Source organism: Urocitellus parryii, chromosome 5 (genome assembly GCF_045843805.1).
Source record: "Urocitellus parryii isolate mUroPar1 chromosome 5, mUroPar1.hap1, whole genome shotgun sequence".
NCBI lineage: Eukaryota > Metazoa > Chordata > Mammalia > Rodentia > Sciuridae > Urocitellus > Urocitellus parryii.
This window is the reverse complement of record NC_135535.1, coordinates 91,366,650-91,510,828: the sequence shown is the minus strand read 5'-3', so window position 1 is coordinate 91,510,828 and position 144,179 is coordinate 91,366,650.

The window sequence follows — 144,179 nt, the reverse complement described above, 5'->3', positions numbered from 1 at the left end:
ATTCAAATCTAAACAAATAAATAATGGAGTATCCAAGAGATCCAATTCTCTGTAAAAGGACAAAAGATTCTTTTAAGACCTGAAGAACCTAAATAATTTATCAGTAAGGTCAAAGAACACTTATTACACAATCTGTGATGACATATCTAAACTTTTAACTATCTGTATTTTATTTTACTAATTTCTGTGAATTTGAGATCAAGCTAATATTTTTCTCCTCCACCAAGAGTACCAATGCCATTTGGGTAATGATTCTGGCCTCCCATTAATTTGTAGACCTTTTTTTAAGCTATATTAAATTCCTACATATGTATGTTTTCATTTTTCTGTTTTCCTTCCCATAAATTCTCATCACCTGTTTTTAAAAATGATGCATTAGGACATCATAATAATTCTTCTTTGTCAAAGGTCTTGACCATATTTATGTGGTGATTATTCTCCAGATTAATTTTAGAATTTTTGTTGGAAGTTATTTTGCAATCTGATTGGAAAACTGTTAAACCTATCATTGAGTTTGGGGCAGATTAACAGCCACTCCAACATTTTTGAGTGTTCTTAATTTTCAAGACACTGTGCTAAAAGTTTTTTAAGTACGTGATTTAATATATTTACAAGAACCCTAGAAAGTATCATTATCATCAGTAACATAAGTATTAAAACTGAGTTTGGAAATTTTAAGCAGCAGTAAGTGGAGGAGTTAAAAGCTCAGGCTGGGTAAGTTTCTGGTGTCAAACCTATGATCCTAATTACTATTATATACTACTTATGTTCATTAGCTTTCCTTTGCTGAAACAAAATACCTGAGAAAATCAACTTAAAGGAGAAAAGATTTATTTTGGCTTATAGTTTTGGAGATCTCAGTCCATGGTTGGTTGACAGGTTGCTTTGGGACTTGGGATAGCACAGTATATCATGGCAGGGGGCATTTGGTGGAACAAATCTGCCTCACCTCATGGTAGCCAGAAAGCAAAGAGAGAGCAGAATCCCTTCAGGGGCATGCCCCCAGTGGCCAAACTTCCTTCTACCAGACCCCACCTCCTATAGGTTCTATCACCTCCCAATAGTGCCACAGCCTGGTGACCAACCTTTTAGCATATGGGCCTTTGGGGGACATTTAAGATCCAAGCCATAGCACTACCTCCCCTTTTAAGTATTACAGTACATCTCTGCATACATTCAAAAACGCTTTCACATACAGTAATAAAATATTCTAAGTTTCTTGATTTTTCTTTACATTTCTTAAGTTGATTCCTGAATATATTGTGCTTTGTTCTGTTGCAGTTATGACTGAGAGCTCTTGGCTGGTTTATCTAATTGGTTCATATTCTATGGTGGAGTATATCAATTTATTAATATTTCATTTAGAATTTTCTTTTTAGTGAAAGGTGGGATTTGTTTGTAATTCTTTTGGGTAGCTTTTCAAATTTTGGTATCATATGTGATACTTTATTAGATGTTTTATGTATTATAACAATCAGGGTACCATCAAGAAACAAATATTATAAACAAATGAAGGTAATTCTGAGAAAGGTCAATAATAAAGTTGCCGTGTACAGGTAAACTGCAAGCTACACTGCAATACCTAGGGTTGCTGATACATGTAGACCTGAAGGAAGGAAGGGGGGAAGAATTACCAGAACCTGTAACAACAGAATAACATGAAACTGGTCACCTTGAGAGACTCTGTGATCTTTAGCCAGGTCTCAAAGGGCTTAAGGCCACTCCTCAGGAAGGGAGCCAAGGAATCCCTTTCCAATCCCCTGCTGGGTTTCCCATTTGTCTGAACCCTGGGTTTAGATCTTGCTTAGATGGAGTGAATCTGGGTGCAAAGGGCAGTAGGGAGAAGGGTGGAGTGAATGTGAAGGGCACATAAGTTTTCAAAGCTCTGAGCAAAGTGTATGCTTTGCTATTCTTGGAATATTTAAATGAACAATTTTCAAAGACTTTGTGACTTTAGAGCATGTATTTTTAGATAATTGGCATGTTTTAAAATTTCTTTCCTAATGATTACATTAGAAAGCTTTTCTACATTTTGAGTCAATTTTAATACTTTTTGCTTCAGAAAGTTATTCGTGTCATTGAAATGTTCAAGTCATATACTTCAATGTGCATCTCTGATGATTTTATTCTATTCTTCATTTACTGCTAAATCCTCTTTCTTATTTCAAACAGCTTGCATATTCTTTTTTTAGAGTTTCATTGGTTTGACTTATTTTTTATAAACTAGATTTTGCATATATTTGTCAATTCATGATTCTTTTTTAAAGTTTTATCTGATTTCTAATTTTAATGTATATGTTTGTATGTACATATATCTCCTTTCACTCAGATTTCTTAAAGTTAATCTTAATTGTTTGATTTGTTCGTTTTCTGGTTTTGAATGTTCAAATCATTTGACAGTGCTTACTTTTGAGTAATAATACCTTTGCCCATATCATATAGGTTTTGATATGACTTATATATATATATATATTTTTTTTTTTTTGCTTACTTTTTTTTTGTGGTGCTGGGGATTGAACCCAGGGTCTTGTGCATGCAAGACAAGCACTCTACCAACAGAGCTATATCCCCAGCCCTCTTTGCTTAGCTTTTGAATTTTTATTTCTTGTTCCTATGATAAATTGTCGAAATGTCTTTACCTGTCCAAGTGATTTAAAAAATTTTATTAAAATTTTGTTGTAAATTCCATTTTTATTTTAGAAAACAAATAATACAAACTATATGGTCCCTAACTTCCAAAAGATAACTCTCAACATGCATTTAGTATTTGTTATTTCCATGTTTAAAGATTTTATCATTGGGGTTGGGGTTGTGGCTCAGTGGTACAGTGCTCACCTAGCATGCATGAGGCACTAGGTTGGATCCTCAGCACCACATAAATGTAAAATAAAGATATTGTATCCACTTAAAAATAAATTTAAAAATATTTTATCATTACTGCATATATGTAATAACAACATATACTGTTAAATGCTTTTACATTTACATGAATAATATTTCTTTTTACAACTCGATTTTTTGGTGCTAAATTTCGTATTTTTAGACATGTCCATGCTTGTATATAATCATACATCATTCATTTGAACTGATATAGAGTTTTAAATTGCATGTATGACCCACAATTTATATAACTTACCTGTACATGGGCAAGTAAGTTTTCTCTGATTTTTTTCAAGTATGAATGGTAATAGAGCAAATATGGATCTCCTTATGTATACAAGGAAGAGCTCCTATAAGAAGTCTCAAACTGTAACCATCAAAGATAAGTTATGCAAAGCTTCAACTTAATAAGATACTGCCTAATTGCATTCCAAATTGATCAAAACAATCTTTGTATGCTTTCTAATTTAATATATCCAGTGTTTGCTTGTTTGTTTTTGACTGGATCAAAATTTCATTTGAATAAATACTCCTTCAACATCTGAAAAATAACAAAACTATTGAGTTCATGGATTACAAAGTCAGTTACAAATTATTATTTAAAAATTATTAATCATATTGTCCAAATATCACACATTTTGGTTATTCCTGCTCTAGCATGGAAGTATGGATGTGTGTTAAGATCTCTCACTATACACTTGTACATTTCATATTTCCAACAAGTTCAGGTCGATAAATAATATTTCTTTATTATTTTAAGATATTTTGTCTCAGTTTTGTATGTAGTTACTGACATTACTGTCCTGCTATTTGTTTTTTTTTTTTATTGGTCGTTCATAACATTACATAGTTCTTAATACATCATATTACACTGTTGATTCATGTGGATTATGAACTCCCGCTTTTACCCCGTATACAAATTGCTGTATCACATCAGTTTCCCTTCCATTGATTGACATATTGCCTTTCTAGTGTCTGATGTATTCTGCTGTCTGTCCTATTCTCTACTATCCCCCCTCCCCTCCCCTCCCCTCCCCTTTTCTCTCTCTACCCCTTCTACTGTAAATCATTTCTTCCATTTGTATTATCTTGTCTTGCCCCTCCTTTCCTCTTATATGACATTTTGTATAACCCTGAGGATCGCCTTCCATCTCCATGCAATTTCCCTTCTCACTCCCTTTCCCTCCCACCTCTCATCCCTGTTTAATGTAAATCTTCTTCTCAAGCTCTTCGTCCCTACCCTGTCCTTGTTTACTCCCCTTATATCAAAGGAGTCATTTGGTATTTGTTTTTTAAAGATTGACTAGCTTCACTTAGCATAATCTGCTCTAATGCCATCCATTTCCCTCCAAATTCTATGATTTTGTCATTTTTTAATGCAGAGTAATACTCCATAGTATATAAATGCCACATTTTTTTTATCCATTCATCTATTGAAGGGCATCTAGGCTGGTTCGACAGTCTTGCTATCGTGAATTGAGCTGCTATGAACATCGATGTAGCAGTGTCCCTGTAGCATGCTCTTGTTAGAGCTTTAGGGAATAGACCGAGAAGGGGAATAGCTGGGTCAAATGGTGGTTCCATTCCAAGCTTTCCAAGAAATCTCCATACTGCTTTCCAAATTGGCTGCACCAATTTGCAGTCCCACCAGCAATGAACAAGAGTGCCCTTTTTGCCCGCATCCTCTCCAGCACTTATTGTTGTTTGACTTCCTAATGGCTGCCAGTCTAACTGGAGTGAGATGGTATCTAAGGGTAGTTTTGATTTGCATTTCTCTGACTGCTAGCGATGGTGAGCATTTTTTCATGTACTTGTTGATTGATTGTATGTCCTCCTCTGAGAAGTGTCTGTTCAGGTCCTTGGCCCATTTATTGATTGGGTTATTTGTTATCTTATTGTCTAATTTTTTGAGTTCTTTGTATATTCTGGTTATTAGGGCTCTATCTGAAGTGTGTGGAGTAAAGATTTGTTCCCAGGATGTAGGCTCCCTGTTTATCTCTCTTATTGTTTCTTTTGCTGAGAAAAAACTTTTTAGTTTGAGTAAGTCCCATTTGTTGATTCTACTTGTTAACTCTAGCGCTATGGGTGTCCTATTGAGGAATTTGGAGCCCGATCCCACAGCGTGTAGATCATAACCAACTTTTTCTTCTATCAGATGCCATGTCTCTGATTTAATATCAAGCTCCTTGATCCATTTTGAGTTAACTTTTGTGCACGGCGAGAGATAGGGATTCAGATTCATTTTGGTGCAAATGGATTTCCAGTTTTCCCAGCACCATTTGTTGAAGATGCTATCCTTCCTCCATTGCATGCTTTTAGCCCCTTTATCAAAAATAAGATAGTTGTAGTTTTGTGGATTGGTTACTGTGTCCTCTATTCTGTACCATTGGTCCACCCGCCTGTTTTGGTACCAGTACCATGCTGTTTTTGTTACTATTGCTCTGTAGTATAGTTTGAAGTCTGGTATCGATATACCGCCTGATTCACACTTCCTGCTTAGCATTGTTTTTGCTATTCTGGGTCTTTTATTATTCCATATGAATTTCATGATTCTTTTATCGATTTCTACAAGAAATGCTGTTGGGATTTTGATTGGCATTGCATTGAACTTATATAGGACTTTTGGTAATATCGCCATTTTGATGATGTTAGTTCTGCCTATCCATGAGCAGGGTATATTTTTCCATCTTCTAAGGTCTTCTTCTATGTCTTTCTTTAGGGTTCTGTAATTTTCATTGTATAAATCTTTCACCTCTTTTGTTAGGTTGATTCCCAAGTATTTTATTTTTTGGGGGGATATTGTGAATGGAGTAGTTGTCCTCATTTCCGTTTCAGAGGATTTGTCGCTGATATACAGGAATGCCTTTGATTTATGCGTGTTGATCTTATATCCTGCCACTTTGCTGAATTCATTTATTAGCTCTAATAGCTTCTTTGTAGACCCTTTTGGGTCTGTTATCATAGATTGCTTTTACAATGTTGAGGTATGATCCAGTTATCCCTAATTTTTCTAGAGTTTTGAACATAAAGGGATGCTGTACTTTGTCGAAAGCTTTTTCTGCATCTATCGAGATGATCATATGGTTCTTATTTTTAAGTCTATTGATGTGGTGGATAACATTTATTGATTTCCGTATATTGAACCAACCTTGCATACGAGGGATGAATCCTACTTGATCATGGTGTATAATTTTTTTGATATGTATTTGAATCCGATTCGCCAGAATTTTATTGAGGATTTTTGCATCAAGGTTCATTAGAGATATTGGTCTGTAGTTTTCTTTCTTTGAAGTGTCTTTGTCTGGTTTCGGAATCAGGGTGATGTTGGCCTCGTAGAACGAATTTGGAAGTTCTCCCTCTTTTTCTATTTCCTGAAATAGATTGAAAAGTATTGGTGTTAGTTCCTCTTTAAAGGTTTTGTAAAACTCTGCTGTATACCCATCCGTTCCTGGGCTTTTCTTAGTTGGTAGTCTTTTGATGGTTTCTTCTATTTCCTCTATTGTTATTGGTCTGTTTAGGTTGTCTATATCCTCCTGGCTCAATCTGGGCAGATCATAAGACTCAAGGAATTTATCTATGCCTTCACTATCTTCTATTTTATTGGAGTATAAGGATTCAAAGTAATTTCTGATTATCTTCTGTATTTCTGAAGTGTCTGTTGTGATATTGCCTTTTTCATCCCGTATGCTAGTAATTTGGGTTCTCTCTCTTCTTCTCTTCGTTAGCATGGCTAAGGGTCTGTCAATTTTATTTATTTTTTCAAAGAACCAGCTTTTAGTTTTGTCAATTTTTTCAATTGTTTCTTTTGTTTCAATTTCATTAATTTCAGCTCTGATTTTAATTATTTCTTGCCTTCTACTTCTTTTGCTGTTGTTTTGCTCTTCTTTTTCTAGGATTTTGAGATGAAGTATGAGATCATTTATTTGTTGGTTTTTCTTTTTTTGAGGAATGAACTCCAAGCAATGAATTTTCCTCTTAGAACTGCTTTCAATGTGTCCCATAGATTCCGATATGTTGTGTCTGTGTTTTCATTTAACTCTAGGAATTTTTTAATTTCCTCCTTGATGTCTTCTAAAACCCATTGATCACTCAGCAACCTATTGTTCATTCTCCAGGTGATGTTTGATTTTTCCTTTCTTCTTTTATCATTGATTTTCAGTTTCATTCCATTATGATCAGACAAGATGCATGGTATTATCTCTACCTCTTTGTATTGTCTAAGAGTTGCCCTGTGACATAGTATATGGTCTATTTTTGAGAAGGTTCCATGTGCTGCTGAAAAAAAAGTGTAACTACTTGATGTTGGGTGGTAAAGTCTATATATGTCAATTAAGTCTAGGTTGTTAATTGTGTTGTTGAGTTCTATAGTTTCCTTATTTAACTTTTGTTTGGAAGATCTGTCCAGTGGTGAGAGAGGTGTGTTGAAGTCTCCCATGATTATTGTATGGTGGTCTATTAGACTCTTGAACTTGAGAAGAGTTTGCTTGATGAACACAGCTGCACCATTATTTGGGGCATATATATTTATGATTGTTATGTCTTGTTGGTGTATGGTTCCCTTGAGCAGTATGAAGTGTCCTTCTTTGTCCCTTTTGATTAGCTTTGGCTTGAAATCTATTTTATTAGATATGAGTATGGACACTCCTGCTTGTTTCCGCGGTCCATATGAGTGATATGATTTTTCCCAACCTTTCACCTTCAGTCTATGTATATCTTTTCCTATCAAATGCGTCTCCTGTAGACAGCATATTGTTGGGTCTTGTTTTTTGATCCATTCTACTAGCCTGTGTCTCTTAATTGGTGAGTTTAAGCCATTAACATTTAGGGTTATTATTGAGATATGGTTTGTTCTTCTATCCATGTTTGTTTATTGATGTTACTAAACCTGATTTGTTATCCTCTTTGACTACTTTCCCCCCTTTACTGTCCTACCTCCCATTGTTGGTTTTCAATGTTATTTTCCATTTCCTCTTCCTGTAATGTTTTGCCAAGGATTTTTTGAAGAGATGGTTTTCTAGCTGCGAATTCTTTTAACTTTTGTTTATCGTGGAAGGTTTTAATTTCATCTTCTAACCTGAAGCTTAATTTCGCCGGATACAAGATTCTTGGTTGGAATCCATTTTCTTTAAGCGTTTGAAATATGTTATTCTAGGATCTTCTAGCTTTTAGAGTCTGTGTTGAGAGATCAGCTGTTATTCTGATTGTTTTACCCCTAAATTTAATCTGCTTCCTTTCCCTTGTAGCTTTTAAAATTCTCTCCTTATTCTGTATGTTGGACATCTTCATTATAATGTGTCTAGGTGTGGATCTCTTATGATTTTGCACAATCGGCGTCCTGTAGGCTTCTAGGATTTGGGATTCTGTCACATTCTTCATGTCTGGGAAGTTTTCTTGTATTATTTCACTGAATAGATTGCTTAATCCTTTGGTTTGGAGCTCTGTGCCTTTCTGTATCCCAATGACTCTTAAGTTTGGTCTTTTGATATTATCCCATAGCTCTTGAATGTTCTGCTCATGGTTTCTTAGTAGACTTGCTGAGCTATCTATGTTCTTTTCAAGTTGAAATACTCTGTCTTCATTGTCTGATGTTCTATCTTCTAAGTGATCCACTCTGCTGGTAGTATTCTCAATTGAATTTTTAAGTTGGTTTATTGTTTCCTGCGTTTCTAGTATTTCTATTTGTTTGTTTTTTATTACCTCTATCTCCCTGTGAAATTGATCTTTTACTTCCTGGATTTGTTTGTCAATGTGATCTTTCATTGTCTGATTTTGCTGTCTCATGTCTTCCTTGAGACTCCAGATCATCTGAAGCATGTATGTCCTGAGCTCTCTATCTGACATTCCATCTGTTGCAGCTATTACCTCTTCTAAAGTTGAGTTGACCTGCATTGCCTGTGGTCCTTTCTTTCCTTGTCGTTTCATACTGCTGGCGTTTCTTTCTGCTTGGTGAAATTGTTGTGTCTTTGATATTTTCCCCCTCTCTTTATTTATATTGCTCTTGTATAGTTGAAAAATCACCCTTGCAGGGCAGGTAGTGGCTGTGATCCTCCTCCAATTAGTGTCATCCGTCTACCATGCTGGCAGGCCCTAGGTCTGCTTTGCTGGTCGGTCAAAGGTCCACCTACCCAGCAGGCGCCAGGGGCAACTGTGTCACTCCATAGGTTGCTGGGCCTAACCTCCCGATGGGTTGCAGGTTGGCCTAGCTTGCAGGCACTGGGGGAGGGGCCGGTTCCGCCCCTCAGCAGGCTTTGGGCCTGCTCTGCTGGTGTTCACAGTCCCCTGCCTACCTGCAGACACTGGGGGAGGGGACAGGCCTAGGCTTTGGGCCCGCTCTGCTGGTGTTCACAGTCCCCCTCCTACCTGCAGACACTGGGGAAGGGGACGGGCCTAGCCCTCAGCCGCCCGCCGGACCTGTCCTTGTGGGTCCGGTCTGCGTTCCCCGCTGGCGCGTGTAGCTGCTGTCACTTGGCTGGTTGCTGGGCCTGACCCGCCCGCCGGTGGCTTGCAGGTTTGCCTCGCTTGCAGGCACTGGGGGAGGGGCCGGTTCCGCCCCTCAGCAGGCTTTGGGCCCGCTCTGCTGATGTTCACAGTCCCCCTCCTACCTGCAGACACTGGGGGAGGGGACGGGCCTAGCCCTCAGCCGTCCGCCGGACCTGTCCTTGTGGGTCCGGTCTGCGTTCCCCGCCGGCGCGTGTAGCTGCTGTCACTTGGCTGGTTGCTGGTCCTGACCCGCCCGCCCGTGGCTTGCAGGTTCCCCTCCCTGCTATTTGTTTTTTAACCTATTTGATATGACTAAGAACACCCTTGCTTTTTAAAATTTTTTAAAAATTTTGTGCACTATATCTCTTTGTTCCTGTTTAATTTCATAATGGTGTACTCTAATGTAAAGCATTTCTCTTAGTTACCCCCACACACACAAAAAAAAAATGCCAGCCATGGTGGCACATGCCTATAATCTCAGCAGCTCAGGAGGCTGAGGCAGGAGGATCACAAGTTCAAAGCCAGCCTCAGCAATTTAGTGAGGCCCTAACCAACTCAGTGAGACCCTGTCTTTAAATAAAATACAAAAAAGGATTGGGGATATGGCCTAGTGGTTGAGTCCCCCTGAGTTCAATCCCCAGTAACCCCCTCCCAAATTGCTATCAGAGAGCAATCATTTATAAATATGGAGATTTAGCTCATTTGCATTAAATGTCATATTTGCTAAGTTTGCTTTGACTTATGTCAACTTATGCTACACGTTCTATTCTTGATTTATTTTTCTGCTACTATTCTCTGCAGAAATTATAAAAAGAAAGAATCAAATTTTTTCCTACTAGTAAATCTGAAAAAGTTTTACAATGACCTATATTAAATTAATTACCATATACAATAACAGAATAATATTATTTTTGCTTCCATTTTTGAAAAATAGAGGCTGCTATTCTGGATCCACATCTCTCTTTCCAATCCTCATAGATTTACTATAAAATAAGGATAGCAGCAATAACAGCTATTGTGTATTGGATACTTACCATGTGCCAGTCCTATTTTAGGCATTTTATATCTTCATTCATTTCACCCTCACTACACCCTATGAAGTAAGTGTTACTCTTGTTCCCAGTTACAAGTAGGAAAATTTGGTTGCTGAGAGTTTAATTTGCCCATGGTCATAAAACTTCATATGTGGCACAGTTGTACTTTGAACTCAGAAACTCTGAAGTCAGAGCCCACATACTATACCCATTTTACTATATTAAAAGACTTTTCTGAAATTCAACAAAGTATTGTTATATTTTATTGCAGAGATTATAAAAGAAAAACCTTTATTTCAGTTAACATATGTAAATAATTATTAAAATTACTTTAATCTAGCACCTCCTTTATGTTTTTATTCAAATGTCAGTTTTCAGACTATCATATTTAAAACTTAACATGCTCCATATACTACTATTATATCCCCCTCCTAGATTTAATTATTTCCATCACACTATCACTGCTATTCACCATAATGAACAGTACACTGGTTTCTTTTGTTTCTTAGTCTTTTCCACTAGCGTGTAAACTTTCTGGGGACATGTGCATACAGCCCTATCCCAAGTACCTAGAACAATGCTCAAGACAGAACAGTCATCTGTAAGGGTTTGTTGCTGGGGAATGTAGCTCAATAGTAGAGCACTTTCCTGGTACATGCAGGCTCTGGGATTGATTCCCAGCACTGAAAATAATGAACTTATAAATATTTATTGAGTGAATAAGTAAATGAATAGTAGAGTTCAGTGGTCACCACTAGTTCTTTCCAATTGTTATTTTGTCATTACCAAATTCTAGTCTTTCACTCATTTTTTCTTTTCTCTTTCATATTTGAAAAGGACTCTCTGAGTTCTCTCACAAAATGTCTGGTTACAGCATTACATGGCTGGCTTTGAACTTACAATTCTCCTGCCTCAGCCTCCAGAGCTACTGGGATTACAGGGCACCACCATGCCCAGTGAGTGTATTCATTTCTTACTACTGCTTTAGCAAAATTATTCCAGTTTTCCCTAGAACTATATATCTTCTATGCATTATAATATTCACTGACATAGAAGAGAAGTTCTGAGGACAATTTGATTTTTTTCTCTTTATATGTAATCTGAGATTTTTTTTTTAAATGTTTTTAATGGGAGATTTTCTAGTAAGAGGGATGAGTACTCTAGTATCCACACCCCACCTTGAAATCTCCATCACAATGTAAAACAAAATGCAACGTGAAAAGTTTAGTATCCATTGAGATATCATGTAAATGAAAAGAGAAAGCAAAGGATAACATCTTTAAATTTTAATTTATAAACAGATAATAAAAAATGCAATTGGACCAAGGAAAAAAATTAATTCTAAGTAAGGAAGTTGAATTGTTCCATAAAAAACTGTCCTTAATTAAATTTTAAAATAATTTTAACAAGCTGTCACTTGTAACTTTATATTAGAAATATTAGCACCGAACCGATATGGAAAGCAATATGGAGATTCCTCGGAAAACTTGAAATGCAACCACCATTTCACCCAGCTGTCCCACTCCTCAGTTTATACCCAAAGGACTTAAAAACAGCATACTACAGGGATGCAGCCACATCAATAGCAACACAATTCACAATAGCTAAATTGTAGAACCAACCTAGATGCCCTTCAGTAAAATGAATGGATAAAGAAACTGTGGTATATATACACAATGGAATATTACTCAGCATTAAAAGAAAATAAAATCATGGCATTTGCAGGTAAATGGATGGAGCTGGAGAATATTATACTGACTGAAGTAAGTCAATCCCAAAAAACCAAATGCCGAATGTTTTCTCTGATATGAGGATGCTGATCCATAATGGGGATGGGAGTTGGGAAGTATGGGAGGAATGGAGGAATTTTAGATAGGACAAAGAGGAGGGAGGTGAAAGGAGGGAACGGGGGTAGGAAAGACAGTGAAATGAGATGGACATCATTGCCCCAAGTACATGTATAAAGATATGCAAAAAAAAAGAAATATTAGCACCCTAAAAATTAGGCTATAGTCTTTATCATTCCTTTGTGACTACAGAACAAAGTTCATTGTCATTTTATTGACATAAGTGTTACAATGGAATATTATTTAACAGAAAGCCATCCATCAAAGGCACATTTAACTTCACCTCAGTGGCCTGCAGTGGCAAAGACATTGAAACTTGACTGCACAAAGATGGCTAAAAGCAACATATAAGGCAGCATTCTCTCAAGTTGAGAGAGTGGTTTCCTGAGTGGTACATTCTTTTTTTTTTTAATTTTTTAACCTTTATTTATTTGTTTATTTTTGGTACCAGGGATTGAACCCAGGAACACTTAACTAGTGAGTAACATCCCCAGACTGTTTTGTTATTGTTGTTGTTTTGTTTTGAGACAGGGCCTTACTAAATTGCTAAGGCTGGCTTTGAACTTGCAATTCTCCTGCCTCAGCATCCAGAACTACTGGGATTACAGGGCACTACCATGCGCAGTGACTGTATTCATTTCTTACTGCTGCTGTAGCAAAGTATCATAAAACTAGTGCCTGAAAGCAACACATTTGTATTTTTTGACAGTTTAGGAGGTAGAAAGTCTAAAGTGGGTTGGGCAGAGCTGTGTGCTTCCCTGAGACTTCAGAGCAGCCTCTGTTTCTTTGCCTTTTCCAGCTTCTAAAAGCCGCCTATAGCCCTTGGTTCACAGCCCCACATCACTCCAGTCTCTGATTCCATCATCATTGTATCTCCTTCTCTGATGGGGACCCTCCCACCTCTCTCTTTTAAGGACCCTTGTGATTACATTGGGTTCACAAGGATAATCTCTTCATCTCAATCCTCAATCACATCTGCAAAGTACCTTTTGTCAGGGAAGGGGGCAGAGCCACAGGTTTAGGGAATTAGGAAACATGATTGTCCCAAATTCTTCTGGTCCCACTTAACATGGCAGGCACTGGAGTACGCTAATGATGATAATTCAGTAGAGAGGGGAAAGTATCAATGCCAGATAAAGTGGATATGATAGCCAGATCCTTAAGAAATGAGAGGAACAGGATCTAGGGAAGCTTCTCCCACTCGAGCAATACTTAGTGCATTTTTAGTGCTTGATAAGTATTTACAAACTCTATAAATACATCCTGAAGCTCAAGCATTTACTTAGAAGATATCAAAAGGCAGAAACCTTATGTTCTACATTTGCAGCAAAATTATACAAGAATAGTTATCCAATAATAAAAAATTAAAAATACTATTTCAAAATCTTATTTAAGATAGACATAAAAATAACAAAATATTTGGATGATAAAAACATAAATAGAACACATCAAAATTCATAAGATAGTATTAAAGTAACATTTAAAAGGAAATACACCTTTTAAGATAAATCTATGGGTGTGTGCATATGTTAATAGTACCATGTTAAGACTTGGAAAAGAAACAATTAAGACAAATAAAGTTAGAAAAAAGAAATGGTACAATGAAAAGCAGAAACACGCATGCTTAAAGAAAGGAGAGACAAAACTCAGTAAAATTTAATCACCCAGGGCTGGAGATGTGGCTCAAGCGGTAGCGCGCTTGCCTGGCATGTGTGCGACCCGGGTTCAATCCTCAGCACCACATACAGACAAAGATGTTGTTGTGTCCGCCAAAAACTAAAAAATAAATATTAAAATTAAAAAAAAATTTAATCACCCAAAACAATAAGTAACTGGGAACAAGGGGTCAAGCTGATGACGTCAATTCATTCTCTCCCTTGATGGGATGAGAAGACCCCATCCCTCACCTTCTGGCAGACACAAGTGACATCCTTCTTGCCAACTGGACCTTAGTAAATTGACCAGAAAAATGTATTAGGACAAGGAGGGCTTGTTTCTCAAAGTCTTTAGCAGGAAACCTGTCGCTGCTGATTACCCACAGCTAAGAGAATCCAGGGTCCACAGTTTATGACTCTTTGGAGAATGTCATGCACATTATTCAATTCCCGGGTTATAAATAGAGAGGTTTCACAACTGAAATGCTCCCACTGTGGGAGCTATTTCTACAACCTTGCATGCAAACCTCTATTCACAACCAGAAGGACATACCCACCATGGGAAGGACTTTTTGCTGTGTCTGAATCTGTTGCCTGTCTGTGTCCCTGACCTTATTTAGTAAAATTTGTTACTAAATGAGATCTTGACTCAAGCAGGTCTGACTTTCCAATCCAATCCTGTGCATTAGTGGCTTATTAGCCAACAGGAAATCATGACAAAATTAATCAACCCTAAGTCAGGTTTTTAAAAATCCAATAAATTAAATTTTAAAAAATCATTTAAATTGTGACAAATATTCTCAACTATGACATTGATTTAAAGTGGAGAACCAAAAAGCATTGATAATCATTTACAAAACAATATATTTAAACAAATACAGCAAAAAGACCCACACTAATCAAATCAATGAAACAAAAATATTAGAATTTTTTACATGAGTATTCCATTGTCACAGATTCATTGCAAAGCTTTATTAAAATTTCAAAACTATGGGGCTGGCATTATAGCTTGGTGGTAGACAACTTGCCTAGCACATATGAGGCACTGGATTTGATCCACAGCACCACATAAAAATAAATAAGTAAAATAAAGGTATTGTGTCCATCTGCAACCAAAAATATTTTTTAATTCAAAAATAGTACATATATAATAATAATGGTGCAGAACTATTTAAAATTAAAAAGTGCACACTTCTTCTATGATGCAAAAACTCATTCTAAAATCTAAAAAGGAAATATCAGAAAAGGCTTAGTAGACCAATCTCAATTATGAAAGCATTATTAAAATTGCCAATTATTTCTTCAGGGATTTCAAAGTGATGTAACACAAAGAAAATAACTCATCATATTAACAAGGGGAAAAAGCTAGACTCTTTCAAGCTACTCACTGAATACCCAGGACATATTTGACAAAATCCAATATTTGTTTTTAAGCCTAAGCTAAAATTATTGAGAATTTCTTAACTGACCCTCAAAGGATATAAATATCTCAAGTTATATGTTGACACATTTGATAAAGATTTATTGGAGTCATTCCCTTTAAAAAATTAAAATAAAAGCTCTCATTTTAGCTATTCTACTTAATACATTTATAATACTGACAGTTCATGTATTAACACTGGCAATACTATTCAAGCAGAAAAAGAAGTAGGAGTACAAACCTAAGAATGAAGATACAGCCAGGCACAGTGGCACACACCTGTAATCCCAGCTATGCATTGAGGCTGAGGCAGAAAGATCACAAGTTCAAGGGCAGCCTGGGCAACTTAGTGAGATCTTATCTAAAAAATAAAAAGGGCTGGTGTATAGCTCAGTGGAAGAGTGCCCCTGGGCTCAATTCCCAGTAGTGATAGAAAAAAAAAGGAATGGAGAAATAAATGAGTCATATTAGCTGATGTCATGAATATGTATATGGAAAGACAAAAGCCTAAAAAAATGATGAAACTATTATTAGACAATAATCCACCAAGGTTCCATACTGTAAGATAAAGCCACCAAACTTAATTGCATCTCTTTATAAAATGACACCTGACTAGAATAATTGAGAAGTAGAATTAATTTCCCTGATAATAGAGGTCAACATATTTAAATGGTAGAATATTCATCTAATTTAGGTCATTAGGGTTTGGAAATTTTTAATATAACAGGAAAAAAGACATGAATAGTTGTATAGTTGTAACCATACACAATATTTCTGGGTAAAAATGTCAAACATAAAGAACATCAATATCCATGGTTGCTATATATAACAAACCAATGGCAATAATAAATAGCACTTATTGCTTAGTATGTGGCAATTGTTATGGAAAGGACTTTAGTTGCATTTTCGGCTTAATTGCTAATCTTATGAGACAAATTCTATGCTAATCTTCACTTTATAGACAAGGAAATTGAGGATAAAAGAAGTCAAGTAGTTTGTCTATGATTAATATGTAGTATCTGACAAAAGCTGGAGTCAAATGACCTCATAGGCTACTTCATAAAAGTTGAAAAATTATTTGTGAAGCTTTTTGAAAAGAACAGAGAAAAAGTAGTAGCCCATTTTCCTCAAAAAAGTGGTGAACACCTTGTAACAGATTTTAAAATGCTTCAAAGTGATAATTACATATTTGGGCTTTTTTTAGCCATAACTGCAAATGGTGTATTTGAATGAAATTTAAAATGTAAAAGTAGTTTGTTAACATAAAACCAAAATGTGGATTTCTGCCAAGTGCCTAACCTGCTCTGGGTACTGAGCCCAGTTCAGAACCACATTGCCCAAGACTTCTAACTGGCAGATCCCCCTGACCTCACTGGTGTGCCACCACTCTGGGCACAGGAGGGCATGCCCCCCCTCAGGTATGCATGCCCCCCCTCAGGTGTGCTTGGGTCTCTGCACAGGGGTTCTGGTCCCTCACTGCATTCTGGGGACGGTGGGGACAGGAATCATTTCCAACCTAGAATACTCAACCAAACGTTCACACTTACCTTAACCATCCTATTTCCTTAAAGTGATTAATATTTCTTTGTGATTTTTCTTTCTCTTTTTAGGCTTTATTTCATTTTATAGTCTAAAGAGCAGCGTTATTCCAGGTACTTTATTTTCCTGGTTTATACTGATTGACTTTCTTCCCTTTTATGTTCTAATTTTTCTGGGCTTTAAGGTAGTCATTTCTACTTTTTAAAAATCTCTTGACTTTTTAACATTTGCTCCATAATATTTAAATAAAATGTTGTCTACATTTTAATTTTCTCATTCTTTAATTTTCTTTATAACTATGTATCCCTTTGTTTTAGTACTCTTGACATTTTAACTCTCTTAACATTAGCCTACTTTTTTATTTTTAACTTTTTCAAATTTCAAATCATTTCTGGTTTTGTTATTGCATTTTTTCAAATGATTACAACTTTGATTTTAACATGTATTCAGAATAATTTTCAATAGTATGTTTCTTTTTTAAATTTTTTTATTATTAGTTGTTCACAACATTACAAAGCTCTTGACATATCATATTTCATACATTTGATTCAAGCGGATTATGAACTCCCATTTTTACCCCGTATACATATTGCAGATTCACATCGGTTACACATCCACTTTTTTACATACTGTCATACTAGTGTCTGTTGTATTCTGCTGCCCTTCATTTCCTCTACTATCCCCCCTCCCCTCCCATCTTCTCTCTCTACCCCATCTACTGTAATTCATTTCTCTCTCTTGTTTTTTTTTCCCCTCTCCCCTCACTTCCTCTTATATGTAATTTTGTATAATAATGAGGGTCTCCTTCCTTTACCATGCAATTTCCCTTCTCTCTCTCTTTCTCAATAGTATGTTTCTAATAATTTATTTTTTCCTTGGTTATGTTAGATATAAACATTTTTCCATTTACACATGAGTTATATTTTTTCTTGTGATGTTTTCATGACAGCTGACAAAAGTCAGAGCTGAAACAACAGAAACCAGGAGAAGGATCCATTGTAAACCTGCAACCTGGGTCTCCAGTTTTCAGGCCTCCTCTCTCCATAGTAGATCTCCTCCCAATCCTTAACCTTTGGCTGCTAACAGGTTGATAATCCAGCCAATGGCAGTAATTCCCCCATCCTTGATGACCTGTGCAGTTTTCTTAAATACATTTATCATCCATAATTTTTATGAGAAACTGTATATTGTAGAATCCATGGTCTTTAACAGATATAGATTTGGAGTAAGCCTCACCATCTTTATGACACAGGTTAGATGAGGCTTTAGGTCAGAGGTCACCCCCTCATCAGTGCAATCTGATGTTGAACTACCTAATGCTCAAGTTTCAACATTCACAGAACAATGTTAACATTCCTGAGTGTGACTCTGTTTCTGGTACTTCCTACCTATCCAACTTCTTGTTTTAGTTTTTCTACCTTCTTTCTCAGTTTGGCTCTAGGAAGATTCTGCTATTATACAGGCTTGCTTCTATCTCTCTCTCTCAACATGGCCAACAAGTTGAGCTAGGATTTCTCCTAACAGAATTGTTTTTAGTTAGTTTGTTGACTGATACATAATATGAGTAATATGTAATATGAGTATATTTTTATGAGGTACAATGTGACATTTTGATTCATGTATGTATTGAGTAGTGATCAACTCAGGGTAATGAGCATGTCCACCACCTTAAAGTGAATACTTTATGGTGAGAGGATGTGGCTCAGTGGTAAACTGCACTGAAAAAGTCTCTCTTCTATTAATTACTACTCTCCCAGCAGTACCTAGAACACTCCTATTAAACTATAACATTTTATCTATTGACTGAACTCTCCCCAATTCCCCTTTCCTCCACTCGCCCCAGTCTCTGGTAACTACTATTCTATTCTCAATTTCTATGAGATCAAGTTTTTAGATTCCTCTCGTGAGATCATGTGATGTTTTTCTGTGCCTGGCTTACTTCACTTAATATAACAACCTCCAGTTCTGTTCATATTGCAGCAAATGACAGCATTTCACTCTTTTTCTAACTGAATAGTATTCTATTGTGTAAACAGACCACATTTTCTTTATCCATTCCACACACTAGTTGATATACATTTAGGTTGGTTCCATATACTGGCTACTGTGAATAGTGTTTCAAGAAATATGAAACTCTGGTGTCTTTTCATCATATTTATTTCCTTTTCTTTGGATACATACCCAGTAGTGGAATTGCTGGATCACATAGTAGTTCTATTTCTAGCCTTTTAAGGAGCCTCCAAAGTGTTTTCCATAGTGGCTGTCCTAATATATTTCCCCATCAACAGTGTATAAGCATGCCTCTTCACATCCTCACCAACATTTATCATTATTTGTCTTTTTAATAATATATATTCTAAGTGGGACTAAGTGGTATCTCACTGTGATTTGATTTGCATTTCCCTAGTGATTGTTGACACTTTTTTTTTTTCATATACCCATTGGTTATTTACGTGTCTTCTTCTGAGAAACAACCATTCAGATCTTTAGCCATGGGAAGCGGGGCTACTTGGTTTTTTGCAATAACAGTATTTAAACTCAGAGTCCCTTCACTAGTGCCTCCTATTACCACCACAAGCCCTAGCAAGAAGCCATTTGAGATTATCAGAATCCTAAGAGAAGAAGAAATCGATTTAACTCTCTGTTTTAAATCCTACATATAGGTAATGACCACAGGACTCCTCTGATTGTCTTCTCAAGTTGAACAGAATGTCATTCTGGATTGATTAGAATACCAAAGGGTAGAGGCTAAGGATGGGATGTGGCTAGAGGTAGGGTGCTTGCCTAGCACATGGAAGGCCCTGGGTTGGATTCCCAGCACTGCAAGGAAAGAACCCCAAAGGATAACAACGAAATCAGTCCTCAGAACTTGAGTTTGAGTCTTCAAACACTAGGTGTTTTTACTTTTTTGTTTGTTTCTCTAAGAGGGAAAAATGGAAGCTCTCACCTCTGACGGAATTTATCTGATGCTGGCTAGATTACCTATGTAAGAGACTTGATGTTCTGGATAGCTAGTACTTAGACACTTAGAACAATAACCACTTTATCATAGCCCATGATTCTTTAAATCAAGCCTTCAAGCAGGTCTGCACAGGTGATTCTTCTGCTCAGTGGGGTCTGTCAGCCAGAACACTATACATAGTCTCTAGCAAAGAAAGTTCAGGTGATTATGTCTTCCATGATGGCTCAATGATCTCAAAGACTACTCCAAGAAAGGAAATGGCAGCTGCCTGCTTTAGTTAGGCTTTTCATCACTGTAACCAAAAGACCTGGCAAGAACAACTTAGAGAAGGAGAAGTTTATTTTCACTCTCAGTTTCAGAGGTTCAGAGCATGGTCAACTGACTCCATAGCTCTATGCCCAAGGAGTAGCAGAGCATCATAGTGAAAGGGCATAGCAGAGAAAATCAGCTCAGGACATGGCAGTTGGGAAAGACAGGGAGGGAGACAAAAGGAGGGAGGGGGGAAGAGCGGGAGAGGGAAAGAAAGAGAGAACTCTCAAAAGACCGAGAGTGAGTTCCAGTCACAGAGACAATACATATTTTTTTATTTTTTTTATTGGTTGTTCAAAACATTACATAACTCATGACATATCATCTTTCATACATTTGATTCAAGTGGGTTATGAACTCCCATTTTTACCCCAAATACAAGTTGCAGAATCACATCGGTTACACATCCACATTTTTCCATAATACCATATTAGTGACTGTTGTAGTCTGCTACCTTTCCTATCCCCTACTATCCCCCTTCCCCTCCCCTCCCATCATAACCTCAAAGTCATGCCCCCAGTGGCCCACTTTCTCCTGTCACACCCTATGCACCTATAGTTACCACCCAGTTAATCCATATCAGTGGTTTGATCCACTAATGAGGTTACAGGCCTCATAATCTAATCATTTCACCTCTGAATATTCTTGCATTCTCACACATAAGCTTATGATAAACACCTCATATCTACCATTTTCTTAAAGCCTTGGCCCAAGAAACCATGTCACTGCTGCCTTATTCCGTAGGTCAGAGCAGTTACACACCCCTTTCTGATTCAAGTGGAGAGGAAAATAAGCTTGCAGACCTTCTACTACAAGGAATACAATTAACAAGGAGGCCAACTTCTGTACTTCAAACTCCACATTGCCCCACCTGTGTTTACGGTGAAGCCATAGGACTCCTTTATTTTCAGCCACATTTCACCCAAACACTCCCAACTCTTTGTCCTAGATACACAACTATCTGAGATGCTCCTCCCTCCCTCTCTCGCCCTCCCCCAGGGTCAGACTTGTATTGATGTCTGCTGGTTCTCCCAGCCTTCTATGGCGTCCTCTTTTTTTCCTTTCACACAGGCATTGCTTCTAATAAAATCTTTGCATATTTGATGCTGTCTTGATATCTAGTTCTCCAAGGACTCATACTAATATAAAATTTATCTTTTCAGTGGGAGGAGAATCATATAAGGTAAGGCCATCTTTAATCACATTATTTCTTTTTCCACACCCTGCCCCTGAAACCTTCTTAAAGTATCTGACTTCATCTGAAGGTCATAATCCCTGGCCTGTGATCTTATCCAACTCCTCCTCCAGTTTCAGCTGCCTGAACCCCATACTGACTCCTGAATCAGACAAATCACAGGCTGTCCAAAAGCAATCACAACATCTCTCCAGAGAGTGTTAATTAGAAGACACAGAGACCCCAGTCAAATAGCTATAAGGAGCTGCACTACCAGAATGGTAGCCCCAGAAACCAAAGGCAGTATTATAACACGCCCACATTATAGAGGAAAGAAACCAAAGGTCTTGCAGAAGAAGCATATTTGGAGAGAGAGAATAAAAATAGACACACCACTTGCACAAAGCAGCAGAGAGGCACCATGCAAACCCTTGAAGCAAAGTGATAGACATTCCAAAGAGCTGCCTGACCAATTCCAGTTTCTGCCATGCCCAGCTATATATTATGCAAGATGTTTTGTAAAAACACCTGCTATGGATTGAAGTATGCACAATCCACAAATTCACACAATGAAGTCCAAACCTCTGGTACCTTAAAGTGTGAGAAATAGGATCCTTAGAGATATAATTACTTAAGATGAGCTCATGTTGGCATACAGGGAGCCCCTAATTCAATATGTTAGTATCCTTACCAATAAGAGACATTTGGAAACAGACACACATAGCGTTGTACAAAAAATAGAGGCAGACATGGGGTGATGCTTCCACAAACCGAGGAAAGCCACAGAGTGCCAGAAAACCACCAAAGCTAGAGGAGGATAGAGAACAAAGTCTTTGTCCCAGACCTCAGACACCATCAACCCTATTGCCACCTTAATCTCAGAACTGAAACCTCTACGCGCATGCTTGTAATCCCAGCAGCTCTGGAGGCTGAGGCAGGAGATTGTGAGTTCAAGGCCAGCCTCAGCAACTTAGTGAGATGCTAAACAATTCAGTGAAACCCTGTCTCTAAATAAAATACAAAAAAAAGGGCTGGGGATGTGGCTCAGTGGTTAAGTTCACCTGAGTTCAATCCTCAGTACCAAAAAAAAAAAAAAAAAAAAGAATGGAAATCTCCAAAACACTAAGAAAATGCATTCCTGTTATTCAAGTCACTCTGTTTATGTTACTACGTTACAGCAGCCTTGGAAAACTAACACAGCCCCTATAATCCCACTTCCCTGGGAGCTCGTTTGAATGGATTTCTATTCCTTGAAGAAAATAATATTAATAATAATAGAAATCAAAACACCTGACTTAAACCTCTTCTACCCTGAGCAGAAGGAACACACTCTGATAGATTCTTCTCAAAAAATTACTTTCTGGGCTGGGGTTGCGGCTCAGTGGTAGAATGACTGTCCAGCACATTTGAGACACTAGGTTTGATCCTCAGCACCACATAAAACTAAATAAATTAAGGTATTGTGTCCATCTACAACTAAAAATGTTTAAAAAAAAAAAGAAAAGTACTTTTAATGTCCTCCAGGACAAAGGTAAATGAATGAGCAAAGTTTAAAAGTTCTCTTCTAAAGAACATGATCCAAATAGTTTTAACCTGAAAAGATTTACAGGTGTAAAAAACTAGCATCCCACCTTGGTCAAAATACACTCTGAAGATGCTTAGCTCTGAGCAATGCTAATCTTCCCAGAATAAACCATTAGCTAAATAAGTAACAGAGCAGGTACTTTATATGGTATTGCTTGCTGTTCATTGCCCAGTTAAAAATTAGGGAATAGGTACGCATACTCTCTCTTAGTTTTAGAGAAGAGGATTAGAGGTCTTCTCTTTAGAAATAACTAACTAACATAGTCATGCTATCAGCACATTATTAATCTGTTCTTCTTCCATAGTGAGTATATCCCTCTAGCCTACTCAAAAGTGGTCCTAGAAGATGAAAATATAAATTTTAAACAAGGAGGCAGGAAAGAAATGAGCAGAACGCCAATGTTGGCAATTTCTAACTCTCCTATCTGGGAGTAGTCATTAATCACTCTAAATCCCACAGAAGTATAATGATTCTGAACATCTATATAAGCCACAAATTATCTAATACTGTTCCTGATTTAGTAGGTGTAGACTAGCCATATATAAAACCCGTTACTCATATAAAATATTGGCCAGAGAATCCCAGATTTTTAAGCAAGCAGAAGATTTGGATGAAATATGCCACAAATTAATAGACTATAATTTAGAGAGGCTAATAAATTGTCTTTTTAAAATGTGGGATACTTTAAACTCTGACTTCAGTAGGAGAAGATTTTTCTTTTCTAACATCAAAGATCACACTTTGGTTTCATGGTAAGTCTTCCTAAGCACTGGCCTTTGTGATGAAACTTAATATTGCATGTTTGCTAAAGGTGGGAGTTTTATAAAACTCACCACTTCATATAAACAATTTTAAGCCTTTTGATTCTCCTTCCAGAAAGAAAAATTCTCTGACATAAGGACTAGTCATGCAGATATCTGTAAACCTCAGGGGAATTTTCTCAAGTGCTCTGGCTTCCCAAAAAGGGATTTGTTTCTCCTAGTTTAAGTCCATATTCTCTCATAAGTTGGCTATGATTCACTGGAGACTTGTCATATTAATACTGTCTTTTAAAATTTTTTTCTTTGCTTTTAATTGACAAAATTTGTATATATCTATTGTACGCAACAAGTTTTTTGACATATGTATACTAATCTGTGAACATATCTTTTGTATTTAGGTCTTCTTTAATTTCACTCAAGAACATTTTGTAGTTTTCATTGTACAGGTTTTTTAAAATCTCTTGTTAAATATCTCCCTAGGAATTTTACTTTTTGTTATTAGGAATTGTATTGTTTATTTTCTTTTCCAATTGTTCTTTGCTAGCATATAGAAATTTGTACTTAGTAGACTACAGCTTTGCTGAATTCATTTATTAGTTCTACTAGTTGTTTTGTAGATTTCTTAGGATTTTATACATAAAAACAATATCTGAGAATAAATATTTTGATTCTTTTCTATTTTGTTTCCTCTACTTGCCTTTTTGTCCTAGCTAGGCTTCCAGGACAATGTAGAACATAAGTAATTAGAGCAGATATCCTTACCTTGTTCCTATTTTAGGGGGACAGCGTTCAGTCTTTCACAATTAAATGATATTTGTATAATTTCCATAGCCAGTTGATCATTTTTCAAAATAAAAATGAGATCAGATTACTCCTTGACCCTATTTTTTTTTTTTTGTACCAGGGACTGAACCTAGAGCACTTAACCACTGAGCCACATCCCTAGCCCTGTTTAAAATTTTTACTTTGAGACAGGTTCTCACTAAGTTGCTAAGGCTAGCTTTGAACCTGCTTCTTCCTCTTGCTTCAGCCTCCCGAGCCTCTGGTGTATGCCACTGTCCAGGCCTTTACTTCATAAATCCTGTAATTGCCTATATAATCTGGCTTCCTGTTATCATTCTGAATTCATATCCTGCCACCCCTCCCCATTATCGGTCTGCAATACTAGTCTGTTTGTTTTGAACACTACCATGTGCCCCAACCTTATCACTTTTGCATTTGCTGTTCCTTGGAGTGCTCTTCCCTCAGAGAGCCACAGGACTCACTCCCTTCTGATCTCAACTTAGATCTCACTGAATTGGTAAGACCTTTCCAGACCACCTTACACAAAATAGGAAGCCCTCCCCATCTGGCCTACACATTCTCTCAACCTTTATCTTGCCTGATCTTTCTTCATGGAACTTATCACCATCTCATATGTTAAGTACTTCTTTATATGTCCTTTCCCACTGTAAATTCTTGAGGGCAGGAAAATATTCAGTAACAGAACTGGGCACATAGTTTGTGTTTAAAAAGTATTGAATGGAAAACTAAATATCTGCTCTATGTTTGAGTATAAATGAGGCTCAAACTAGATAGTATTTGACAGGGACAAGAAGAAGCAAAATCATCACCATCATCAAAAGAATTCAGAAGGTACCTAAAATCTTATGTAATTTAAATCATACTATGATCTTTTTAATATTCTAGTGTAAGGATTTGTATCTGGCAATTAAAATAGAAAATGAAAATAGATTCTGGTATTTAATTATCCATGGCATGGTTGTCATAACTAAGCCCATGTAAGACCTCTCAATTGACATCTCAGAAAACTATTTTTTTCAATTCAATAATCCAAGAAATATGTCCATGAACTTTGTCAACCCCAGATCTTTCTCATGCACCATTGCCAAAGGTTTTATTTAAGTATAATTATAATTCATTGAAAAACTTAAAGACTTTCTTCCTGAAAGTGTGGCTCACTTTGACAAATACTTTACGTTTTGCTCTCATAAGTTCTAGAACTCTGGTCTCATCTAGATGGATCTAGAATATACTTTATTCAATCTTTTAAATAATGCTACTATTTTATTAGTTGATTGAAGATGACTTCTAAGCTCTGTTAATGGTTTATAGGGAATGTTATGAGAATTCTCAAAATTTTAGAAATAGAAGAAACATTATTACCCTTGGGGCAATATGTACATATTAAAAGGATTTGTCAGTGATGACGGAAAAGAAAAAAAAAATCCAAGGGTCAGTACTGTACCCCCTGGAAAAGAAACCTCCAGCTTGGTGACTAGATGTGCTCTGTTCCAATAATCTACTCATTGTGGAAATTAATACATAAATCAATCTTAGATATAATTAAATGTTAGGAGCAAGTTACTAAAAAAGTTACTTTTTTATTATAATGGTATACAAGAAAAAAAAACTATACAGAGAATGAAAGTAGTCTTGTACCTTGATAATATCTCCTTTTTTTTCTCCCATTTTATTGTCATGGCCATATCATGGGAGTCAAGGTCTAGATAAGTATCACCTATATCCCAAGTGGACATTCTAAACAAGGCTTACATAAGATATTGAAAATAATGTATCCCATTGCAAAATGCCGAGATTAATTATACAACTTAGGATTTCATAAAATGGGACAGCATCCTGTATGGTATCATTTAAACAAACTGAATTTATAAGGTCTTTCACCTGGAAAGTGACCACCTACTCATGAATACATGGTGGCCATTCTGAAACTGGTTATTGTATAGATTAAGTCACAAAGGAAAAGGCCCTTTCTTCCGTGAAGATCTAACAACCAATGCACATATTGAAAATATATGAAGTAGTCTCCATTTAAAACTTTATTCAAAACAACCATTTACGCGTTGCTCTTGATTGGCAGCTTCTGCAACTGAATTAATTTTCCCAATCTGCTTGGTGTATCATCTCAGAGAAAAGACTAATTTTGTCTCATCCACCAATAACATCAATAAAATACATAGTAAATCACCCCAACTATTCCTTTTCAAGCAAGTACAGTATTTTCACCAAAAACTATATCATCTTATCATCTATTACACTCTTATTGTATTTTGTGGGTTTTTTAAAAATAATTGGCTTAGGAATTATCAGTATTTAATTGACCATGTGAAATTTAATAAATTTCCTAATAATCATGACATGTAGCCCCAAATTGCAGATAACACTGAACATATGATATTTTCATTCTACAATGATTAACAAAAAAATCTTCTCTATTTAGATTCACATGAACAGTAGTTACAGGCATGGTATTAAAACCATCCTAAGGGAATAGTACCATGCTTTCCTTTGGGAAATAGTATATCTGAGAAAACTGAAATATGACCTAATTATAAACAATTCTTAGCTAGCTTGAGACTCTAATTTAATGCAAAATACAAACCTTAGTCACTTACTTGTGTATGATTGAAGATTTGCCTCATGCTGATTTTAACAGAAATCATCCTCATAAAGAAAGAAGATGCAGCCAAAAAGAGCCTTTTAGGAGAATTTGAAAATAGCTATCTTGGTAGCAAAAAGGAAAACATAATTTACATGTAAACATCCTTTGATCATTTACATATGATCAAACTTTCTTTAGTAGGAAAAGCAATGCCCCAATCATGACTAAACCAAATGCTGAACATTAATATGGATATATGCCGCAGGCCAGCTGCAGCAAAATAGCTGGGGAGTGACGAATAACTTGTGTTCGTTGATACAGCAGGAATAGGAGCCATTTATTGTAGGGCAACAGAGCTATTTATACATTTTGCACAGCTTATCTTAATTAGCATAAACTAGATACATCAATCAACCAATAAGGAATCTCCACACTTAATGGCTCACTTTTGTTACTTTTCAAACCACTCCCTCTGACATTTTGCCAGGCACCATCCAGACTTGTTTACGAACTCTAACATTTGTCTGGCAAAATACCAGGTGTTATTTTTGACTTATTTACAGACCTTAACAGATATATTAGTTTTCCATCACAGAAATTGACTTAGCTCTTTTATTTTCATTCATGTGTTTGAATTCATCTCCTTTTTACCTCTTTCTACAGATACGTTAAGGCAGATGATGAAGCCTCTATACATCATATAATCACAGAATATTAAGGTATTTTGAGCCCTATACTTGAGACTATATATATTAGACAAAATTAATCTAATAATTTTAAACACATCAAAACTAAGTTCAAATTATGTGCTAAATCTTACAATCTAAGACACTGTTCCTTATCCAGCCCTAAGACAGTATGAACTCTTAGCATATATACTTTTCAGCCAATTTATGGAAAAGACTTCATTTTAAAACTTTGATCAGATTAGCTCCATCATCAAATGTCTTCAATGATTCTTATTTATGTGAATTTACTCTTACCTATCTTTGTACAGATTTACTACTTTATCCCCTGTGCTTTGTTAGAGTCTAGCTTATCAGCTCTTCTCACCCAAATTGATGAATGTGAATTGGACTACAGAGATAAGCATAGAACAACACACCTTCAGTCCCTTCAGCCTTGCTTTTCTTGTAGTACTTAGTTAGTGCTTGAGAAAAACCTTCAGACCAATTAAATTACAAATACCTGGCAATTTGGACACCCGAAACACAGTTACAATCCTAATTTAACCTCATTTTATGTTCATACAATGATTAAAGAGCTAAAAATTAATCAAAAAATTTTGCATCCATTATTCATATCTGGTTAGTGCTCTGCTATTGTTCCCAGGAGAAAGTGATTAATGCATGTGAAGCACCAAGGTCACATTTATTTTGGGTACAATGTAATGCACCTCTGTATTTCAGACTACTGCCATGGCATGAATTTGTAATGTCTTCATAACATTAAGTTTATATTCAATTGCAGGTTATAAAGTGTTTCTACTGTGTTGAGATGTATAACCAACAAAAGCTATAGAACAAAAAAAAAGGTCACTATACAGTTATATTTCAGGTACTACATTAAGAAAAATGACTAGACATTAGTTTTTAAAATATTTCAAGTATCACTTCCTAGTCTCAGTAGCCTGGCCAGTGTGAGGGGGTGGCAAGAGAACATTGTCACTTCCACTTCTAATCTCCTTCTGTTTTCAAATAACCTTAGCATAACACAGCTTTAGCTCATTAACTGTAGATATCCATCACTTTTCAAATTAGTTATGCTTCATTGAATCTGGCTGCAATGTGAATTTATACAAAATAAATCCTATATTTTTCAATGACCTCCCAAATACAATGGAAAGTGTGATGTCATTGTAAAGTTCCCTCTGCAAACTTTTGGCACAAAGGAGTTTAAAGGGACAGTAGGAGCCTCGCTGCCACAGGCTCTCTTGGGGTGGAACACTGCTTGACTCTGACTGTCCTCAGCTTTGGCTACGCAGGGTCTTACAACCCACATGGTGAGAACTGTAGCCCCAATGGTCAGAGCTAGCTGGGATGGATACCACAGGTGGATTATATAGAGGTCCCAGGGAGAGACAGTTTCCTCAGTCAAAAAACAGCTTCTTTTTCCAAGTCCCAATCAAAACTTCCCAAATAGTTAAGCAGGGACTGGGGAGACAGCTCAGTGGAAGAGCACTTGCCTGGCCTGCATGAGGCCCTGGGGTTAATTCTCATCACTACATGAGGAAATAATTAAACAAAAATAATGAAGCACACAATTCTGAAAATCCCAAAACCTGAATGCTCTAAAGCCTAAATGCTTTTTGGCAACAAAACTGAACTGACCTGAATTATTTGACTGGAAAATCTGACCTGAACTGGGATGTGGCTATTTATAGACTTTATTTATTCTAATTTAGTGAATATTCATGTTTTGTGGCCAAAATATGAACCCGTATGATAACAGGGAGCCCCAGATCTTGCTGGAACAATTTATATAATACATGATATTTGCATTCTATTGCTTTCTAAATTCTGATATTCGATATACATCTGGCACCAACAGATTTCGATAAAGGATAGGAAAATACATTGATGAATTTATATGGACATGATTTTAAATTCTTGATCTGCTGCTAGTTACCAATTATGTGACTTTTGGTAGATATTTAACTTCCTTGAGCCCGGTTCTCTGTCTATACAAATGGAGAAATAAACTAGTACTAAATATGCTTTGTTGGTACTTGCCTAACCAGAAATCATTTTTCAACATTATCTTTCTCTACAAAGTCACCCCTTCTCCCTGCCTCCGTCTTCACTAGATAACAGAACTTCATGACTCCCTCAGAGATCCCCACATTCATTCACCATGTCCCAAAATGTCATTCATGTCATTTTTTTGCCCAGGATAATTGCACCACTGAACAGGGCTAAAGCACAACATCATACCTCTCTATACAGTATCATGATCTAGGTGTGTGGTCTTCAAGGACAAAATAATGACTTTTCCTTCTCTGTTATGGGAAGAAAAAAGACCACAGCCTCAGAATCAGAAATACAACTCTATCACTAATTTTAAAACAGAGATTTTTAAATTTTTTAAATATTAAACTTTAAAATAGGCAGAGAACGAGAAAGGAAGTTCTTACCACCAGAGGTGAGAACCACTTCTGCCCAATTCCCACACACATTTCTACAGTGGGTTCAGCTTAACTTTACCCCTTTCCATTTTCTGGATGTACACATGGGAAGGAAGGTTTTGTGACATAGGAGAGAAAAGAACAGTCAGGAAGAGTCTTTCATAATTTCCTATGAACCCTAAACATCCATATACGTTAAATATTCTTGTCCAGGAAAGTCAAATATTATGGATCTATCTGGTATTTGATATTTTAACCAGTACTGGGAGCTATGCAAAGATTTCATCACACACTGACAGGAAGATGCCCCGTAAATCCTTCTTAGATGTAACATGTTCAGTAGTGAAAAACATAATAGAGAACCAGAACCTAAATATTTAAAGAGATTGGTTTAATATCCTAATCATTTTACAAATGAAAAACTTAAGTCCAGAGAAACTTAGTAGCTTAAATTTACACAGCTGGTAAAAAGCAGAGTCAGAAAAACCCAAATCTTGTGTGTGTCTATTAAAAAATAATAAATGACAGCCTATGTCTTCATTGGAAGACATTTGTATAAAAATTTATTTCCTTGGGAACATGTTTACACTGTTGGAATTATAAATTAATACAACCTCTATGGAAATCATTATGTAGGTTCCTCAAAAGACTTGGAATGGAACCACTATATGGCACAGCTATACCACTCTTTGGTATTTATCCTGAAAAATTAAAGTCATCATACTACAGTGATAAATGAATACCCATGTTTATAGCAGCACAATTCATAACACCGAAACTATAGAACCAGCCTAGGTGTCCACCAATGAATGAATGCATAAAGAAAATGTGGTTTATATACATAATGTAGTTTTCTTCAGCCAAAAAGAAGAATGAAAACATGTCACTTGCAGAAAAAAAAATGGACAGAACTTGAGAACATTATGTTAAGTGAAACAAGCCAAACTCAGAAAGTTAAGAATCATGTTTTCTGCAAATGTGGAAGCTAGAGAAGAAGTAGGGAGGCGGTGGTGAAAGGAAAAATTCTCATGAAATTAAATCAGTAGAATATAGGAAAGAGACTAGGGGGAAGGAAAAGAGGAAGAAAGGGGAGATACTAAGGAACACAACTGACCAAATTATATTATTATATGCATGTACGACTATGTAACAACAAATTCTACTATGATGTATAATTATAATGCACTAATAAAAAAATAAAAATAAATAAATAAAATTTCTTGGACATGAAAAGTACCTGCAGAAAGAATATGAGAGATGGGACTTGGTAGATATATAACTTCCTTGGGCCTGGTTCTCTGTCTATACAAATGGAGAAATCAGCTAGTACTAAATATGCTTTGATGGTACTTGCCTAACTAGCAATCCCTTTTTTCAACATTATCTTTCTCTACAAAGTTGCCCTTTCTTCCTGCCCCCACCCTCACTAGATAACAGAGCTTCATGATTTCCTCAGAGGTCCCTACCTTCACCATGTCCCAAAATGTCAAATAGAGACTGGGTCCACCATTGACTCTGCCACTCCACTTAGGCAAAGCAAACAGAATCTAAGGCCCTTCCATTTTAAAGATGTTATAATACTGCTGAGGTTCTTCACAAAGAACAGGAAAGCAATGTAACCCCCCAAAGAATGAGAGAGGACATTTGATCTTCCAAGAATCTGATACAGTGGTCTTAAATGTCAAATCGAATATTAAATAAAAGAGTTTTAACTGATCACTCAAGATTTACATGTATGGTATATTTAAACACATGTTCAAATATATATTTTTTACTTATAGAAAATGATATTTTCTCTGCTTAGAAACTTAGAAATTTTATTTTTTGAATACTGCAGGTCTTAACTATTTGTGACTGTTCAAAAGAAACCATGCTGAGCTTCTCTGTCAATGACTTCTAATCAGAGAGGCCCTTTGTATGCTCAGCATAAATAGGTGTTGAGAGCAGTGAAAGGCCATCACCGTTTGTTGCAACACTTGACATTTAATATGACTCAATAAGACACAGTCCCCTTGGGAGAGAAGTTATTTTTTTAAACGTAGGGGGTGGACTCAAGAATACTCTACCAAATCCTACCCTCTTGCTTTTATTTTATTTTTTAATATTTAACTCACCCTGTTTAGGAAAGCACTTGTCCTTTCTTTTTTTCCTTATTTATGTCAATCTGATTCTTTTTTGCTGTCCCTGACAACTTATGCTTCCTCTTGTTAAATTGACCCACTACAGAATCTTCTAAACATCAATTCTCACTAGAATCCCTTCAATATTATTGAACTTTGTATGGCTGGGTCCTTGGAGTTTATTATTTTTTCCCTCAAAGTGTTCTTTATTGCAAACCATGTATTGTACTTTATGACACGTGTCCACATTTTCTTTTGGGGAAAGGCCCCTTATCCCATGGTAAGAAAGTGTAACAGTATAACAGCAAGCTTCCTTCAAAAACTCTTATAAAACATCAGGGGGTGATTATTTGAATTACAAAAGTCTTCTTTAAAAGCTACTCCCTTGGTGTATTTAAGCATTTATTTACTCAACCCCCTAGACCTCTTGTAAGGAAAGTGCTTAAGTAACCACTGAGAAACGAAGGTCAATCCCAACAGAAAAGACAGCATGGACAAGGCAGGGTAGGTAAGAAAATGCCACATCCTTTAAACAAAGCAAAACATCCTTTCCTAGACATATCATAGTTTGGGTTACCTTAAATAATAAAAGATATACTAGGTATAAAATTATCCTGTTCTTTCTGGTTAAACATCATCCATTATAGTTTAATTGTTGTCAAGAATCAGGAAAAAAAAAAAGGTCTTTAAAAATTCTATAGGATACTGTAGAATTTATTTTATACATTAAATGTATAATTTCTTTCAATACTGTTAATGATCCAACCTATCTTAAGTTCTATTAAGGCAATTGTAATAGAATATTGCTCCATAATTGAGTAATGATTATGACAGCCTTTTATATCATTTATATCTTACAGAATTAAGGACTCCTTATAAACAGTGAAATTGTTTTACCCAAAGGTAACAATATTTATCAGGAAAGGTATGTTAAATAATATATATATGGCATACATATTAAATAATATATATTGCATATTATATTCTGAATTGGAAGGAAAGAGATATCCCTGCAATTAGTAATTTGCTTTTCATATTAATAATCATTTATCTGTAGTGGGTAATTTTGTAGTAAGTTCTTAGATTAACACTGGTAAACCCATAAGTCACTGAGAGAAAGTTGAGTTGGACTTCAGTTTAGGGAAGACATGGTTGAAGAATAAATTGTTGAGAGCCACAGCCAAGTCGGGATGGGGCCTGGCATTTTGCCAGAAGGAGTGGTTGGGAGGTGACGCCAGCGAGCCATTGGGATGATGGTGATTAAGTTAAGCTGTGTATAATTATTGGGATGGTGACTAATTGCTGTAACTGGATGATGCTGGATTGGGGCAAGCTGTGTATTTAGTTGTGTATGTGGACCTCTGCTGTCCGGCAGTGGGGCGGCTCCTGCCTCCTCGGGTGCCCGCTACTTTTGAGTTCCCGTTGAGTTCTCCTGGAGTTCCCTATTGAGTTCCCGTTGGTTCTTGCGGAGTTTCTATGGAGTTCTGGAGAGTTCCTGTTGGGTTCTGGCAATAAAGGAGTTCCTGTTTGAACCTACAAGTGGCTCATGACCTCCCAGTTATTTTGTGCCCAGCCAGACTGTGGCAATAAATGAACCAGGTAGGAACCAGAATCATACAGTATTATATGAATTTATTAAATGAGAAAGTATAAAAAGCTCACTCCCAAAGTTACACACTAAATATGAGTTTTTAATCCAGCCTCAATGCATAGCTATTAATTTTAAGAAATTAGAATTATATTTAGCAGTACAAAAATCAGGCATGACTGAACTAGTTCAAATTCATATTTCCATTTTGCTAACTTAATCCCCTGGAGACTTGAAGGCTGCTTAGGTACTTTACTTGGTCCAAGTAGCCTCAACACTGATGCAGACCAGACTGATACCATATGTAGAGAAATTTCTGGATGGCATCATCTCAGGGGAAGTCATTTCAGCCATGATTGGCACACACCATTGCTGAAAGGGTGGCAGATATTTGCAGTTGATAATACTAGAGGACTAAATAAGAGTGTACAGGCCCCAGAATTCAAGTTTATTTGCAAATCAAAAAAAAAAAAATACCAGACTCTCTTTCTCTCTGATAGACTATTTCCCTGTCCATAAAAGCTTGTATAGCAGACTATCAAATAGCGAGAATTTGCATGTGAAATTTATGACTCAACATCAAAATGGGAAGAAATGTTGCATTTTGTTTCTGTTAGAGATCATGCTACAGTGAGCCAGCTAGCAGGGAGCATTAGGATTGATTGGGTCGGTCCAACAAACATGATTTTTATATACCAATTATTCAAAAATCCTGAGTTTTGGACTGGAGATGTAGCTTAGTAGTAGAGCACATTCTTAGCATGCAGGAGACTCTAAATCTCCCCAGCACCACAAGTAAATAAATAAATAAGAAAAATAAATGAAATGTAACAAAAATCCAGAGCTTCACCATAATAGAAAGAAATAATAGCATAAAATCTCAGACTTATAAAGTTCACCAGATCTGAAGTGATGGTAGAGGTCCTTTGGGAACAGAGTTTAAAGCTGCGTCACAAAAGTGGGCTTGAGAAAAGAGAATAAAATATGCACTGAGAATGTTCCAGCAGTGAGAGAATTATGTGGAAAGATCTGGATAGATGAGACTCTTTTAGCAGCTGCTATGAATGCATAACATTAAGCAACAGATCCATTACTTATCTATTGTCACAATAATACTGCATAACCATTTACCCCAAAACTAATGGCTTTGAACAATAGACATTTATTTAGCTTATAAGTCTGTAAGTTACCAGTTTGGACTGAGATTGGCTTGGCAGGCATGGTCTTGGCTAGTCTCACTCACCTATCTGGCAATAAGCTGCAAGTAAGCTGATCTCCATGGCTGATCTTGATGGCCCGGAACTGGAGAAACTCAGAACTGAATCTCTTCTCCTACAAGTTAGCTTTTCTCACAACAAAGTCAGAGAAGCATGAAAGAAAGCAAAAACACACAAGTACATTTTTACGAAAGTCTCTATTAGCATCATATTTGCTAACCTCCCATTGTTCAAACAAGTCAGATTTCTACCTGAATTTCCCATTCCTGGCCATTTTTTCCTCCCATAAAGCAAGTCCCATGGCCACATTCAAGAGATGATGAAATGGACTCTACTCATTCTTAAAAAAAAAAATACAAAATCAAAGGCAAAGAGTATTCAACATCTATTTCACCATTAAAAATCATTCCAAATCTTGTAATATAAAACCACTACCCTTTAATTTCTTATTGCTCAGGTGGAGTCTTCTGCAGATCTTTCCTGAGTTCAGTCTACAGTCTAGCTGAGTCTAGGTAATCTAAGATGTCCTTACACATATGTCTGACAGTTGGGACTGGCTGTCAGCTGGGCTATGTATAACATAGCCTAAATCAGGATTCCACATGTTTTTAGCTTGTTTTAAAAAGGGTCAAGAGAAGAAAGCCTCCATGCACAATTGCTTCATGTCATGATTGCCAATATCCCACTAGCCAAAGAAAATCACTGAAAGAAGCCCAGAATCAGTGTGAAGGGAGATGACCCCAGGGTATGGATACAGGTAGATATAATGATTGGGGACTATTAATATAACAAACTACGACAGGTGTGGTTGCAGAGAGGAAACCTAGATTAGTAGTTACTGAAGATGAATCAAATTACCAGCAGTACTATGTAATGGCTTGTCAACATAATCCATCCACCATAGAGGGATGCTGAAAGAGAAAGTTAGAGACATTGGACTACACTTCTTGTGACATTTTCAAAAATAGTAATAGCAAATCTTTCTTAAAAGAGCTTTGGTGAGTTTTGCTATATAATGTAATTTACTTTTCCCTCACTGTATATATTTTTCAACATTAACAATAGAAAGGATTTGAAATGCTTCTAATTAATCCAGTTAGAGATAAATCTCTAGCTATAGAAAATATTTCTTGAACTATGATTCATGCAGGACTGGGCTATAAGCACCTCCATTTTTGATAGGGTATATAGTAACTTAGTTTACATAACACCAAAGCTATCAGAATTTGCAATATATTTTTTGAAAAAAAAATGATTGTAAAAACCTGAAAAATTATTGTCTTTATGAAGAAAGAAAGAAAAAAGTGAAAACATATCTTTTAAGCTATCAAATACACAGTGAATTCTCTTCATCTGGGTACAACCTCCCTGTGTAGATTGGATTCTCTGAGGCCATATCTCTGAAACATGATTCTACCTAACTAGCCATATTGACTGCCTGAAGAAAGACACCTGCCTAAGCTGAGCCAAAAGATTTTTGTATCCTAGGAAGTCAAAATTGAGAATGAGAAATTCAAGCCAAGATTAGTAGTTACTGAAGATGAATCAAATTACCAGAAGTACTTATTCATCTGAAGTCCCTAGAGCCAGCCTGCTTCCTGCATTTTTTTAAGATGTTCAACACATGTTTGGATTCCATGAGATATCTTAAAAGTTTTCCAGTAAATATCCCTTGTCCCTGTATAATTAAAATACCCTTAAAAAAAAAAAAAACGGAATGCAAGAGCACAACCCGGGAAAAAGGGGCTTGCAAAAACAAACAATAAAATCCCCTTTCCTTTTTCATATCACTTCAGATAACTGGATTTATTTAATTTTCTGTACTTAATGATGCTGTTCAGAATACCCTTTAAGACTGAGATAGTACTTTCTCCAGCTGCCAGGAGCAAAAACTACCTTTGAGTGAAGAGAGCTATCTTACCCCTTTCTTGGGACAGCCCAATACATCACCAATTCTAGAGAAGAGCAGAATCAACTACTTGGTGGCAATGTGATTCTACTGGACCCTTTTACCTTTCAAAGAGGCAGCAGCCCTTCTTGACTAGGATCAATACCTATTTAAAATATGGGTTTTCTCTCCTGCCCCCGCCCCCCGCCCCGACAGGTTTTGCCCAATAACATTCTTGGAAGTGCTAAAGTGTTGGGAGCCAGCGACCGCACCCTGAATATGGCGCTGGTCTCTGCTTCCGCTTCGCTAGCGGTTAGAGTTGTTAGAAGTAAACAACTCCTTGTAAGGCTGTGGGGCTGGGCTCTGGCCTGCTTCCGCTGCGCTGTACCTATTAGACTTCCCCGCATGGTGCTAATTCATTGGCGGGGCTGGGTACTTAAGCTAGGGCAGACCGACCGCTCGCTCTCTTGTTCCTGTTTTCTCATCATGATTCAAAGGTCCTGAGTAAACTGGTGAAAGAAGAATCCTGTGTCGTGTTTCCCTTGCCGGCGAGGGGTCGTGACACTAAAGAGTAGCTGGTCCTCTAACATGGGAATCCCCCTTATCTTTACATTGGATTAAGAGACACATTTTAGAGAACAGCAGACTTCTGACTATGGCTCCACTGTTCTCATTACAACCACACCACCAGAAGCGAGCAGGCTGGAAGAGCAAAAGAACAGTCTTTAGAAAGCACAGCTAAGGCACTAACCTGAAAATGCCTGTAAAAATAGGGCACCATCCTTGAGGACACAGCACAGTCCTAAAGCAGTGATTAATACATGCCATGAGTCCCCATTAAATGAAAAATATGGACCTTGGAACTAAAGTGTAGGAGTAGGAATGGCTCTACCTGGCTCCCATTGACCCACCTGAAGAACTTGTGTCTCTCATGCTACAGATACAGACCCTGCCAGTGTGGCAGATCTGACTTCAAGAGGTTGAAAATTTCTGCCAAGGGAAAAAAAAAACCTGTAATCTATGGCTATTAGTCAGTCTCTTCAGGATCCATGTGCCAAGCAATGAGAGCCAAGGAAAGGATCTACCACATTGCACAGGTAAGTGAAAACTAGGAGGAAGTCATTACTCTCCCACAGTTGACACTGGACTGTCTCTTATTGCTCCCTGCTAAATTTGATGGTAAGTGCATAAAAGCTGCAACTGTGGGGAAAAAACAAAACAAAACAAAAAAAACATCATGACCAGGGACTCAGACCGAACAGGGATAAGGGTATAGGCCATCCCCAAGGAGCCCAGCTGACCAGCAGAGGTGTGGCTCAGAGTTAATAAAACTTAGGCTGAGAAGTAACCCTGAGACCAGCAGCAGCCAAGCAAGTTGTGATTTCTTTAGCTTTAGCTTTAGCTTGTAAATTTTCCCAAGAAATCACTTAAGGAAAGAAAACAAACAAACAAACAAAACAAAACAAAAAAAAACAGAATGATGGAGAATCCATTACTAAACAGAATGAACTTACTTTAAGAAGAAAGTGGATCTGAGAAGTTTACGGGGTGAAGAACAGAGGATGTTCTGAGGCTCTGATGGGATAATCCCTTCTCCACGGAGATGCTTTCCTCAGTTGCCAAGAGGAACTACCCTCAGTCAAGGGAAGCCACCTCATCCACATTCACACCCTCCCTTGCAGCCCACATCCACTGCCTGCTCCCAGCCTCATTTGAGACAACTCTGAAAGGCTAGCCCAGCTCCAGAGTGCCCTGTGGGAGAGCCTGGGAATGCTGGTTCAGCTTCCCTCTGCCCATTCCTGCCTCCCCACGTCCTTTCAGATGTCACCCTGAGTTGGAAGGCAGTCCTGGTAAACCTCCTGCTCAGAAACCCGTCTGAGACTTTTTCCAGAAACCCAATCTAACATACTCTAACTTCTACTAAAATGAGTGCAGCTGCTTATTTTGGAGAAAGTTGTGATAAGAAAAGAGCATGGAAGCTGTGTGTGGTAGGCGGGGGGAGGTGCCTTCAAAGACCCTGTAGGCTAGAAACTTGTCATTATTTATATTTTATTGATGAGGACACAGAAGCTTGGATAACTTGAAAAGACTGATCATGACTAAGTCTGTCTGACTCAAGAACCTGTAGTTTAGAACTACATTATTTATAAATTGCCCATATTCCCTTGTATGACTTTTCACTAGGGTGAAGATGAAAAGAAAAAAATAGACATTCATTTTATGCCAACCCAGAAGCTCTTCATCAGCTGAATCTATGCTAAAGCTAAAATAATATGTTCTGTCATAAAAGCAGCCGCTTCCATACAGTCTCTATGCTTAGGTTGTAAGTTATATATCAGACTCTATAAAAACTCTCTGTACAGAAGTAGCTAAGTATTTCATAAGCTTCATCCTAAATACTAGGTTAATGTCTTTAATATGTTAACATGTATCACAGATGAGGAACCTCCAGACCAAAATGGCCAGCTAGAGATTCTGAATCCAATTGATGGGTTCTCCCTTGCATTATATAGAGGACCGTCCTCCTTAGTTACACTTTGATTTAATCTGAGATAAAAGAAGGAAAAAGAAAAAGAGGATGAGAAGGAGAGGGGGGGAGGGGAAAATGAAATAGATGGTTATGCTAATATCTTGTATGTCTAGAGGTAGAATTATAGGATTTTGTCTTTTCTAAATTTTCTAAATTAACACTAATATAGTAAGAAATATGAAAGAAGGTACAAATGATCTATGATACTCTTCAAAAGGATAAAAGAGATACTTTGGGAATGTGCAGGAGAAAAACAAGGCTGGTGGTATTTTTGCACCCTAAAATGGACTATTTAGACCCATTCTGATGTAGGATCTTCCCAGTCTCTTAGAATAGATTGTCAAAGAGTGGTCCTCATCATTCCCCATGAAGTTCAGGAGGCTTTTCTTTTGTGAACTGTAGGTCAAACTATATATGTGTGAACTGTCAGAACTTTAGCTATTCGCGAACAAAGACTGAAAGTCAGCCGTCTGGTGATCTCTCCCCCTCTTATCAGAAACAGTAAATGTGTCCAAATTTTTCAACAAAGATAAAAAATTATTAATTATCGAGTTAATGCTGTTATTCTCTTAGAAGATAAGACTAGAAAGCCAATTTGTGCCAAGACTTTGCAAAGAAAAAATTAATTGGTTGCCATGTCTTACCATTTTCATTACAATTCCCTACCAGGTTTATTTTCCCAAACTGTATGCTCAAACAGCTCAACTATTTATGGAATTTTACATTCCCAGCCTATCACTGGAATAACCTTTATAAATGAACTGATTATTTAATTGCTTTATCATGGGATCTGGTAGTCAGAGTCACAGGAAGATAATCTGTGTGAGGCACCAGAGAAACAAAATTGTTATTTTATTTTTATATCATCCTCAATCTAGCCCTCCAAATGTAGCGTAGAATACAGTTTTTCATGTAATTCAGAAGAGGAATATTGGAAACAAGCTCGAGCCTGTCAAATAAAATTCTAAGTAACAAGCCTGTCTGGTGCTATTCTATTAAAATGTTCTACAGTTTGAAATGTCCTTATTTCTGAAGGGCAAATGAACCCAGCAGGTGACTGAGTGATTATGACTTCTGATTCAGAGCTCATTTTTAAAAACATGAGCTGTTTAATGCTTGCTGATTGCCATCACTAACATTCCCTTGTTTTCAATACACTCTTCCTCCTGTTCATGGACTGAATCCTGCCCTGCATCCAGAAAGCCCACTTAAAAAGAATCTACAGCTAAGTTTCAATTCCCAGGATGGCAAGAAGATATACTATAAAATTAATTTTCAAAGACATATTTAGAATCCTCTATTTTCCTATTCCAGATGTAAATTTTATGAAATGGTTTAAAGAAAAGGATTCTTAATAATGAAGTGAAATGAGAGAGAGTTGCTGTCAACAGAGACTCTATTTCATCTAAAATATGCCCCAAATGGGCATCCTGGGAAATAGCTATAGCAGTAGAAAAATTACTCTCCCCTCTTCTGAAAAGTTATAAAAACAAAACTCAACAAAATAACAACAGCAAAGCAGTCCACAAACTAATCTCCTCTCTCAGCATTGTCTCCGTTATTAATACTTCCTGCATATTCTTGGAATTCTGAATGTATGGTTTTGTGCTTACAAAAGCAAATCTGGATTTATTTGTTTATAACCTAAATGAAAAATATAGAAACAATAACATATTACACTATAAAGTCTCCTCCAGTTTTCAAATACCATGCACATACTCTGACCTTTATCAGACTAAAGCATATAACAGCTCTTGGCACAGCTCTTTGGCAAAAGAAACGGCGCCTGATCCAAATTCTAATCTCTTGACAGATACAAGTGTTAACCCATCTTTGAAAAGAAATGTTTGCAGTAACCAGAAAACAGAGAAGTCTCCAGTGATGCTACAAGGTTGTCCCTCCATCCCCTGAATCCTCTAGTGTTTTATCACTTGTCATTTTGAAGATGATCATTAATCAGAACACTTCACACTCAAGCCATCTTGTAACCTATGGGCTTTTTACAAACATAACAAGCTACATCAATAAAATGCAGCTGTTGTAAAGTGAAATAAAGCTGTTCATCACAGTTTGAGTAGCAGAAAGATAAAGATGAGTACTGTATTCAGTTGAGAGAACTGCCATCATTTTTTTTCTTCCTAAACTTTGATACCTTACATATAAGCATCAGGTGTTCAGAAAATAAACATTTGAGGGTCATTATGGAAAAGTACAAAGAGATGGGTGTCAGAAGTGAGAAGTTAGTATGCATATTACACTGAAAGGATGTTTGTATCTATTCAGTACAAACAATCCTAATTGGTGCTTTCTTGGTTACCAGTAACTGAAACCTGCTCATTGCAATTAGTATTGGTTGGATCCTATGGAAAATGGTTTGTCTCACCTCACACCCACCTGGAAGCTAGACAGTACTTTGGAACAACCCAGGCATGCAAACAGATCCAGCTCTTTTACATATATCCACGCACAAATATATATATATGCAATTTGAGGTTTTGGAGGCAGGGGGATAACAAAGAGTATTTATATCCCCAATGGTATAGCTAATCTTGCATTGTGTACCAAAATAGTCTCTCTTAATATAGCAGTTTCATTCTCCTCTCCATGCCCTGCTCTTTCAACCTCATGGGTTAAGCTCTAGGTCCTGGACCTAAATCCCTTTTCTCATGCAAAGCAATTAAGGCCTCTAACATCTATCCTTGAGTGCCTCATCCATGCAATGTGGTACCCACCTTCCAGAAAGGTGGAGAATTTTATAAGTAATAAATATCTTCTCTATCCATAATTTTAAAGATATGCAAGTGTCTTAAGAGGAGGAATGCTAAGTCAACCTTAAAAAAAAAAAAGACTGGATTGGAAAATAAAAAAGCCACTAAAAACACTAAGAAATAGTGGCCTTGTCTCAGCCTCTCTTCATTTGTTCTATTCTTTTCCATAGTTTTTCCTCTTTCATCCTAATCTTCCTTTTTTCTATAAAAGGTGAAGGCTTTCAGACAGTGATCTTTGTTACATAGGTTTTCAAGTTTTCATACATCACATATTTTACTAATGTAGATTCCTGAGCCTCATTCACAAAAATTATGATTTTTTTAAAGCCTGGAAGGGTTTGAAAATCTGTATTTTTAAATGTTCCTTAAGTGGTTTAGGATAAAGTTAAATCCCTGAAATAAAGAGTACCTCTCTCTCTAAATACAGTCACATAAGTAAGATAGAGATGGACTTCTTTCTCATTGAATTATGAGAAAGTTCATAGCTGACAGAATAGCTGAACTCTACCTCATCACTACTTATCTTGGTTTCCTTCCATCTTTATTCATAGAGCCAGCTCACAACCAAGAACCATAATATCCAGCGTCTTAACCTTGATTGGTCAAAGTAGGGTCATTGTGACTCTCACTTTCCAGTTCTTGAGAACAGAAAATGTAGAGGTCTAAGCCCAGCAGTTTCCTGATGACCAATGTTGGGTCAGGTCCAAAATGGCTATAGTTATGTTCCCTTGGATGAGACTTCCAACAGGCTATGTAATATTTTTAGTGGGTAGCCAGAGCTGGAAACTGACTATATTAAGGTGAGTAAAGGCCAAAAACACTGATTCAGCATAAATATTCAAGGTCATAAACATTAACTTGTGACCATGTGTCTCCCTTCCCCATGTAACTTGTTTGCAGTGTGCCTTCTTTGTTTGACCTACATATAAAAGGGGCTATGGAAAAGACGTGGGGTAAAATGGGATAACAGGGGCAAAATGGGAGCAAAATAAGGACTAAATGGAACTGGCTGGGGAATGAAGCTGAAGCTGGAGGCTGGTGATGTCTACTATCCTAACTGAATCTTGCATCTTCTTCCACCTGCCAAGCCCCAAACCTTTTTTCCTGATCTGAGCTCCTGCACAACAGCCAAGGAGAGCAGAAGTTCCTCACACATTTATCCCCATTCTCTTGGAGAAGACTTGGTCATTTGGCTAGAAAAGGTAGCCTATAAATGCACTGTTTTGTGCCCATGAAAAAAATAAACACATTTGGTAGACCCCAAGTACCCTGCCAGTCTCCTCGAGTGCTTCTAACACAGATAGGGTGGAGAATCACTGTATTATAATCAGTATGGTGACTTTATACCTCTGTCCTGCATTTCACATAATGTCAGCTATCACACAGGGGCCAGAGCCCTCTACCTAGACGCACAGGACCCATGTGCAAGTCCTAGTTCTGCCACCTGTATGAATTCAAGCAGACTATTTAACAAAAATATTATATGGGTAGAGAGAGAAGATGTGAGGGAAGGGGGGGGGATAGTAGGGGATAGGAAAGGTAGCAGAATACAACAATTACTAATAGGGCATTATGTAAAATTGTGGATGTGTAACCAAAGTGATTCTGCAATCTGCATTTGGGGTAAAATTGGGAGTTCATAACACACTTCAATCTAATGTATGAAATATGATATGTCAAGAGCTTTGTAATGTTGTGAACAACCAATAAAAAAAATAAAATAAAATAAAATATTATATGTTAGGCTTAATGCTAAGTGCTCTAAATGCATCAATTCTTAAAACTTTTATAATGTAAAGCAAAGATTTTTCATTATCTGTCATTAAGAAACTATTTTTTTCTACTTCACACTGCTATATGTTATCAAAACTAGATTCAAACTCAGCTTTATCTGAAACCAAAGTCATCTTTCCTTTCCAGCATTTTTAACCTTGCTGAGTCTCATTTTCTCATCAGTGAGATAAAATATTTACCACAATGAGTTGCTGTGAAGCTTAAATGGGTTAATTTAAAGGTGTTGTATAGATCTGAAATCCCAACATAAATAAAAGATATTGTTTTCATTTGTATATTCATGGTAGAACTAATCTATCATGGTAGGCTTGTGTTTTAAGTTCCTTCCCAGTTCTGGTGATGGATTTCTGCTTATTCATTCACAAACTCTGGCTCACTCTGTCATGATCAATGGCACTCTTTTGTGAGATGACAGTTCAGAGTCAACCTGTGGCCATGGAACTGAACAGAACCAACTGGCCCGTACAGGAATTGAATTAATGATCTGGAACTGATAAGCCCAGGGCTCAGACGGGCTGAAACAACTAGACATCAATGGTAATCACGAAGACACAGACTAAATGTGATAAGATCCAGGGAAGAGTAATTTTCTCTCTGTTCCTTTACTAAGTCCATTCATTAAACACTTACAAATAAGATCGGCTGGCTTGCCAGCAAATATCCTGATATCATAAACCAAATTAAGATGAATTTCAGCACATTTCTCCATTTCGTATTCTAGTTATATTACGAACAAGACTGTTTCCTTTGGTGGAAGCTGAAAACCCCAGCCAGAAGACCATAAGTTACAGAAAAGCAGACAATAAAATGAGACAAGAAGGGTTGGGGTTGTAACTCAGTGGTAGAGCGCTTACCTAGCATGTGTGAGGCACTGGGTTAGATTCTCAGCACCATATACAAATAAATAAAATAAAGGTCCGTCACCAACTAAAAAATGTTAAAAAAATAAATGAGACACCAAGCAAAGTAAAATACAAGTTCCCTTCCCATCTCATGTCTTCCTGATCCCACCCCACAAATGAGTAGAAATATTTAGAGAAAGACTGAAATAAATACAAATTGGAGTGTATTCTATTTAAAATATGAATATTTGTGGGGGTGGGGCACTAATTTTCTTATAAAATAAAATTACTGTCTATTAAAATCAAGACAAGAAATCTGATAAAAACGGTTCTAAGATCTCTAAAAATTTCCAAAAATCAGCACCAATCAAATCTCCTCAGGTTTTCCATAATTCCTCTACCATAAATATATCCAGGGATTGGATTGGTTCAGGATTTCTTTTATTCTTAGCTCTGGATAAGTCTCTCCTCATAAAAATTATTTTCTCTTCCTCTGTGAAGGAAAACATGCTATCTTGCTCAAAGGGAGTGATTTAGCTCACCAAACTGAAAAATCTTACTCTCCATCTCCTTTCCCTACCCCTAAACAGCATGTTTTTCCAACAAGCCACTCACATATGTATCATTGAAAGGAAAAAAAAAAAAGAGGAAACTAACTTTCCCTTAGTTCAAGACCTCTATTGTCTTTGGGGGGGAAAAAAAGGCAAACTTCTCTTCTAATGGAGTCCCCACTTTTATATATTATCATCATTTTCCCTGAAAGATTTCTTATTTAAAATGACCTGATGACCAAATTAAGAAATTGAAGAAAAACTAAAATTTTGATTAAAAAAAAGTTTTGAACATATGGAAGATCAAAAACTTTAAAATTAACAAAAAGTAAGTTGCCTTTTCACTTTAACTAGATGAGAATTCCCTGTAACAGATTGGTATGGGAAATTAAGAGCTTACCTTTTCTTACTGGATATTAACAGAGGAGATCTAGAATGTGTGATGCATTTTCATCTTAATGGATCTTAGATTTAGACAGAATTTTCTGCTGAATCACATGTAGTTCATCACATCAGCTTATGACATAAAACATGGAACAGCAATTAAGTTCCAATTTAAGGTGCCACAAAGTATCTATTGGGCTAGCCACTTACTGGCTCATTTCTGAACTCAGTTCTAGATGTTGAAATTAAGTGACAAAGCCAGGTGGGTCAAAAAAATTTCCAGCTATTTTTTTTCAGCTTTCTCACTGCTGTGACTAAAAGCCCTGCCAAGAACAACTATACAGGAGGAAAAGTTTATTGGGGGGGGGCTCACGGTTTCAGAGGTCTCAATCTATAGATAGCTAGCTCCATTCCTCAGGGCTTGAGGTGAGGCAGACCATCATGGCAGAAGAGTGTGATGGAGGAAAGCAGAGAGAGACTAAGCTCAGCTCATCAAATATATATCCCAAAGACATGCCCCCATGTCCTCCAGCCATACCCTACCTGCCTTCACCTACCACTCAGTTAATCCCTACCTGGGGATGAATTCACTGATTGGCTTAAGGCTCTCATAACTCAATCATTTCATATCTGAATGTTCTTGCAATGTTTCACACATGAGCTTTTGGGGGACAATTCACATCCAAACCTTAACATCAGCTTACGAAATAAAACATGGAACAGCAATTAAGTTCCAAGAGGCAATTTCGCGTGTCAGTTACTTGTGGTTCTTCTGAATCTATTCAGTTGCGAAGCTGAGAGACTTGATGAGTCAAAACATTTGAAAATACAAGGATACCACGATTTTGGTGTCTAACTGGAAAGGAAACATGACTTCCAGTGCTGCTGAGTATTAGGAATCTAAAATTGCAGATTTTTTTCACTATAATTACTAAGGAGTCAGAAGAACTTTAATAAATTTGCAAACATCTACAGTAACAGTAAGACATTTTTCTTAGGATAGGAAGAAAACTTAAATGACCCATGTTCTTTAGATTATATTCTTTAACAAGGTTTTTGTTTTATTTTTGTTTTTCCTGTGATGCTTCGGATTGAACCCAGGGCCTGTGTATGAAAGGCAAGCACTCTACCAGCTGAGCTATATCCCTAGCCCAACAAGGTTTTTTTTTTTTTTTTTTTTAATAAAGAATCAATAAGTCGAGAACTAGAGTTCTAGGTCATTACTGGAAAGTTTATCAACAAGAAATTTTGTATCAAGTGCAGAATTTGAAGCCACACAGATCTAAGTCCGCCACCTACTAGTTGCATAATCTTAACTGGTCACCTTTTCTAAATCTGAGTTTCGCTATCAAATGCAGGTCATAACTAAATTTTCCGAGGAAATATACCACTGACTGGTTGTAGCTTGGAGGCTGGAAAGAATAATCCATATCTGGTAAGCTGATCCAGGTGGGATTTGTAATTGGGGAGTTTCCAAGCCCTGATATTCCAGTGAGTCCTACTGCCGTTGACAGTTCCCTGGTTTCTAATCTAGGACCACAAGACCCTATTCTTGTTCTTCAGGTTCCATTCATCAGAGACTTTTGTTCCACAAGGCTCTCAAGGTAATTTTAGGTTAGGTCTTACGGTTCTGCACTTGTATCCTGAAAAACAGCTTGAACAGTTTCAACCATTATGGCTCAGTTTCAATTCAACCTTCTATTTCATTATGGGTTTATTCAGGCTGTTTCTTCTTAGTGTTGGTATGTTGTATATTTCTAGGAATTGCTTCTTGGTTGTCCAGTATGTTAGTACATGGTTGTCCATGATAATCCCTCATGATCCTTTTAATTTCAATGACATCAAATACAATGTTTCTCTTACATTTATGATTTTGAGTAGTTGCTCTTTCTCTTAATTAAGCTAAATATTTCTCAACTTTGTTTAGCCTTTCAAAAGCCAACTCTTAGGTTCATTGATTTTTTTTTTGCTTTTATACTATTTCATTATTTCTTATATTTTTTTTTCATTCCTTTGGCTAACTCTAGGTTTATTTTTCTTTGGCTAGTTCCTTAAGCAGTAAAGTTAGGTTGTTGAAGATCTTTTTTTAAGATTAATTAATTTATTGGAGAAAAGAAGATGGCGGCGAAGGGACTGCATCACCCCAGGGCACCGCGTCACTAAGTGGGAGAAAGACAATGCAAAACGGCTGAAGGATATCTTTGGGAAGTTCCAGTGAAATTGAGGTGCTCCAGAATCTAGTGGACAGATTTCCATCGTGCGAAGTTCGGCGCTGAGAGCTCCATTTCCCCGCACGGAGGGTCGCATAGCCTGACAGGCGATCGCCCGGAGGCTGGAGTCTGTGGCGCGCGCCGGGGAGCGGCAGGGTGCCGGAGCGGGGGAACAGCGATACGGATCCAGGGGGGCTCCCGCCAGTGGTACATCGGAGCCCTTAGTGCTGAGTTCCAGCTTTGAAACAGAGGAGAGAAGCGGCCCAGTTTGGTTCCAGACACCGGTCGGACCACAGTGGAGAACAGCAGCCGCCATTTCGGAGAGATGATGTAATCATCCCCGTGTTCTACTGATCTCAGCCCATTCAACTACGAACAGGTGATATCAGGCTGGTATTTGCCTGCGTCTAGCAGACAGATTTCTTGCTCAGGCTCGGGGCGGGGGTTCTTGTGGAGAATACTCCTAGAGGCTCGTGCCTGGCAAGGCGTGCGCCGGGCACTGAGCAGCTGGATTTGGGTTCCCGGGGCTAACCTGGCCCAGGTCTGAGGAAACTGCGGAGACTGCCGGCGGAGGCCAGGTCCAAGTGGAGCGTGCGCTGAGCTTGGGGCGACTGGGTTCTAACTCCTGGAACAGTTTTGGCCTGGGGCTGGGGAACCCGTGGGGGTCGCTCCCTGGAGGCAGCTCCCAGTGGAGAGTGTATCAGATCGGAGAGGCGGGGTTCCGGCTACCTAAGCTGCTTTGGCCCAAGGCTAGGGAACCGGCGGTGACTGCTTCTCAATCAGGGTCCGGCGGGGTGTTGTAGGGGCAGAGTGGAGCTTCCTCCTGCGCCCAGAGCAGGCCAAGTGACCCGCCGGCGTGGTACCATGACACCCCAAACGCAGCTGGGGCTGAAGAGAGCAGCCGCCCACGCCTAGAATAGGACCAGCGATTCCGCGGCGCAGTAGCCAAGTAACCTCATTTGGAGTAGGGGCTGTGCGGAGCTGCCATCCAAGCAAGCAGGGCAGGCAGACCTGCCGCCAACTGGCAAGACAGGCCAGGTAGCTTGCCAGCGTGGTGGACACGTAAAACCGAGGCAATCGCGTCACACTGGTTGGAGTGGGGGCGGAGCAGGGTCACCGCCCGGGTCCGGAGGGGGCTCAGCGACCCGTTGGAGAGGTAGTCAGGTACCCCCATTGGGAGTGGGGGCTGTGCAGAACTGCGACCCACCGGCCTAGAGGTCTGCCAGCGCGGTAGACTCGTCACACCAATTGGAGTGGGGGCCCAGCTGAGCCGCCACCCACATCCAGATCAGGACCAACGATCCCAGGGCGCGGTAGTTACGTTACCACAATTGGAGTGGGGGCAGAGCAAAGCCACCACCAGTGCCCGCAGCGGGGGCAGACCTGCGACCGATCAGCGGGGTAGACAGACCACCATAATTAGAGGAGGAGCACAGCCAATACCCGCCCAGCAAGGGAGACTTCCCAACTATACAAGAGCAACATAAATAAATAGGGGATAAATTTCAAAAACACAACAGTGGCACCAAGCAGAAAGAAACGCCAGCAGTATGAAAAGACAAGGAAAGAAAGGACCACAAGTAATGCAGGTCAACTCAACTTTAGAAGAGGTAATAGCTGCAACAGATGGAATGTCAGATAAAGACATCAGGATTTATATGCTTCAGATGATCTGGAGTCTCAAGGAAGACATGAGACAGCAAAATCAGACAATGAAAGATCACATTGACAAACAAATCCAGGAAGTAAAAGATCAATTTCACAGGGAGATAGAGGTAATAAAAAACAAACAAATAGAAATTCTAGAAATGCAGGAAACTATAAACCAACTTAAAAACTCAATTGAGAATACTACAAGCAGAGTAGATCACTTAGAAGAGAGAACATCAGACAATGAAGACAAAGCATTTCAACTGGAAAAGAACATAGACAGCTCAGCAAGTCTGCTAAGAAACCATGAGCAGAATATCCAAGAATTATGGGATATTATCAAAAGACCAAATTTAAGAGTCATTGGGATACAGGAAGGCACAGAGCTCCAAACCAAAGGAATAAAAAGTCTATTCAGTGAAATAATACGAGAAAACTTCCCAGACTTGAAGAATGAGACAGAATCCCAAATCCTAGAAGCCTACAGGACGCCGATTGTGCAAAATCATAAGAGATCCACACCTAGACACATTATAATGAAAATGTCCAACATACAGAATAAGGAGAGAATTTTAAGAGCTGCAAGAGAAAGAAAGCAGATTACATTTAGGGGTAAACCAATCAGGATAACAGCTGATCTCTCAACACAGACTCTGAAAGCTAGAAGATCCTGGAATAACATATTTCAAACACTGAAAGAAAATGGGCTCCAACCAAGAATCGTGTATCCGGCGAAATTAAGCTTCAGATTAGAAGATGAAATTAAAACCTTCCACGATAAACAAAAGTTAAAGGAATTCGCAGCTAGAAAACCATCTCTTCAAAAAATTCTTGGCAAAACATTACAGGAAGAGGAAATGGAAAATAACATTGAAAACCAACAATGGGAGATAGGACAGTAAAGGGGGGAAAGTAGTCAAAGAGGATAACAAATCAGGGTTAGTAACATCAATAAACAAATATGGATAGAAGAACAAACCATATCTCAATAATAACCCTAAATGTTAATGGCTTAAACTCACCAATTAGGAGACACAGGCTAGTAGAATGGATCACAAAACAAGACCCAACAATATGCTGTCTACAGGAGACGCATCTGATAGGAAAAGATATTCATAGACTGAAGGTGAAAGGCTGGGAAAAATCATACCACTCATATGGACTGCGGAAACAAGCAGGAGTGTCCATACTTATATCTAATAAAATAGATTTCAAGCCAAAGTTAATCAAAAGGGACAAAGAAGGACACTTCATACTGCTCAAGGGAACCATACACCAACAAGACATAACAATCATAAATATATATGCCCCAAATAATGGTGCAGCTGTGTTCATCAAGCAAACTCTTCTCAAGTTCAAGAGTCTAATAGACCAACATACAATAATCATGGGAGACTTCAACACACCTCTCTCACCACTGGACAGATCTTCCAAACAAAAGTTAAATAAGGAAACTATAGATCTCAATAACACAATTAACAATCTAGACTTAATTGACATATATAGACTATACCACCCAACATCAAGTATTACACTTTTTTCTCAGCAGCACATGGAACCTTCTCAAAAATAGACCATATATTATGTCACAGGGCAACTCTTAGACAATATAAAGGGGTAGAGATAATACCATGCATCTTATCTGATCATAATGGAATGAAACTGAAAATCAATGATAAAAGAAGGAAGGAAAAATCAAGCATCACTTGGAGAATGAACAATAGGTTGCTGAGTGATCAATGGGTTTTAGAAGACATTAAGGAGGAAATTAAAAAGTTCCTAGAGTTAAATGAAAACACAGACACAACATATCGGAATCTATGGGACACATTGAAAGCAGTTCTAAGAGGAAAATTCATTGCTTGGAGTTCATTCCTCAAAAAAAGAAAAAAACAACAAATAAATGATCTCATACTTCATCTCAAAATCCTAGAAAAAGAAGAGCAAAACAACAGCAAAAGAAGTAGAAGGCAAGAAATAATTAAAATCAGAGCTGAAATTAATGAAATTGAAACAAAAGAAACATTTGAAAAAATTGACAAAACTAAAAGCTGGTTCTTTGAAAAAATAAATAAAATTGACAGACCCTTAGCCATGCTAACGAAGAGAAGAAGAGAGAGAACCCAAATTACTAGCATACGGGATGAAAAAGGCAATATCACAACAGACACTTCAGAAATACAGAAGATAATCAGAAATTATTTTGAATCCTTATACTCCAATAAAATAGAAGATAGTGAAGGCATAGATAAATTCCTTAAGTCTTATGATCTGCCCAGATTGAGTCAGGAGGATATTGACAACCTAAACAGACCAATAACAATAGAGGAAATAGAAGAAACCATCAAAAGACTACCAACTAAGAAAAGCCCAGGACCGGATGGGTATACAGCAGAGTTTTACAAAACCTTTAAAGAGGAACTAACACCAATACTTTTCAAGCTATTTCAGGAAATAGAAAAAGAGGGAGAACTTCCAAATTCATTCTACGAGGCCAACATCACCCTGATTCCGAAACCAGACAAAGACACTTCAAAGAAAGAAAACTACAGACCAATTTCTCTAATGAACCTTGACGCAAAAATCCTCAATAAAATTCTGGCGAATCGGATTCAAATACATATCAAAAAAATTATACACCATGATCAAGTAGGATTCATCCCTGGGATGCAAGGCTGGTTCAATATACGGAAATCAATAAATGTTATTCACCACATCAATAGACTTAAAAATAAAAACCATATGATCATCTCGATAGATGCAGAAAAAGCATTCGACAAAGTACAGCATCCCTTTATGTTCAAAACTCTAGAAAAATTAGGGATAACAGGATCATACCTCAACATTGTAAAAGCAATCTATGATAAGCCACAGGCCAGCATCATTCTGAATGGAGAAAAATTGAAGGCATTCCCTCTAAGATCTGGTACAAGACAGGGATGCCCTCTCTCACCACTTCTGTTCAACATAGTCCTCGAAACACTGGCCAGAGCAATTAGACAGACAAAAGAAATTAAAGGCATAAAAATAGGAAAAGAAGAACTTAAATTATCACTATTTGCAGATGATATGATTCTATACCTAGCAGACCCAAAAGGGTCTACAAAGAAGCTATTAGAGCTAATAAATGAATTCAGCAAAGTGGCAGGATATAAGATCAACACGCATAAATCAAAGGCATTCCTGTATATCAGCGACAAATCCTCTGAAACGGAAATGAGGAAAACTACTCCGTTCACAATATCCCCCCAAAAAATAAATTACTTGGGAATCAACCTAACAAAAGAGGTGAAAGATTTATACAATGAAAATTACAGAACACTAAAGAAAGATATAGAAGAAGACCTTAGAAGATGGAAAAATATACCCTGCTCATGGATAGGCAGAACCAACATCATCAAAATGGCGATATTACCAAAAGTTCTCTATAAGTTCAATGCAATGCCAATCAAAATCCCAACAGCATTTCTTGTAGAAATAGATAAAAGAATCATGAAATTCATATGGAATAATAAAAGACCCAGAATAGCAAAAACAATGCTAAGCAGGAAGTGTGAATCAGGCAGTATAGCGATACCAGACTTCAAACTATACTACAGAGCAATAGTAACAAAAACAGCATGGTACTGGTACCAAAACAGGCGGGTGGACCAATGGTACAGAATAGAGGACACAGTAACCAATCCACAAAACTACAACTATCTTATATTTGATAAAGGGGCTAAAAGCATGCAATGGAGGAAGGATAGCATCTTCAACAAATGGTGCTGGGAAAACTGGAAATCCATTTGCATCAAAAAGAAGCTGAATCCCTATCTCTCGCCATGCACAAAAGATAACTCAAAATGGATCAAGGAGCTTGATATTAAATCAGAGACACGGCATCTGATAGAAAAAAAAGTTGGTTATGATCTACATACTGTGGGATCGGGCCCCAAATTCCTCAATAGGACACCCATAGCGCAAGAGTTAACAACTAGAATCAACAAATGGGACTTACTCAAACTAAAAAGTTTCTTCTCAGCAAAAGAAACAATAAGAGAGATAAACAGGGAGCCTACATCCTGGGAACAAATCTTTACTCCACACACTTCAGATAGAGCCCTAATAACCAGAATATACAAAGAACTCAAAAAATTAGACAATAAGATTACAAGTAACCCAATCAATAAATGGGCCAAGGACCTGAACAGACACTTCTCAGAGGAGGACATGCAATCAATAAGTACATGAAAAAATGCTCACCATCTCTAGCAGTCAGAGAAATGCAAATCAAAACTACCCTAAGATACCATCTCACTCCAGTAAGATTGGCAGCCATTAGGAAGTCAAACAACAATAAGTGCTGGAGAGGATGCGGGGAAAAGGGCACTCTTGTTCATTGCTGGTGGGACTGCAAATTGGTGCAGCCAATTTGGAAAGCAGTATGGAGATTTCTTGGAAAGCTGGGAATGGAACCACCATTTGACCCAGCTATTCCACTTCTCGGTCTATTCCCTAAAGACCTAATAAGAGCATGCTACAGGGACACTGCTACATCAATGTTCATAGCAGCACAATTCACGATAGCAAGATTGTGGAATCAGCCTAGATGCCCTTCAATAGATGAATGGATAAAAAAAATGTGGCATTTATACACAATGGAGTATTACTCTGCATTAAAAAATGACAAAATCATAGAATTTGGAGGGAAATGGATGGCATTAGAGCAGATTATGCTAAGTGAAGCTAGCCAATCTTTAAAAAACAAATACCAAATGACCCCTTTGATATAAGGGGAGTAAACAAGGACAGGGTAGGGACGAAGAGCTTGAGAAGAAGATGTACATTAAACAGGGATGAGAGGTGGGAGGGAAAGGGAGTGAGAAGGGAAATCGCATGGAAATGGAAGGCGATCCTCAGGATTATACATAAGGACATATAAGAGGAAAGGAGGGGTAAGACAAGATAATACAAATCGAAGAAATGATTTACAGTAGAAGGGGTAGAGAGAGAAAAGGGGAGGGGAGGGGAGGGGAGGGGAGGGGGGATAGTAGAGAATAGGACAGACAGCAGAATACATCAGACACTAGAAAGGCAATTTGTCAATCAATGGAAGGGTAACTGATGTGATTCAGCAATCTGTATACGGGGTATAATTGGGAGTTCATAACCCACTTGAATCAAATTGTGAAATATGATGTATTAAGAACTATGTAATGTTTTGAACGACCAACAATAAAAAAAAAATAAAATGAAATAAAATAAAAGGCAATTAAGCCATCCTGAGCTGAAAATAAAAAAAAAAAAGAGGAAGTGAGGGGAAAGGGAAAAAAATAAGAGAGAGAAATGAATTACAGTAGATGGGGTAGAGAGAGAAGATGGGAGGGGAGGGAAGGGGAGGGGGGATAGGAAGGGCAGCAGAATACAACAGACACTAGTATGGCAGTAGGTAAAAACGTGGATTGTAACCGATGTGATTCTGCAATCTGTATACAGGGTAAAAATGGGAGTTCATAATCCACTTGAATCAAATGTATGAAATATGATATGTCAAGAGCTTTGTAATGTTTTGAACAACTACTAATAATAAAAAAATAAATAAATAAATAAATATGATTCAAGTAAAAAAAAAAAAGATTAATTAATTTATTTTAATTAGGTATATATAAAAGCACAATGCATTCAGACTCATTGTACACAATTGCAGCAAAACTTGACATTTCTATGATTTTACATCATGTAACGTTGCACCATATGTGCAGTCATACCCGTACCCAGAGTAATGACATTCATCTCATTCCACCATCTTTCCTGCCCCCAAGCCTCCTACCTACCCTCCCTCTCCTTTGCTCTTTCTTTTTTAATGTAGGGTCTGTAGTCAGTTCCTGGTTGGCAGGCCTGTCAGTGGGGGTGTGGGCCTGCCTTAGCAAGTGGCTTTCCTCCACCTTGGGCTCTACCAAGTGTCACAGTCTCCTGTTTGGATCCCAAAGTTCCCACAAATCTGTCAGGAGTCCATGGCTGCAGATATTCTATTTTGATATCTTATTGACTTTACTCCTTATGATAGTAAATTTTATAAAACAATTGAACTTTTTTTTAATGTTTTCTTATTTTTTTCAGCTTATTTTACCTAAGAAATTTTTAAAGTTTTATTTTTATAACAGTTATTACATGTAAGTGCTCAAAATTTTCAGCACAGACATATTATTATTATTTTGTCTGGTACCAGGAATTAAACCCAATAATGCTTTACTACTGACTCATATCCCCAGCCCTTTTTATTTTTTGAGTCAAAGTCTCACTAAGTTGCTTAGGGTTTTGGTAAATTGCAGAAGCTAGCTTTGAACTTGTGACCCTCCTGCCTCATTCTCCCACGCCGCTGAGATACTCATGTGCCACTGTGTTGAGCTGTTATTAGTATTTTAAGATACCTGTTGTTTTGACAATTGTGCCTTCACATTAATTTATTCAAGCATACCTTATTTTAGTTTTCTGGATTACCCTTGATAAAGGACTTGCTATTTCATTAAGCTTTCAAAAACCTATTTCTGATTTTGTGGCTCATTTTTTAGTTTTCCTCATGTTGTAATTTATTAAGCTCAATTATCTTTTTTTTTTTCTTTGCTCTCTTTGGCTTACCATGTTCTAGCTTCTTCACAAAATGCTTCATTCATTAACTTTGTTCATATAGTTTCTGCAATATTCCAAAGCCATAATTTATAATGTTTTTGTATTCAATGTGCATTATAATTCACAAAAGCTCCCCATAGTCTGGGTTATAGTGGTTTACCCCATGTATCAAATTTACAGTTTCTTCTGCTAAAGTCCTTCAAGCTTCAGTGGTTCCCAAACAGTCTTTATGATACTCTTAGCTCCATATTTCTGTATTATTTTGGATGTGAACTTTGGTTACCTACTTGTATTAGTATGTATTTGGTTGCCACCATAAAATACCTGTGGCTGGGTACTTATAAAGAAAAAAAAATTATTTAGTTCAGTTTTGGAGTCTGAAAGTCCAAGACTCTGTGACCACATCCATTCAGCCTCTGGAAAAGGCCCCTGAGGCTGCTTCATAACATGGTAGATGACATTATTAAGAGGAGTACATGCAAGAGATTACATGATAAGACATGAAGTCAGAGAGCTTCAGGGTGTTCTTTTATAACAACGAAGTCTTGTAAGACTAACTCATCCTGCAAGAGAAACATTTACTTCTTCCAGAGGCAGTACTCTGAACTACCTTGTTACTGTGCACTAAGCCTCACCTCTTAAAGGTTCTACCACATTCTAATACAACAGCACTGGGAACCAAGTTTCCAGTCCTTTAGGGACAAAGCACATCTAAACCACAGCGTTACTAATGGACACCCTGGCCTAGATGAGAGTATCAGGCCATCTCTGCTATTTTAAAGGAAAAAGGCACCATCAACCTCTAGCAAGGATCTACTCTGCGGTTTCAGACAGATCCAACTAGTAATAGGAGGACAGCATCTTCCCAGCATTTTCTTCTGTGTACACATTTCTCCTGAAGACTTTACTAGATACTACTAGATAAGACAATGTTTGTATATATTATGATTCTGTGCCCAGGATTAATATCTTTCTCAAACACAATTGTCACCAATTACTAGGACATCCGTATGGAAATATCTGGTAAGTTGAAACTAAGGAAAGAGTGCTCAGAGGACAAGTTATAGAAAATAGTAGCTATGTGACTGTCCGTGAATGAATGAAATACTTAGGAATTATTTATTGTCTCGCCACCCAGTAATATAATTACTGTTTCTTTCTAAAATGAAAGACAATGCAAATTAACAAAGACATTTTTGTTCTTTATTATTCCTTGAACTCAAAATTCTAAAGTCCTTAGTAAGTATTTATTAGCAGCCTGTATGTAAGATACTTTTTCTACATTTATTAATGTGACAATCATTTCTGAATAAAATCTGATCATTTTTGTGTAGGAGAGCTTAATAGCTAAATAGAAAATGAGAAGAACCACACTTGGGTGGAGGAGAGGGGGTGGATTTATCATACTAATGATATATTTCCCTTCATAAAAAAAGATTGATATTATTTAACTTCCCTATTTGTTATAGCTATTTATTACTGTAATGGATAAATTGGGGGGTGATTTTTTTTAGTTGTAGATGGATACAATATCATTTATTTATTGTTATGTGGTGCTGAGGATCAAACCCAGGGCCCCACATGTGCCAGGTAAGCACTCTGCCACTGAGCTACAGCCCCAGCCCTGGAAGAATATTTGTAACAAAAATATTTCCTCAAAAATATTTCTTTCTTTAGAGCTACTTCAAGTGGTAAAGACTTTTCCTCACGGTTTCATTACTATTAGTGACAAATTTGTCTTGATTCATTTCCTCTCCTGCCCAATTCCTCTTGTGAATGACATCATGCAATCAGATAGAATTTAGGAACAGTGGGTGACTAAAGAATGGTACAAAGATGATTCACTCTGTTAAGCCTCTCCACCTTGAACTTGGCCTCATTAATAACCTAGAAAACTAAGCTAACTAACAATCAGCAGAAACTGGTTATTTTTTTTTTTGTTTTGTTTTTCAGCAGAAACTGTTTTTAAGGACAAAACTTACGTTGCAGCAGACATAAAGCAGGCTTTCAGTTGCACCTTAGCAGATTCTGATAATATTGCGGAGGGAGGTAATTGTGTCCACATTATCCACAGTTAAAAATACATCAGGAAATTTGTATCTGAGCCTACTTCTTGATGAAAACCCTTTTAAAGAATGAAAGCATGGGAGGCAATAAAAAAAAAAAGTAGTTACCAAGAGTAATGTTTTAGGGACACTTCTTTATTCCATAGCACAGATGTTTATACCAGAATTACTGGTGCCATTATCACTTGTAATTACACATATTTTCTTAACAATCTCCACAGGAAAAAAAAGAATTGGAATTTTCTGTACCTAAAACCTACATTAGAAAAAAAAATTAAAGAAGAACTTGTCTTCCTTTGTCTTCCTGTTACATGGATCAGGCTTTTTGTCAAACCTGGTACAATGTTCAGAGACCACTAGTAAAACAGCCAAATAAAGAAAGAGCATATGTGGAGTTGGGATAACTAAATTCAAATTTCCTTGTCTTCCAGTCTCTTGCCAATATTTTAGCAAGAGTAGTTGAAGAATTGTTTGCTTAAATCATTAGAATTGTAGTTTGTTGCTTTCTAAACGACCTAACAATTTATTGTGAAACTGTATAATAGCTAACTTCCTATTCAAGTTCTTCAGTTTTTACATACTCTTTGGATACATAAGCAATGGATTAAAGGAATTAAACAGTGGACAAAACTAAGTAATGGTTGTCATTCAGATAGTTCTCTTTAATAGAGTTCTATAAAACCATAATAATGGATATTATATGCTCTAATTAGCTCCACAATAACTAAAACAATATTATGCTAGAGTGTGTTTGTTACATCCATTACATTTCCTACTCTGGTAACTTCAAATTAAGTTATGTAGTTAAATATGTTAGGATATAATGATTTGTGCGCACCAACACCCAATTTGAGGATAATATTTTACTACTAATCCAATTATCCCCAGATATTTTTTCCCTTTATTTTTGTTCTCTTCTTCCTTTAGATTGCCTTCTACAGAAGTATTGAGTATAAAATAGTACACTCATGCATTCATTCAATGCTAAATGTCCCCCAGAGGCCCACATGATAAAGCTTGGTCTCCAGTAAGGCACTATGTGGAGGTGGTGACTTTTAAGATATGGAGCCTAGGATGAGGTCTTCACATCACTGAGCATATGCCCTTGAAGGGGAATGGTAACTCCTTATCCCCTCTCCCTCTCCCTCTCTCACTCTCTTCTGGCCATGAGATGAACAGGTTTGCTCCACCACATGCTCTGACCGTGATGTGCTGCCTTGCCACAGACCCAAAAGCAGCAGGGCAAACCAATCGTAGACCTAAAGCTCCAAAACTGTAAGCCAAAGGAAACTTTTAATCTTTATAAGTTGATTTTCTCAGGTACTTCTTATAGTGATGAAAAGCTAACTAACATAGTCATTAATCTCAAAGATTGAAGTTAGAGTGGGAAGCATGGAGGACAATTGAGTAATCACACAAAAGCATGAAATTAATAATTCCTGTAAAATGAGGATGTGGGAATATGAAGGTTTATAATAAAGAGATTTGTTGTAATCAGAAAGAGTGTCCCCAAGGAAATGAGAATTCTGTTGAAATTGAAGGTGTTATCGAGGTAGAGAAAGGAGACAAAACAGATTAGCATATGCAAATATCTCATATCGATTTTCTTATCACTGATACCAAAGTTGCAAGAATTTACACAAATAGCTCCTCTTCCTGGGGCTAAAGCACAAGTGTCTGTATTTTCAACTACTTAGGGTCAAATGTTTTCAGAATTGGATTCAGGTAATTTGTTTTGTCATTAGATTCCTGTTATTTCTAAGTCTTCTTCGGCAGAAGAGAGAAAGAACAAAGTTCTGAGGCTATTGTAGTTAAAGTACAAGTCCCTGATTACCCAGGCATGAATCCAGGGTTTCTGAACACACTAGATACAGAGTTTGGTGCACATGAGTTTTCTCTTTATTTTTATTCTCTGCATTATGCTTAGTACCTTGTTAGAAATAAAGCATGCTGCGCTATTTTGGCTTGATATGTGATTGTACTGCAGCTTGCTTTTCTTTCTATAACTCATGAGTACTTACTGTAGGAAATTCATTTTAAAATGAAATGTAAGGGAAAGTGTTTATTCAAGTTTACTATAAAAATAAATGGATTTCTCCCTAGAATACAAATGATAACACAATTGTGAAAAATATCAATTTGAGCCATTTCAAGTTGCCTTAGAAATTATTGTCTTAAATTTAACATTGACATGACATTCAAATGATCATTTTTAGTCAATCATTGTCAGTCAGTATCTTAGATATGTATATATCATAACAAAAGACCACCATAGTCTATCTTGAGAAATATTCACAACTGAGTTCTTAAAAATACATTCATATACAATTTCTTTTAAGAATAATTACTAGATAATGCAAGTTTAGAAAATGGTTGGTTTAGTAGGTAAAATAATGAATAAAACTTGAATAATGAATAAACAATGACTAAAACACAACAAAGCAGTAAAAATTTCTAGCACTCATGTGTGTGGTGTGTGTGGGTGTGTGTGTGTGTGTACACACACACACATATTCTTTGTATATAAAGAGAAACAGAAAAGGAGAGAAAATTTTTTATGAGTTATAATTTGGGGTATGTTAAATCACACAGTATCTTCCTCCAATAATTCAATGGTTAATTTCTCATGCATCTATGTTCATTGACCACTATTTTGACTAAGTCATACTAGAAAATAAAGTTCAGTCAATAGTAAGACTCCAAATAGCTAAGTTAAACCTGATAAATTCTTTGAAAGTAATATTTATCTAGTATATAGTCACATTTTCACTTATTTAAAAATTTCATTAAATTCCTACTTCACTTACCACTAAAAAGTTCCAGCAAGGAAATAAAGTTCTTACCACTATGGTACTTAGCAATTTTAGAATTGTACAATAAGTGTTAAGCTTTTTCTTTAGATCTGAAACGGAACCAAGAACATATAAACGTTTTCTGGTTCTTATCCTTCCTACTTTCTAACTACCACCAACACAAGTAACTGGCCTTAATATAGTAGTATGACAAAGAATTTCATAAACATGGCCACTTCTCTATGGAATGAAATCAATAGAAACAGACAAAAAATAATTATTTATATTTATATTTGATTTTAGAATTCAAAAAGTACTTTACACACAGCATCTCATTTGGTGTATGTGTGCTGCTATGGTTACTCATACAGAGATACTAGAGATTGATAAAATGCCTCTGGAAATCAACAGATAAGAGTTTTTGAGTAATACACCCATGCACAGTAATGCATACATCCACTGTGCTTCCAAACGGGAAAAGGATGCTGCAGAGCTGCATGAGTTGATCTACAACATGACCAGCACTGAAAGATCTTGAAATAGAGTTGAGATTTCACAATGAATTTAAATGACTAGAAAGGGTCCACTTAATAAGTTAAGATAAAGGAAATACAGGGAGACATTCCAAGGACAAAGTGCTACTTTGGAAAAGGCATAGAAATTTATAATAAAACTTATGCTAAGGTTTACAACCATGTGGCTTGTCTCATTCTAGAGTAACTACAAATTTGCAGTTGGGATCAATACCAGAATCCATAAATGAACAAGATATAATTCATCCAATATTTCCATCTCACTCCCTTTATTTCAGGGTTTTAAATCTTTTATGTGTACTTAAAAGAAGTTGACAAGCAAAGCCATCCAAACATTTCTATAACTAATCTTATTTCCCAATATGTGATATAAGGCCAATGAATCACAGTAACTAACTCAAATAAGTGACCAGACATCATTCCTGTTATGAAAACAGGACATCTGTTCATTGTCCTAGAAAGCTAAACACTGTTCTGGATGAAATTTTTTATGGCAGTGATTATCCACTTTGGTAAGCTTTGCACTTATTGTTTGCTTCATCACCATAAAGATTCTATTTGGTCATCCAAATGCTATCTATATTCTTCTCTGGCATCCTATGTGCACTCATTCTTCTTCATCATATGAGAAGTTTATTCAGTGCCAATTAGAAAAATAAGCTGCAAGATAGTAATGGCTCTGCTACATCAGAAATCATATACAAACTAGTTTCTTCCTGCTACTAGCCAATTACAGAGGAATTTCTTGAATAAAATTTCCTTCTCAGATTGCAAATAATCATTAGGCTAACGCACGTAAAATTCCAGTATTCTATTATTTGACTTATGAAAATGGCAGTTTCATAATGAATGAGCCATATTTTTACTCCCTAGTTGAACATATCAACAGATACATACAGATACATCCATACATTACAGTCCATGGAAATCAAAACTGTCTCCTGTTTTCTAGCTATTTCAGATCCCAGAAAGCTAACCCATAAAGGGTTCTATTTGCCCTTTGCCCACAGAGACAAAGTTAATAACATCTCCCTCACCTATTAGGATGAGTACATGTCAAAAATGTACTGACTCATTAATACGAGATCTAGTAAGATCTTAAAGTTGGAACATTTTGAAGAACTGGCATTTATAAGTATTTAGCAGGAAAATATAAGAATAAAAATTATATTACTAGTAATATACAAATTTGATTGGTGTCTTATACAGCAATAAAACTATAATCTGTGGGCTTGTCTTCTCTTTCTGAACAATCTTCAAATTACCATGTGTCTGAACTCCACACAACTAGATCACAGCAAAGTCAAACACAGATAGTTACCCCAGGAAATTAAAATGTTCTTAAATAAGTTCATCAAATGATGCCTCAGGGTGACCATGAATAAACCTGCTGACCCTCCCCCACCCCTTTGCATTATTTCCAAGCTTGGATTCTCATTTCCTAACAACAGATGAAAGAGAGAAACGTATTGTAAAGTAGAAGTGAGAATGCTTTTCTTGAATGAGATTTTTATTTGTGGAATTTGATTATCCTCACTCTCTTTTTTGCTTAGTTTTTGACCCCAGCATCTTTGGACTAGTTTACAATTCTAAATTAGTCATCCTCACAAATTAAAACCTTGAATAAATTCTGGGTCTTCCCAATCTAGAAAATTTTACCTGATTATTCCTATGCTGGATTATTAGAATTTGAGTACAGAGTTCTGCTTTTTTAGTACTGAGAAAAAAAACTCATAAAATTATATTAATCATTTGATAAACTTCTTTCCATGCATATCCCCATCCTTCTCAGTACCAGAAAATAGATAAATTAAAAATTTCTAGAGGGTAGAAGGAATTTTACAAATATGTATCTCTTCTTAAATTGCATCTTATAAAAAACTAAATGAACACTTTGTGTTCATCATCTTCATTCCAAGAAAATATGTTTAATATTCCTATCCTAATGAAAATACAAGCACATTGACTTAAATTTTAAATATTATTTATTTAAATAATTTCTTTTTTAAGTCAGTCACACCCAGTATATACCTTTATAATTTTTCAACTTCCTGAAATTGATCTTCAAGTTCCTTTTCTAGAGAAAACTGGAAGCTTTAAACATACTCTCTAGAGAACAGTTAATTGTAAAAATTAACAGGTGTTTGTTTTAATTTTATGCCAAAAAATGAGCTGTGAGTCTATGTTACTTAGAAAAGGCAGAAGTGAGAACAACTGTACAAGACAGTTATAATCAGGAGCTCTATTATCTGTGGGTCTAAGTTTCATTGTAAGTAGATACCTATAAATAAAAATGTTGAATGAGACTTTCTCCTCTTTTGAAAGGAAATATTTTAGCAAACATGTAATGCATTCAATTAAGTTGAAAAAAATCTCCTTTTTGACAGGACTACGCAACTCAATACATCAGGGAAATGTAGTAGATATCAGGTATCTAGACCTCATCAAGACTAAGTGACTTGACAAGGTCTTTTTTAATACCCTTATGAAAGAGATAGAGGAAAAGGAGGTTGAATACTAATGCAATTGGAAGGATTGGAAAGGAATTGAAAAGCCATTTATTTCTTGAGGATGCTGATTAATGAAATGATGTCACTGTCTATGGACTTCACCTACAGCCTGGTCTTGTTCAACGATTTTATCAATGACTTGAATGAAGACAGAAAATATATGGGTATCATATTCACAGATGATTCAAAGCTTGGAAGGATAAGGAATATGTCAGATGACAGTACGCCAGTATCTTGAGTCAAAAACATCTTGACAGGCTAGAGAGATGGGCCAAGCCTGACAAGATGAAATTGAATGAGGACAAATGTAAGGTCAGTAAAACAACACCAAGAAAAAAAAAAAAAAGAAGCCTGCTGTTCACATACAAGCTGAGGGTACTGTGGTTTAAAGGCAGCAGGTTAATGAAGTCTGTGGAATTAGGTTGAGTTCACAGAAAGCTCACCGTTAGTCTGCAGTGTGGTTGTGATTAGAAGCTTGCTCTTCAGAATCAGAAGGATGGGAATTTAATGTCCTGGATCTGACACTTGTTAGACATCAATCTTGGCAAATTACTGAATGTCTCCAAACCTTAGTTTCCTTACATGCAAAGTGATGATGATAACAGTAAAATCTTCAACACAAAGTCTACTGTGAGACTTATCTTTAATGAAAGCTGTGCCTTTCCTTGAATCCACCATACCTTCCTTTCCCATCTTGCAATGGAAGGAAAAGTTGGAAGAAAGACATGAGGAGGTAAAGGGGGACGGGAAAAAAAGAAAAGGTGGAAGAAATGAACCATTATTTATTGAGTAGCTACTTTGATCCAGGCATTGTAAGTCACACGATGTGCATAAATTTATTTACTACTCAGAAGAAAGTATAAGAAAAATCATTTCCAGGTTAAAAATGAAAAAAAAAAAACCTGAAGCCTACAAAGAGTAGTTCCCCAAAGTCAAAGCACAGTAAGTGACAAAATTAGAATTAGAAATCCAGTCTGCACTCCAAGGTCAAAACCCCGACTCACTGCAAAACAGAGTCTTTTATGATCACTTCAATGGTCAGCATCCTCTACATTCTTTCATTCTATCTGCATGGTATGAAGTTCAACTTAAAATATTCCTCTATTACCACACTTATATTAATGTTATTTGGTTTGCAATCTGTGAGAATTTATTTTGACACATTAAATTATGTCTATGACTCAACTTGCCTATATAAAGCAATTCCGTAAGCACAATAACATTGCTAATAAGCATCCCATTTCTTTAATATTAACCCTTCCCATAACTGGTTCCTGAAAAGCTTTCTTTATTGGGTATGTTTTTAAGGAATGTGCTTCCTTTGTGTTTTGAAGTCATTTCTTCTTGTTGTTTTCCATTGACCACACAGAGCAAACTCTGAAGCAAGACTACAGAGCAGGGAAAGAACTACTTCTTACACACCCAGAAAGAAAAGTTTATCCCACCAAATGCAAAAATGCATTGCTATATACCCACATGTTACCACCTATACTAAAGTAATCTGGAAAGAGGCTGGTAAAGTAGACATAGCTATAGGAAGAACATTGTATGCCAACCATTATCAATCACAGCCGAGTGTTCCTCCCCACCCACACACATACTGCCATCCTTCAAAGTCAAAGTCAAATTTCACATCTCCTGTAAAGTGCTGCCTGATCACATCTCCATGCCAGGTAAGATTAGACCACTGCTTCCCTCTCTCCATGTCTTCTCATACCCCTCATATAACACTCATGGCACTATATTACAAATATTTGCTGATATGGATGCTAAGTTACAAATTACAATGGAGGCATCAACACAAGAGATGTTATGTTCCAGAAGTGTTAGGCCATTTATTAAAATTGTTACTAATTAATTAAGAGCAACACCTGAATTCTTAACCTACTTTGGGAATATGAAAATAATGAAAATGAAGATAGAAAAAATAGGTTTCTTTCTAAGACTGTGCTTGGAGTCTGGGTGAGTCAGTTTTTTGTTGCTCTGAACAAAATACTCAAGAACAGCTTAGAGAAGGAAAAGTTTAATTTGGCTCATGGTTTCAGAGGTTGTGTCCACATCGGCTGGTTCTACTGCTCTGGCCCAAGGTGAAGTGGAGCATCATATGGAAGGGAGTGGCAGAAGAGCACTGTCTCAGTTTCTGCTCATGGCACCCCAGAAACTGAGACAGAGAAGCAATGAGGCTGCAGTGAATATGAACCCTTCCAGGGTAGGCCCCCCAGTGACCCGCCTCTTCCAGCTATACCCCACCTGCCTTTAGTTACCACCTACTGTTCCATTCAAACTAGGATGCACTGAATAGGTTACAATTCTCATAAACTCACCACTTCACCTCTGAACATTTCTGCACTGACACAGAAGTGTTTGTGGGTGATACTTCATATCCAAACCATAAGAGTTCCATCCTTCTCCAAGGGAAGGGAGTTCTCAAACTTAATGAGGGAGCCTCAGTGAGTTCACTCATGAAGCAGCATGTGAACCCTGGAGTTAGGAGGAGTATAGTGGACTGATATGTGCCTGTAGAAGTCTGACATATAATGGGCTTTAGAGCTGCAATTATCACAAAGAATTGGACTGCTGCTGATATGTGTAGGAAATTGTTTATGCAATCCCAGAGTTTGCTGGGACAAGGCATTTTCCAACCTATTACATTTTTATTTTGGTGTATGCACTATAGAAAATGCTCTCAAAAGTTGCAATGGTGCTACCTGCACACTGAGAAATTCAATAAACACTTCTCAATCCTTGTGATGATTCAATGTCTCTGAATGATTTAGCATTTTTTATTCAAACTTTAACTTTTCCTGGTTCCTGTCATCATTCAGTAAGGTATTGTGCAAGCAACACGTGTTTTGAAGTCAAACAGATCTAAATTTGGTTTAATGCAATCAATAAATGTTTATTGAATGCACAGTGTGTACCAAAGACTAAACTAGGTTCTGGAGATCAATGGTAAACACGGAAGACTTGGAACAACATGCCCTCACTGTGCTTAATATTTAACCCAGATACACTACTTTCCAGCTGTATTATCTTGGGAAAATTTATTAAGTTATCTGAACTAAGCTTTCTCATCTATAAAAGGAGAATAATATTGCTTATTCATGAGGAATGTTATGAGGATTAAATGAGGCAATTTATGTAAATTGCCTATCAATCTCTGACACATAATAGTCATTCAATAAATGTTCAAGCTTCTCACCTCCCCACTCCCTCTTCACCAACTCTCCCATTCCTGCATATTTTTTATGCCCTACTGCTTCTCCTCCACTCATTCTTTAATTATCTCGGTCCTGCTCTAGTAAACGGCTATGAAATGCCTGCATTCCCCAAAGCCTTCCCAGCTCTATCTTCCTTCATTCTTCATTTTCCCCCTAAGGGAGTTTATTCACTCCCTTGGCATCAACTACCACCTCTTGGCAGTTGCTCTTTCGAGCTAAGTCTGCCAATGTGATCTGTCTTTAGTTCCTATCCCACATTTACATGCTGCCTCCATCTGAACATGTCTAAAAATAAACACAATGCTCACCTGAAATCTACTCCAATCCTCAGGCCTTTGATATCAATTAAGTTTATTTATACAAACATTTATTAGGTACCCACTCTAGATAAAATTTGTCTGAAGCTAGGGAATCTCCTAGCCTCAAAGGATAGTCTTTTAGACTATCCTTCACTAGCTGAAGTCTCACTATTCGTTCTCAGAAACCAATAACACTTAGTCAGCAAGGGATACTTGTATCTACAAAGCATTGTAACATGCACAGTAAGTGATTGGCAAATGTTTAATTAGCTAAATTCTATTTACATTAATAGTGTAAACAGAAGAAGAAAGTCTTAAAGTATAATGACTTTAGGAATGGTAAATAATCCAGAAGCATAGTGTGAACATGAAATAAGTACTGGTAGGCAAATGTGAAAAGACATATTGACATCGATCTTGGAACCCTTTAATGAAAAAACTGGTTTGACATTTCTCTAATAGTATCCAATAAATAGAATTAGTTTAAAATGATGTTAGTCTAATAAATTTAATGTAATGGAAACATTGCTCAAAGTTTTAGAGCAAATGAAAAACTATCACAAACAAGATTTTTCATGTTGCCATGAACTTGAGAAACCATATACAGGGAGAGGGTTTCTAGTGCTATTATAATGAGAACATACCAAAAGAGTTGGAATCAAATGTTTGCATTTCAAAGATGCTTTTCCATTGTAGGCCCAAAATAGAAAGACTCAACTATTCATCAACTGACTGGGTGCAGTGGCACATGCCTGTAATCCCAGTAGCTCAGGAGGCTGGGGCAGGGAGAACTCAAATTCAAAGCTAGCCTCAGCAATTTAGCAGGGTCCTAAGCAACTTAGTGAGACCCTGACTCAAAAATAAACATTTGTTCAGTGGTTAAATGCTCCTGAGTTCAATTCCTGCTACAAAAAAAATATCATCAATTGGTCAGAGGATATGTCCCATATTATGGGACACAATTCAGCAACAAAAAAGGAATGAACCACATTAATACATGCAACAGGAGAAATGAACTTCAAAAGCATTCAGCTAACTAAAAGCAGTATCATTCAAAAGTTTGCATACTGAATAATTTCAATTATGTTATATTCCAGAAAAGGCAAAATCATAGGGACAGGAAACAGGTTGACAGTCAACATGAGCTAGGGGTTAGAGAAAGCAATTGACTACAAGTTGCCACAAAAGATAATATTTTGGGATGCTGGGAAAGAGTCTATATTTTGATCATAGTAGTAGTTTTATGACCATATACATTTGCCAGAACTTAAATTACACACTTAAAAAGAGTAGATTTTATTGTATGTAAATTACACCAGGAAAAATCTAACCTTTAAAAATATTCTTGCAAAAGTTCTCTAAAATGATTCAAATTAAATCTGAAAACATGCAAACAGAAATTAAACTAATTCCAAATTACATCAAAAAGAAATAAATGAAAGACATCAGCAATTAGTTGCATATAAAAATCAAAGGAATCACTTTAATCTGAAAGCATGGTAGATGCTTTCACTAAAAGAAATAGAGACTCCAGGTCAGGTCAATTCATGCCCACCAAGTTTAAAAATCAAACAGTCAATAAGAAATGAAAGAGGCGGGTTTGGGAATCATGGATTTCTAAATAGTTTGCTTAGTGTTTTTACCTTCGTATTTATAGAATTAGGTAAGAATTCTAGGTAAATGTTGAAAAACAGGTGTATTGTGGCCATCCACAATTAGACTGCAGGATGGAAAAAAAATCTCCAAAATAGAAAAATTTAGGAAAGGGGCATTAACAATCTCTAATGTTTCAAAAAATAAAAAACAAAAAGTATTAAGTGTAAGTTTTGGAGTCATACCACCATAAGTAGTACAATTGAGAATAGAAGAGAGAGAATTCAGATAACAAAAGTTTAAAAACCAAGTTTTTCAATGACTTGAAAGAACAAAAGGGGTTTTCTTGTTGTTTGTTTGTTGCAAAGATTGAAAACAGTAAAAGGAGTTTTTTCCCCTAAGGACTGCCTAGAAGTTATCACTAATAACCTGTGTTTGGGGCCAACAGAAAAAGAGACTAACAAAACATGAGCAGAATAGAATTCTGAATTTTTTTTTCAGTATGCAAATACTTGTTCCTAGAACCACTGTAGCTCTGCAGAACTACAATGGAACCACAAATATTTATCGAGAACTAAAATATCAACATTCATCTTATGAAAGGTCTTGAGGCCCTAGCAAATGTTAAGTCACCAGTGTTCAAATTCACCAGACTGATTTATACCAAAAGCCAATTAATTATTTACAGTGAAAGGCAGGACTGCTAGCAAACTATTCTTTGTATGGGGTCAAGAACACCATAATTGTCCCCAGGGAGAAGCTTCTGCAGGAAAGCAAGGTTCAAACTAAAGCCTTGTCACCTCCATCAACATTTAGGTGCCCACCTCCATTGTCAGTTGTTGTGTGTGTGTTGTTTTTTTAATACAGACCTGGACTAAAAAAAAATTAAAATTGAGATTTTTTAAAATGCAAATGCAACTTAGTGAGACCCTGTCTCTAAATAAAAATTACAAAATAGGGCTGGGGTTATGGCTCAGTACTCGAGGGCTCCTGAGTTCAATCCCAGGTAACCCCCTTCCAAAAAATGCAAATGCCTGGCTTTTACTACAAATATTAGACCTTCTGAGAGTGACACCCAGTCTCATCACACCATACAAATAATTCTAATGCATACAGAGAATCTATGTCCACTTCTACCTGCTCACTGCAGACTTCATTCCATTTCAGTCTGGCTTCTACTACTTCACTCTGTTCTCTCTCAGGAATCACTAATGACATCTTAATTTTCAGCTTCAAGGACATAACTCTCATTAACTGTTCTAAAACGGTGAACATTTTTGCCATTCTTTCTATACTTTCAAGGCAGTATTCCCCCAGTGTTGGGAGCCATTCTCACACGTGATCGGGTGCCTCCCGTTGAGGGTCTGAGGCACTTTGGCATAAGTCAAAGTTTTTCCCGGCCCTCTCCTGATGAGAGAGCCCATCCGTGTGGGGGTGTGCCTGACCACTGACCCCGGGGACCCAATCGCTGACCCTGACCTTGGAGTGCAGCCCCCCCTCAACCTTCATTGGATGGAATTCTCCCCTGAATCTCTGGTTCCCTAATAAAAGGCTACTCCCCGGCGTGCTCGCTCTCTCTCTCCTGCTAGCCCTGAGTAATCCTTGCTGCCCTGCTGGGCGGCTAGAGGAGCGAACCAGAGAGGGGAGCCGTCTCGGACCTAGCAATAGAATTAAGGTAATTGAGTCTTGTGTTTTTATTTCGATCTCGTCTAACTAACTTTATGCCTAGAACCTCATTAATGAAACCACTGCGCAGGTCGAGTGGTAGACCCCAGGGTTCTTCTCCTACTTACTTGAGCTCTTCTCTCCATTTTCCTTGCAGAATCCTCCTCCACTGTCTTGGTCCATACATCGTGTTTTGTCCCAGAGTTCAGTACTTGTTCTGTTTTTCTATTGCTAAGCTTCCTTCTCTAATTTTGTTTACTCCCATTGCCCTTTCCATTAATTATATTTATATGATTCTCAAATCTTCATCTAGGTCCCAGTTCTTGACTGTGGTTACTAACCTCCAACGCTCACCAGATAATTGCCTCAAGGATTAAGTAAGTTTGGGTCTTTCAAAAAAGACCTGGGGATGGGAGCAGACTCACTTAAAGTCTGGTCCAGGTGGGACAAGTGCTGTCGAAATTACCAAAGTGTAGACATATAAAAGACAAACTGTGAAACAAGAAACATTAGCCCAGGAAACATAAAGCTATGAATTAAATAAATTGTTACAACCCAGCCGAGAAACTACAGCCAGAAGACATTGTTAATTTCAAGTCAACAGGGGCAAAAGAAGGTAGTAAAATTGATTGCAGGTCTAGAGGCAGGAAGTGAGCCAGGAGCTTGGTCCAGAACAATATAGGGAGTTACAGATGTATTGATCCAGGTAAGTTAAAGTGTAGGAGCCTGCTACTGAGGCAATTGGCAAGCAGATAACCTGTCCATTCCCAGGGAGGCTTAAAGGGTAGAACACCCCAACGATTTCTCTAAAGCTAGGCAATAATAATAAGAGATCTTAAGTTAGTGTATGTTTAATCTGAAGTGGTTGGAACATTCCACAAATGTTCTGTCTGAAAGTAATTTCTCTTCCTCCACTCTCTTTTTAAATGTCCAATTACAAAATATTTCAAACAGAAAATAATTCACTACATTTCTAGCCTCCACAGAGATTAAGCAGATGTTAATATTTTGCTGTACTTAATTTGGATCATTATCTTTTCTTCAAAAAGAGGTAAGTTGATATTGAGATGGCTAAAGCCACTCCAGCAAACAATTTCTCTTCACTGAATTCCCCAGAGCTCATCACTAAGCTGAATCTTAAGTTTTGATTCAGCATTAGATATAATTAAAGGAAAATGTATGTCACCATGGCATGTGAGAAAAGCCTTGAGTTGAAAAAAAAATTTTGAAATAACTACTTTGAGAATTCAAAGCCATTTGTGTGCAAGCCATTACACAACTCAGGAAGATAAGAGAAGGTTGCAGAATATTAATATCTATCAACCAGTGGGGCAAAATGAACAAAGACCTGTGATACTGACCAAGTGGCACAATAGTCTGAAATCTAAATCTACGTAAATTCTGCTTGTTGTTTTCCTTAAAGAAAATGTCTTTCTTCAATATTTACTGAGAAAGAGAAAGATGGTCCCCAAGATCAGCAACAATTAACTACCAAGTTTAGGGCTATTTCTCAGAGAATCTGAACCTTAGCCCCATGGTATGCAATAACTCAAAATCTTGTTCAAGGAAATTTTACTTCAAAACAATATAAATTTGTAATAGGAATCAAAATTTGGACATTTAAGTCACAAATATTTTTATAGACATTGTGACTACTCACCCAACACAGTATATAAGAGAAGAGTGGTTCTTCTTCCTCTGCAGGAAATAAAAGACTCCTAGGGTTTGGATTTGCCTCTAAAAAATTAGAGATACATTCTCTAATTAAAAAAAAAAACAGGTGCTTGAACAGGTTGAAATTCAAATACAATGCAAAAGCATCATTTTTTTCTTAGAAGGTCTTGTATAATTTTAGAACTCATAAGAGCTAATAGTTTAATAAGTATTAATAAACTTTAACACTAAAATGATTAAGCATCAGAGATAGATTATTGATAGATATAGTGTATTCACTCAATATTTTGCATAAATAGTAACAAATCTTTAACATTGTGATTTAAAGCTTATTCTTAAGGTTTATGTAAATCTACTTCACTCCTTTAAAAACTATATTTTATCATATTGAAAAAATTAACTCTAGTGTGAGTTTCCATTTAATAAGGGATACTCAATTTTTATTTTTTTATCTGGGACGAATATTCCTGAACATAACTTATTGTTCATAAAAATTTCCTAAGACACAAATGACAATGCTGGATCACAAACATCTAAAAGTTTGCTAGATATTATACAATGCTTCTCAAGAGCTTATACCAATTTACTTTCCCACAGCTATTTATTTTCATTTACCTGCATTTTCACCAATACTTAACAATGTTTGTCTTACTAATGTTTATCAATTTGATTGACAGGAAATAGTATACAAATCCTATTTAATCTGGATGTCTTTGATTATGGATGAATTTGAGTATATTTTCATGTTTATTAGCAGTCACTCCTTTATGAACTGCCTGTGTTCATATTCTTTGGACACTTTCTTATTAAGTTGATTGTTGGGTTTTTTTTTTTTAGTTGTGTGAGTTCTTTATACATTCGAGACACTAATCTGTTATTTATATCCTTTCTAAATATTTTCTGCCAGTCTGTGGCTTATGTTTGTGTTTTGTTCAAAGTGTCTTTTGTCACATGGAAGCCACATTCCTTAATAATTAAACTAAAAATTTGTGGTTACTCATTAAATCATTTGGAAACCTTGTTCCTTCTTGACAAGCACTGAAGAGAGGCATACTGTTGAATGAACACAGATTCACATTTAAGTAATATCTCTGTCCTCCTTTCCCCATCATTTCTTACCAATCTGGATATGTGTGATGACGTTCTCATAACATGATGACAAAACTGAAAAGTTCCTACCATCGTGAAGCTGCCGTTGTCATAAGATCTCAGTGTAATGCATGATTCACATTTGTGGTGACGCTGGTGTAAACAAACCTATTGCAACACCAGATATGCAAAAGGATAAAATGCAATTACCTACACCACATAATACTCGATCATGATAGTCAGCAGCTGTGTTACTGGTTTATGTATATACTATACTATACTTTTGTTATTGTGGAATATACTCCAATTATCAAGGGGTGGAATAAATCCCCCCAATCATGGTGGAAAGTAATTACAAAGAAGAGGATATGCGGAGAGCTGAATAACTGGTCACTGTCATTGAACTTTTGCTTAGTAAATAGACAAACTCATGAATACAGGCTGTTTTGTCTTGGGAGGAAATATTTTGACATGTGTTCTTTAAATATAATATATTCACATATTGAAGGCCTCCGTGGCACCCTAAGCATGCTGTACCCTGATGGTTTTGCCCTGGCTGTCCTCTCTGCCTGAAATAGCCTCTCCCCTCCTTCAAATCTTTGCTCAGCTGTCCTTTCCTTACGAAGACTTCCCTATACAAGATCCAGCTCTGTGGCCCTCCTCTCCCCACCAAGATATTGTACAGACTTTCTGTCCCCTTGATTTTTGTAGCTCTGCTCACTATCTAATGTAATATATAATTAACTTATTTATTCTCACCTTCAATATGAGACTTAGAAGCACAGATTTTTGTGTCTTTGATTTACTTATATATCCCAAACACTGAGAACAATGCTTGGTAAACAGCAGTCGAATATGTCACTCCTAAATATGCCACTTTGATAGAAGGATTATTTTGAGCTAACAGTACTTGATAAAGAACAGATATAAAAAGGACACTCTGCCCTCCCTCTATCAGGAAAAAAGAAAGATTCTTATCCCCAGAGATAGGAGAAAACTCCATGTAAAACATGCCCTCCTATACCAGGAGAAATACATTCTTGTCACCAGTGAAAGGGAGTTGAAGCCAAAACTATGTACAAAGAGTTCTTATTTAATAACTCCCATCTTCCTTTAGCATCCCAATATATTTTAGTTACTTTTCCATACTTGCTACTCTTGGTTCAACCTACAACATAGGGTTGTTTTTTTTTTTTTTTTTACCTTCTGATCATGCAAAAGTGATGTTACTCAGTAGAAAACATATTTGGAATTTTGATTTTCCCCTGACAGTGACATGCAGTCCAATGTGCTTTTGCAATGCTGAGCAGCAGCTGCAGGCTATAGCTCTCAGCCAGCCTTGAGATCAGGAGGGCAAATGACTGATACTCTAAAGTGAACTGCATTATTAAGCTATGACGTAGATTGGGTATATTAAATTCACTTTTGACTTAATGATATTTTCAGCTTACCATGGGCTCGTGAGGAGGTAACCCCATTATAAATTGAAGAGCAGTTGTATAAACATTTAGGTTTCTCCAATGCTCAGGGTCTTCACTGGCCTATGGGAACTCCCAGGTACGTGTGAAAATCTGTATGCTCTTCTCCTGTTAATCAATCTTGTCAACCTAATTCTCAGGCTCAGCCAAAGAGAATAGAAGTTTTATCCCCTCTACATGACATGAAATTAGTATTTAATATATGAGCTTAAAGTATAAATTCATAAATAAGTGAAAACATGTTGAATTACTAGGTACATTTCTATACAAAAAATGAGTATTTTGCTAACTATATGCAATTAACCATTTTCCACGTATATTTATTCCATTTTTCTTCCTATTTTTCATCTTAGAATCTGTATCTCTTTTAGTGCAGTATTTAGAATTTTATCTGTATGTACAATTCTTATTCACACATAAAATTTAAGAAAATAACTAAGCTCATTTCCTTATTTTCATACACAAATTCTAGCCAAAACCTAGCTAGAAGATCTTCACTTCTAATATTTTTACTTGCAATTTATATATAAAATTTTCATAACAAATATTTCAATTACACTTATTCATGTTTGATTTGATGCTTGTTTTTATTAGAGGACTATGTTGAAAAGGGTTGTGTTTTCTAATAGCTACAACTGAGCTGTCATAGCCATCTTTCTGTTGTGAGCTGAGAACAGTAGATTCTTGCCACTTAATGAACCGCTTGGCAGACAGAAGACTTACATGTCACACACTTCAGTGACTCTCCTCCTACAGCTCCCACATGTCCAAGTTTTTCCTCTTTCTTTGCTCTTCTAATATCTTGTCTGGTTCCACTTTTAGAAATGCCAGTTGCCGGCTTTTTATGCAGTCAGGACATAGACTACAACAGATTAGATCAAATACCTGTTATGGTTTAAATATGAGATGTTCCCCCAAAGCTCCTGTTAATGCAGGAATATTCAGAGGTAAAATGATTGCATTATTAGAACTAGAATCTAATTAGTCCATCCTAGTTTGAATGGACTGACTGGATGGTAACTGTAGTCAGGTGGAGTGTGTGTGAAGAAGGTGGGTCACTGGTGGCATGTACTGGAAGGGTACATCTTCCATGTGGCTCTTAACTTCCCCCCACCTTTCTCTGCTTCCTGATTCCCACCATGAACTGAGCCACTTTCCTCCACTGGGCCCCTCCCCTAGGATGTACTGCCTCATTTTGAGCCTAGAGCAGCAGAGTCTGTCATCTGTGGACTGAGACCTCGGAAATCATAATCCCCCCAAAATTTATCTTCCTTTAAGTTGTTCTTATTGTGTATTTTGGTTACAATAAGGCAAAGGCTAACTAAAACACTACCTCATTCCTAAATGTCAGGCTTCCGTCTTGAAAACCATGTATGACCAAAAAGGATGGGTTATGAGGAATGCAGAAATGGCCAATGAGGCAGGGGTCAGCAGCAGTTTATCATCCCAGATCCCTCTTTTATTCCTCTTCAACACCCAGCTTCTCGCCTCCTATATAAGAAGAATGTTCTGCTCTTGACTTTTTCGACCCAAATGTGCAATTGCCTATCAAAAGCATACTCCAACGTCTGGTTCCCTTTTCATTCAGCCCTACCTTTCTTTCTTTCTTTCTTCTTTTTTTTTTTAAGAGAGAGAGAGAGAGAAGAGAGTGAGAGAGAAAGAGAATTTTTTTAATACTTATTTTTCATTTTCGGTGGACACAACATCTTTATTTTATTTTTATGTGGTGCTGAGGATCGAACCCAGTGACCCGCGCATGCCAGGCGAGGGCATTACCAATTGAGCCACATCCCCAGCCCCCTACCTTTCTTGCTTCCTCCTTTCTTCTGCAGATAGCTGATACCATAAGGATATCTTATTCCCAGTAGAATTTATAAAACTTGCTAAAGTACTTCCTCTAAAATTTTTATAGACTGCCTTTTTGTACTAAGGCTTAAATTCATTAGCATTCCCATCCATCAGAGGCATATTTGCATACTAGAAAGGAAGGATATAATTGAGGCATGGCCAAACAGCTGTATTTCTAGATCATCTTTACCCTAATATAGATCCCATGGTGCAAACAAAACAAAACTAAACAGAAAACAAAGACAACTGGAGGTGGGGAAAAAATGAAGCAAGCATTTGTTTTGAAAACCAAAATCCTCCCCAATCCTTCTTAACTGAGATTTTGCTGAGATTTCAGTTACCCCTAACTGATAATTGTCCAAAAATAAATTCCCAAAATAAAAAATCTACAAGTTTTGCATTCCACACCATCCTAAGTGGCATGATGAAATCTAGCACCATTCAGCTGTGTCTCACCTAGGGCATGAATCATCCCTTGTTCACTGTGTCCACCCTGAATACACTAACCACCCATTAGTCACTTTGCAGCCATCTTGATTATCAGATCAACTCTGGCATTAATATAATGTTTGTGTTCAAGTAACTCTTGCATGTAGCAAAACACTGTGTCTATGTCATTCACTGCACTTCTATCAGCATTGTGTCATCTCACATCATCACATAAAGGGTGAACACAGGACAATATTTTGGGAAAGAGATTACATTCACATAATTTATTAGAGTATATTATTATAATTGTTATAATACTAAAATGTATTAACAACAACAACTAAAATGTATTAATTGTAACTATTACTCTCATACATGTCTAATGTATAAATATAAACTTCACCATAAGTGTATATATGTAGGAGAACATATAGCATACATAGGGTCCCATAAGAGTTGCTCTTTCAGGCATCCACTGAGGGTCTTGGACTACTGTAATAGCTTTGCTGCTTCTTAGAGATGGCTTTGGGCAATCTGAATTTCATTTTCTTTACAAAAGGTTATAACATCTATTTTGGGGGTAGTGTGTGAAAATAAAGCTGATATCTCTTAAATAAATCCACGGACTTTAAAATGTTTTAAGAATATACATGATTATTGCTAAGCATTCTAGAAATAAAACCACCTGCTTGAAAGCCTGCCTAGATTAAAAGAATAGCCTGGAAAAAAAAAAGAAAGAAACTGTCACTCTTATTTATGATAAACAAAGAACCAATTATAAGACTTAATAGTAAGATCTAAAAATAATTTCACTACAGTATATATGTGAAGATATACCATCTAAGGATTTCTTAGATTTAAATGTTAATCATAAAAATGCTTTAGACATAAAAAGCGTAGAAAACACTATAACAGTTATCCATTAATATGTCATTGACATTAAACAGATGTTAATATTTTCCAAGTGTGTCTTAGATCTTTTTCTTCATTTGAAGAAATAAATGTTACAGCTAAAAGTGAAGCTTGCCTCCACTCTTTTCCTCTTTCCTTCTTTTCCAAACAACTAATTTCATGAAGTTATGTTTCATTACCATGTAAGTTTTAGAACATTAACCTTCATAAATAAAATACACTACTATTTCAAGTATTTTAAATTTTTATATAATATATGTAGACATAATATATAGAGACATAATGAAATTATAAATGTAAGTATATAGCAATTATACTATAATAATATAAATTGTATAATCATAAATGTCAATTTCAAAAATACATATTTTGTATACTTTAAAACTACTTTTTTCCTGTTAAAAATGCTTTTATGACTAATTAACTACTTTTTTTTCCTGTTAAAAATGCTTTTGTGACTAATTGACATTCTTGCAGATCTAATTTGTTCATGTGCACAGCTTTACAACATAGTCTTGAAGGACAACTAGGTATATGTCTCCTTATAAGCATACAAGTTTCTCCCTAAAAGTACAATTGCTGAGTTACCGCAGATGACCATCTTCATATTTGCAGCCCCCCAAAATACACAACCTCTCCAGTAAACATAATAAGAATTATTGTATTCTTCATTAGATAGCTGTGATATGATACATCATGAGTGTATTAGTATATATCTTCCTGAATACTAGCAATATGAAAATCTTTTTTTAATTGACACTCAGTTTCTATTTCTAGAAATTACTCATCATAGCTTTTACCACAAATTTCTTATAGTTTTTTGTCTTCTTTTTTCACATAGTTCATGCTATCTTATAAAAGTAGTAAAATTTATTAATACTTTCCTTAAAAATTTGTTCTTCTACTCATACATAAGAAGTACCTAATTAAAATATTAGTTTCCATGTTGTCTTCCAAATGTTTTATTTTACTTTTTAAATTTAGAACCTGAATCCATCTGGGATTCAAATGTCATAAATGTACAGATATAATTTTTTCATAATAGTAACTAATTGTCACAATATCATTTACTTAATAATTTATTCTGTTCCCACCAAATTTTGCCACCCCTCAAATAAATAGATGAGTTATAAATTCTCTTTTATTTTTTATTATTTTGCCCTCTATCAAAATTTATGGTTATTATTCCTACAAACTTACAGAAGTTTTAATATCTCATCAGGCAAATTCACCAGTTATTCTAGAGGCTGGGGGTGAAGCTCAGTGATAGAACCCTTGCCTAGCATGCATGAGGCTCTGAGTTCAATCTTCAGAACTGAAAAAAAAATGGTTTTGGTTTTTTATATTTTTATAGAAAAGCTAGGATTCATTTGTCAAATCCCATTCAAAAGAAATTAATGACTTTTTATTGAAAATGGACTGAATTTATACATGAATCTGAATGTTTCTACAATTATGAATTTGAGTCTTTCTGTCCACAAATAATGGTATCTCAATCAGGCTACATCTTTCCAATCACTTATATCTTCCTTTAATTATGTTTTAAATTTTTCTGTGTAAAGTTCTGGCTAATAAGTTGTTTTTCCTGGGTATCTTACAGTTTTGTCAGTATAAATGATAAGATAAAAATATAGTACATTTTTACGGTGCATTTTTCTAAGTAAGACTGCATGCAAGTTTGGGTATTGAAATGAAAATACTTGTTTCATCCTGGCTTTGCCATTTATAGACTGTGTTACCTATAGCAAGTGGTCTAACCTTTCTCTGGCTCTAGGGAATAGTTCACTTATCTGTCAAATCAAGGATTCAAAATAACACCTACTGCACAGGATTCTTGTGGTGATTATATCAAATGAGAAGAGACAGAAACCTTAGAATAGTGCCTGGCACACAGTAAATGATTAAGAGTCATTAATTAGTTATATTAGTTAAGAGGAGCTGAGGGATACAGCAGTAACAAGTAACCCTAAAAATCTCAGTCACCAAAAACAGCAGTTTATTTCTTATTTCTACTACATGTCCATCACGTATCAAGAAGGTCCTGCTCTCCTTTGTCCTCCCCCCAGGGCCTAACCCGATAAAGTAACCAGTCATTACCTGGAAGATTGCACATCTTTCAGATAGTGGTTACTCTATCAGCCTGTCACACAGAAGATCACCACATGGAAGACTGTCATTCCTTTTTTTTTTTTTTTTTTTTTTGAGAAATGAAGGAAAAAAATGCAGCCAATCTTGTACTGACTCCTAAAGCTTCCAACTAGAAGGACAGGTATCGCTTCTGCTTGTATCTCATTGTTCATACTGGTTGAGTCTGGTCTCTCTTATCAGCAATGCTCAGGACCTAAAGTATTTCAAGTTTCATTTTTTTTTAAATTTTGGAATAACTGCATATACATGAGATATCTTGGGGATGGGACACAAGTCTAAACAAAAAATTAACTTATGCTTTATATAGAGAAACACATAAATTTATATTTACTTATATGGATACAGATACATTTAGAGAGAAGGTGAAGGTAGTTTTATACTACATTTTAAATAATTTTGTGCATTAAACAAGTTTCACAGTGTGGTATTCTCCAATGGTGGCATCATGTGGATGCTCAAAATTTTCAGATTTTGGAACATTTCAGACTTAAGATTTTCAGACTACTATAGGAAGTAACTTGATCAAGACTTATTTTGGGGAAACAAGAAAGTAAAATCCTACCATAAAAATATTTAGTGAATAGCAATAATGACTATCACAGATGCTATTACTTTTTGATATGTTTTATAGAAGTTAAATATTTCAAAATTTTAAACTTAGATCCAATCAACTTGCTATCATATTAGCTCTAATGGTTTATCTTGATTTGTTTTGGTAAATATGCCACCACTGTTCACAAATCATGAGTTTTGTGTCTTCCTTCCTAATCCTCTGTTTTTTATTTGTTTGTGGGTGAAGATACATTACAACTGAGTACAGTGGTGCACACCTATAATCCTAGATACTCAGGAGGCTGAGGCAGGAGGATCACAAGTTCAAAGCCAGCCTCAGAAATTTAGTGAGACCCTAAGCAACTCAGTGAGACCCTGTCTAAAAATAAAATATAAAAAGGGCTAGGGATGTGGCTCAGTGGTTAAGTGTCCCTGGGTTCAATCCCTGATACGCCTGCCCCACAAAAATGCACTACTTTATTGACTAGAACTTACCATATAATGTAAAGAAATGATAACTGACAATGAAAAGGTATATATCATAAGGTCTTTCAATTTTTCTGAATTTAATCAGTATAAAGTATGTCATTTTATGTTAGTTGACAGTCCCTCAATCACTAGTGAAGTTGAGCTTTTTAAAAAAAGTTCTTAGTCATCATTTGCAAATGTTTAATTCACATCCTTTGCTTCTTTTTCTATTGCACTGGCTTTTACTTACCTTAGAAATTAATATATATTCAGATCCTACTCCTTTGTTGTCTAAATACATTGAAGTACCTTCTTATAATTTATGAACTTTATATAATTCTTTTGTTTCTTTTGTCTAGAAAAGTTTTAAATTTCAATATAGTCAAAATTCCTTCCTTAGTGTTTTGGCTCATCTTAGAAGAATTCCTCACTATCAAAAAATCAAATATTTTTCCATATTCTAAATGGTTTTAAATTTTACATGTAATATTCAGTTCCTTAATCTATACCTAGAATTGATTATGAGCTCTGGATGGTGGGATGTTTGGGGGAAGGGTAAAGGGGTAGAAACAAGAGAAAAGAAAGATTCTCTTTATGCCAACATCTCTGACCACAAGAAACATTTTTACTTGTCTCTCAGAACCCTTAATAGAAGAGCATAGTTTGGGAAATACTGGAACCCGTGAATTCTATCTAAAATTCTAAGAGAAAGGAAGAAAACCAATAATTCAGAGCCCTTAAGTGGAAAGCATTATATTATGTATGTTCTCACAACCCACTTCATCCTCAAAACATTTTTTTAAAGCTGATATTGATCTAGATGTGGTAGTGCACACCTATAATCCCAGCTACTCAGGAGACTGAGGCAAAAGGATTGAAAGTTCAAGGCCAGCCTACGCAATTTAGCAAGACCCTGTCTCAAAATGAAAAAAAAAAAAAAAATTAAAAGGGCTGGAATGTAGCTCAACAGTAGAGTGCCCCTGAATTCAAAAAGGCCAATATTATTAATCCTATTATATAGATTTCTAAGATCATATAGCTAATGAACTGTACCAACAGAATTCAAGGCCAGATTTCTGACTTCAAAGTTCATTTCCTTCCATTCTCTTCCCACCAAAAACAAAAAAGTCATTCAGTATTTTGTAAGAAGAATAAATTGATATACTGGTACTTTAAGACAAAGTTAGACACTGGAAAGGAGGTAGTGACTCTGGTAGAAAGTCAGAACTGCTCACTTTTAAATCCAGAGCCAAACTGCATCTCTTTAAGTATAGCCTAGATTTTATGATTATTTTCAAGTCAAAAGCATGTACCAGGATTCAAGTCACGTAGCCCCAGTTTAAACCTACTTGTAACAAGTGAGCTATTTTCCTAGTCTCAGTAAAAGGGGGATAATAACAGCTGCGGCACAGGACTGTCGGCAGATTACATGGGTTACGTGGAAAAGGCATCCAGCACTGTCTGGTGCATGAGCACTGAAAAAATGAGTTCCTTTAAGCCCCAACTGCATACATATTTACCCACTGAACCCTCCCTAAGGCCTTGCAGCCTGAAGAGTATTAGGAACCATGGGTCCTCCCTCACTCCTGTCTCCACTGCTTTTCTTTCTTCTCCCTTTGTTTCCTCACCCCTGCCTCTGCCTCAGGCAACACTTTGTTGGTAACACTGGACCTACTATATAAACAGGTATCCTGTTATTAATTACGACTAGGTTCTGCCTGTAGAGCTTAATTACTTTCATAAGGGCAAGTCAGTGCCAGAATGAGTCACCGAGACACTGAGACGCTCTTCCGCCTCCCCCAGGCTTTGTTCTGCTCTGGACTCAGCTGCCTTGGGGCTCTTAGAGGTTGGAGAGTTACTGAAGAGTGACCAAGATGCTGACCTCCAATATCTTGTTGTTTGTGCTCCTCCAACATCCCAGAAATGAACAAGCTGGCAGCCATAGGGAATAGTTGGGTCACATTAGGGCAAGGAAAGATGTGGTATTGATCTGTCTCTGGTTCTACAACTCGAAACTGTTTCTTTTCCATCCGTTTCTCTCCTGTTTTTTTTTTTTTTTTTTCATTTTCTCTCAGTTCTCCTTTTGTAAATGCTTCTCCCCAACAGCTGGGATTTTCCTTGTCTTTGTTCTCCCTGGTGACACCAGCCATCCCCGCCCATCCACATTCTCCTCCTCATCTCCTCCTCTGCCTTCCCATTCCATTCAAAAATAAGGATAACAATATCAACTACAATAATAAGCAGTTGCCTGCTAGTTGTATTGCAGGAACGTGGAGTACTTTCATTAGTGAGCCCAGGTGGCTTCCCACATCCTCCCAGCTTGGTGACTGAATTGTTGGACCACAGCAAGGCAGGTGGGAGAATGTGGGTGGTACCCAAAAAGGCGCTCGCTTGAATCATTCCCCACCAGTCCCTCTGACAGAGAAATCTCTATTATAGTGAAATGCACTGTAGTTCATGAGGTTTGTGTTACTATTGTGCTCCAAGCCAATCACAAGACAGTTTCCAATGAAAAGTCTCAGTCTATGAAAAAAATGAATAAATAAATGAGATTGTCTTGATGTTTCAACTAAGACTGTGACATCATCTCTTGGTTTTATGTCTGTCCAACTTTGGTTCTGCAAAGGAATAGACTTGTGCTTTTCAGAGCAATGTTGTAATATACACATATGCTAAAAATTATACTGCAATGGCCAACGAAGCCTGCATTTACCCAAATTATCTGGTGGAGATACCCAGTGTGGTTAATTCAAAAGTGTAAGTTTTTACCTTTTCACATATAATTATTTGAGAACTGACTCTGAGGCATAATTACCTCCACATCTTTACTTAATTCTGCCTCTGATTTTTCCCTTACATTTACTCAACAAGTTTATTGAAAATTTCTTCATCTTCTTACCATTTTTGCATATGCATATTGTTGTAAGCCATTTCAGATTCTTTGTGAAATAATGAGTTTTAAAAAGACAACTAAATGAGGCAATAAACTGTCTTTATTTAATCTTCTCTACCATGTGTCTTAATCTATACATTTTTTAATTTTACCACCTCATTGTAATTTAACTTCATGAGTATTTTATTAAAAATATCACTAGAAACTTCATTTTATTAGGATTACACAAGCCTTCTTAGTCTAGATTCATATATGGCAGAATAGATTTGGGAAAATATCCACACAAAGTAGATCATTATTGACCACTCTTCTAAGCTGAGTATTCTGGTTTAAAAATACTTGTTTTGACATGAATTATCCAGGCGTGGTATTTAAGGCAAGTTAAGCCTGAAGGCATGAATAAAGCAGGCACGTACTGTTGGCCTGACCTCTGTTAGTTCAAGGCCCAAATGATCAAATTCACCACAAGAAAGATTTCCTCACAATCGGTGGCGGTTTCTACTGTCCACTGAAGCACTGATCTGGAAAATTCTTAGGTATTCATAAAGTAAAGAACTTCTTACTGACATCTTTTTCTTCTATATCTCGAGGAACAGAACCTTCTTCACCACTGAGTCCCCAGCATCTAGTAACATCCCTGCCCAGAAAAAGACATAGGTTCTGGGCTCAGGGGGTCCAGTTCACTCCTAGCCTTGCCATTTTTCACCTGCACACTGTAGAGGAATCTGCTTCAACTATGCGGGCATCAAATTCTTCATCAATAAAATAAAAATAATGGTTCTTATAAGTTAAAACACTGTCTGACACATCAAAATATTCAATAAATTATAATATATGGGTGGCGAAATTAAATTTCTATGGAATCAGGCTGGGGTTGTGGCTCAGTGGTAGAGAGCTTGCCTTGCATGCATTGGGGCACTTGGTTCAATCTTCAACACCACATGAATAAATAAAATAAAGATATTGTGTCCATCTACAACCAAAAGAAATTTTAAAATAAAAAAATCTATGGGATTGCATAATATAGCTGATTGTGTGGATTTCTGAACTTTCAAATATGGATGCCTGGAAAAAGATTCTTATTGGCAACTGCAAAAGATTCTTATTGGCAAGTGATAGCAGGTGTTATCAACTGGTTGACACAACCTCCCAGGGAGAGACAGGGTCACTAAGAAACTAGTCAGTGTTGAGAGCTGTATTTTTTAGTTTCAAGCATGCTCTAGTCATAGTACATGTCCCAATGTTAGCAGTATTTTATTGTGTTTCATAATCCATTGGGCTGTATATAAGGGTAGCATATATGGGCAGCCTTTATACACACATGCATGCACACACAACCAGAAGAGCAATGTGGTCAAAAGTGCAGTTTCCCATTTTTTTCTACTTACTAGCGAACTGTCTTTGGACAAGTTAAACTCAGTGAAACTCAATTTTCTCTTGTAAAATGGGGATGATATCTATTTTTGAGGACTGGTAATTAGAAAAACAAATGAGACAAAATATGTAAATAGGCTAGTGCCTGTCACATGAGGCACTCATTAAGTAGGAGTTGCTGTTACCATCAGTATTGTTATATAACCCCAAACTCTGAGACATTTTTCTTGAGGAAGGAGATGAACACTAATTACAAAATAATTTTATTTTAGTTATAGAATGAAAAGAAGCTTAACAACTTTAATCCTTAACAGAATTTCTGAGGTTGCAGTTGCCATTCTGCATGCCCTGAAACCTAAAAAGTTGATAAATTCACATGAACTTATATTGTGGATAAGAGCTCACAGTACTAATTAGATAAAAGGCTGCCATGATTTTTCCAGATGACTAAGTTGGAGTGATTGGTTGTTCAGGTGGCACTATTATTAACAATTGTAACACTTATTAAGCCCTTTAAAGTCCCATAATTACAAGCGAAGCTTCCACTGAAATGCCACATCAAAAACTTATTTCTTTTTGCTTATGAATTCAGTTTCTTTGTTCACCATCAAGCACAGTCTAGAGATGCTGGTACCATAAGAATCCTCTTTTCATGCATCTTTTGCTTTGAACAATTTCTTCCAGTACATTTGGTTGGAAGATGATAGGCCTGAATAATATTTCTATGTGCCTTAGAGGGAAGGAAGGTACATAGGGAGAGACACTGGAGGACCCCAGTACATTCAATCCAAAGGAAAGGGGATCAATAAGATTTTATTAGCAGCCCAAAATCTTATAAAAGATTCATTTGCCTGAATGTGTTAAGGAAAGAGAACTTGGCCCTTTAAAACAATCTGAGAATAATTCCAAAAAGGAAAAAAGCCAAACTAAATCTCATCCAAAAAGAAATATCTGAAAAAATAAATAATAAATTATATATATTTCCAATAGAGAAGTGGGTTTTCCAAGCCCAATCCTGCATTGTTGTGGTAGTGTTTTCATTAGTCATTTATATAACTAAAAATTTGATACTCAGTGTACATTTATTTCTTAAGCCAATGTACACTAAGTTCGTATTTCACTTTGCAAATGTTTTCAGTAAGTTTCCAACTTTTGGTTTGAAGAATTAGTCTCTGAATAAAATTTGGAAGACTAGTCAGATGCTTTGACAGAAAAAAAAATATAGCTTTACTTTTATTGTCATCAAAGTAGCCAGATAACAGCATTCTGTTTTCAATGTGTAATAACTTCATTCAATAAGTCTTTCATTCAACATGCATTTCTTGAATGCCTGCTAGTGTCTTATGCCTGTCACCATGCATAAAACCAAGCATAATATGATCCCTACCCTATTCTTCCAAGACTGAAGCCTTTCCTGAATCTTGATTTTTAAGAAATGCATAATGTCTTCCTCCAACTACTTCAAACACTGTTCACCTGGTGTGAGTTGGAGGAACTTTCAATCAATCTCCATCACTCTGACCCAGCCTGTCAGAGTGAATAAAGCACAAGGGGGAAAAAAATGACAGAGTTTTAGGAGCTGGGGCTCCAAAAGGAGGATGAGAGAGAACTGAAGCACTGACATAGATAATTCAGTCACTGACTCTCTCCCCTGTGAAGTACCCACGGGATTTGGAAGCTCTCCAGCGTCTTGAAAATTCTTGTCTTAAAAGTGGCCCAATGAAATCATTCTCACTCGGTGAACTGCAGAGAACACACAGTTGCTGGTGAAGAAGTAGATGTCTGATGGTTTTACATTTCCCAGGAAAGAAAAGGGTGCAAACACTCAATCTTTTGTGATCACCTTAGAATCATCAAAATGTTTCACAAAACTACTTAGTAAATGTTGGCTTTGATAAATTGTAAGCCAGTGGGTGATACTTTGAGGATATACCACACCATTCATTAACTACCCACATAGCACTCAGTCCTTAATGAGTCCCCATTTCTCTAGCAGGATGAAGATCTTTGTTAAGTGATTCTAAGGTCCTCATTACCACTATCTCTAAATATGACCTTAATGAACACCAGTGTGGGCATTACTATAAAATGCCCTATATATGCTAGTGACTAAATAGAGAGGAATGTTTAATTTTTGAGGCTCTAGTTGCTACCCTGACATAGGTATTTATAAAAGCTTAGACAATGATCAAGCCTGCAAAGCTCAGACTTGGAGAATTAGAAATAGCTTATAATAGCTTATATTAACTTAAGCATGAGCCTAATAAGACTGTTGTTTTAAAATATAGAATTTTTATCCTAGAAGGAAACTACAAAAGATTCTGGATAAATTTCAGTTTTTATAAACACATTAATAGTTTAGTTACATTTTCTCTGTGTTCCTGGAGTATTCTACTTAATCATAAAACATGTTTTACTTTTTACAGGAATGTAGAATTTATTCTTCATACTTAATACCAAATTTAATAATGGTACTATTTGTCTTTTACCCAATTTATACCAAAGATTTTACTAGCACTGTGATTTAGTTACAAAGGTATCTCTGAAAAACACATCAAATTACTTTTAAGCTTAAGTCAGGAATCTTTAATAGTACTTACCCTCCTAATCAGGTTGGCAAAAGTGCTTAGATTGCAGTTTTGAGCCCTTATTGATCTGAAATCAATAGCATCTTATGTTTTAAAGTATTCATTTCACAGACATAAACTAGAAAAATATAAAGGAATATAACCTGATGATCCTTGGCACATATTTTTCCCTCTTTGGAAGATGAGTGCCCTGTGTGTGTGTGTGTTGTGGGCAACCCCCCAAATAAATTAATTTAGAGCAATGGTTATTAAATTAGAACTAATGAATGCTTTGGAATTGTATGACAAATACATGTATGTTGGCTAGGAGGAGAGAGAAGATGAGAAAACACAAATGTAATGAGTAATTTCTATATGTCAGGTCCTATTAAGACACAGGAAATACAGTGTTAACAAAACAAAGTTCTGGACCTCAAGTACCTATGTCCTTATCAGAGAATACAGGCAATAAAACACTTGGCAAAAATAAATTTCAGAAATATATCGTGAATTTATGTTGTAGGATTCCCACAATTTAAGCTCAAAATTATAAGAGATCAAAAGGAGAAACGGACAAAACCATAACATGCAGACCAACAACAGTTTTAAGACACCAAAGATTCAGCTTTTAGAATTAGATATAACATACAAAAGAAAATTAATAAGATGTTTCAATGTTTTTTTAAATATAAGATCAGAAATTGATCAAGGAAGAGGTGACAGAAATAGCCAGAAAGATGTAAGGGAGAATCAAAATTTGCAAATAAATTATAAATTGACTAAAGATAGATGTAAGACCCAGAGAGTTTGTGAACTAGAAGCTGCATCTACAGGTAATACCTAGAGCACATCACAAAGAGAAAACAAAAACTTTATGAAAATGAGAGTTCCTTGCATACATCCCATTGTGTTCCAGAAGAGAACACTACAAAATGCAGGAAGGAATGAGTTTGAAGAGACAATCTCTGAAAATTTTCAGGATTGATAAACATATGTATATATAGAAAAAAAAAGTTCCACATATTCCAAGCAGATAAATGAGTGAGGAACACATTCAAGTAGTTTTTAGAAGTTTCCCAATGCCAAAGGCAAGAAAAGTTACAAAGAAGATAAAAATGAAAGATCATTTGTCCGCAAGGATAATTATACAGATAACCAACTTCTCAGTAGGTAAAATGGAAGTCAGAAACCTGAACATGTTCGAAGTCCTGAGAGACTATAACTGTCAACCTAGAATTGTAAATTCAGCAAAGCTATAATTTCAAAATTAAGCTAAAGTGAGGATATGTTCAGATGACCAAAAATTGAGAGTCTACCACCCACAGACCTTCACTAAAGGAACTTTTACATTATGTACTTCATGAACAAGAAAAATGATCCTATAAATGTTCTACATAAATAACACTGACTATTGTGGTAAAAAGTTCCTAGCTCTGCAAACATTAAACGCTATTATATTGTACCCTTTAAATGAGTAAATTATACGGTACTTGAATTATAACTCAATAAAGCTGCTTTTTTTTTTAAGTCATGAGGGATAAAGTTTGTCCTTTGCAATATAGACTGTGGGACTTAAGAACTTAGCAAAATGAATATCAGGACTTCTCTTTTAAACCCTAAGCTTCTTAGGATTTAATTCATAAAAATAGCCTGTTCAAGTTATACTAACATGTATCTCACCTTGACAGTGGAAATATGCCAGAGCTGACCACAAATTGAAATTTTTAGTAAAAAATTCTGAGTTTCTTTTCATAGTAAATGTATTATAATAACCATTTTGAAAAACACAACAAAAAAATTTTTTAATCACTGTTAAGGTCTGAGCAAAAAATGTTCCCCAAGGGCTCCTGTGATAAAGGCCTGGTCCCCAGCGCAGCGGTATTCAGAGATGAGGTCTTTAGAAGGTGATTTGCTTTTGAAGGTTCTGCTCTCATCAGTGGATTAGTCTCATGAATGAGTTCAAAGCTTAATAAGCTATTGGAAGGTGGTGAAAGCTTTAGGAGACAGGGTCTAGGTGAAGGGAGTCGGTCATGGGAGCATGCCTTTGAAGGATATGTTGTGTTCATGGCCCAATCCTCCTTCTCCTTGCTTCTGGCCACCAAGAGGTGAGAAGTTTGCTCCACCACACACTCCCCACCATGATGTTCTGCCTCACCATAGGATCCGAAACAACAGAACCAAGTGATCCTGGACCAAAACCTCTGGCACAGGGAGCTAACATCAATTTTTCCTCCTTTTAAGTTATTTGTCTCATGGGTTGTGTCCCAGCAACAAAAAGCTGACTAATATAACCATAGTGTCAAAAATGGTTTGCAAAAACAAGTCCAGAGAAGTCTTACTTTCATTCTTGGTTCCCTAACTATTCCTTCTTATCATATTAGTAATAAATATTTGATATGTATTTCCACCATTTCTGTTTGGTACCTCAAAAAACCTGGATCCTTATTAAACGCAGGTATCTTTTCTACATATATAAATGTGTGGTGAGGTTGCATACATGTGTATAACTATACAACAAAATACACAAATAAAAACAATATAGATGAGAATATTTAATGAAAGAGAAAAGAGGAAAGAAGTTAACAATGTTTGCCAGAGAAAGATTATGGTTCTGAACACCTGTATCTTAGCAGAGCAATAGGAGAGTGAGAAGTGGTAGTAGGGTCAGCTGAGCAGAGATCTCATTGAATTGGGAAATGTTGAAATGGGAGTAACAGAAAATGTAAGTGGACAGAGGAGATGGTCAACAGTGAGCTGTGTGAATTGAGATCTCAGAGGTAGTGCAGTTATTGGAAATGACAAGTCTCACAAGGACCATGAGAATGGGGAGCTAGGATGAAGTGGAGTAAAATACATCCAAGCTAAAAAGGTCAAAGAACTGAGAGGTCATTGTGTTGAATGATTTATTGGCAGAGATGTTGAAAGGACCATGAATCATGTCAGGCATTGTGAATAAAAGAGGTTTAAGCCCTGTGATGAAGTCATCAGTGAGGACAGATGGCAAATAAGGAGCTATAAGGACAGAATGAAATGGCAAAGGGGGAGGCACCTGCCTCAGAGCAAAAAGAAGGAAAACAAACTGTCAAGAAAAGGCGAAGAAGAGCAAGGACAGTAGACAAACCATAACAAGCCCCGGAGCTACACCAGATATTTGGGAGTTGAGGATGGCTCTGCTGAAAGGTCTACAAGAAAAAGTGTTGTCCTCCTGGGACACACAATTCCCTGTGAAGCAAGAAGTTGAAGTGAATGTAGAAGACAAAATGAAGATGACAAACCAAAACTTTCAGAAGATTTAGTTTAAGAACTTGGGAAGATGGTGGAAGAAGAGAGATGAGAAGTTACAGTTTTTAAGAAGGCAGCAGATTTGTACTTCTGATGATGATGATGAAGGTGGACCTAGGAAAAGAGGAGGGATAGGAATGGGATTTTAACTGATCCTTAAAGAGGTGAGTAATCCAAAACTAAAAACTAAGGATCACCATTTTCAGTGTGGCAGTACATAAAGCTAGGAACACTCTTCGGAGGTGGGTGAGTGGAGGGATGAAAGCTCTTTCCACGCTCAGATGGCTTCCTCATTCCGACTCCTCACCAGACCAGAGGAATGCTCTATTTCCTCTGTGTAGTCCATGCCTGTGGTTCCAATCAGCACTTGCTTAAAAGCCACATAGACTTCCTGGGTATCACATTAAGTGTGCTCTCCCCTACAACAGATGCAGACAAACATTTATGGGGTTTGCACTGATAAAAGGGCAAGGTGAGCCCCAGGGGAATGGGATAACAACAGCAATAGAATATTCAGAGCCAACCAGAAAAGTAATTGTGAAATAGGGAAAATTTGCCTTTAATATCACTATTTAGTCTCCTGAAAACTGCCCGTGACCTTTTATCCTGGCCACTAGCTACTAAACCTCTTGATGTTCCTCATCCTCCTCTCACTGAAATTTGTACAGTTTTTAGCCATTCAAGGAGTACTCTAGTTTACCCAGCAATTCTCAAATTATGCCTAGGTATAACTACAGACTCTAGATCTTCCTTTCTAAATTAAAGATTATTCTCCCCAAATTGCAATAATGATAGTAATAAAATAATCACGCCTATAGTTGTTATAGTTTGAATATGTGGTGTTCCTCAAAAGTGCATGCATGAAACAATGGGAAAAAAAAGTTTAAGAGTGAAATAGTTGGGTCATGAGAGCCTTAACTTAACCAATGCATTCATCCACATGAATGGATTAACTGGGCGGTAACTATAGGCAGGTAGAATGTGGCTGGAGGAGGTAAGTCACTGAAGGATAAGACTTTGGGGATCATATTTTGTCCCTGGTTAGTTAGAGCTCTCACACTCTCTCTGTCTCTCTCCCTCTCTCTTTCCTAATTGCCATGTCCTGAGCTGCCTTCTTCCTCCACACCCTGGGCCATAATGTTCTCCCTCACTTTGGGCCCAGAGCAATGAGGTTGGCCATCTATGGACTGAGTCCTCTGAAACCATAAGCCCCAAATAAACTTTTCTTCCCCTGAAACTGTTCCCATCAGTTCTTCTGGTCACATTGGGGGAAAAAAAAAGAAAAGAAAAGAAAGACTAAAACAATAGTATTGTCCATTTAAAGTCATTTACCATATATTTTTCTTTAATATGATGTCCCTCTTCTGTGTGTCTATACCAGAATGAGAGTATCATGACATGGCCTCTAATGTGGCCTGAAATCAGATGCTCAATTATTGGAAGGTTAGTACAGACATGCTTCCTGTATTACACAAAAAAGCACTATGACTTTTAGATGTTTGTGTCCAGAACAAGTTTGAGAACTATCAGAAACTAACCCCTGACTATGGACATGGATAAGAGTCTTCCACAGCACTCAGGAATTTCTTAAGTACAAAGACTTCCTCTTGATTAAATGAGAATTTATTGTCAATTAGCACATTAAGAGAGATAATTAGGGGATCTTTTGGTATTTGTATCAATTAGCCTTTTGTTACCGTGACCAAAACACCTAATAAGAGTGACTTACAGGAGTATTAGTGTATATTGGCTCCCTGTTACAGAGTTCCCAGTCCATGATGAGTGGGCTTTATTTCTTTGGGCCTGAATCGAGGAAGAACATCATGATGGAAGGGCACGGTAGAGAAAGGTTGTTTGGCTTATGGCATCCAGAAAGCAGAGAATAAGGAATGGGCTGGAAAGAAGATAAACCATTCTAGGATATTTCCCCAGTGACCTTCTTCCTCCAACAAGGTCACACCTCCCAGTGGTCCAATCAGCCATCGTTAGACTAATCCACTAATGAAGTCAGAGCTCACATGATCCAATCATTGCATAAAAGCTCCACCTCTGAATCTTGCTGCACTAGGGGGCCTGCTTTCAACACAAGACTTTGGAGGACATTCCAGGTCCAAACCATACTAGAATTTTAACTCCATATCTGAAATTGCTAGTTACTTCCACCAACACAGCAATGGAAAAGAAATATTGGTTTCAGATACAGGTTATTTCCAAGCTGTGATACTCTGAGCAATTTCTTTGGCATCTCTGAACATCAGTGTCCTTATTAGAATAAGAAAAATAAAACTCACTGTTTCTAAGGATTTGAAATAAATTGTTCTAAGGATTTTATTAAATGATATAGTGACACCAAGTCCACAGAACCAGTAGTGCACTATCATATCACAAGCTAGAATTCTGATACAGGAACCACAGAGGGAATCAACACTTCAACAGTGGTCCACAGACCAACAGGTAGAAAGACAGTTTTCATTCCCTTCCAAGAGAGGCTATACACAGAATCAAAAGTTTCATTTCTGCAGTTCCCTGAAAGCATAGGTTATCACAGAGCATCAGGCTAACAAATCAGTTTAAGAAAATGATAGAGGGAGTATGGTCCTTTCACAGAGCAGCACAGACAAGCCTAAATACAAACACTTCTTAGCTGATTTGAATCTTTTCAGGATTACTATGAAAATAACAAACCCTCAAGGTTATTCTTCTTCTTCTGCCCCTAAAACATGCTTCCTCCAAAAGAATATTCTACCATTGTCTGGCTTGCAGAAAATGTCACTGTTCTTTACTTAATCTTACCACGCAAAATCTTGACTTTCTTAAAAGCTGACTTTCAATGTGCACTGTTACTGGTGAGGCAGTCAGAATATTCCTATGAAATCACGTGGGGATGTTTCAGTAGGTTTTGCTGCCCAACAGTAAAACTTGCTGCTGCATATCAGGAGGGAATATCGGCCAATTATGGTCCTAAAATTAACTGCCTGCTGCTTCCTCTCCATTTCTTAAGTAAACTTCCTTTCCAGTTTATTTTCCATAATGTAATGGTTTTAGGCCACCACAAGCTGGGCTCTTTCAGACAACATTTATTGGAAAAGGTGCCATTGAACTCTGCAAATGGAAAAAAAAAGAGAGAGATCAGCTATTAATCTGGGTCCACATAGGAAAGAAACGGGCTATTTTTGCTTCTAAAAGCTTTAAGAAAAAAATAACCTCACTCCTTGAAGCTGCTCTGCAGCTTTATAGGCAAGCTGGGTGGCACAGGTAAAGACAACTGAAGGTGAGCTCATCCCACCGGTAGCTGGAAGGACAGAAAGGAGTTCACAGATTTCCTGAGCACTGTCTCCAAGCTGCCTTTCATCCTCAGGGTCTCTGCAGCGAAAGATGGGGAAGGGTTTCGTCATTGTCATAGGGATTTGGGCAAAAATAAGCGTTGCAGTATATTCCTGCATGACTTCTGCTAAGCAGGCCTGAAGCTTCATAAAAATACAGAGAATGTAAAACTGGCTATTTGGCAGCCCCAATACCTAGAAATATTCATTTGTTTGTGCTTCCAGATATGGTGACAAATTTACAGCTTTTCACGCACAGTCAGAAAACAATAAAGTAAGGATGGTCTCCTTGGGCAAGTTCGGCTGTAGCAGAATCCCCCAGTAAGAGGAATGAACCAGGGTGGCTATGAGAATCAGAAGCTCAGGGGACAGGATTCTGTGAAAGAGGGCCCCAGACGACATAGGGCTTCTGTGGGTAGAAAACAAAGGAGCTGCCTCCAGAGACTGCCAATTCTACAGCAACTTCACCACATTCTCTTCTTTTATTTCATTTTATTTTTTAGTGTACCAAACTGTGGCACCCATATTACCTTTTTATATGCACTCTGTGACACTCCAGAAAGAAGTCAAGGCAGTTAAGGAATGTACATTTCTTAAATCTATAAATAAACAATGTGTATGTGTGTTTCACTGGGGATTAAACCTAGGTCCTTATACCTTAGGCAAGCATTCTACCACTGAGCTAGATCCCAGCACGGCATCCCAGCCCACAACTTTTTTTTTTTTTTTTGAAACAGTATCTTAATAAGTTGTTGAGGGTGGTCACCTCCCTCCCTCTCCCTATAGCTGGGATTACACCTGTGTAGTCAACACACCTGGCTAAAACATATTTTAATAAATAAATACTTTATGATATTGTTACCCAAACTGGTACATGAGAAGATTTTTAAATAATATATAAATTAACTTCTTGTAAAACTTTAATTGTATTCTATGTTTAAAAGTACAACTTGCATCTAGAACCTATGACTTCACAGATATTAGGTGTTGGTCTTCAGCAAGTTTAAATTTATGTAGGATTCCCAAATGGGTGTGTTCACAGATAGAGTTAAATAATTAGCACTATAAACATTAAAGATAAATGTCAAGAATGTGAAGTCGGTCCATATGTGGTAGACTGGGGAACTGTTTAATTAAGAATTGACACCATGAGGAGATTTGCACGTTCCTATTTAAGCCAGAGAGTCCTGGCCTATGAATTAGGCTCCTTGGGTTTTTCCACAAAGATTACCATGAGCTATTTCTACACATAGGTAAACCACTGTTCCTCCGCTGTATAGGGGCTGTGAATGATGCCCCCCTTGTCTGGTAATCCACTGGAAAAAGGTCATCCACCCAGTCACCAACTTCCCATCTCCACCCATATGCCACCACACTCAGGTCTCCCAGAAAAAAAAAAAATGCAGACCAGCCTCAAAAATTTAAACACCTCTTTACCAAAGGAGTTCCCTGTGAAGCTGACAATTCAGCTTTACAGAATGTGTTTGGGGCAGAGCAGGAGGGTAGAAGAAAGAGCTCTGATCAGAAATCATGCCCCTCGTCCAACCATCTTGTGCTGTTAGCCTGCATGAGGAATGGGCATGCCAGGCACGGGCTACCATACTCTTCCTCCATCAACCTGTCCTTCCCAGTGTTCCCTGCTCACATTCTCCCACCCTGCACCCACACACCTGGCCTTCCAACAGAATTCTGCCAACAGAGAGAGCCTCCTTCAAGGTACCGCTTCCTATTTTGTATGTAATTGGGGGAGGGGGTAGGATTTGCTGCCATGGAAAGAATTCTGAGATACCAACCCACACTAAACACTGGGGAGGAATTTTCAGATTCCAACCCACACTGTAACATTTACTAAAATGTGTTATGTTACAAATTTGTTATGAGAATCTATCAATCCAAGAAAAAGGCGAGTGAGGGGAAATCATCGTGGCCTCTCCAAAGAAGATTCTCCTCCTGGGTCTTCATAAAGGGTCGCCTTCATGTGCCAGGCATCCCCACCAAGAACGCCAGGTGGCTTTCCTTTGGCCACTCCCTGTAGCATTCATCTGTGCACGCTGAGTAATGCTCATGTCCTTTACTGCAATTTCAGTTCATGTTCTTGTCCCTGCCATCTAGAGTTCATTTCTTGGGGGCAGGTTAGATGCTTCATGTTCCGATCTCTGATACCAAACCTGATGCCAGGTTCTGAAGTATTTGCTAATAAGTTAATAAATAAGTAATAACAAGGATAGAAAGGTTTGTTTTGAACAACTAATAAAAAAAAAGAAAGGTTTAAAGGTAAATAAACTGAAGTGCTATATTGAAATAGAAAATAGACAGTTCTTTTTATTATTTTTATATTTTTATTTTTTTAAGCCAACAACCTTATGATTTACTCCTAGAAATCTTCTGTGGGGAAGGGAACAGAGGACAAGTGGATGCTACCCACAACACCCTGATGGCTCTCCTTATCGATTAAGGTTGGTACACGTTTGCTTCGCTTTCCCCTGCATTTCCCCTCATACAAGCTCAGCTTCTGAGGTTTCTATATAGCTATATTTATTCCTGCTCCTCGTTTTGGATACAATATGGGCAGAGGAGCCTATAGGGAAAAAAAAGAAATGAATCCATGAGGCAGAGCGACCTAGATTACTTTTTACCTAGATTACCTTTTGGGGTCCCTTGGGCTTATGCTATATCTAGGCCACTTGGTTTGAGTGACAAGCAGAACAATGAATGATACTAAATTGTCTTTAATTTGTGGTGTATGTCATAATAAATTACTCTTATTTTTTTTAAAAGGAGGCTATGGAGAAGTAGGGCTTAGAATATGGTCTGCTTAGTGACATGTGCTAAAAATAAAAGGAAGGCAGGATGTTTAGAATAAATGGGCATAGCTTAAATAAGGCTTTTTGTGGACAAAAATATCAAATATGGTAGACTCTCCATTTTTCCCCTCCACTATATATATATATATATATATATATATATATATATATATATAAATAAAGGCAATTTCTTATGTAAATGGTTTGCATTCATCTTTAAGAGCTATCCTAACAAAGACCACAGATTGAGTGACTTAAACAACAGAAATCTATCTTCTCACTTTTCTGGACCCTGGATGTCCAAGATCACCATACCAACAGGCTGTTCTCTCCTGAGGCCCCTTTCACTTGCAGAAGGCCACCTCCTCAGCAAGTGTTTACGTGGTCATTCCTCTGTGTGTGCATACTTCTAATATCTCTTTGTGTATCCAAATCTCCTCTTCCTAGGAGGACACCAGCCAGAATGGAGTACGGCCCACTCTAATGTCCAAATTTTCAATCAGACTAAAATTGGGTAGGGGTGCTAATATTAAGATCAACTTCTTTATGCTAAAAGTAGGAGCTGAGGGGCTGCCCCCTATGGCCTCACAGATGCCACGGAAGCTGGGAGTAGAGATTGCCCCCTGCCCTAGCCTGTCTCCTCCAGGCTAACTAAATCTGCATGTGTACATGTCCTACCTTTTGTATCACTTTGCTCCCTCCTCTTTAAAAGTTTTGCCCATCCTCCAAGATTTCGAAGATGGAATTTTCGAAACAATAAGTTTCTTCCACCTTCTTCAAAGCTGGTTTTGAATAAAACCTATTTTCCTACCAATGAAACTATTTCTAGAGCAGCGAGGGGTGTGGCCTACTCTTTCCCCACTCCCTCCCCACAGCCACATCTCCACGCCCCCAGCATTAGTGCTACCCAGTAAGAATTTTAACTTCATCACCTTTTTAAAGGCCCTATTCCAAACACAATCACATTCTAAGGTATGGGGAGGTTACGGCTTCCATATCCATATTTGGCGAGACATAATTTACCCATAATATGATTGCTGACTAGATTCTTCAAATTTAAGGCCACAGAGCCATCTTAATCAGTAATTGGCTTGATTTGTCACTGCAGAGTTACTTACATTGAAGAGAAGGGAAGAACTAAGCATAATAATGAGAAAATTAAGAATTGTTCCCCAAGGAAACCAGATAAATCGCAGGCTAAGGATCAAGAGTTTGGGTCCTATAAAAATGAGAAAGAAAGAAAAAAAAAAAAGCATGTCTCAAGTTCAAACTAAACCTGGAACAACAAACTCAAGTGCTTTCTGGGCCATGCGGATATCATCAATGAAGGCTGCAGTTCTATATAAAAGAAAGGGCAAATAGAGGATCCAGATGGTAGTAAACTGGAGAACTGGAGAGTGTATGACCTAAAGGCAATCACACTCAATTTTCCTAAGCACACCAGCCAATTTGTGTCCCCTGAACTAGACACTGATGAACCTCTTTGCTACACACTCAAAACATGTCCTTCCAGTACGCCCTGTGACATTACCTCCTTTCTCTCCTTGTTTTTCTCCAAACCTCCAAAAACAGTTCTTTGGTTTGTTGGCAGCCCAAGGCTTCAAGCTGCTGACCTACCGTTGGAAAATTACAGCTGCCAACTCTCCTGGTCCCAGTCAGTGCCGGTCACGAAGGCAATTACTCTCCAACAAGCATGTTCTTGCCTCATTTTCATTCTCTTTGGGCTTATGGACAGCAGCAAGCTTGGGGCCTGAAAGAAACTCCTGGAGCTGAAACTAGAGCATATGCAAACCTGCAGGGTCTATAAAGCACCAAATCCAAGTCAGATGAACAACAGAATCAAGATCTCATGGATGCCACAAGGGAGCATAAGGTGGCACATCAGAGGGTAGTAAGTCGATGACAGTATAGTTTAGATTTATTTAGAAACCCTTTTCAAAGTACACATTTTTACTACTCGCTAACTCTACTAAATTTTAATCACAGGCATAGGATTAGAGCACCAGTTTGGAAGTCCCTTCAAACCTCGTGTCAAAACTTAATCCCCAAATTTATATATTCATGGTATTTGGAGGAGAGGCCTTTGGGAATTAATTGGGATTAGATTAATTCATCAGGATGTCTCCCTCATGGTGGGACTGATGGGCATATGAGGAAGAGACACCTGAGGTGACACACTCTGTCTCACCACATGGGATGCCCTTCAGTATATTTTGAAAGAGCAAGAACATCCTCAGCAGATGTCAGCACCTTGATATTGGACTTGCTGGCACCAAGAACTGAGAAATAAATTTCTTTTCCTTATAAATTACCCTCTCTGTGGTATTAAGGGATAGCAATAGAGTAAGACAGCAACCAACAGAGTCTTAGGGAATAAAGGAATCAAGACAAGGTATAGAGAAAACTATATTGTTTGGTCATAGCTACTCTAATAATCCTTTTAGCCTGGCAGTAATAAGAAATAAAACTTAGCTCCCTTTCCTTGTGTTTCCTTTCTAAGAGAAAACCTGTTAGTGTAACTTCTGGTCTACCCACTCTTTTAATCATTACACCTCAAGAGACTTGAAAAGATTCATCTTATTGGTTAATTTTGGAAACAGAAGGTGCTATCTTAATCAGCTTCAGTTGCTATAACAAAATGCCATGGATTGTGTAGTTTATACAACAAACATCTCTCTCACAGTTCTGGAGGCTAGGAGGTCCAGGATCAAAGTGTAAGAAGATTGACTCTCTGGTGAGGGTCTTGTTCAAGAGTCATAGACTCACTTTTCATTAGGTTTTCACATGGCAGAAAGAAGTCAAGAGAGCTCCCTCTGAGGTCCCTTTATTAAGGGGACCAATCCCATTTATGAGGGCCACACCCTTTTGATCTAATCACCCACAAAGGCCCTGCCTCCTAAACCCACTATATGGAAGGTTAGAATTTTAACAGGTGAATTTGTGGAGGGATAAGAACAGTCAGTCCATTTCACTGGCATGCTGAATTCAGCTCTGACCTGCTTCCTTTTTAGGAAACAGCTTGCCCAGAAACAGCATAGGTTCCTCTGCTGGCCAGTCCTACCCAATAGTGCAAATAGAGGTGGTGTGTCTGTCTTGATCCAACGTTGCATTGTGTCTGTTTGAATAAACCTAACTCTGGGTTTCAATATTAGTAAGGTTGCCTGAATAACAGATTTAAAGCCATACCCCCTAAACCAGTGTCAATATTGACAGTTATATTTTGTCCTCTGTCATTCTTTTATTTATCATTTTGTTCAGAGCCTGAGGATACAAAACAACCCATTTAGTGAAATAAAATCTGGAGACTTTTGTTGTAACAATAACAAAATATGAAAATACCCTCTGGAGTTGGGCACGGTGGCACATGCCTGTAAATCCCAGCAGCTCTGGAGGCTGACACAGGAGCATCGCGAGTTCAAAACTAACCTCAGCAAAAGCAAAGTGCTAAGCAAATCAATGAGACCCCTCTAAATAAAATGCAAAGAAAATAGGGCTAGGGATGTAGCTCAGTGGTCGAGTACCCACGGAGTTCAATCCCCAGTACTCTCTAAAAAAAGAAAGAATATGTTCTGTGGAGAATGAGAGTATGAGTAGATTTATGGCTCTTCCATAAAAGACAATTTCCCTGATACCAGTATGAGTAAATATGAGGACAAATGCAAGCGTATACCCATGCACATCTACACGCACACAGATAATAGCATCTCCTCTATCAAAGCAGAGCCTATAATATTTTAAGACACCAACTAGTTTTTTTGTATACTAAACTCATCACAATACAATGATTTAATTCTATATCATCTACCTGCATAGCAAATCTCTTTAAAATTCATTTCAAATTACAAAACAAACTCATTTGAAAACTCATCTTCTAAGATCAAATTATACATCAAACTTAAAGGTTTTTCCTCATTGCTTTAAAAAGTATGTTGAATCTTTCTAAAGTCCATCAAATATTTTCAAAGTTGATACAAAACACACTAATGCAAAGTGAAACATATTTCAATATGACTAAAATAATGTAAATTTGTAAGAAAACTGGCTGAAACAGTAACCTACTTGGCTAAATCAGCAGGTGAGATATATACTATCATTTACCAAAGGGCAGAAATTCACTTATGTCTGGTTTCAAAAAAATGTGAAAGAAAAATAACCTCACAATTAGGGGTCATCAATGGAGTTATTGCCGGTGAGGGTGAGATGACTCAAAGGCAAGTCTACATAGGCTTGTTTTGGATGGTGAAGTCCCTCAAAAGAATGAGGACACATTTTTTTTAAGTAAAATCAAAAAGACATCTTGGAAAATATAAGATTGAAGAATCTTAACATCAAGAATTAAGGACAAAGAAAGAAGTTATAGGTTTCCTCACAAACTCAGAGCATAACTCTTGCAAAGCACTGCACCAAAGTTAAGTAGCAGCTCATAGGAAAGGGGGTGGGTAGATGCCCAGAGATGGCCACTCTGAGGTATCAATCTTTCCACTGAAAGATACAGTAGACCCCAGACTGTGAGCTTCCATTGTGTAAATTAATGGATTTCTATTTTTCTAGAACTGAATGTCTCCCAGTTCTTAAACCACATAAGCCAGGAGAATCTAAGTTATCACCAGGATCACCCTTCTTGACAATCTTGATGAATGGCAACCAAATGGAGAAATGTTACACTGCATTAATTACATTGCTAATTTGTAAGACTATGTCACAATCTATGGCACTCCACTGTCTGCATATTGGATAGTTCTGTCAGTGTGGCACTACCCAGTCTAAGGCTAGGAATTACATCTTCCAGAATATTCTTCCTGTTATGTCCTGGGATAAAGCTAGCTGAGAGAGGTGAAATTTGCAAAAGCAGAAGTGCAAATGACACCATTAGTCCTGGAAAGGTCAGAGCAATCAGACATGGTAACAGACAGGATAAATGTGCCTAAGAACTTCAGCTTTGAGCTCCTTTTCTCAACTTCTGGCCACGCCACCAAATACGTGACTATATTTCCCATGAAGGTGGTCATTTTCATAGATCTCCTCACAAGCTACTCTCCTACATTTTACTTTCCCACACATATATAAATTCCACACATATATAAATTCCAATTTCCAAAGTAAATCCCATGGTTAGTGGTTATGTTATTCAGTAAACCCTGGTAATTCGTGTTTATATGTATTTGATAGATATAGTTACAGAAGAACAGAATCTCAGGTAAGTGAATCTGAAATTTGTTCTCTGTTCTAATAAGATGTGAAGGCAATTGGGAGTCCTGTTGCTAATAGTAAATAGGACACATAAGAGTCCACAACATCCAGTGGCAAAAGTTACTTGATTAATAACTTGAACACGTCTGCAACTGAGTGCCTATAAAAGTCAAGGCTTTGGGTAGTTAAGTTGCTGCATCATCTGATCCTAAATTGGAAATGAAGAAAATAAAGACTGTGGAGTTCCTTGTCTGTTAATAGAACTGGAAGAAAGAAAATTATCACCAGGGAGCTTAAAATTTCCCAATCATGACACAGCTAAGGATCCGAAAACATTTATGATTCCCTGGAAGAAATCTTTATCCCTTGTGCACACAGGATCGATAGTTCTAAAAATTCAGTGTCGGAATCTACAGATGACTGAATTATAATGCATATTGAATTCCTGACTTTAAGAGGTCTCTTATATTAATGTTTAGATATTGATTGGAAAAAATAATGGAGTTCTAGAATATAAGGCAAATTCAAAATATTTGGGGACTTCAAACATCCAAATTTTGCTCAATATCTTTGTCCAAAAAGAGCAGGTTTTTTTAATTTGTTCTAGTTAGTTGTACATGGCAGTAGAATGCATTTTGACACATCATACATAAATGGAGTATAACTTTTCATTCTTCTGGTTGTACAAGATGTACAGTTAACAGGTTATGTAATCATATATGTACATAGGGTAATAATGTCCAATTAATTCTACCAACCCCCATATCCCCTTATCTCCCATCACTCCCCTCTGTCTGATCCAAAGTACCTCTGTTCTGCCATAGCCCCTCAACTTATTGTGAATTAGCATCTGCATATCAGAGAAAACATCAGCCTTTAATTCTTTGATATTGGCTTATTTCACTTAGCATGATATTCTCCAGTTCAAAAAGAGGAACTTTTCATCTCTCCTCTGAAGAGATTGGCCTTCCTTTACCTGAAGTTTGCAATGACTTTTCCCAAGGTCATAACCTTGCAAGGGAATTATGATCTTCCTCAAGATCCATCCCCACCAACTCTCATTGCTCCTACAAATATAATCAGTCTCAAGTCATAGTCCCAGGGAGCTACTTCTAAAATATAGCCCAGAAAGAGGTCTACCGAATCCCAAATTAATTACTAAAATTTATGAACTTATACTGATGGAAACCCAGGGAATAAATATGGATATGGATTTTAGGGAGGTCAGATCAGGATGGAAAAATTTAATATTGGATTGGTTTATACTGGTTCATAAGGTGCACTAACCAGAGATTTTGGATTATGTTATCTTGAGCACCTTGACATGAGTTTAACAGTTCACTTAAACCTGTACCCAAAAGACAGCCTGAGCAAATAAAATTGCCAATATTTCTCTAGGATATTAGTATATACTACATAAGATGGTATCCTGAAGTACATTTAGGTCCTCATCTACTATCTGCCTGTATCTTCTACTGGAAGATTCCAGATGATACTCTCTTTCACTAAAGTCTTAAGAAATTGGAGATGCAGCCCATCTTGAAATACTCTGAGGTTACTGGAATGACAGGAGGAGGTGCTTCATTTGACTGGGCTTCCTGAATTCAGTGGGGATAACTGGATCCCAGAGGGCTTAGGAATAAGTGATACCACTTTATCTCCAGAGACACGTGTTGTGGCTATGGAAATAAGTTTTTACCTACAAATTTCTTTGGTGTTCACTAGTTAATCATTCGGCCATTAGGACGACTATCCATGGAGACTATTAAAGTTGAACATGGTCTTGTTTTGGTGAGCAAAAGTCTGTCTTAAATCACATCCATAGAGACTTATGGCTCCTCAGCCAATTTCCAGACTTTACTTCATTAGCAAACCCAGATCCCCTTAAATAGAGGAAAACTTAGGGCCCCTTAAAGATGGCCCTGCCCTTTAAAATTCATAATGTAGATGTTCCCCTAATACCTTCCTAAAAGGACTGGCAGTCATATTTACCAGAGTAACTATTCTTTGGAGAAAGAAAATCTCCCAAAGTTTTCAAAGATATTTGTTCAATAGTTCTGAACCAACATGAATTCCCAGGAACCCAAAACTCTAATGGGGGTCTACCAGTCAGAGTACAAAATAACAGAAGTCAGGTGATTCGTGCAACCTGGGCTTGGTTCCCTCCCAGAGTGGACTTGGTGATTTGCCATGGTTATTTCCCCAGTTCCATATTATAGCTGCCAGAATAACTGCTATGGTTTGACTTATGTCCCAAAACTCATATTTGTATCCCTAACTCCTAGTACCTCAGAATGACTATATTTGGAGATATGGCCTTTAAAGAGATAATTAAGTTAAAATTAGGCCAGTTAGGATGGGCCCTAATCTGATCTGGCTGGTGTGATTTTAAGAAAAGAGCTTAAAACATTCAGAAAGACACCAGGAATGTATACACACAGAGGAAAGGCCATCTGAAGACTCTGGGAAGGTTCCATCTACAAGCCTGGGAGAGAATCCTCAGGTGAGACTTCACCTGCCAAAACCTTCATCTTGAACCTGTAGCCTGAAAAACCATGAGGTAACTAATTTCTGTTATGTAAGTCACCCAGTCTGTGTTATCATGTTATGGCATCTCCAGCAAACTCATACAATAACTATATTGGTTCCCTGAAGGGTATTAAGGAAAAAGCAAGTAAAAACTTCTATAACTGATTCTACCTATAAAAACAGTAAACATTCCTGCAAGGATTGTAAAGATGAGTACCATCATCAAGAACTTGAAGAACGGAGGAGTGATCAATCCTACAAATTCCCATTTGATTCACCTGTGTGAACTGTGCAGCAGATATATAGGTCTTGGGAAACAACAATGGACTGCTGTAAACATAATCAGGTGTTGGCCTCACTTATGGTTGCTGTTCCAGAAGTGTTATTTGTTTTTAAGGTGGAGCAAGTAAACACAGCCCTGGCTTCTTAATATGATAGCTACTGATCTGGAAAGCATTTTTTTTCTTTATACCCAAAGACCAAAATAAACAGTTTCCTTTCAGTCTGAAAGATCTGCTATGTACCTCTCTATCTGAACTCAAGTGTATACCTCAATTCTCTAGCCTTCCATCATTATCTAGTCCCAACTATTTTCATCACTTTCCCTAATACAGGACATGATGCCAGTGTACTACACTGATAGTATCATGAAAATTGGACCTGAAGGCAGAAAAAAAAAAAAACTTTGGTAGGAAACATGCCTGCCAGAGGGTGGGGAGTAAATACTAGAATTTTAGAAGTTGCCTGAAATTTCTAGAAGTTCAGTGGTCTGGGATACGTTAAGTTGGCCCCTTTAAGATGAGCTTATTGCTGATCTTGTACATCCTACCAAACCAAAAAGCAAGCACAAAAACGAATGAGCCTCTTTGGATTTGGAAGTTCATATAGTCATCATTTGAGCAGACTCTCTGACCCATTTTGAATAAAGGTGAAAGGAAGAGAAGGCTCTGCACCTATTCCAGGCTATCAGAGCTGTTGTACTGTTTGGGCCCAGGGTCCAATAGTGCTAGAACAATGTGGTATGAAACCTATGGCTGGCCATTATAAGATAAATCACAATAAAGGCTTTTAGTATTTGGGAACGAAGTTATCCCATCTTTTACACTTAAGTTTCTCCTTTTGAGAAATGGCCTCTGGCTTGTTCATGGGCCCTCATAGAAACTGAATGCTTGAACATGGACCACCAATTTGTTATTCAATTCAGTTACTCATCATTAACTGAGAATTATTTAAATGATCAATCTTGTTGACATAAATGACTGGTTAACAACGGAAAAACTTGAACCTGTTTTACAGATAGTTCTATACAGCATACAGGTATCACCTGAAAGTGGCAGGTTAATACACTGCAGACCCATGTAGGGGTAATGGTAAAGAATACTGATGAAAGGAAATCTTTCCAGTGGGCCAAACTTTGAGCATTGAACTGGACATTCTTTTTAACTGGAAGGAAAGATTTCCAGAAGTAGAGATCTACCCTGATTTATGTGCAGTAGCTAAAAATTTCTCATTGGAAAGAACACAATTGAAACATTTACAACAAGGAGGTCAGGGGAAGAGTTATTTGCCTTTCAGATTTGGAAATTAGTGTGAAGATATTTGTGCTTCATGTAAATGCTCACTGCAAAATATAATAAGCAGAGGAAGGTCCTAATAATCAAGTCGGAAACACGACCCTATCTTGCAGGTTAGTCACTCACTCTCCAGCCACCTCTGTGGTTCCCTCCAGGATCTTGCACTAAATAGCAACAGCAAAAGGTGTAGAGATTTACAGAATTCAGCAACTTAAGTTGCCACTCAAGAGAATCAATCTGGCTTCAGCCACAGCAGAGACCAACACTGAACTCTAATATGACAGCTAAAGGTAGGTTGATTTGTTTAAAAAATTCTATCAGGAAAGAGGCAGCAATTTGTTTCATTCATTTTGATGTGTATTTGCCCGGTCCTCAATATTTCTGCCAAAACCACTGTTCATTAACCAATAGAATACTTTAGTTACCTTAACAGTATCCCAATCAGCATTAGGTCTGAAAAAAAGTGGTCACTTTACAGTGAACTAGGTTCATTATCAAGGAATCCCCTGGTCTTACCAGGTTCTCCTTCACTCTGAAGCAGCAGACTTAATAAAGTAATGAATGACCTGAAGACTTAGTTTTTACATCAACTGTACAACCCACTTTGAAGCTTGGATACTGTTTCTAGGAGTCAAGACATCTTCTGATTCAGTGACCAAAATGTGATAGTCTTTCTACCAAAACCAGGATTCATGACCTAGAATCAAGCAATCAAATATTAGCAATTCCTCTTACCATTATACATAATGATCCACTAGCAAAAAAAAATTCTCTTTGCATCTTCACAACTTTGAATTATCAATATAGAAGTTTTAGTTTCCAGAGGATTGCTTCTTCCAAGAACACAGTAATAGTTCCATGGAACTGGAAACTGAGATTGCTAACCAGACACTTTAGGCTGAAATAATAGGCAAAGAGAGGGGTTGCTATACTGTCTGTAGTGATTGATTCTGACTATGAAGGGGAAATTCAGATTCTACTTGTACTATGTGGTTCATGAGTGTGCTTGGAACCTTGAAAATTCTCTGTAGTGACATTTAGCCTCTCACTTTCTATAGTAAAAGTTCATGGACCATTACAAAAAAACCAATACAGTCAAGAAAGTTCATATCAGAGATGCTTTGGAATTAATGTATGCTATCCTAAGGAACCTTGACCAGCTCAAGTCTTTGCTAAGGGCAAAGAGAATATGGAAAAAGGAAAAGAAGAACAAACTTTTGAATACCAGCTTCAAATATTTATGAATATTTATACCCTTATTTGTATATAAATGATATAAATATATTCAAATAGATAAGAACCCATTTCCTCTCTTCAATTTATCCACTACCTAACTCAAAGTATTAATAATGATTAGCCCCATATTTCAGAAGTTAGTTACAATTTATCAGATGGCAATAGTGAATCAGCTAGAAGAATGGACATCACCAAGATGTAGAAAATGGTCTGTGGAACTTTCACTTCCTCTCTTAAAAGCAAACTTGATGTGTTTTGTATTTCATTGTGTTGTTCAGATGCATGATTCTTCTATTATCATTATTTAGAAGTTAAATATGGTTAAAAGAGTAGTCCATGAATGCAAAAATGAAAAAGCAGTAGTTTGGGGGAAACTATATTTTGTCTATTGGTATATTCTCTAAGTATATTCTGGATTAGGGTTTACCAGGACAGAAATGTTTAAGTTCAGTAAGCAGAAGGGAAGCAGAAGCCATTATTTTCAACAGGCCCTGATTATCAGAAATAGTAACAGATAGAAGTAGAGATGCCCAGAAAACTCCACATTCCTGCTAGTCTACCTTGCTCCTGGACTGAGTGGCCCCTAACCAACTCCTTAGTGATAGGTAGCATCTTCCGCTAGCTTCTCCAAAGTTCTTCTTTCATAGTCCCACTCCTGTGACCAATACCTACAGCATTCAGAACTTTCCTACAAGCTCCATATTTTCACCAAAGTATCATGCAAGAGGTTTCAAATCCCTTTATACTCTTAAAAACTACTGAAGACCCCAAAGAACTTTAGTATACTTGGGTTAGATTCACAAATATTATAAATTTTAACTGAAAAGATTTTAAAACACAATATACATATACACATATTCCCATCCTAATATATGAGTTCAAACTGTGTAGCTTCTGAAACCCACACTATACCTCATGAAAAATTTAATATGCAAAGGGGAAATGCAGTCTAGTACTATTATTAAAATAGTTTTGATCTAATAAACATCCAAAAAAATTACTGGAGGCCCATGAAAAGGTTTCAAGGATGCCAGTGTGTCCCCAGACTTGATTTTGAGAACCCGTATTCAAAGATATTATGATTAGTGACTTTTTTGATCCTATGATTGTTCTTCCAGTCCTTTACTTCTGCACCTCTCTGACATTTACCAAAGTTTTCATTTCTACAGAAAATCTCTTGTTCCCATAATACTTGTATAAGTTTGCTAGAGCTACTAAACACACACACACACACACACACACACACACACACACACACACCACTGTTATGTAAGATCTTAAATTCCTCTTAAAAGCTCATGTTTTGAAGTCTTGGTCCTCAGCTGGTAGATTATTGAGAGGTGGTGGAAACTCTAGGAGGTGGGTCTAATTGAAGGAAATAGGTTACTGGGAATGTACCCTTGACGGGGACATTGGGACCCTGTCCCTTCCTTTTCTTTCTACTTTGTAGCCATTATGAGGTAAGCAGCCTTTGTACTACATGCTCCTCACCATTATGTTTTGTATCACCACGGGCCCAAAACCCACAAGGCCAAGAAACCATGAACCATAAGCCAAAAAAACCCTCTGAAACCATAAGCTAAAATAAATCTCTCCTTTCTCTCCTTATTTATTTACCCAACTTGAATCTAATGTATGAAACATATGTCAAGAGCTGTGTAATGTTGTGACCAACCAATAAAAAAAAAAAGAACAAATAAATAAATAAATAAATAAATCTCTCCTCCTTTAAGTTGATTTCTCTCGGGTATTTTGCCACGGTGATGAAAAACTAACAACCAAAGACTGAATGGTTTAAACAACAAATTTATTCTCCAGTTCTGGACACTGAAGTCCAAGATCAAAGTGTCTGTGTGGTTGGTTTCCTCTGAAGTCACTCTCTTTGGTTTGCAGACGGTCTTTCCTCTGTGTACTATGTCTCTAGCGTTTTTCTGTATGTCCAAAGAACTACCATATTTTGAATTTTTTGCTCCCTCTAAAATTCATATCAACACTTAATCCCTGATGCAACAATATTGGGAGGTGTAGACTTTGAAAGGAAGTTGGTTCATGAGGAGAAAATGGAATTATGTGACTTTATAAAAGGGTTTGATTGAGGAAGTGAACTCCTTTTGCTTGTCTGCCTTCTGCTATATGAGGACACACTTTTCCTGCCTTCCAAAAGTTGCAGTGTCCCCAGTGCCATCTTGGAAGCAAAGACCAGACCCTCACCAAACACCAAATGCTAGTGCCTTGATCTTTAACGACTGTCCTCCAGAAAAAAAAAAAAAAAAAAAAGAAAGAAATCTCTGTTATTCATAATTATCCAGTCTCAGGTATTTTGTTAGAGCACCATAAGTGGGCAAAGACAAAGGTCCACCCTAACAGCCTCATTTTAATTTAATCACCTCTTTAAAATCCCCACCTCCAAAAGCACTCACAGGGATTAGGGCTTCAATATATAAATTCTGGAGTATAGCATTTAGACTATAATACTTCTTTTGAATACTCAATTTTCTTGATGAACCCTGAATAAAATTTTCATATACACAGCTTCACTATTTAGCTAGATGGAAGGAGTAGTTTAAGACCTATAAGGCCTATAGTAAACATATTATAGTCACAAATGGTCATATAGTCATAAACGGTTTTCTCTCACATGTAATAATGCGTATGTGAGAGAGAGAGAGACTGTGTACCAGTATACAATAATGATCCTCCATGAATTATGCTTCCTTCTATTGGGTAGTCTCATTATACATTGAAAACTGGCTAATTCTGTGGTTCATTTTAATCAATAAATGCAGCAAAATGATACTGTATCTGTTTCAGGCATAAGTCTTAAGAAGGCTAGGCAGTCTCTGCTTTGTACATTTGGAAACCCTGAACCATTGTGTTAAATCCAACAATCATGGAATAAAGGGAATTATGTTAGTAAAAGAGAATTTCCAACCTAAGTCTCAATAACCTCATTTGGTGAATCTCAGTTTTCTACAAATTGCTTCTAAAAGGGAGGAATTTTATTTAACTAATATTGAGTGAATCAAAACGGCTATTGTCCATTTTTCTTGGAGATTCACAAACTCAAGGTATCTTTTAAAGTAGAGTTGGGAGATTGGTAAAGGCTCTCATTAAATTGTTATAAATTCCAAGGATATCTACATGATGAGGACATTTAATAAAATAAATCAGTGTGAAAGTAACTTTTTTAAAATCCACTTTTTATAGCATTAATTTATAGATAATAATCTCCAGACATAATAAATGAGGAAAAAGAATGACAATCTAACTTTGAATTTATTCTCTTCTCTCTCCACATTAATTTCTTCTTAAACTTTTTAAAATTCACAAAGTGATATGAAACCCATGATAAAACAGCCCTGAAGCTTATTAAAAAAAAACACTTTGTTCATATTATTAAATTGTGGATTATTGTTTCTCTGCATATTTATTTACTAGTGAACTAAAGGTTAACACTCTCTGTCTGTAAATTAAATGGATTTGTAATTAGAGCCCTTGTTTAATTTGTTTTAAAGATCATTCCTGTTTATCTGTGGACCACAATTGCATTTTTAAATGTAATTGCTTCTAAATCCCAAAGGATGCTAATGTAGATTCAGCTCAATACATTGTAATATCAAGAATTATGATTAAGGATTAACAATGTAAATTTTTGTAAAGAAAGCTAAAGAAAACTTTCTCTGTGACCCTCCTGTTGGTGGCTGTCAGTTACCTGTTGCTCAGAACTTAACCTCCAGGAGCCCTAGAACCTGGTGTACCTGCAACAGCTCCCCCAGTCACATTCATCCGAGAATGTGGGCTAGAATACAAACTCTTCAAAATGTTAGTCTCCCCAGACAGTTCCCAGGGGAAGAAGGAAGAAAAAATAATAATTATTCCAATCCAAGCAATTCCTATTTTTCATCTCCGTATTGGACCTCTCCAAAAAGTTATCTTCAAAGGTTAGGGGAGAATTTAGATGGAGCCCAGGATAGTTTGATTATGTTGGAGCACATGGGTCAGCCATGTCCTGAAGCAAAATAGTTTATCCAGACTTTTCACATCACAGAGTGCCACGAGCCAGACCGCAGGGAGGCTCAGTGCCTGCACAGTGACCATTTCTGGAGTCACTGTGTCACAGGGCAGGACTGAGAAAAGGAAATTTGTTTTTACTTGCACTGTTCTCAGAGGAAACTGCTTGTAGATGGAGAGAATAAACACCTCCCAAAAGGGGATGGAAAGTTAAGGGAACTTTAATGTCCTTGGGCCTTGCAGGCTCTGCTTTCCTTCTAAGAGGCTGCATCTGATTGGCCATGGGGCTTTGTTTTTGTATATTCTTTTGCTAAGAAGGGAATGCAAATTTCAGGCCAAAACTGACTTTCTGGTGGTTATTGCAGAGGAGCTGAAAACTGCCACAACTGGCTCTTTATCTTCTCTCACTCCTTATTCAGTAGCTTCTTAAAATAAAATTTGAAAGAATATTCAAAGAATAACAATTTGGGCTTGAGATGTAGCTGTGAAGCAGAGACCTTGCTTAGCATGCACAAGGCCCTGGGTTCAATCCCCAGCTCAACAACAACAAATATGGTAGCAATTTGAAGAATCATTACATTATTTAAGCTGTCCATGGAGTCCCCTGTCTGGTTTTGGTTCTTCTAGCTTTACTATAGCATGAAGAAATTAAATATGCCAGGTGATCCCTGTCAGCTTCAATATGTTAGACACTCCTCATAACCCCCTCAAGAGAATAAGTGCTGGTGCAAGGGTTGTGACTCAGTACAGCACTTGCCTAGCACATGTGAGGCACTGGGTTTGATCCTCAGCACCACATAAAAATAGATAAACTAAAGGTATTGTGTCCATCTACAACTAAAAATCCTTTAAAAAAGAAAAAGAAAAGAAAGAAAAATTACTATACTGCAATGTTTAAATCCAGAAGTACTTTACTAAAAACAGCAATGTGAACTGCACAAGATGGCATATGCCTATAATCCCAGCTAATCAGGACACTGAGGCAGAAGGATTGCAAGTTTCAGATCAGCCTGGGCAACTTAGTGAGACCCTGTCTCTAAATATAAAAAGGGCTGGGGACATAGTTCAGAGTTTTCCTGGGTTCAACTCTTGGAACTATAAAAAAAAAATCAGCTATGTAACTAGTATCATTTTATGGAGTTAAAATGAGAAATATACAGTATAGCCCTTCCCATCAAAGAGCATAGCATCTACTTAGAAAAGCAAGATTAAATTAAGCCTTCACCAAATCTTTGGCCATTCTGTAAGAAGCCTCTGTTCTTTAAGTGGCTGTTATGGAATATGGAACCCATCAAAGCAGAATTATTGTCTCAATGGGTCTCCCCTGTGTGTGTGTATGTGGGAGAGACAGACAGACAGACATGGAACTTCTTAAATATAGTGACCTCGCACCCAAATTTAAAGGCACCTAAATTATAAAGGTATTTACAGTAAGCAAATTTTAGCTGTAGAGACAGGAGAGCCTGTGTACACAGATGCAAAAAATGAAAAGGAGGGGAAAATTCCCTCAGAAACTTAATCATGCTGTACCCCCTACCTGGATAATTAAGGGGGAAATGAGAAAACTGTTTCTGCAATTTTGCCCTTTTTAGATAAATTAGCAGGATAATTGCCTTGACTCCCCTCTTCCCCCAGTGGGTGGAGACACAGCTGGGCTCTGTGTAGAAGCCAAGCCAATCTTGATCCAAATGAAGGGTGAATCACAGTAGGGTTGCAAAATTAGTCTCTACTCTCCGATCTTCTTGCAATTTGCCTTTATAGAAGACCTTTGTTTTGGGGCTGGGATGTAATTAAAGCTTATCAAATTATCCCACCCATTTCCCTATGCACAGTCAAACTCTGTATTATGTTTCTTACTCACTTACCCAGGTGCCTTTAAAATTTTTTTTTCAAGTACTGTTTTTTTAATAATTCTTGAAGAGATCTGTATCCTTCGCAATCAAAGCCTTATTTCTGGTTGTACCCAGAATTTGCCCATAGTTTTGCTGTAATCTAAAGATTTAGTGTCTTCATTCATTCATTCAATCCTATTTATTGAATAAATTAACCTATAAATGTGTGTTGAATGAGAGAGTGAGTGACTCCCCTTAATTCTGGACCCAATATGGAGGCTGAGAGACATAAATTTCTGGTCTTTATAAATTACCCAGTCTCAAGTATTCTGTGAAAGCAGCACAAACACACTAAAACAGAAGATATTCAACAAGTTTAACTATGGGGACTCATTTTATAAAATCAGTGGGCCTGGATTTTGAGTCACCTTAACTTGGGCTCTGAGGTTGAAATCCATGCAGTTTGCTTAAGTAGCAAAATGCTGTAGACATGTCTACATGACCTAAATGAATTTGTACTTAATGCCTAATTTTCTTGGTACTGCTAGTATTTATTGTTTCTCAAAAACACTTCCAGCATATATAAGGTTTAAATGTTCAACAGTGCACAAATAATCATTCAACAATTACAGAATCAGTAATCTTACCAACAATGTGTATATGGTAACAATTAGCCAACTATAGTACAATTTTTATATAATTTATTATCCTCAACCTCTGATTTTCACTCTTGATATATTTCCCCCATATGTTTTGTGAGTGTTATAGTTGCTGCCAGTTATTTCTGAATGTGCCCACAACAGATAGGTTTTTCTCTGTACTTAATAGTGTTTATTATGTCTTCTAGGTTAACATCATCTGCTAATCTGGAATGTTTCTACAACACTCAAAATCTGTGAAAAATTTGAGGGTATAGTAACTAGGCCCCTAATTCTGGCTAGAGCATATGTTCTAGACTGTACTAAACAATTTATCTTAGAAGGCTTCAAAATGTTTTAAATTAAATCAATGTTCCTCAAGGATAAAAATCAGCTACTTTGCATCTAGATATAATGATTAAAAACATAAAGTTCTACAAGTCAAGCTTGAAGACTTTTTATTATAAGTCATCTGAGCAAAAATTTATTTTTAAAGGCAATAACATGCAATCATTATCACAGCTTTAACAAAAACTTATAAGTATTTGCATTTATGATTTCTATGTAGTTGAAGACAAAATATCAAATATATTATGTCTGTATCAAATACTCAGTTTTTTAAAACTAGGAATATCAAAACATTAATAGTAGCTATCTTAGATATTAGAATCATTGATAACTTTTATCTTCTACTTTATGCTTCTTATATTTTTAATTTTTTTTGCAACAAACATATATTGCCTTGAAAATGTATCTTACAGCATTTCAAATCACCAAACACCTGTGTTCCTATTTTAAAAGACTAAATTTCATATTTTCCACATTCCCAAACTCAAACCTTAATATGTAAGAAAATCAAGTTTCCTGGCCGTGGTTAATAGATTGATATTTTGCTTAAAATTGGTCATTAAATTTGTGGAGCATATCAATATAAGTTGGAAAGAATAAAGTAAATGTTGAAACAAACAACAAAAATAATTATTAATCCAGTAATCATGATTATATCATAATATATTAAAACCTAAACATCCTTCAGAACTAAGGATCCATCTTTTTTTAGACTAATATTTTAAAGGCCACATTTCTTGTAAATATGTTTTTCCACTTATAATAGGTTGTAGAACTGTTCTTAGCCAACGCTGTTAAAGTAGACATGAAAAATCACATACATCCAAAAAATATATGTATAATTATTATCCTTTAGTAACTGGTGTGATTTTATATGAGTTCGATGAATATTTGGGAAATGGACAATCTATAAAATCTAGAATTCACTTGCCATAATACTAAAAGACATTTTTGTACAATGTTTTATTTTAATGTATTTGGCAAGATCCATGATATTACAGTAAAATTATTCCAAAAGCAACTGGACTAAATACCTCAAATTATATAGCACAACTTTGACAGGAAAGGAAAGCAATATAATTAGTCAATAGGTCTTTAGTACCTGCTCTCTGCCCAGCTGGATCTTGTTCAAGGAGTTTAAAAAGTTTAAGACATGGCCCAGGTAAAGAAGCTTACAGTTTATGAAGCTTACAACAAACCTCATTAAAAATGTTCAAAAGTTAGACATGACTGTGGTGTTGATTATCAGAACAATAAATATTTGGAGAAAAGGGAAAATTGTGGAGTGGGCAGTCATAAAAGTCTTACTGGGGCTGGACTTGGTGGTTCACTCCTGTAATCCCAGCAGCTTGGGAGGCTAAGACAGGAGGATAAAAGCCAGTTCAAAGCCAGCCTCAGCAACGTAGCAAGGCCCTAAGCAACTCAGTAAGACCTGTCTCTAAATAAAATACAAGAAAGGGCTGGGGATGTGGCTCAATGGTTGAGTGCCCACGAGTTCAAAAAAAAAAGTCTTCCTGGGAGAGAGAAGTCAAGAAGGTTAGATATGGTCAAGAGACAAGAACAGATGCTATTTCAAAAAATGAAAATTATCTTTATTCAGACAATGGTCTGTTCTTTCAAGTTCTGCAGGGAAAAGAGAGATGTGAGGAGCAGAGGAATGAGAAGACTTGATGGGCAGAAGTGATGGAGTAAAATGCAATCAAGTGAAGGGAACAAAATGGGAATTGTAAACATGTCCTCACTCGGCGGGGCACGAGCAACTAACACCCCACCTGAGTCCATCCAGTTTCCGGGTGAGGGTTCTTGCAATCCCTGAGAGGAAGTTATCATCAACTCAAAATATCAAATGTCAGGCTTAGCATGGGGTAGGCACAGGCTGATGGCCTGGATCTGTACTTAACACAAGTCTTCATGTCAAGACATTCCTCCAAATGTTTGTTTCACTTTATATTGGCTGCTCTGGGATTCCATCTTATCCTTTGACTCTCTAATCCTTTCTTAAGCTCAAGATCCATGTACTGCAGCCTATTCAGTACCCCAGCCCCTTTGGCTCCATCCTTGCTATTGGGACTGAATCTGACCTTTCTCGTTGTCATATTCTACAAAAGCTAGATAATTTGTAATTTGAAAAATCTATGAATAGATAATATGATACATAAATGCTATATTTATTTCAACTATGCATTAGGAAGCTTGGTGTTTGGGGGCTTATGCAAATTTACTGAATTAAAACTGTATAATTTATGAGAGGAAACTTGAATGTAATCTTTTCCTTTGGGGAGTTTGAAAAGAATGAAGGGGAAATCATTGGAATGAATATGGATTTGTTTTGTACAACGAAACTCATATGTGAAAATGATCTATAGGGCATTCAATTCAGCTTCCTGCCAATGTGGAATTGCTTCCTACCATAAACTTCAGGGGTTGAGTTTAGACTACTTTAAAATATGACTCAGCTGCTATCAAATACCACAGAAAGCATGTTTGAGTCTTGGGCAAAGTAAACTTGACCTTCTGTAAACTGTACTACATATCCACAAATAAAACTGTACTACATATCCACAAATAAACATGTTTTCTGCTCACAATTGACTTTAGGCTAGTAAAAAATATGGAAATAAGATATATATTTTAAATTAACCAAAACATCAGTGTTGTTCTTATATATTTTCTGAGGTCATCTCTTCTAGAAATGGCTGATCTAATGTGACATAGAACAACTACTTTAAGTTTGTTGCAGATTTGCAAATGGGAATATAATGGCATATATATATATATAAGACATATATATATATATATATATATAATATTATTTTGTCTTATTAAACCTGTATTTTAGCATGTAACCTGTCCCTGGGGGAATATATAAAAGAACAAGGCCCTTTTCTTGTACAACCTAGACCTGGCCCAAAACATTTAGATAATGCCCTTCCCTACATTTTGGCTACTATGTCAAAGAAGCTACAAACAAATTTGTTTTAGGTAATTCCTTTAATTTTTCTCCGGCTTCAGGAAATGTGATTCTGCCTAATACAACACCCAATTATGTAATCCCTATTGAAAATTGAATGAATGAATAGTCAAATGAATGAACAGACTTAAATCCAGTCTTGAACCCAAAATTTCATAGTAAATATCCAGCCTAAAATGCCAACCTTTTAATAGCTCCCCACAGCCTTTAAAAGAATAACCAAATCTTCAATAGGGCCTAGGACACCCTATAAAGTCATTGTCCATGTTGGCTCTCTTGAGATAAAGGGAGAAAAATACAGATGCCAACAGTCAGATTCATCGGTTATAATGGGGACAAGTAACTCATGCAATCTCTGATCTTAGGATAAATGACTAATGCATTCTCTGATGCATGAAGGCCATGGACCCTAGAAGCTGCCAGAGACCTAAGGAGGACAGGGACTGACCTAGGGAAGAAGATAGGGAAAGTGAAAAAACAGTTGAACATAAACAATGCCCTTGATTAGAATTAATTTCTCTCCTATATATTCTCTCTAGAAAGAGGCTAACAGTTTGTGTTGCCATTTTAATAAAGATTTTATTTTCCTAAAGTCTGGCCATCTCTTAAATTAACCAAAAACCAAATACTATGCCTCAAAACATCAGTGTTGTTCTTATATATTTTCTGAGGTCATCTCTTCTAGAAATGGCTGATATAATGTGACATAGAACAACTACTCTAAGTTTGTTGCAGATTTGCAGATGGGAATATAATGGCATGTGAAGAGGAAAAAAATACTTTGAATTTAGAAACAAAGGGAGTCTTGACTTTTGAAGTGTCAATCTGAAGCTTTCTATTAGAAATTTTAAACTGCTTTTATCACTAATTAATAAATAACGATATGTTGGACAAGCAGATATAATACTGACAAAACTAAACAGATACACATTTCAAAAGCTATTAAACACTAACTTCATCTCGTCTGAATGTCATTATTTCAGTGTTTTGTTCAATGGAAACTGACACTTGGTATATTAGACCAATTATGAAATGGAAAATAGTGTGTAAAATAATTATAGTCAGGCCTTCATAATCAGGCTCTCTTTCCTTTTCCAATTTCTCTATTCCCAAAACAAATAATTTCCTTCATTCATTATTTTCTGACCATCTTGGAAATACTCAAGACCACCCTTATGTTTTTGCTCATAAAATTTTTCCTGCAATTGTCCTTCTTGGCTTTTATAAAAATTATTCCCTGCTGGACTCGATGGAGCTCACCTGTAATCTCAGCAACTCAAGGAGTCTGAGGGAGGAAGATTGCAAGTTCAAGACCAGCCTCAGCTACTTAGCAAGGCCCTGTCTCAGAGTAAAAAGGGCTGGGGATGTGGCTTAATGGTAAAATACTCCTGGGTTAAATCCCCAGTACCTCACCTCCAAAAATTACTGAGGACAAAAATCAAGACTTGGCAATCCTTGTTTCCCCTACATATTTCTGCATTTATAAAAAAAGTTTTTATCTAATATCTACATGTAAAAAAGTATAAAATTTGTGGGGAGGAGGGTTGGGGAAAGTTTGATCAATGGGCACCAAGTTTGCAGTTAGATAGGAACAAAAAGCTCTGAGGTACTGTTGCATAGCTCTATTGTGCTATAGATAATAATTATTGACTATGCATTTCAAAAAGCCAAAAGATTTAGAAAGTTTTCACAACAAACAATTGTTAAATGATTGAGAAGATAAATGTTTGACCTGATGTAAATATTATACAAGGTAAACATGTACAAAACATTACATGATACCCCATTAAATGTACAACTTTTTTGTTTTGTATCCATTAAAATAAACTGTACAATAAATGCTTATACAATTAAGTGAATTTTTATTACCAACTTCAGTCATTATCATAACAATCTTCATATCACAGAGCACATTTACCAACCTATTCTACTACCCTTTCTTAATCAAAAAGATAAAGCAGCTTTTGAGGACAAGTAGATAAAAGAAGTAAAAGTGAGTGGACAGAATGAGGCAATAAAAACTGTAAAAGCCAATTAAATGGAAGAACAATTTCCTTAACGTCTAAATGGGTGTGTTGGTCAAATGTACAGATGTTAAAGAAACATTCCTACTTAGTTAATAGTGCATGTTAGACCTCATCAGAATTAGTCTATTCTTTTGAGGACCTTGTAGAGGTTTTTTTGTTTTGTTTTGTTTTGTTTTTAGCTTAAGTTTTAGGAACATTTGGGCTGCTTTCCATTGAAATTGCCTTCTCTTTTGAATTTCACCTCTCTCCAAGGAATACTGGAAGAGTGAATCAATTTTGCTTGGAGTGAAAGGACTTGGGTAATTAGGTGAACCATTCAGTTTATTTAGAGACATTCCTTAAATGTGTGAGATAATTTCAATAAAACTTATGTTCATGCCAAGACTAATATGGACATTAAACTTATGTTAGCAGAGTTAAGTACAATTGAAGTATTTCATGCACAATCACCTTAGCCTTAGTGACTTTAAAAGATATAAATGTTTTATACTTTAAAAAATGATGATAATCATGTTTATCAAATACCTACTATGCACGAGTGTTAAGGTTTGGATCTTAAATGTCCCCCAAAGGTCCATATGCTGAAGGTCACTAGCCTGTGGCACTATTGGGAGGTGGTGGAACCTTCAGGAGGTAAGGCCTGGTAGAAGGAAGTGTGATCATTGGAGGTGTGCCTTGAAGGGAATGTTGGAAGCGCCACTCCTCTTTCTGTCTTCACTTCCCAACCACCATGAGGTGACACCTCTGCTCTACCATGTGTTGTGTACCATGATGTGCAGCCTCCCCGTAGGTCAAAAAAATTGGAGCCAACCAACCATGGGCTAATACCTCTGAAACCATGAGCCAAAATAAATCTTTCTTCCTTATAAGTTGTGGATCTCGATCGTTTGTCATAGCAACAGAAAGTGGACAAACACAACTAGTATGTGACCGTACTTACCACAATTGATTCAATTTAACTCATCAGTGATTAACATATATTAATATCCTCTTTTTAACAAATGAGAAAACTGAAGCACAGAGAGCTTAAATAACTTATGGCCACATAGTTAAGTAGCAGAACTGAAATTAGACCCAAGACAAATTTATATGTCCCATTCTTATCTACTATATTATGTTATGTTCCAAGTTAACTGTATGCTTCAGAAATTAATTGGCATCTAAGATGATATCAGCATTTAGAAAAATTTGGCCAATTTACTATTTTAAATCCTCATCAGTGGGATTTTAAAAGGGGATACAAAAGCAAATGGACTGTTCAGCCAAATTTGAGAACAGATAAATGGAAACTGGAAAACTTGAAAATAGATAGCTATGGTAACAGGACCTGGCAGAATGACACCTAGGTGACCAGACTCCTTCAGGACTGCAGTAGCCACACCCCAACAAGATGAGATGAACAGCTATATGAGGAAGAGCCTATATACCATGTAAATATCACTGTAAACTACCAAAGTATATGAAGCTATCGGTTGGCCTGGCCTTACTTTGAAAATACTTTTCTCTTTTTAGTTTTGTGCTGATTTGGGCCAAGGATACATAGAAAACAGATAAAGTGGAGGGTGGATGATTGATTACCCAGCTATTCTATGCTAGGTAAACACCCAACTGTTATACATTTTTAGCAATGATTTGAAAACAAACAACACTCTTGCCATATTTCCATATGCCTGTCCCCAAACTTGGAAAGCTAATATTATTAAGTCAATAAATTAAGATTTTTTTTAAAAATCTCAATAAACCAGAATACTAGGAGAAAACAACTAAAATTTAACAAATATAAATATAAAGTCATGGATTTTAATTCAAAACTTATAGAAACTGTATAAAGTGGGAGGGAGTTGGGTGAACTTTCTGCATTACAAAACAATGCACAGGAGGTAAATTGCAATCCATGATAAACCCGAATTTGCCAACAGATTAAAGCAAGATTAACACTAGTCTAGAGTCTATATCAAGGGAGGTAATGGTATTAGAAGATTGTGCTTAGTTTAGACATCAGTATTTAAGATCAAGTCTATTCAGAACAAAGTGACCACTATAATAACTCCTTTAGGAACCTGTGCACATAGAAATGGGTAGAAAACAGGAAATTTAGCTTGAAGAGGAAAGTACTACAAGTGCATTTGATAGAGCTCTTCATGGTATAACAGAAACTGTGCTGAGCCTGGAAACCAAAGCTGAGTTTAGTCCCTAACATAGCACCTGAGATCCAGGGCAACGACTTAACCTGTCAAACTCTCAGCACACTTACCCTACATGGTTTGTTTACCCCTAAGTTACTCAGACTCAATATGCTGGGTACTGAGAACATAAAGATACTGAGCAACGCTTTTGACCTTAGAGAGCTAAGTCTTGTGGCCAAGACAGACATGTTGCAGACCATTAACATTCAGAGTAATGATGTTCTGAGAGTTCAGAGGACAGGAACTCACCTTGAACAGGATATTACTTCAAAGGAGGGAGAATCTGTTTCATACCTCAGTCCTACCTTCAGGTGGTTGCTAAAAACCTTTGCTATTCCTTAGCTTGTAAATGCATTACCATGAACTTCATCTTGTCTGCACAGGGCCTTCTCACTATGTCTTTTCACATAACTCCCTGCCCCACCACCAAGGCCAAAATTTCTTCTTTTTGCAAGGACATAATGATGTTGGATTAGTAGGCTCCATGCTAATGGCCTCTCTTAATTTCATCATCTATAAAGACTATTTCCAAACAAAGCATATTAATAGGTACTGAGGGTTAGGACTTCAACACCTTTGGGGGGAACAAAATCCAACCCATAATACCTGGCTAAATTGAAATAAGCATGTTAAAATCTTAATTACTGTTGTTAATATTAAAACAACAGGTATAACAAAATTTAGACTCCCATATTAAGCAGAAGTCTCTGACCCTCCACCCAGACCCTAATGCTCACTCAAAAATGGGCCCTTCCTTCATTCCTGACCCTACTCTAGACCTCACTCTTGTTCAAATTCTGTCCCTAAACCACTTCTCCTCTTTCTCCCCTCTCCCTTCCCAAGGGGAGATGACATCAACAATGCTGAAAAGGTCAGTAATGGAAAAGGAACAACTTTTAATAATTCCTTGGAGTAGGCTCCATGCTAATGGCCTCTCTTAATTTCATCATCTATAAAGACTATTTCCAAACAAAGCATATTAATAGGTACTGAGGGTTAGGACTTCAACACCTTTGGGGGGAACAAAATCCAACCCATAATACCTGGCTAAATTGAAATAAGCATGTTAAAATCTTAATTACTGTTGTTAATATTAAAACAACAGGTATAACAAAATTTAGACTCCCATATTAAGCAGAAGTCTCTGACCCTCCACCCAGACCCTAATGCTCACTCAAAAATGGGCCCTTCCTTCATTCCTGACCCTACTCTAGACCTCACTCTTGTTCAAATTCTGTCCCTAAACCACTTCTCCTCTTTCTCCCCTCTCCCTTCCCAAGGGGAGATGACATCAACAATGCTGAAAAGGTCAGTAATGGAAAAGGAACAACTTTTAATAATTCCTTGGATTTCTTGAGTTGAAAATGTAGTAATTATAGGTGCACACCTATAATTCCAGTGTTTTGGGAGTCTGAAGCAGGAAGATCACAAATTCAAAGTCAGTCTCAGCAACTTACCCTAAGCAACATAAAGAGACACTGTCTCTAAAATATAAAAAGAGATTGAGGGTGTGGCTCTGTGGCTAAACACCCCTAGTTTCAATCCCCTGTTTAAAAAAAAAATCAAGAAAATGTAACGATTCATTACTTTAGCTTCCATCAAAATTGTCAATCTAAAATCACAACATAGAGTAAGGTTCTCTAAAGAACCGATGAGTTTATTAAGGAAGGAGCAGGGGGTCGTAATCGGATGTGTGTGCTATGATGACTCATAGGCATATCTGGGGAGGTTGAAGCAAGGAGGTGCTTTTAAAGGCAAAAAGGAGAATTTATGTAAGCTGTTGTGAAATAAAGTTGTTTTACTCATCCAGTCTCTTCACAGGAGCTAGCAATCACTCATCAGTAACACAGATCGTTGCAGGGGAGATGTCTTTATAGAAGCAACTTCCCTGGACATTTTTGGGCCATCAGAGAGTTCTTGTAAAAATTCTTATAATTGATACATGTGCATCAGGACCCCTCAGAGTCTTTGTAATAGTTCTTATTGGGCAAATATGAATTACGACCCTCTTTCAAGGCCTCCTGACCCCATTTTATTCGGATTCGATAGAAGTGACTCCATTTTGATTCTGACAACCTTCACAAAGAGAAGTCAAATACAATGATGGTGTATAAAAATGTTCCTGGAATTGAAATGTCCTCAAGGTAAAAACTACCAAAATAGTCAAGTCGAAATGTCATACAACAAATTATGTGGTCCAGAAAATCTTGGAGACTCTTGTGAAGGCCTTGCCAGAGCTAAGTACAGAAGGACAAATGAGAAATTAATCATAAGTGAGAAAGGAACATTCTTGGCTGAAGGAAAAACAAGTTCAAAAGCACAAAGCTGAGAAAGTAGGACGCAACAGAGAATCTCCAGTGGTCTGGATGGCCAGGTCACCAGGGGAGAGGAGGCAGGCACAGGCCTGACTCTCCAGGTGGAGTATACCAATTGGTTGTTGGTCACCACACACGACAAAACCAGTCAGGGTCACTCCAGGAGAATTAGGCTGGCACACAGACAGAGAAATATCTTTTTCTTTGGGTTCTGTGAAAGCCCCTCTGACCCAGCTCCCACAAAGGAGGCAAGGCAGAAAAGAGAGAGGGAGCATGCCTTGAACCCAGGTTTTACTGGGAAAAAGCCATTCAAATGAGACCAGGGGTAGGGTTACAACAAACAAGTGAGGGTAATCCAACCCCGTAGGGTAACACCCACTCCTGGAGCTACACCTCTTCATCTGAGCAGAGGTAAAGACCAGTCTAAATTGTATTGCAGGGTGCAATACAATACCTGTTCAGTACTTCTTTATTCAGGACTTAAAGGTATGTACATAGCTCCTGTCCAGTGTGGCTCTCAACAGTTGTCTACTTCTTTATTATTCCATTTGCCATTGCAATGGGGGTGAACAGAAGGTGACACAGTAAGCAAGGAGTGACATGCTCATATATGGAATTTCCAAAGATTACTCTGGCCACCTTGAGGAGGATAGATTAAAATGTAAAACACTGGAGAGAAGACCTGTGAGAAGTCTGTAATGTTGCAGATTAACAATGATGAAAGCAACACTCAGGTGGCAAGCTTGAGAGCAGGGGCCACCCACCCCTCCCAGGTGTTTGTAGAAATATTCAGCAGGAAAAATCAACAGGATTTTAATGAGGGTCATGGGGAAACTAAATTGAGTGGTTTCCAACTCCCACTGCATATCAGAGGCACCTGGGATGCAGTTTCTGTGATTCTGTCTCAGACTTAGTGAATCTGAATGAATGTTTGATGTGGAAGCCTTGAGAATTTAAAGATCTCCAGCCAGTTTCTGACTAAATATGGACTGACAGCAGAGGAAAGAGGAAACCCTATGTTGATTCAGGACTAGGTTTAGTCCCAGAGAAGACAAAATTATGTTACTGTTAAACTGTTTAAAGATAGAACTATTACCTAAGAACCTTCTCACTGAATGTAATCCAATAGAGGCTAGCAAAACAGGTAAAGGGAAATTATGGAAAGTTTTGTTTTTTTTTTAATTGCCAGAAAAATGAGAAAGCCTTTAAGACAGAGAGCTCCTGGGTTGCACATGAGCAGAATCCAAAGCCAGACAGAGCAGCAGCTGCACACTCAAAGGAAATCTGTCTGCCCACGCACTGTGTAGTACATCCCTTTTGTCTTGCTCTGACCTGGTTTGGATTCCAGGTCCTGGCCTTTGGATCTGACTCTGTTTCCATAGCAACCCAATCCTGTTTGAGCCATGCTTGCTCCGGTTGCTGCATCTGGATTCACCCACAGTACCCCAGCCTTGTCACAATCCCTGAGGCTCAGTCACAGTCTGCCCCACCCCACATCTGGCTTCCAGCTCCATTCAACCCTTCTCAGCTCCCAGTCTGCTCGTACCCATATTCAGCCCCCTGCTTCTGGCTCAGGGTACAGACAGACTACCCACTCCTAGCCAATTCCCACGTTGGTGTGCTAGCTGAATTGAATGTTCTATATGAGACGATGAAAATCCAGTAGCTTCCCATTGGTTCTAGTAGGCAGGACACTACAGCCATTAGAAGCACATTGAATTCAGTCTTCAATTCAAATCTAGACTGTGTGACAATGAACAAGTTCTCCACACTTCAGTTTCCAAACCTATTTAATGATGATAAACATGCCTAACCTTGGTTATAAAGGTATAAGCAATCTAGCCAGATTTACTAACTCAGGATAAACAACCCGAGTCTCTTTTCACTTACGATTAATAATTGAAGCATCCAGATACTCTTATTAACAGGATGTTCAATATCTCCCTCTTGAAGTGTGTGTAATAATGTCAAAATGTCAAATATCCCAAGACATTGAGGATTTATTCAGTCCAATAAGGTCAAATGTAGGTATGTCAAAGAGATAACTGGAGCTGCAACAGTCTACAGATCCGGTTTCTGCTTCTCAGTGTGACCTGAAGGCTCCTTCTGCTCTCTGATGGGTGCTTGTTCACTACACCCGTGTGCCTTTGCTGGTTCCAATGCCCAGGACAAAGGGTGTCATCTTCTTGGGCCTCCAGATTACAGCCAACTGCTCTGCTGCTGCCAGTCCTTCCTTGGGCTTTCACCCCAAGTCCTAGGCACCAACATGGTCATCATTTCTCCCAGGAGCTATATTTCAGGGCCTTGGAGCTTATATTAGTTCCCTAGGGTTGCCATAACAAATTACCACACACTGGTGACTTAAAATAATTTATTGTCTCACTATCCCAGAGAATAAAAGTCTAAAATGAAGGTGTGAGCAGGGTCGGTTCCTTCTGGAGGATGCCAGGGATAAACACTCATGCCTCTGGGATGCTGGCAGCTCCAGCAAGCCTTGCTGTTCCATGACTGTGGCTGCATCACCCCAATCTCCACCTGCACCCTCACGTGTCCTCATCCTCAAGTGTTTCTTCATCTGGCTCTTTTTCCTCTTACTATGAGGATACAAATCACTGGATTTAGGGCCTAACTGTGAGAAGAGTACAACTGTATCTTAACTAATTGCATTTACATATATCTTATTGCCAAAAAAGTTCATATTCTGAGCTTCTGGATGGATATGAATTTGGTGGAACATTCTTCAATCCCCTTATAGGTCATTTTCTATACAACAAGGTTTAAAGATATATTTCCCTAATTTAAAAGCTCCCAAAAAGAAGTTTTTATATCCCTTCCGGCAAGAAACCCATTGGGCTACCTATGCAAAATTTTCCCCTTCACCCTCTCTCTGAGGACAGGGAATGACAAGCAGGTTTTCTCACGCTTCCAAATGCTTCAGGTAATAAGAAAAAACTGCCCAAAGAGTATTTCTAGGTGTACTCCTAGATCTAAGAGACTAGCCTAATTTTTATCTCATTTCATGAGTGAAATGTGTGTAACATCTTGCACATCGAAATCCTCAATTACTGGTAATTATTTGTTATCCCAGAAGGTAACCAGAAGTGCCCTGAGGATACAAATGATCAGAATAAATCTTAGGTTGCTGGAGGCAAATTATCTGCCCAATTTAGTTTATAGCACAATTTGAGTGAAATTCTTGATGCAGTTTGGCAGGTCTTCTCTCTCTCATATGATGTGTAGGTATATTTTATATATTATTGGGTCACAGATCAGAGTAACAATTATATGATCAGAGCCTCTGACTAGAGCTAAACTAGGATAGATGAAACATGTTCTGAGTGGAAAGAAGTGAGAGTGAATACTCACCCAAAGGCCTTTTCCCCATTGTGGTCATATCTTCACTCCATAGGTTCCATGGAACCATGGGTCATTAGGGGCAGCAGTATCATGGGGCATTGCTGTTATTACAAAACAGGTTCTCATCCAAGACCTCAGTCTAAATCTAGACCTATGCCATGTCTTCTATTCCCTCCATATCTGTTCCTTGTTTTACTACCTAACTCCTTTTCCCAGGTCCTAATGGTAGAGGCCACATCATTAAGCTTAATGGTCCTGGGACCTCTAATTGATGAAGACCAATTGGAAATTCCAGCAGACATTCAAAGAGAAGAATGGGGTGGGGTGATTTATTCTCCTGGATCCTTTCTTGTGATATCTGTGACTGTGTCCTTGATCAAAGCTCACTGTTTCTCTCAGAGGCTTCCTCAAGACTCCTTCTGTTCCCTCTCCCACTGCAGGTCTAGAGGTGATAACTATTCCACTGTTACTATACCATTAACACTGCATCATTATAAATGCCTTTGTAAGTAGCATTTCCTCAAACTTGTTCCCAACTGTTAACAAGATCCTTACTTCAACTTAGATGGAAAACATTAAGATAGAATGCATTAAACGTTTCACCAAGAATCCTAGGTTTCAAAGAGGTCATCTAAATGAAATCATCATAACAAATGGTGTGATGGAGTTCTCGCAAATTAATGATTTCAAACACATGCTATTTAGTAAAAGAGATGATCTTGGGAACTAACATTCTAAACTCCAACCCAATGATCTGTCCACCCACCTACCTGTGAGCCTAGAAAAGGCAAAATACTTTCCCTAGACAATGCTAGGTTTTTGTAGTTAAATAGATACTCAAAATCAGAGCCACCTCCCATCACATAACAGACTTTAACCATCACTGTCTTCTTTTTTCCTTTTGCCCTCACCATATCCTTCACCCTCTCTCTCCAATGCTCTCCCTCTGTCCTAGAAGAGGAATTAACATTTATTGAATGTTGTACCAAACTACATGAAATATGTAAGTGACCTGTGCTAAATCCTATGATGTCTCATTCAACACTTTCAATAACTATAAGTTATTTTTAAAAAATTTACATATTAAGAAATTGCACTTTAAAAAAATTGCATGTCCAAAGCAGCACAAAAAAACATACAAGGGTGTGAGTTCAGCCCAGGCTGACTCCAGAGTCTGTTCACTCCCCACCATGCCACAGCACATTCTGTAAGTCACAAGAGCCCTTCAGTTGTTCTCTGTCATCCCCTTCCCATCCTCACTGCCACACTGGGGCATTGCTGTTATTACAAAACAGGTTCTCACTCAACACCCCAGTCTAAATCTAGACCTATGCCATGTCTTCTATTCCCTCCATATCTATTCCTTGTTTTACTACCCCACTCCTTTGCACAGAATTCCTATGGTTTTCAGATCCAAGTTTAGTGTCTTATGTCTGATGCCATTAACTGCTAACAGAAAATCAGTTGATGAATCCCTAATAAATTAATTTAGAAAAATCAATTACCCATCTTTAAAGGATTCCTAGAGTTAAAACCTAATGTGATCTCTCCATCTGTGGAAATAGTCAAATTGCAACTGATACAAAGTGTTGGCATCCACTTTTATTAGAGAAGAAGAAAACAATATTGTTAGCTTTTGCTGAAAAGAATTGCTCAAGTTGGAAGATAAAGCGATTTCGCCTAACACATTTGTTTAATCAGAGGTGCACTCATGTGCTCTCAAAGCACTATTTGGAAACTGGGAAAAATAAGCAAGTACCATTTAGAATCCACACAATAAAATGGAGCCCCCCAAACAAAGAACATTACATTCACAGCGTGAGAAGAGAAAGTGAGGAAATAAGGTTGGTGGCCAGCTTTCAAGTCTGCAATGAGGAAGGCGCTGAATTCTTAAGGAAGAATCACATTGCACGGCATTCGTTTGTATGCCTGACTCGAAATATTTTGAATAATTATTTTATAGTTTTCTCTCTTCTGTTTTCTGTGTTCTTCACAGGGAAAGAACTGAGCCTTATTCATCTTTCCATTTTCACAGCCCAGAGTCAATGTCTTCTACATGGAGGATGCTCAATAAATGTTTTAACTAAATAAGTCAGTCACTGAAAGGGCAGATGCTTTTTTTTTAAAGTGCTCACTCCTAAATTTATATGCAAGGTTGTACCCGTTTCAAAGCTATGCTTTTGAAGACAGGGATGAAAATAAGATTTACAATAGTCTCAGAGGCATAATGGAAGGATTTTGTAAATAATAACAATGATGAAAACGTGTCAGAGTTCATCGCTCCTCGGGTTCTCTCCTCGCTGATGGACCTCTTCTACAAGGGAGAAAGTTGGAAACTTAGTGACCATTTTGTCTATTTTTATTTCAAATACCTATAATATGAAAAACATTTTTGAGGTACAATACTGTTTTTTATGCATTCAGATGGCTTACGTGTTAGATACAAAAGGGCCCCCTAGGCTGCTATGAGGCTATTGTGTACACCTGCACATTTTAAGCAGATTTTCAACACAATACACATTAACAGTCATTCTCAGAAGCACTCAAAAGTTCGATGTGTGCTTTTTCCTGATCTTTGTAGAATTGGGTTCTCTTCTTTTGACCTCCTGTGTTCAGTAGCACCACCATTGTTTGACAAACTAGGGAGGAAATTTAGGATTGAAGTTGGTTGCAGTTTTTTTCTTTCAAAAACAACGAAGAAGTGAATTTCAAAGCTCAAAGAGATGATGCCATCTTTTTAAACAGCATGAGTATATTCTAAATTATGACTTAGGTCATTAGAACTAAGAATCTGTGACTCAGTTGTTTTTTAAAAAAATTTGTTCTTCACTGTATTCCCGTCTATCCGTTTGAATAAAAGTGGATTGATAGTTCCCAAGCATTATATTCCCACCACTCAGGTGTTCAGGGCAGCCTCTGCTATTTCTTTGTTGAACATTGTGTCAAAATGAGATTCCTTTGTGGACTCCATGAAATACAATAAAACAGAGTACAGCAAGATTACCAAGTTATGCCAAACAAAGCAGGATTCTGATAGGCTTTTTTTTTTTTTTTTTTTGGCCCCTTTGAGGTTAGGAATCAGAACCAGTCTCCTGCAAACAGTAGGCTACACTCTCAATGGGATGATGTTCAAACATATGCAACATGTGAGAGTTCTAATTCATAATGACAATTGGAAATTCAGCCCTCACAAAGGGAAGGGCTTGCCCTCCACTCCCGGTAGCTTTGTGGGTCACTGTAACCCATTATGATGACTCAGCTGGGTTCCGGGTGTCTTTTCTTCTCTCACTGGCTAGAATCATGGCACCCAACTTTTTTTTTTTTTCTGTAACACTAAATTGGACAGCAGGGAGGCTTTTTCACCCTTATGTTCTAAAGCTAAACTAAATTGGGAGCTAGTAGACTTCAAAAACCAGAGGATGACACATACAGATTCCTGTAGTTACCATGATATGAAAGCAATCTTTTGATGTTTAGGCTCAGCATGTGAAATACATCAGCTTGGCCTCTCCCTGCTCTCTCTCAGTATCAAAGAGGAAATGCATGGAAAGCCAGTATGCCAGTCATCTAGAATTATCTGCAGCATAACAGACAAACAATGTCACAAACTGCTGCTGTGATCCTGCCTGTTGGGGTGGGGGTGGAGGAAGGAAGGCAGGAAGGAGTCCTGAATATTGACTCTTCTCTCAGCCTCTACACTTTACCCATAAAGCCTTCCAACCCCACCATACCAGGAGATTAGGAATGTGTATTTTACTTGGAATTCTTGGCGACTCTTCTCTAGACCCTAGACACAGCTAATTTTCAGCTCTTGATGTCAACAGTGGGGCAAACAATTCAAAAACATGCATCATGTGTAATATGATTGTTTTTTCCCAAACAAAATTGAGATATATGGGTCTGACATATTGGTCTAGCTGCACGTTGTCTATCAAAAGTAACAGAATATTTTCAATGATTCTAAGTCACACATACCATGATAGTTAATTTCCATGTATCTGGGCTATAGGATGCCCACATAGCTGAGAAAACACTATTTCTAGGTGTGTCTGTGAAGGTGTTTTTGAAAGTGGTTAACAATTTATACTGGTGAAGAATTCTGCCTTGGTCAATATGCATGGCCAGCATCCAATCCATAGAGAACCTGAATAGAACAAAAGGACTGAGAAAGGTGAATTGGCTTCCTTTTAGCTGGAGCGTCTCTTTTCTGCTCTTAGTTATCAGTCTCTTGGTTCTTGGGCCTTCAGATATTAACCAGGACTAATCCCATGGGCTCTTGGGTCTTGGGCAGAATTGGAACTACACCATTGAACCACTGCCTATCCTGGGCATCTAGCTTGCAGATGGCAGATTGTAGGATTTCTCAGCCTCCATAATACTGTGAATCTATTCCTCATAATGAATCTCTTCTTACACATGCATATCTATATATAGTTACATAATTCCTATAAGTTCTGCCTCTCTAGAGAACCTCAAGTAGTATACATAATTATTTTGACATCACTGAAAAAAAGAACACATCTTACAATCGATAGCATGTCAATCTAACTGGTAGCATTTTTTAATGGTGTGTGTGTATCTTACAACGAATATCATCTTGGACTTGACAAAATATATCTGACTCCAAGATTTTCTCAGAAAATCTAGGAAAAGAAACCCATTTTTCCATCACATTCTGTATCCATTGCCTTTATTCTTAATACATTCCTCTACTTCACACACACACACACACACACACACACACACACACACACATGATTGAACCCAGGGGTGCTTTACCCCTGAACTATACTTCCAGTCCTTTTAATTTTTTGTTTTAAGACAGTATCTCACTAAGTTGCTGAGGGCTTCACTAAGTTACTGAGGCTGGCCTCTAGCTTGCAATCCTCCTGTTTCAGTCTCCTGAGTGGCTGAGATTACAGGTATGCTCCATGGCACCTGGCACTCATATTTTTTATAGATACACATAGTGAAAAAGCTTATTCCTGCTTCCTTCCCCATCCTCCAGCTCCTAATGCACCACTGCCTGTGACATGTAACTACTGTAATTACTTTCTTGTGCATAATTCTGAAGTTTCTTTATATATATGCAAATCAATACTGATGTACATTCTTTCCCCTCTGATTTGCAAGAGAGAAAAATGGGTTTACTATAAAGAATGTTGCACATCTGCCTTTTCCTCTTGACAATATTTCTAAAAGACTTTTCCACTTCAGTACATGAGAGCTGCTTTATCCTTTGTTCTCAGATATATAGTCTATATCATGATTTATTTATCCACACACCTATGGTGCACATTCATCTTATTTCAACGCTTTTACTATCACCAAGTGAATATCCTTTAGAAACATTTGGATATAAATAGGTATGTAGGTAGATAAATGACATATAGGTCTATTTATTATCTATGTATATACAATCTGTGTACTTTGAGAGCAGAAATATGTGTAGAAAAATACACACATGAAGTTACTCAAAGGGGCAAAGGGCATACACGTTTGTGATTTTGAGAGATATTTCTAAATTGCCCTGAATTTCCAGCTATCAACTAAAGAATATATTTGTTTGGAGACTGGTTGTTTTCTCAATTGTCTCACCAATGGATGTGTGTTACAGAACATTAAAACTTTTGCCATTTCAGTAAATGACAAAACTGTCTGTGCATACATCATGTATACATCACTTAACTTAAAAGTCACAGAACATCTTTTTTCTTTTCTCAGTGCTGGGAATTAGTGTTAGGAATCGGACCCAGGGCCTCATGCATACTAGGCAAGCATTCTACCACTGAGCTACATACCCAACCCATTTGTAATTATATTTTGAGACAGAGTCTTGCTAAACATCCCAGGTGAGTCTTGAACTTAAGACCATCCTGCTTCAGCTTCCTGAGTAGCTGTAATTATAAGAGTGTACCACTGCACCTGGCTATGAACATCTTTTTAACATGTTTGAGTTATTTTTATTTCCTTTAACATATAATCTCTGTTCGTATCTTTTGAAAATTATTGATTAAATTGGTCTTTCTATATCAGGGATTCTTATATATTATGTATTGAGGAAATTGGTCTTTCTTCTGTGATATGGGATGCTAATGTTTTCCCCAGTTTTTTCTCTTCTGACCCTCTTAATAACCTTCATAAAGAACTTCTCTATTGTTATACATTTGTAGTTATCAATCTTTTCCTTTATGACCTCCAGATTTTGTCACAGTCAGAAAGCCCTTCTCCACACTGAGGTTCTAAAAGCATTCCCATTTTTTTCTTCTAGAATGTCTAAGGATTCTTTTATAACATTCGATTCTTTGTTATTTTTCAGGTGGCTAACCAGTTATCCCAATATCATTTGTTAAATAGACTACTTATTTGAGATTCCAAAGTTTCCATACATATTTAAGTCTAATATGCTCCTTTGATCTATATGTCCATGAACCAGTACCACATGTCTTAGTAAAGCTTTATAATATACTTTAATGCCTGGTAGAGTTAATTCTTCCCCCCTTCCCGTAACCCACTATTGCTGTTCTTCTTCGGGGTTTTCTTAGCTATTTTATAAGTAATGTATAGCGTCTCTCTCTTCAACCTATCCTGTCCCATGAATGTTTCTATCCTGGCTTGGTTTATCATAGTCCTAACATTCTACCATTAGGTAAAATGAATCAGAAAGGTATAGACTGTCCCCATTTGCAGACAATGCCCTGCAAATGGGGACAGTCACTATCTCTCTTAAGGTCTCGGTGTTCTCCTTGACAAAAATGGGGACAAGTAAAAAGAAGTTTTACCTACACATTCTATAAGATTCCTTCTAGATCTAATGCTTTCTAGCTCTAAGTTAAACCTCTTTGTTGAGAGTCCTCATGAGCAGTGTGTCCATTTCTCATAAAAATGTTTGCTCTCTGACTTTTCATTACAAATAACTAGAAAGTTTTTCATCAGATTCTAGTCTGGAATAACTGAAATTAAAAATAAATGACTAGAGGGGGCATGGGGTTATTAATGATGGTGGAATGTGGTGGACATCATTATCCAAAGTACATGTATGAAGACACAAATTGGTATGAATATACTTTGTATACAACCAGAGATATGAAAAATCGTGCTGTATATGTGCAATAAGTATTGTAATGCATTTCACTGTCATAGATAAATTAAAAAAAGAAAAAGAAATAAATGATCAATTTCCCCTACAGAACATCTGCATAAGTCATATTTTAAACCTATTTAACTTTTCTAAGTGCAACATAGTAGAAGCAAAGAATCTGGCATAAAGACAGCACCAACAAAAAGCCAAATGTTCCAGAAGGTCTGATTCCACTTTTGCTTTTGCTTTTCTTCTTCTCACCATTTCTGTAAATTGCTAGATGACCAAGTGTTGTAAGATCAAAGACTCTAACTGCAGTTTTCTCACACATGAGTGAGTGGCTGCTGAGCACATTGATTACACATCACTGCTGAGTAACTAGGACAATACTGCACTCTAAATTGCATGTCATGGACAGGGGTGAAAAAAATGAACCAATAAAAACTTTAGTCAGTTTCATTGCTCTGAAAAGTACATTATTAAAAATCTTGCCATCAGGTTGGCATAATATCAATTTGTGCCACCAAATACTCCTGCAATTAAATGTTTGGTGGCTTTGGGTTGGCCACCTAAGCATCTATGAGCTAAGATGCTGAAAAAAAAAAAAAAAAAAAAAAACCTTTCTGGCCATCTCAGTTCTACTCATGACTACTTCGTTAACAGATTTTTTTCATCTCCCTTTTCTTCAATGGCTGTATGTTAGCTGGACTCGGAGAGAATGTGCAGTATAAAGCACAAAACCAAAGAGAATAGCTTATTTTCAGCAGAGTATTTTAATGCTGTCTTCAGACTATTGCCTTACATATGTAATATGCCTCCTGTACCAAAATGAAGCATTCTTAAAATGATTGACCTACATGAAAATCTCATCTCAGCTTAGAAACATTCTGTGGGGAGGAGAAAAAAAAATCAAGCTAAGATAGAAGGATCTACATTTATTTCAGTAAGTCACAAGTTACTTGGGCACTAATCCTAATGGGAGTTGCATACAAATCCCTGGACATCCAAATATCCTTGACTGGGTTGACTTTTAATTTAGGAGTTTACTAGAGCCTGCAGCAATACTGCTGGAGTCTGTGATAGTGTCAGATCCCATAAATGAAGCATGGAAGACTTGGTTAGCAGCCTGGGTAGAATGCCAAAGAAGGCCTTAGAGACATGGTAATTCGGTACTCAAGGTAGCCTTCATTTCTGTGAGCCAGTACTAAATCAGTGCCCTATAATGGTGTTGGAAACACTGCAGTGCAGGCTCAAATTTTGCTATCAGCTCCTCACACTTATTTACAAAGCTCTTTTCTTTGGCATATGCAGGATAAGTGCAAGGACAATAAGTCATAGCTGCCACATCAAATTTTCCTGCAAGAGGAAACTGTCTGGCACTCTGCCACCAGCCAAGGTTTCCTTTTACCCCCTTTCTGATGGGTAAGAGAGGATGGAGAGAAAATGCACGGCCAGGGAGAGGAGAGAGGAGAGCCAACTCCTCCAGCACTTCAATTCCAGTGCACGTATGACAGAAGTGACTGGAAAACTTGATCCTCGCTATCTCCTACTTCTTTTCACCTATTCTAGATGCTGTTGAGGGATGAGCAAAGGTGCTGCCTGCCAACGACCACCATTCCAGCCCTTCAAAAAAATTGTAGACAGGAAATCCAAATTGATTGCTATAGCTTTCTCCTGTCCATTGGTGGAAGCAAGAAAATACTCAGGAACCTAAGAAAGACCATCACATCCCCATTCCCCTTTCATCATCTTCTGACCTCCTGCATATCAAGCATCCCATTGCCCTGTGCACTGCCTGTTGCTTGCAACAGATGAATATGTGGCAGGAATTATCTTCCCCTTTGGATAGAAGTAAGAATTGAAGCTGAAAGAGATGGTTGTACTTGCCCAAGTTTGCTCAGTTACAAGCACAAGAGCATGCATTCAAACCTATGCCCATCTGACAGCAGAACATAGTAAATGCAATGGTAAAATTAGACATGCCTGAGGGGCAGCCAAGTTCCCAAATACAACAATATCAGAGCCAAGCATGGCCCGATACCTAAGGAGAAATTCTTTAACGCTAATATGAGCATGCCAAGAAAATATAAAACTAGTTGTTAGAGTTAGCCTAGCTCACATTTGAAGTGTTAAAGAGAAAAGACTAGAGAAAACGCTTCTTTTAGAGAGAACTGTTGGACTGCCATGGCATTTCTTTTCTCCTTTCCTTGGGAGTAAGCAGGCAAATAAGTCCTCATTACCTTAAACTGAAAGAGAAAAACATGAGGACCCTAGAATAGTCTGACATATGCCCCATCAACTTTGAAAAACAAAATTTGGTGGTTTATTCCCATGAGGAAAGACCAAAGGGAAAATATAGCATTTTGGAGAGAGGGGTGTATTAGTCCATTTTCTATTGTTGTAATAAAAATACCTGAGGCCAGGTATTTTGTAAAGTAAAGAACTTCATTTGGTTCATGTTTTGGGTAATTGGAGGGCCCAAACAGTGTGGTGCTAGCATCCTGGTGAGGATTCCCCTGGCTGCAACGATAGATACATGGTAGAGAAATAAAAAGGGAATCAGCCATGAACAGAAGGTTGGAAGCGGGTGGTATGGTCTTGCTTTAGACCAACCCACACTTGAGAGAGCTAACTCTCTTCTATAAGAGCTATCCTCGTCCATGAGACCATTATTAATCTCCTCCAAGTACAGTCAGAACCCAAATACCTCCCACTAGGTCCTACCTCTCTAAATGTTCACTACCTTTCCACATTACTGAGAACCCAACCTCCAGCATATGACCCTCTGGGGGTCAAACCGTAGAGGGAGCTGCATTGGAAGTAACTGCTTCACGACTGATAGAAGAAAGGGACAGTTTTTCTGGAGACTAGATGTGGATTCTGCTATTAGAGGGTGCAGACTTCGGGCATTTCAAGAATTTGCCTCTGGACCTCCCAGAAGGACAAAGGCCTCAACAGTAGAAAGTGTCTGTACATTGCAACACAAAAGAAGCCAAGGGCAAGAACAGTGGGGAGATGGGAGAGTCATTACTTCCGGGCATCCCCACATGCTGGAAACTCCAGAAAAGGAAGTCACAGCTGGAGGAGAAAAATAACCAGCAGCAGAACATACACAAAACCCAGAGGGAACCAACCCCAGGTTGCAGCTGCACTAGCAGCATAAAACTGACCCTTTCCACCTGATTTGTTCTTGGCTGGGCCAGCTCCAAAGAGATGAAAGACAGCTGCTTCACAGGAGGGAAGGCTGCTCCTCAACAGGACAAGAAGTTGACCACAGTCCCCTCCCCCATTGCAGGCTTACAAGCCTGAAGCAGCATTGAGCTGTGGGGGATGAAGCTGAAATAAATAATTCCTCTCTAGCACAGGTCTGGAGAGAACTTATGTGATTATTAGACCCAACTGGAATGTTTAATGCTAAAATCAGGGTAATGTTGATTTATCTAAAAGTAACTAAGAAATTATGAAAACTGCTTGGGACATCAGGGAGGAACCAGGGAAAGGGAAGAGTCACCGAGCTTGTATAATGGACATTTCAAAACTAATAAAGCTATTTTATGCTTGCAACCTCAGAGTCTCACTCATTCCATGGATAGCATTATGCACAGGCGATGGCCCTCCTGTGCATTAGGGAAATCTCCTTCACTGACCTACTTTTTTTTTGGAAAATGACATTTATAAGCATTCTGCCATGTCATGAATGCTGTGAATTGTTCATCCTATAATCCTCCCCCTCTTTATCCATTGCTATGTGCAACCCTAACCCATTTCCACTTGTGAGAAAATTTTAGAAAAATCCAAGTTATGACACCTGATGAAAATGTCATTGGGTGCATTGCACTTGGGGTCACAAAACTTTGCCATTTCTCAATCCTGTCCAACTCATTCGTTTTTACTTTCAATATTTTAAATCAATCTTGTGCCTCTGTTGCAAGTCCTGTGACTATTTCAAAAGATTCCAGAAGAATTCATTAGGTCTGAGTGCTTTGAGATCTCCCAAAGCAATTATTTCTTAAGTACTACTCCATACAAGCAATTGGGGCTCATGGTAGGAAGCAATTTGTCCATCAGGAGCTCTCTCACAGATGGTGCCTCTGCTGGAAGCAAGAGGGCAAGCTGAGAATAGTGGAAAGGTGCTAAAAGTGAGCATTCCTTGGTAATGAAGTTACATACATACTAAATCTGGCTTTTATTTTACTTTTTTTTTAATATTGGACTCACTGTCAGCTTAGAGATTCAAAACTATATCTACATATAGCCATTAAAATGTCAAGATTTTTCATGCTTTTAAATTTCTAAAAATGTCAGTATAGGAATATAGCCTTGTCTTTTAATTTGAAGACTTTTTTATGTTTATTAGTTGTTAATGAATCTTTATTCATTTCTTTATATGCGGTGCTGAGGATCCAATCCAGTGTCTCACACAGGCTAGGCAAGCACTCTACCACTGAGCCACAACCCCAGCCCAAATTTGAAGACTTCTAATGGCACTTTTAAAACATATTTTTCTTAAATATGATATCACCATACTTCCCTTCCCATATAATGTTAAATCAGGCAAAGGATACATAAAACACATATGTGTAATATTAGATATGTCCCAGGTGGGAGTTCTCAAACATGATGAGTTTAGGCACTTAGAAAAAGTGTGTGGCCAACACATCTACTGGGCACCCAGGGACCTCTTTTAGAGGTCTTGGGGCAGACTCTACCAATGCCCTGCCATTTCTCTTCAGGTCTTACACTGCTTAAATTTAAACTACCTGGTACCTTCCCCTGGCATCCAGAGAGCCTGCTCTGCCTCTGCCTATGACAGCCTGGAAGTGACCAACAGTTAAAATTTTCCATGCCTACCCATCTCTAACCAATGACTTACCAGAGTTATTGTATAAATATTCTAGCTTATCCCTCCAAGGAGATGGTTCTAAGACACGTGTTTTTACTAACTTCTTCTGCTGCCTTTGAAAAATTATTTTGATAATTCAGCCTTCATGAGAGTTTCCTAAGATCACCCCCCAAAAAACAAGTTGCACCAAACCTTTGTCTTGAGATGACTCTGTTGGAAACCCATACATACCACTGGTAACAGAAATGATTCTATAATTGATCCTGGAATTAGTGGTAAATTGTGAGGACTGATAATTTGTAGTTAACTGTGGCATCATAATTAGGAAGACTCTCAACTGTGGTGTATAAGGATGGGATTAAGGTACACTAGCTCCTGAAATATTGATAGAATTTAAAAGATGTGTAAGAACCATGAGATTTGTTGATTAGTTGGCTATTGTTAAATGTCATTGAAGCACTAAAGGAAAAACACTAAGGCTCAAGTTAGCCAATCAGAAAACAGTGCAAAAACTGAAAAGAAGGCTTCCATGAGCACATTTAGCACTTAAAAAAAAAAAAAAGTTTAACTGCTAAATATATCAAGCCTATATCCTGAAAGGGAGCTTAGAAATTATAATAAAATACTGAATTAAGAATTTGAGCAAGTCTAGGAAAGTTCCTAGTTAGAGAAGGAATAGGATTCAGAAAACTGGGATGAGGTCACCTGGTTAGATACCCTAAAGAAACAGGAATCCCCAGGTTCCTCTAAACCTTCTACACTAGCAGAAGTTGTCCACATTCTTTGATAGAAGATGACAAATTTCTCTTATCTACTGATACTACAAAATCCTTACCTATGGCAAATATTGCTTTTCTTCTCAAGAGTTGCCCCACATCCCCTGATTGTTTCCAAGCCAATAACTAGTCAAGTCTTAGCATGATCCCTTAGACCACAGTCCCTAGTATTATAGGGGGGAAAAAGAATTTTCTATGACAAATGGCTACCATGCAGGATCTGCCTACTGAATAATAGAAGAAACCAGGAGAATATGGCTGGGAATGGATTTTAATAGTACTGAAGCAGAGGAGGTAGAACATAATGTTGTATAAATGAATTTTTTAAAATATAGAAGTATACTCCTGTAACTCTGGATTGAGCATTCTAGCAAAGACACCTAAAATTGATCCTAATTGCATTCGAGGACTGGAAAATGACCACAAGAGGGTTCATGGCCTGAAAAAAGGATTTAGTTTATACCCTTATTCATTAAATAAATAAACAATAAATACCTTGCCAGAATAACTCTGAAGCTGGGAGGAAAGACACTTCTGCAGTAAATGAGATGGGGTGTCAGAACTGCCTCGGCAGAGAGCTGAAGAAGGAATCAAGGCTCAGAAATGTGGACATGCTGGAATGCATGTATTTCATAACATCATATAACCAATCAGCTGTTTATAAACCTCAGGAAGGCAGAGAAACAAATAAAGAATATGCTAGTGAGGAAAACATGGGCATTATTGAAAAGTTCAATGGTGGCCATTCTCTATAAGGCAGAATTGATAGTAGAGATGATGGTATGCAACTGGGCTGCCTGGTGTCAATGGAGATAATAGGATTCTGGAATTGAAGAGGACAAATCGAAATACTTACACAATAGAGGCAAGATAAATATAAAAACCATGACAGCAACAAGGTTAAAATGGCACGAGAACCACAGCTCACAAAGATCTGTGGCAAAAGACCATGAAAACTCCAGGCAAGATAGTTCCCACACCTGAGCAAACTCTCAGACCAAAATCTCACTCATGGAAAAAAAATTCTGGGACTTCTTGAAGAAGGTCACTGTGATATCATAGCAAGTATAAATAGTAGCAATTTCCCAACACTTCTCCTAGGGAATCTGTGGCTACTTAATAGAATACAGATAGTGCCCAGGTTATTTGAGGACAGTTGGCTACAGAGTTCGAGCTGACACTATTATGAAACTCAAAATACCATCACAGCCCTACTACTAGAAGAAGTGCAGTAATAAATAAAGGTCTACACTAAATCCTTCCTTCAGGCCATGAACCCTCTTGTGGTCATTTTTCCAGTTCCCGAATGCAAAATTAGGATAGATACACCTAGCAGCTGGCATAAATCTCACCTTTGCTGTCTTAACTTGGAAACTAAGAATAATAGTGGTAGGAAAGGCAACCTGTAAGCTTCTAAATCTGCCTCTTCTCTATATAAGATTGTAAATCAAAGTAATATTACACCGAGAAAGAAATGGGAGATAGCATCACTCTCAAAGTCTTGAAGAATGCAGGATGGTAGTCCCCAACAAATCCCCCTTTGATTTACCATTCCAATCCATACAAACCCCTTGGATCATAGGGAATATCAGTGGATTGTGGTAAACTTAACTAAATGGAAGCCTTAGTCACAGTAGCTGTGCTGCAGGGGGTATCTTTACTAGAAGAAATTAGCAGCCTCTTCAATATAATATCGTGAAACCCAGGACAACAAAAAAAAAAAGACTATGCAAAAGGCTCAGACTATGGTCATAGCAGTCCTGCCACTTAGGATATATTACCTGGCAGACCCATGGGGCTGTGTTCTATGGTAGAGTCTCTGGAAATAAATATTTACAATGATAACCTCTTAGATTCTGCAGCAAGACAGAAGAACTTCACAACAGAGAACTAATCATTTTCAGAAAGTAGTATCTAGCCTGCTTCTGGACTCTGTGTGCCTAACTATGTATGGCATGTTATGAATTTATCATGAGTTACCAAAAGCTATATATTGTCTATGTCTCCAAAGTACAAGTTCACGTGATCATACTAGCTGTCCATTACACAAAGGAAATGGTGTACTTAAAATTGGCTGAAGCAGATCTAGAAGTGTCAAGCTATACGAAGAGCAAGTTCACCAATCTGTATTGCACTGTATCTATGCTCACAATGATGCTTCATGAAGGTTCTCCTAAAATCAGTCAATAAAGGAAAATCTTAGGGCTAGTTCATGAATAGCACAGTTGTTGGTAAAAGAAATGGACAGGTGCTACACTCTAACCCAAATCAGGGGTAATATTAAAAGACAGTGGTGAGGGAGGATCTTCCCAGTACTAAAAGTTTACACAGTTCTCAGCTAGTGTGGGAAAAAAGTGGCTTAAGGTGACATAATCTTGGAATTTCAGAGCATTGGCCAATAGCTTAGAAGCAAGATTAGAAGAGTAAAGGTGTAGAGGTCTTGGAAAGGAGGAAAGGAAAAAAATGCAGATCTGGTATACAAAGGACACTAATGGGAAAGTATTCTCCTTAAAGGGGTCTCTAAGCAACCAGGTGTACAGAATAACTTATCCAGTAGAGATCAGTCAGATTTTGTCATCAAGACATCTCAACATTTATATAACAGGCTCATGAATAGAAGAATAACCAAGCAGCAGGGATGAAGGTTCTACATGGACCCAACAGCATGAGTTCCATCTCATGGAGGGTGATATGGCTACTGCCACTGCTAAATGTTCAACCCACCTACAACAAAAACCAATGCCAAAACTTTTGTATGGTACCATGTTTTGAAGAGACCAATGAATTGCTTGGTATTGGTTGATTACATTAGATTTCTTCCATTTTGGTGGAGCCAGCAATTTGTTCTTACTGAGATTGATAACTACCCAAGAACAAATTTGCTTACCCAGCTTACCATGCTTCAGCCAACACTGCTACCCAAGAGCTCGAAAAGTATCTGACTTATTGTAACAAGATTCTGTATAATGCTGCCTAGGCACCTTATGATGAAAGAGGAGTAACAACGACAACAAGAATGTAACCACACGATCAACTGGTTCTACCATATGCTGCATATAGAAGCCTACAGGATGTTTAAATAGCATCTTGAAGGCAGAGCTCAGGTCCCACCTAGGGGGTGATATTCTCTAAGGTTGGAGTATACTATGTACTTTGACTCAATGGCTATTATGATCTGCTGTTCTGTCTCAATACCTAGAATTGAGGTAGGTCTGGGAACCAAGGGATGAGAGTATGTGTGAGTAGACCCTCTCACCACTAATCCAGAAAATTATATTAAGAATTTGTGCATTCTGCTCCTGCAAATTCAGGATCATGACCATGGTTCCTAGGTGACTGGGAATACTATAAGAGACAGAGTAAGAATATGCTAAGCTCAAAGCTATGACTCCTTCCTGGTCATTTTTATTCTTCATGC